Source organism: Xenopus laevis, chromosome 7S (genome assembly GCF_017654675.1).
Source record: "Xenopus laevis strain J_2021 chromosome 7S, Xenopus_laevis_v10.1, whole genome shotgun sequence".
Taxonomy (NCBI): Eukaryota; Metazoa; Chordata; class Amphibia; order Anura; family Pipidae; genus Xenopus; species Xenopus laevis.
Window position 1 is genome coordinate 71,324,767 of NC_054384.1, and position 104,273 is coordinate 71,429,039.

Sequence of the window (104,273 nt, forward strand, 5' to 3'; positions counted from 1 at the left end):
GGTATGTAGGCTTTGTGTATTTATCCTCTGTCCTCTATGGGCCTATAACAGGTATGGAATCTGTTATCCGGAAACCCATTATCCACAAGCTCAGAATTACAGGAAGGTTGTCTCCCATAGACTCCATTTTATCCAAATAATCCAGATTTTTAAAAATGATTTCCTTTATCTGTAATAATAAAACAGTACCTTGTACTAGATCCAAACTAAGATATTTTTAATCCTTATCAGAGGCAAAATCAGCCTATTGGGATTATTTGAGGTTTACATGATTTTCTAGTAGACTTATGGCATGAAGATCCAAATTACAGAAAGATCCATTATCCAGAAAACCCCAAGTCAAGAACTTTCTGGATAACAGTCCAGTACCTGTACAACATGGCATGAAAGACAGAGTGATGCACTTTTGATAGCAATGGTTCTATAATGGGGCTCTATGATTTAATTTAAAGGGATACTGTCATGGGAAAAATTTCTGCACTGAAATCCATTTCTCAAAAGAGCAAACAGATTTTTTTATATTCAATTTTGAAATCTGACATGGGGCTAGACATTTTGTCAATTTCCCAGCTGCCCCTGGTCATGTGACTTGTGCTCTGATAAACTTCAATCACTCTTTACTGCTGTACTGCAAGTTGGAGTGATATCACCCCCCTCCCTTCCCCCTCCCCCAGCAGCCAAACAAAAGAACAATGGGAAGGTAACCAGATAGCAGCTCCCTAACACAAGATAACAGCTGCCTGGTAGATCTAAGAACAACACTCAATAGTAAAAACCCATGTCCCACTGAGACACATTCAGTTACATTGAGAAGGAAAAACAGCAGCCTGCCAGAAAGCATTTCTCTCCTAAAGTGCAGGCACAAGTCACATGACCAGGGGCAGCTGGGAAATTGACAAAATGTCTAGCTCCATTTCAGATTTCAAAATTGAATATAAAAAAATCTGTTTGCTCTTTTGAGAAATGGATTTCAGTGCAGAATTCTGCTGGAGCAGCACTATTAACTGATGCATTTTGAAAAAATGTTTTTTCCCATGCCAGTATCCCTGAGAGAGAGGAGAGGAAACAGGGCACCATACTATGCATCTATCTAGTTAGTGGTTTCCTTATATAATGAGAAAGCGTTTTTTTTTGTACCATTATACAGCTTGGGTCGGGTCTGAATGTCAGAAGGTGGGTTAGCACATACATGAAATAGAATGACATGCTAATGAAATGCCAAATAGATAGGCATGTGAGCCTGAATGATGTACAAATATAGCACATCTAGCTATTAAGTATATTAGGAAAAGTACAGTTTATAGTTAAGGATACTCTTTTAACTACATTGAAGCTCAGCATCTGTGAAAAGCAGTGCATTTACTCTGTGTAGCCTGGCAATGGCTCCCTGTGTTTGGGATTAATGGCACACTATGCAGTGCTGGGGATGATGCTTAATGCTCCATCTGACCTGCTATGTAAAACCAAATCTCCTGGGAAGGACACATTTGCAAAAGGACAGAGATTAACCTTTGGTAGCCTAGAATGTCACTGTCAGCTGTGGCGCCAATAAGTGGCCATGGTCAGGATTGGAGGTCCAAAACGGCACATGACTGGTACAAAGTTCCCATTAGAAATGCAGTTATTCCAGGGGAAAGGAACCATGTTAATAAGAGTTACTGATGCCTCATATACAGTATATTTCCATATGATTACATTTACAGTTATGTTCAGAAGAATAAGAGATCACTTGTTTAAAAAAGTGAATAAAGCACAAGACCCTTTTAATAGCTTTTATTTCCATACACGCAAATGCATTAGGAACACTGCAGATTCTATTCCAAATCAAAACATGAAGACAACAATATAAACTTTGTTTTATTCCTTTTCAGAAAGTGAAGAAAAGGGAATATTAGGCTGTTAAAAAAAAAAAAACAGTGTCTGCATTGTTCTTTACAAACTCAAACATTCACTGTATTAACTGAAAAATGTTTTTAGATTTTGCTTTCATTTGAATCGCTAACTAATATTTCGTTGTATAATCAGTGTTTCTGAGAACTGCTGCACATCTGTGTTACATGGAGTCAACCAACTTCTGGCACCTGTTACATTCCACAATTCTTCTGCATTTCTGTACTAGGTCCCTTTTGTTTCAACTTGTTTATTAATGACCTGGAGGTGGGCATTGAAAGTACTGTTTCTATTTTTGCAGATGATACTAAATTGTGCAGAACTATAGGTTCCATGCAGGATGCTGCCACTTTGCAGAGTGATTTGTCTAAATTGGAAAACTGGGCAGCAAACTGGAAAATGAGGTTCAATGCACTTTGGCAAAAATAATATAAATGCAAGTTATACACTAAATGGCAGTGTGTTGGGAGTTTCCTTAAATGAGAAGGATATTGGGGTCTTTGTAGATAACACGTTGTCTAATTCTGGGCAGTGTCATTCTGTGGCTACTAAAGCAAATAAAGTTCTGTCTTGCATAAAAAAGGGCATTAACTCAAGGGATGAAAACATAATTATGCCTCTTTATAGGTCCCTGGTAAGGCCTCATCTGGAGTATGCAGTGCAGTTTTGGACTCCAGTCCTTAAGAGGGATATAAATGAGCTGGAGAGAGTGCAGAGACGTGCAACTAAACTGGTTAGAGGGATGGAAGACTTAAATTATGAGGGTAGACTGTCAAGGTTGGGGTTGTTTCCTCTGGAAAAAAGGCGCTTGCGAGGGAACATAATTACACTTTACAAGTACATTAGAGGACATTATAGACAAATAGCAGGGGACCTTTTTACCCATAAAGTGGATCACCGTACCAGAGGCCACCCCTTTAGACTAGAAGAAAAGAACTTTCATTTGAAGCAACGTAGGGGGTTCTTCACAGTCAGGACAGTGAGGTTGTGGAATGCACTGCCGGGTGATGTTGTGATGGCTGATTCAGTTAATGCCTTTAAAAGGCATGTAAAGTCTAAAATAGAATAAGGCTAGAAATGCTGTATTTTGTATACTAAATATAAACATGAACTTACTGCACCACAAGCCTAATCAAACAAATAATTTATTCTTTCAAAGTTGGCTACAGGGGGTCACCATCTTGTAACTTTGTTAAACATCTTTGCAAGACTAAGACTGTGCACATGCTCAGTGTGGTCTGGGCTGCTTAGGGATCGTCATAAACAAAGCTGCTTGAGTTCTGCTTCTGGGAAGTAAGGCGGGGGCTCCCCCTGCTGTTCATAACTATGATTGTTTCCCTGCTCAGCAGTTAGGGACCATCTGACAATTCCTATCCACAGCAGTAAATGAAGGGAGAATTTCACTGCATACAGTCAGGTATCTTAAAAACGGTACATATTTTTTTTATTAAAGTATATTGGAGATAGGTTTCTTTTTCATTAAGGAAAGTACAAATGGGATTTTATTTTTTTGCCTTTACGTGCCCTTTAAAGACAAGTTCTCGTGTAGAAATAACTTGGCTATTATTCTGGATATTCTCTAATTAGTTAGTCTTCAATAATCTTTACTTAAAGGGAGAAGTTTGCTATCAAATTTAAATTTAGTAAAACTTAGAAAGCATAATTGTGAGACGATTTGCAGTCTTAGTTTTCTATTTGTTGCTGCTTAAAATTATTTCAGTTTTTTCTGCAGCCGTCCAGTCAAGAACTTCAGAAGCTGCCTTGGTTGCAATGCTAGGATCCAGTTTACACAAGTAACCAGTAAGTGGGTTGAATGAGAGAATAGTGGGGAGGCTGAACAGAAATAGAAGTAATATATAAAAAGTAGCAATAACAATATATTGTAGCCTTGCAGAGCAATCATTCTTTGGCATCTATAGCATTTTAAATGTAATTGGGAAATAGCAGAAGAGGAAGGCAAACAATTAAAAAAAACTATAAAAGTAATTGAATAGGAGAGCAACTGACTCTCATTCCTGGTTCCACTCTTTCTCAACAGCAGTTCCTTCCTCCCAGCCACAGTCCCATGTCATTGTCTCCCTATTGCAGTCCTGCTGGTCCCCTTGGCTTGCTTAAAGGAACAGTAACACCAAAAAAATGTAAGTGTTTTAAAGTAATGAAAATATCATGTAGTGTTGCCCTGCACTGGTAAAACTAAGGTGTTCGCTTTAGAAACACTACTATAGTTCATATAAACAAGATGCTGCGGAGCAATAGCAGAAATTGGAAAACGGCTATATGGCACAGGTTAACTAATGGATAACAGATAACATCATTCGACAGACAGACCTTACTTGCTATCTGATGTGTAACCTGAGCCTTTTCTCCTTTGAATGGCTGCCCCCATTGCTACACTGCAGCTTATTTATATAAACAATAGTAGTGTTCCTGAAGCAAACACAGCAGTTTTACCAGTGCAGGGCAACACTGCATTATATTTTCATTACTTTTAAACACTTATTTTTTGACGTTACTGTTCCTTTAAACCCCACCTATTTCCAGTAAAAGGGTTATCTTGTTTGTTTATTTCCATGGTTATGAGTGCTGTTTTGGCCTTAGTACTTTTAGCATACCCTTGCCTTATAGTCTTAGAGAATCAAGCATATCATCTTACAGAAAATTAGCATTTCTTACAGATAATTAGATTTCAAAACCTAATTTACTTTTTCTTTTATCTCATTTCCTGAGCCAAGTTCGTGTCCACTTTCCCTTTAACTGCTGAGATTGCTTCTGTGCTGGACAAACACCTCGCACAGCAAGGTTAATAAAGTGTTGGTTTAATCTGATCATAAAACTAGTGGACATACTTCACACAGGTAAAAGACACAAATATAAAAGACCAACACAACAAGATTGTCACTGCTGCTGTATAAAAACACTGGGAAAGAAGTGAGTTGTACAGTTATGTGTCAATTGATATTGTGTCCGCTGCCATCTTGCCTGTACAAGCCTATTAGTTGTGTGTGTAGAAATGTCTTACATCACTTTACAGTACTAGCTGCTTGTTGTAGTTGGCTGGAGAAGGTGTCACAGATTCCTAAAAAGTATTATGTATTACATTCCCCAATAATAAACCTCTCTTTCAGGCTCCAAGCTGTCACTATGGAAGAGCTGCCATAAGCTGCCACTGACTGAAGCTTTATTTTGAGCTTGTGGCTATTGGGGCTTTTGTGTACTTGAAATGCCAGTGACTATTTTTACTCTCACTTCAGACCATTTTGCCGGCTGACAAATAGCAGCTACCAATGTTAGATTCTTGCGGGTACATTGTGCTAGGTGCCTTCTTTTGCACAAGTACTGGTTTCAGTCACAGATAGTGTTTAGCATTTGGTGTCATGTGTACCTATTTTGCCATTATTCTGTTTCTGTGCACAAATAAAAAAAATGGACCTTATTCAGTGTAGAAAAATACATATAAATATATAGCTTCTATATGAATAACATTTTACAAGTAAGATTCAGGCACCTGAGAAATGGCTGTGTAAATAATGTTCCCAGTCATTAATTAACGTGCAGTGTTCTTAGAAAGAGACAACATACATGTATGTAGAGTTCTGCTGTGACCTCTCAGTTCCAAACACTTGACTCTGCCCCTGCACAACAGCTTTTATGTGTTTTACAGGAGGAGAGATGTATGTAAAGTGCTAATCCTGCTCTCTTTGGCTTCTCCCATTCCACTAGTACCGATATACCTTGATTTGGTTGTTCTCATCCAAACCTAACTGCAGAAGTCCTGGAGAAGATCCCATTGTCCTGCTTGTGCGTGGGCTTGGACTTCAGTCAAGGGAAACTAGAAAGCAGTCTTGGCAATTTTGACAGTGGGGGCCACAATACAGGTACAGTTATAATACAGACATCATGCACCCACAATATTGGATACCAATCTAAGACAGGAGAGGTATTAGATAGTAAAATTAGGATACTTTCCCAAACCCTACTGGCTGGGTTTTACAATTGCACCTATGGTAAATAAAAGTAACACAGTAATTTAGGCTGGAAAAGAAATACTGTATGTCTATAGAGATAAACCAGGCATGTCCAAAGTGCGGCCCGCGGGCCAATTGCGGACCTTTATCAAGTTTACACTGGCCCTCAGCCTCCATCATAAAATTAATAATAATGCGACCCGCCAGCACAGTGCAATCAGGAATCATGTAGCTGTAGCAGTAATATTTGGGCACATTAGTGAAATGATCTGCCACTTGGTCTATACTGCTGCCTGTGTGCTGAAGGTGTTAGTAATAGACACGTACTGGCACGTAGTAATGCACCGCTCTCACATACTTCTGTAGTTTACTGTACTGGCACGTCACTACTTCTATTGCACCTTCAGCACTAAAGAAGTATGCGAGAGCGGCGCGTCACTATGTGCCAGTACGTGTCTATTGCTGAAACCTTCAGCACACAGGCAGCAGTATAGACAAAGTGCCAGATCATTTCACTAATGTGCCCAAATATTACCGCTATGGCTACGTGACTCCTTGTTTAAACGAGTTATGGTGTTAATGGTTCAAAGGATGTCCGGCTAAATGTTCAGCCCCCACACATTTTTACCTCACCAAATCTGGCCCTCATTGCAAAAAGTTTGGACACCCCTGAGTTAATAAACCTTTTACTTCTATATAAAACTCCAGAGAAAGGCAAAAAAAATCCCCATCTGATGCCTCTGAAATATGCCTCAGAAGGGGAAAAAAAAACCTTCCTGAGCCAAATATAGCAATCATACCAGTCTCTGCATCATTACCAGCTTAGTTGCCTTTTTCTGAACCCTCTCTAATTCAATTATGTCCCAACTGACCAATGGAGACTTAAACTGCATGGCATAATGTAGATGGGCCCTTACCAGTGCTTTGTAAAGATCTAGCTCTAAGTGTGTTAATGTTCTCTTATAGCATTACGGAAAGGATACACTTTGGGGTCGTTCCTGAAGTTTTCCAGCCACTTCTTGTTGGTGTCAATCATAGCCTGAATGCTACGTTTGTCCGTGTGCTGTGCATGTACAGCTGAGCTTTGCAACATTTGAACTTGATCTCTGTGAGGATTTGTAAAGACAGAGAAATGAGATTATAAAATGAACAAATAATCTTTAGACACTGCCCATCAAGTTTCTGCATTTTGATTCCTTTACAATAATGGCAAATTAATTTTATGTTTTTAGATCATTCCCTTTCCCATATTTGTTCAATATCTACTTAAAGTGATACTGACACTAACACCTATGATTAGGTAACTAAGAGATCTGTTTTTGTAACTGAGAGATTTGTTTTTGTAAGTAATTGTTAGCTGAAGTTTCTAAACATGACTGTTTTGCCAACCCGACTGCCCCATCACAGCATTTCAGTTAAAGTTTCTAATGCTAACGGACTCCTGTTGCACAAATATGGCAGCCCCCTCATACAGGAACACAGGGAGTCACATAGGTAATGTAAAAGCATTGGGCAAACACTTTATGGCAAAATGAAAAGAAGCATGCAAAGTCAATATTACAATAGATGTAAAAACAACTATTTCTGGTGTCGGTATCTCTTTAATTTAGCCTCGTGGATACACAAAATACTCCCATTTTACTTGCCACCTATAGACATTTTACCTAGATTTTACAAACCCATGAATTTATGGCACAATCACACTCACCCAGCAGGAACATAGCCAAATCTATTCTCTTGCAGCTGGGACTGGTTACTGAATGGAGGTGTTCCTCCTATAAAATATATGTTGGAACACTGATCACGAGACAGATACACAAAGATTAGAGATTATAGCTGAATAACTGATACAGAGCTGGACTGAATGAACATCCTAGGACTCATCATATAACATGAGAGTGGATTTTTTTCCAATATATATTGATTGTCTTCCAATGGACTCAAAGTGCTGTACAGCAATAAATAGGTGTACTAAGTATACCACAGCACCAGGTTGTTAATGACTTGTTCAGGGTCACGGAGTAGTTTATAGGCCAACTCTTTCACCCTCCCATGATAACAGGGCCCACTGTCACAATAATTAACAGAAATGCAACAGAAAATGCAGAGGAGTATATATTTATAAATATACTGTACTTTTTGGAATTTTTTGTTGCATGTAATGGTTGTGACAGTGATATATAAATGCCTATGGCAGATATAAGTAACCATTAGCGTAAACCAGGAGGTGATCTGTTAATCTGGAGGGTAGGTATGATCTTGTACAGGTATTAGAGACTTTTTGTGTAAAAGGAGATAAGTGACATTAAAGGAACTGTAATACCAAAAAATAAAAGCATTTCAAAGTAATTCAAATATAATGTATTGCTGCTATGCATTGGTAAAAGTTTGCTTTAAAAACACTACTAAAGATAGCTAAATAAAGCTACTGCAGAGCTATGGGGGCAGCCATTCAAGCTAAAAAAGGAGAAAAGGCACAGGCTACCTGATAGATAACAGATAGACTCTGTAATAGAATACAATGGGAATTTACGGAGTGCATCTGGTATCTTATACGTAACTTGTGCTCTGAATGGCTGCCACCATGGCTTCACAGCAACTTGTTTATATAAACTATAGTAGTGTTTCTGAAGCAAATACACCTGTTGTAGTAGGACAGGGAAACAATTTAATGTTTTGGTGTTACTGTTTTTTTAACACATTACTTTATTTTAAGTAGAGCAATTAAACTTTATCCTGGCAGACCTGGGAAATACTTTTGCCATTTCTTCATTAAGATTGCATCCACCGACTGTGAAGAAGAGGGTACTGAGGGTACACTTGAGGGTAAACTACTGCTCCACACGGAGGACTGAGGAACACTGAGTCGTGTTAGAGTGTTGAAAGAGGAGAGAGGGATGCCTGGCTCTGTAGAGAGAGGGTCATTGGAGAGAGAACCCAGTGAAGATAAGACCCCATTTAATTCAGCTGTGATGCGCCGTAGTGAGTCTGTCAAACTGTGCACTTTGAATGGAACAATAGGTTGTGTCCTGAGATCTCCACCTGCTGGGACAAGATGTGGTTCATCAGTGATGGTAATGCTAAAATGCTTCCTCCAATCATTTATTTACAAAAGAAGCTCCAAAAAGAAGGAAGCAGAATTTTCAAGATAGTCTGTAAATACAGTAACCTAAAAACCTTCAAATAAATGCAGTTAATCTAAACATGCTCACGGGCCTAAACAGGAGCAGCAACAGGATGACCCCAAACATAAATGCAAATGTGTCTCAGAAGGGGTATATTTGGACATTAAAAGGGACAGAGCCAAAGGTCTGTTTGATCTGTTGAACCCAAAGAACCACATACCACATCCTGGCGAGTAAATGACTACGGCTTTAGTGTTGAAACATAGGCAGCAATATAGTTGGTTGCTCTAGAGTTACAAGCAGTATCCACAAAAAAGGGTTTTATTTTAGCACATAAAAATAAGAAGTTACAGTTTTCTTCTTTTTTCTTCATATTTTCACAGAATACTAGACAAGTATGATCATCTTAAAATCCATAAAGTGTGATATTTAAATAGGAAAAGCATAGCGTTATATAAGGGCGTCAACTTGCATTCACCCCTACTTTTATTTTGTCTGAACATATAGTTCACTACATTGGCCCACCCTGGAAGAGATGGGACAGCCCCAGAGATGAGGAACTAGTCATTTAGAGGGGCTGCCTCACCACAAAGGGAGATAATGAGGAGTTCAGTAGATTCTTACCTGGGTGCAAATCATTGTTTATGATACTGCAGGAGTCATCTGAGTCACTTAAGTCAAAGGACACCACCTTTTTACTTCTTCTTCCTCTAATAACAGCATCATCATCAGATATCTGCAAGGAGAAGGAGAGCATTGGTATTGCCATTAAGCAGCAGTCCCCAACTGTGAAACACATTCAAATGTAAAAAATGTTTGGACGCATAGAAAAGTTCCTGGGGTGCCAAATAAGGGCTGTGTTTGGCTATTTGGTATCCTCTTCGTGGTCTGTTTGGCAGTACATGTGTTTTGTATGCAACCAAAACTTGCCCCTACGACAGGAATTTAAAAGAAACACCTAATTTGAGGCCACTGAGAGCAACATCCAAGGGGTTGGTAAGCAACATGTTGCTTACGAGCCACTGGTTGGGGATCACTGCCATAGAGTATGTGATAAACGCCTCATTCATGGTAGAGATTTTACTCCGTATTTGTTTTTTGTATCTCTTGTGTACGTGGATAAGATTTAAGTAATCACGTTGCTCTACAATCCATTATTAGGTTATAGGTTATTCCCTCACCTCTTCCCGAAGGGAACTCTCCAGCTCCTGCAGTCTCTGCTCTTTCTCTTGCAGCAAGACCTGCCCCTTCTGCATGGTACTCTGGAATGCATTTATACTGCGTGCTTCCTACAGGAGAAAAGGGAAAACTCAGGCAATATGCACCAGCCTTCAGTTAGATTAATAGTGAAAACAGGATTTTTTATACTTACCGTTAAATCTGTTTCTCTGTGATCAATAGGGGGACACAGGGACGATGGGGTTAAGCTCCACCCTCCAGGAGGCAGGACACTTACTAATAAATTTGTGGGCGTGCCTAACCGGCTTAACCCCCACACTCCAGCTTATCCAATCAGTTTGTCACAAAAAAAGCTGTAACAAGATTACGTAATAATCAAAATAATAATAACCCACGTAGAAGGTAAATCAGGGAATTATCCCGACATGACCAAACGGTCAATAAACAAAAGTTTTAGGGCGGGCCGCCCTGTGTCCCCCTATTGATCACAGAGAAACAGATTTAACGGTAAGTATAAAAAATCCTGTTTTCTCTGTCATCATAGGGGGACACAGGGACGATGGGGACTTAACAAAGCAGCCCCCAAAACAGCAGGGCGGGAAAACGAATTAACCATTACTTCAGCACAGAATGTAGCACCTTGCGCCCAAAAGATGCTTCAGCTGAAGAAAAAATATCAACTTTATAGAATTTTGAAAAAGTATGTACAGAGGACCAGGTAGCCGCCCTGCAAATCTGGTCCAATGAGGCTGAATTACGCCAAGCCCAGGAAGCTCCGATTGCTCTTGTAGAATGAGCTCGAATTCCCTCCGGTGGAATCTTCCCTTTGGCCATGTATGCCTGTCTGATGGTCTCCTTGATCCATCTAGAAATGGTAGCTTTAGATGCAGGATGACCCTTCCTGGGCCCTGATGGTAATACGAAGAGAGTTTGAGACCGTCGAAAAGACCTTGATTTTTCAATATACCATCGTAAGGCTCTAACTACATCTAAGTTGTGTAGCCGACGTTCCTTATCATTCTTTGGTTCCGGACAGAGAGATGGAACAACAATGTCTTGGTTGATGTGAAATGACGAGACCACCTTAGGAAGGAAAGACGGAACTGTGCGTAGGACTGCCTTATCCTTGTGGAACACTAGAAAAGATGGATCTGCCGATAGTGCACTCAGTTCTGACACTCTTCTAGTGGATGTAATTGCCATTAAGAACACTACCTTCCAGGTAAGCCAAGTATCTGAAATAGATCCCATCGGTTCGAATGGTGGATCCAGAAGGGCTTCAAGAACAACATTCAAATCCCATGCTGGAACTGGAGGCTGATATGGAGGAACTATATGTGCCACTCCTTGTAGAAAAGTGCGTACTGTATCATTCAAGGCTAGTTTGGACTGAAATAGGATTGACAGAGCTGATACTTGTACTTTCAGAGAGCTGAGTTTTAGACCTCGCCTGAGCCCGCGCTGCAGGAAAGACAGAACTCTCGGAATGCTAAGCTTGTGAAAGGATAGATTGAACTCCTCGCACCAACTCCGATAGGATTGCCAGACTCTGTAGTATGATTTTGAAGATGAAGACTTACGAGCTCTCAGTAATGTGGCAATAACTTCTTCTGTTAACCCTTGTTTTCGCCAGATGTCTGCCTCAACAGCCATCCCGTCAAAGCGAACAACCCTGGGTTGTGATGTGCCACGGGCCCTTGGAACAGAAGGTCCGGCCTGTTCTCGAGACGTATCGGTTGTGCTATTGACATTTCCTGAAGGTCGTAAAACCAAGTCCTCCGAGGCCAGTAAGGAGCCACCACAATTACCGTGATGTCTGACTGTCTGATCTTCTTGAGGACTCGTGGAAGCATGGGTAGCGGAGGGAATATGTACGCTAGACTGAACTGCCACTTCTGTGTCATGGCATCGACCCCTGCTGCCAGTCTCTCTCGGTAACGAGCAAAGAATCGAGGCACCTTTGTGTTGTTTCTTGACGCCATTAGATCGACCTGTGGTTGTCCCCAATGGAGTACTAGTTTTGCAAACACTTCTGGGTGAAGTTCCCATTCTCCCGGATCTAGACGAATTCTGCTGAGGTAATCTGCTTTGGTGTTTAGAACTCCTGGGATATGGATCGCGGATAGCTGTACTTCGTTGGTTTCTGCCCAACTGAGAATTTGTTGAGCTTCCAACAGCGCCGCTTTGCTGCGAGTACCTCCCTGGCGATTTATGTACGCCACTGCGGTAGCATTGTCGCTCTGTAATCGAACCGGACTTGCTTGTAATAACTCTGTCCATTCGGCCAGAGCTAGTCTTATTGCCCTTAGCTCTAAGATGTTGATTGGAAGTTTGGACTCCCTTGGAGACCATTGACCTTGGGCAGACAAGTTGTCCCAGGTTGCTCCCCAACCCCTCAGACTGGCATCTGTGGAAATTATCTTCCAATCTTGCGTCGCCCAGGATTGACCCTTGGAGAGATTGGTCGGTCGCAGCCACCACTGGATGGCTACTCTTGTCGACTGAGATAGATTGAGCTTGCGAGTGAGAGCTCCCCCTCTCCATGACGTTAGAATGTTCGCTTGCAATGGTCGTAAGTGAATCTGTGCAAATGGAACGGCTTCTATGGTAGCAACCATGAGTCCCAGTACTCTCATTCCTAGATGAACAGTTGGACTCTGATCTCGGAGGAGTAGACGGACTTGCTTCATGACCTTCATTTGCTTGTCCAACGGAAGATGCACCATTTGTGTAATGGTATTGAACTCGAGACCCAGGAATGTCATGTGATGACTGGGTCGCAAATTGGACTTCGACCAATTTATGGTCCAGCCAAAATTCTGCAGAAGACTGATTGCCTTGCTCCGATCTTCCTCTGCCTTTTCCTCTGATCTGGCTTTCAGAAGCAGATCGTCCAGATAAGGAGTGACTGAAATCCCTTGCAGACGTAATGCCGCCGCCGATACTGCCATTAGTTTTGTGAACACTCTGGGGGCTGAAGAGAGTCCGAATGGCAGAGCCACAAACTGGTAGTGTTGGTTCCTGAATGCGAATCGAAGGAAGGAGTGATGCGGCGGCCAGATTGGTACATGGAGGTACGCATCTCTGATATCGATAGACATCAGCAGTTGATTTTTCTCCATCCCTCTTATCACTGATCTCAGAGTCTCCATTTTGAATCGTACTGATCTGACGAACCTGTTCAGCTGTTTGAGATCTAGTACCGGCCTGAAGGAGCCGTTTTTCTTTGGCACAATGAAAATGTTGGAATAGAATCCGGAAAATCTCTCTGAATGTGGCACTGGAACAATCACTCCAGTTTGTTCTAAATTTGTGATGCAATTTAGAAAGGCAGCAGCTTTGTCTGGATCTGCAGGAACCCTGGACATGATGAATCTTTTGCCAGGAATGGTTGAGAAATCTATGTGGTAACCTTCGGAAATAATTTCGTTCACCCACATGTCTGACGCATGGTTGATCCACACCTCCCGGAATTGGAGTAACTTGCCCCCAATACGCTCCCCCGACTCCGGAAGGGGTACCCCGTCAGGCTGACGAAGACTTATCTGCTGCGGGCTTGATAACCGGTCGATTGGTCTTCCAATGCATGCGACCTTTGTCGTTTGTTTTGGCTCGAAAGTGTGACCGCTGTGGTGAATTGTTTCTTCGTGTGTATCGTCTACTTGAGCCACGAAAAAACCTTCCCCGTCTGGTGGTAGTAGTTGTTTTACTTTTGGCCTGTGGAAGAAAAGTGCTTTTTCCTCCCGTCGCCTGCGAAATAATTTTTTCAAGCTCTTCACCAAACAGGCGCTGTCCCTTGAATGGAAGAGATGTCAAGGACTTCTTAGAACTCAGATCTGCTGACCAATTTTTCAGCCACAATGTTCTACGTGCTGCAACAGAAAGAGCGGAAGTACGTGCCGTGACTTGAACTGTGTCTAGTGCGGAGTCGCACAAATAAGCCGATGCCTCTGCTATCGCATTGGCTGATGATAACAGATCGGATCTGGAAACTGCATTCTGGATGTCCTTGACAAGCGATTCGGACCACGCTTGTATTGCTCTGGCCACCCAAGCCGAAGCCAGGCATGGGCGAAGAGCTGACCCAGACGAAGAATAAATTGACCTAAGAAAACCTTCCAATCTTCGGTCAGATGGGTCTTTGAAGGATGCCGCATCTGTGACTGGCAATGTAGTGGACTTGGCCAATCTTGATACAGGTGCATCAACTGCTGGGGGATTAGTCCACTTTTCTACCAGATCTTTCGAAAATGGATAAGACTTAGAAAATTTCCTAGTCGTCTGAAACTTTCTTTCTGGAACACTCCACTCTTCTTGTATTATGTGAAGAAGATGCTCATGAGAAGGAAAACAAACTTCGGATTTTGCTTCCTCTTGAATAACCCCAAATCATCCTGGGATTTGGGCGTTTGTGATATATTCAACACATCCATAACACCCTTAATAATACCCTCCACATCATGCTGACTATCATGATCTCTGTGGTCCTCCACAGTTTCTTCCTCCTCCCCAGACGAAACTTCAGAAGGAAGTAATTCTCCCTCAGATTGTGAGGATGCCTGCTCAGCTGCAGATTCGTCAGACAAACAATGAATAGACGTAGTAGGCACTTTAGTTTCTTCAGACCGCTTTCGCTTAGAGCTAGTCTTTTGATCAAGTCTGGCTAACATTCTTCCTAAATTGTCAGCAATAGAGGGAAGACCCTGCAAGGAAGCAAGGGACTGTGTTAAATGAATGGCCCACAATGGTGCTGGCACATCAGCATCTGAGCTGAGCCCCTGACCTTGAGAAATACTCTCCCTTGAAGGATTCTCTGGCTGAGCCGCTGGAGGGCTTGAAACATCCTCTGAAATGAGCGCTGTACTCTGCCCCACTAAACAGGACTTACAGAGCGGCTCCCCCTGCCCTCGAGGCAGCTTAACATTGCAATTGGCACAGGCAAAAAATTTAATCTGCGCTGTTTTGGCAGCCTTCCCCCCTGCCCTGGTGAATAACCCCTCTGACCTACCTTCTGCCATGGAGATTGGGTAAGTAGGAGTGTGTGGGGCAGTCAGCAACCGCTTACAACTCGCTAGCACTTGCAGGAGCGGAGAAATGGACCATCCGGTGCGCAGCAGAAGCACTATGCGCAAGATGGCCGCTGGAACGCATACGCGCATGCGCACAAGTGCGCAAAATGGCCGCTGGAACGCATACGCGCATGCGCACAACGTGCGCAAGATGGCCGCCGGAACGCATACGCCGCATGCGTTCCAGCGCAGCGCGATCCGGCCCTCTCCCCCCTCAGCCGTCTCCTCACTTAGACAGAAGGCGCAGCGAGCGCCCAGACACAGCATGGAGGGAAAGAACCGGCCAGTACAGGAGCACGCCCTGCACCTCTTACCAAAACAGTAAGGATAAGGGGGGGAACGGGGGAGGGCTACCGTGCTAGGGGGGAGGCTGCCAAGCCAGACCTGTGAGGTGAGTTGTTATGCCCAAGGCAGGTACTCACCTCGTGCCCATCCCGGCCAGACCATCTGCCATCGCCAAACTTAGCAGGGATACGTCTGGGTGGTCGTTATAGCCTATAGCGGCTAGAAATGACCCCGGTGGGCGGAGAAATACTGGGACTGTACTAAGGACAAACATGCGCTGCCCAGAGTAAGACCACAGAAAGAGAGTAGTCATCCTTGACTAACATCGCTGGACGTCCATCCTCCTGGTAACAGGACACTTAAAAAACTGATTGGATAAGCTGGAGTGTGGGGGTTAAGCCGGTTAGGCACGCCCACAAATTTATTAGTAAGTGTCCTGCCTCCTGGAGGGTGGAGCTTAACCCCATCGTCCCTGTGTCCCCCTATGATGACAGAGAAATATACCTGTATAATAAAAAATACTGCATTTTTAAACATGATGTCAGTGAACATCACAATTGGATCCAAACAAAGGACCTGTGGGTCCCAATGTAAAATCCTGCCACAGGCTCTACTATTGGCCTCTCCAGTCTACACTATAAACTCACATGATTTTGACATTTTCCTGTCTAATATACCATTACACAACCAAGGTATAAATATGAAGTTAGTCCGCAGAAATATTCTTTAAGGAAGGCCATTGCTGATGGGATTTGCTTCCATTCCTTGAGTTTTCCGTTTCACAATCACTTACAGTTGACAGGGTCGGCTTTAAAAGGCAGTAACTTTAACAACCGACTTGTTAGTAATGTAAGTTTCTAAGATGGTGCCCCTTCAGTAGACCAGTTCTACTGCCAATAATTGTTGCTGTTGTTGTTGCTCTGTTCACTATTATTTCTGTAGACATTTATTCCTTCTACCTGTACTTTAGATTGCAGATAGCATAACTCAATTATAAATTCACGGTGATAAGATATATAATCTGGTATGCTTGAGACCCATCTGTGATATAAAGCTCCATGACTACTAAAAAAATTAGAACAAGAAAAACACAATAGCACTATTTGCCATCAACACAGTTTTTGATAGGTAAGGTAGAAAGAAGTGCAAGGTAGTGTCTTATTGCAGAGAAAAGGCAACCCCATTAAAAAAGAATGTGGTATAAATATTTTCTGGATAACAGATATCATGCTGGAACTTTAGATGTATAATTGTAAGATATAACAGTTCAATATTCTAATTAATTTACAGCTGTTTTCATGCTTCAGTCTTACCTCTTCCAAGTTCTGCTTCTCATCCTGCAGGAGATGCAAGTCCTGCGTCTCTCGCATGCTATGACGCCAATTCTTCTTGGCTGCATGGAGTAAGGATTGGCGGTGACACAGTGAGCGGGTCTGCAGGTGTAGGAAATCCTTAGCTTTTTGTACTGAGGCCCCCTGGGAGGAGATGTAATGCTGGATACTAAGGGGAGGAAAAGAGAAAAGGTGAGTTAGGGAAGGAGAAAGGTGCATGGTGAAAGAGGAATCATGGACAAACTTGATGTCAGTTCAAACTTTAAAGGGGCTGTTCACCTTTACCTTAACTTTTAGTATGATCTAGATGTAGAGAGTGATATTTGGAGACAATTTGCAATTGGTTTTCATTTTTTAATATTTGTGGTTCTTGAGTTTTTTTTAGCTTTTTATTCAGCAGCACTCCAGTTTGCAGATTGATTTGAATAACAGACTGGAATATAAATAGGAGAGGCCTGAATAGAAAGATGAGTAATAAAAAGTGACAATAACAATATATGTGTTGCCTTACAGAGCATTTGTTTTTTAGATGGGGTCAGTGACCCCTACTTGAAAAAGGAAAATCATTTTAAAACTATAAAAGAAAATAATGAAGACCATGTGAAAACTTCCTTAGAATTGACTATTCTATAACTTACTAAAAGTTAACTTCAAGGTGAACCACCACGCCTTTAAGGAAGGACTGATCTGAATGCACATGCTGGGCACAACCCTTTGTTCCTCTGTAGAAGGATTGTATTGGAGTCAAAGGGGATGTCAGGTAAATGTGTTATGCCGTTTGATCCAAAAACATTGCTGCCATTTGTATGGCCCTGAATGTATGCACAGTTATGTGGTCAAACATCAGATCTAGTCCATGTAGCATCGACTGTTCCCTGATGTATAAGCCATTATTAACCATAATTAATTAACCACAATATTTTGGCAGTGTAGCCCTTCATTATGGTTATAGGATATGTAACTATGATGGTTGTAATGGTAAATTTCCCCTTTAAGTGTACTTTCAGCATGTAAGCAATTTTTCAATTGGTCTTTTTTTTATTATTAGTTTTTGAAATGTTTGCCTCCTTCGTCTTAAACATCTTTCCAGCTTTCAAGTGGAAGTCACTGACATAAAAGTATTGCTCCATGAGACGATTATCTTATTGCAACTTTTTGTTAGCTATCTTTCTATTCAGGCCCTTTCTTATTCATAATGAAGTCTCTTATTCAACCACTGCCTGACTGCTAGGGTAAACTGGACCCTAGCAACAGGATAGTTGCAGAACAAAAAACGAAATTATTAAAATAAAAACACATAAAATTTATAAAAATAGGAAAAAACGCAATTGCAAATCACTATATACATCCTACTAAAAATTAATTTATTTTAAAAGTAAACTCTGCCTTTAACTAAAAGATAAGAAAGCCATACTATCAGGCTCAATATTTAGCACATGTTGTATATTATGTAAAGCCAGAAAATTTTAACTGCAGTGTAGTGGGTATTCTTCAAAACTGATGCCGAAAGATACTTTACTGTAGGCCTTGACTTATGCCAAGGGGGCTTTAGCTCCTGCACTTCAACAGCAAAAATCCCTCTGCACACTATACAGGATCATCTTGTGTTGAAAATTATAAATAAACCAGACTTTGTTTGCTAGTCAGAGTTATGGGGCCTCATTTTACTATGTGTGGTCACAACAAATGTGCACATACATGTCCAGCCTTGTACACTTTAAAATGGGCCTTTATGCAGTGTCTACCAATGTAACATCAGCAACTGTCAATACTTCCATTGAATCTATTACTTGAAACTTAGGAAAAAAATGCAGCAAAGCACTTTAAGGTAATGTGTTGCACATTTATAGCTATTGGCACCTATATTATAGCATTACTGGAAAGTGCCACATTTTAGCCGTTTTGCCATGGGTACAACGAGGCAGCAATGAAAAACACAGTAAGGGATAATTTATTGCTGCACTGCTGCAAAAGCATATCTAGTTGGTTGCCTATGTGTCCCCTACCCCTCTTGTGTGCAGCACTATCAGCACTCTGTTTTGGGACACACAATTGACTTGCAGCAATTTTTTTACAGAATATGGAGGTTGCAATTGGTAGTAAAGTAGTGTCCCAGGATTATGGACAAACCATGAGAAAATAATTGCTAAAACAGCAAGGTAAAAGAAAGATATATACCAAGAGTAGATGCATAATGCTGGATTTCTTTCCGTTCCATTGATAAAATGTACACACATTTAAATGTAACAAAGAACATGGATCCAGAATGAAGATGAATACATGTACAACTACAGAATAATAATCTCACTTACTCATCCATTTCACTATCATTATCCTGGTTTTGTACCGAAGACATGGCATGTCTGAGAATATCTAAATGCTGAACAGGGGGAGAAAAGCAATTATATTATGGTCAGCATACAAAGCAAAATAGTTCAAAATTTGCATTATTATAAAGTGTTTTAGTTATTAATACTGTCATGGGAAAAATATGTTTTTTCAATATGGATCATTTTTCATATGCTCCAGCAGACTTCTGCACTGAAATCCTTTTTTTAAAAAGAGCAAATGGATTTTTTTAGATTAATTTTGAAATCTGACATAGGGCTAGACATGTTGTCAGTTTCCCAGGTGACTCCCAGTGACTTGTGCTCTGATAAACTTCAGTCACTCTTTACTTTTTTAACTTTGAATAAATGGGCCACTTAGTGCATATAAGCTTTATCAAACCTAAGTCAAAAACATTGCATGTGGTTTATTATACATTGGTTTCTGGTTTTTTTTTTTTTTTTTACTACTTTAATAAAACTAAAATTAGTGATATGGACAATAAAGGATACAGAACTGAAGACACATTAGGATTACCTAATAATAATGTAATGTACCTACCACAAAATTATAACTAGTCCACTTACGCACAGCAACTAATGTCCTTAGGTACAATACATGTAGAGCTGACTGAGGTCATACTTACTGGAACTGAAGCTCCATGTACTGAACTGGTGTATGCAGTAAGATCTTCCAGCCTGAGGGCCGGATCCACTCTAGGACTCACCCTAACTGTATCATCTCTTAGATCAATGTTGCTTTTTGCAATTTCTTCTTCTAAGTCCCTGTAGGAAAGACAGTAGGCCTTGTTTACAATGCAGTGTTCAAGGTGCACTGGGCCATTTTTTGTACTTTGTAGGCTGCATCCTTCACTGAACAACTTGCCACAGAACTCTGCGCTCTGAATCAGACCTTTGCCTTTCCTCAGTAACACAGTGCTGTATTGCTTAGGGGCAGGCGGGAAGAGGCATTTAGACATTCCCCTCCCACCCCCCTTCCTTGTATGCCAGTAGAGAAAAGCTGATGCCTTCCATTACCTGAATGTGTGTGTACTGACAGGAAAAGGAATAAGCATAAAGGCTGCCAATGGAACAACATTTCGCATGGAAATCAACTGTGTGTGTGGATGGGTTGATCACGTGCCTGTCACAGCACACACATTCTCACTACATATATATATATACCAGCAGAGAAATGACCCCCCTGTTATTAATCTTACATAGAAAACACACTTACAAATTTATAGAATCGATTCTTCTCTTCTCTTATACTTAGGAAATGAACGTGTACCTGACTTTATTCAGAAGCTGGGAGTACCGGCTCTGCAGTCGCTCCACCTCTGTCTCCAGTTCAGTTCTTTGGTTTTGCGTTTTTTCAAACTCATGTTGTGATTTCTGTATTAAATCTTGGAGCTGTTTTTGCTCAGCTACCAGGTCCTCCTGTATCTTGAGGTTTAGAGAAGAATGCTTCATTTCCTGTGTTTCAAGAGAAATAACAATAAAACATAATTCTGTTTCATTTCTGATTTTTAGAAGAATGTGGTAGCACAGTGGTAGCAGGCTGCGCATTCATCAGTACAATCAGTGGCTACTGAATTTAGGTTGATGGGTGTGGCTGCCTGATCATTATTGTATCAAAGGAGAAACTATTACAATCAAATGCATCAATCACGAGTTGAGTGACCGCCCAAACAACAATATAATTTAGGGACAATTGTGGAGTTTCCAAGCCAACACAGCAGAAAATACAAATCTGTTAAGCTGATCACTTAACCTTTTCCCCTCCAGGGAAACAATTAACCATGAAAGCAGGCCTAAATAGGATAAATTGCAGCAATAATTCTGTAATTATAATCTTTTTTTACCTGCTACATGTAGCCAGTTTCAAATGGCTCAAACAGATAGTCCTAAACTTATCTAAAATAGTAATTGTTAGATGCTTAGTGACTGCTTGTTGGTTATATGCAATGCAACACAAGAAATCACGGATCAGCCATGAAACAGTGAATCTTAGTGGCATCCTATTCTACATTAATAAGCTGGAAAAGTAATAAAAACTAAAAAAAATCATATTTCATTACACGGTGTTACTGTGTATTCTGACTATTAATCAGCATTGATGAGCAACATTGGCCTGTTGCTGTTAAAATTGCTAAATGTCGGTTTTAAGGCAAACAAAATGCAGAGCAAAATTCTAATAATGATATTACAATTTTTAAGCATTTTTTTTCCTAATGTAAAAAAAGAGCTAATTTTTTCCAGGTGAAACTCTAGTACAGATTTGTGAAAATGTTTGCAGCTGGGGAAATCCCGAATATTACAGAAAAACTAGCAGCCTTGCAGCACCAGAGTCTATACCAGATGTTACCTGACTGCTGTTTAAATACTTTATGATGTATATGCCTGCCAACAGCATCCTAGAATGCATTGAGCATATGCATGGTCGCAGTTTCCTATGAACAACATAGAAGGCACTGATCATTACCATTCTTGGACTTGAGAAAACACAGCAAATTCTATCCAAACTATTTCTTATTTCTTTTAAGTTCTCCTTTAATAATAAAGCATTATTGTGAAAAATCAAATAATTGTGTGGAAAAAAATGGATAGCTAGGGCATATTACAGGGGGTGGCATGTTTAATTATGAAATCAAGTAAACCAAGGAGCACAGAAATGGTGGGGAGGCTACTGTATCAGTTTAAAACAACATGATCTGTATAAGAAAGAGGCCAATGAAACCAATTGTATAGGCGCAGGTAAAAGAGAAGCACTGATTCACAGAATCTTCTATTTGTGGTCAGAGACCAGTGTAGTGTGAGAACTGGGACACAGTCAACGTTATAACAGACTATGGCAGCAATTCCTGGCTGCATTATTCCAACAAACCTTTAGGGACAGCCCCACTGAGTTCTATTTCTAACTAAGGAGATTGTGATCAACAAAGAAATGGGCTTAAATATAAATAAAGCTGTGTGTGACAAAGAGACAGAATCAAATTCATAATATAATATGAAATCCATTACTGAGCTCCCCTGCATTTGCCTGCTCTACATGCTTGAGCCTGATTTTAAGAGAGGGCAAGGGTGTGTTCATGTACTTGCACCTGTCCATTAGTAAATAAGCCAGTGTCTGAGGCTTTGTTTTTAAGGGAATAATGTTAATGATTTGATGATTTAACAGTGTAGCAAACAATTTTTGCTTCACTCAATTCAGACGCTAATTGAACCACAACATTTTCATTGACTTTAGGTTTTGCACTAGTTTAAATGCTGCGATGGCAATATTAAAAACTAGCAAGAATAATAAGCAAAAATGGAAATACTGCTCTCGCCTGTTGCCATAGAAACAAAGATTTTCATGAACAAGTGATCATTTATATACAACTGTTACAAGAGAGCCTAAACTGCTCATGATTTGGGTTATGTGATATATATATATATATAGATATATATAGATATATATATATATGCATTTCGTTTTTGAATAGAGACTGGCAAATGGTACTTGTATGGTGAACTAGGGTGTCAAGTATTTGCAGTTTAGTATCTCACGCGTTATCTTGTGGAAGACATAGGTTGAAAATATGACTTAATGATAACACGACTCCTACTCTAGGATTTACTGCTGTCCCAGCAGAAAGCTAGAGAAGACATTTCACATTAAACCATTGCTGAACTAAAGCTTAAAGGGATCCTGTCATCGGTTTTTTTTCAAAACGCATCAGTTAATAGTGCTACTCCAGCAGAATTCTCACTGAAATCCATTTTTCAAAAGAGCAAACAGATTGTTTTATATTCAATTTTGAAATCTGACATGGGGCTAGACATTTTATCAATTTCCCAGCTGCCCCTGGTCATGTGACTTGTGCCTGCACTTTAGGAGAGAAATGCTTTCTGGCAGGCTGCTGTTTTTCCTTCTCAATGTAACTGAATGTGTCTCAGTGGGACATGGGTTTTTACTATTGAGTGTTGTTCTTAGATCTACCAGGCAGTTGTTATCTTGTGTTAGGGAGCTGTTATCTGGTTACCTTCCCATTGTTCTTTTGTTTGGCTGCTGGGGGGGAAAGGGAGGGGGTGATATCACTCCAACTTGCAGTACAGCAGTAAAAAGTGATTGAAGTTTATCAGAGCACAAGTCACATGACTTGGGGCAGCTGGGAAATGTGTTTGCTCTTTTGAGAAATGGGTTTCAGTGCAGAATTCTGCTGGAGCAGCACTATTAACTGATTCATTTTTAATTTTTCCCATGACAGTATCCCTTTAAGGCTAGAAATGTTGTACATTATGTTTTGGGATGCAGTCCAAGGCAACCACAGTCATTTAGCAAGGATGATCTGTGACTCCAAATATACACAAGTAGCTCCCCATCTTCTTTTCTGCTGATTTACTGCACATGTTGTGTTGCTGTCACTTATTGAGCTTAGGGAACGGCTCACAATATTCAGTACACATGGACTATAAATGTCACAATATAAGGCTGATTAGTAATTAACAGATAATTACTACATGGCAGCACAGAAACCAGTGCATTTAGCATCAGAATTTGATAATCAGCCCAGTAGCATCAGCTTATATTACAGGCCAACCTGATTTTTGGCTTGATAATTTGCGACCCCTAAGCTTAGCTTCTCAATAGCTGCTCAGAGCCCACTGAGCATGTGAGTGTCGCAGACACTTTCCAAGATGGTGACCCCCTGTGATAAGTTTGAAGTCCTGGATCATTGCTGCTGTTGACAAGCTGAAACTTTAGTCTGGTGCAATACGTTCACTATATAAAATATGGCATTCTTAGCCATATTCATTTTTGGGGTTTAGTTCTTCTTTAAGCCAGACCAATAACCAGACTACAGTGTTGGAGGCCGTGATAAACTCCACTTTTACAGCCCTGGCCAATCAGTTGCACAGAGGTCTTCCATCTGTATATTCCTTAACACCCATACGGAAATATTAAACAAAATCATCATGAGGATGGTTGCATCTGCCTACCAGAAAGCATCTAGCTCAGGGGTGTTCAAACTATTAGCAACGAGGGCCAGGTTTGGTGAGGTGAAAATGTGTGGGAGCAGACAATTCAGCCTGAAATTCTTTGAACCATTAACATAATTTAACTAATTTAAACAAGGAATTGCGTAGCAGTAATATTTGGGCACATTAGTGAAATGATCTGCCATTTGGTCTATACTGCTGCCTGTGTGCTGAAGGTAACTAACAGAGGAATTTGGGCTGCAGCAAAGTCCAGTATTTAATTACTTCAATTAAGACACACATTCCAGGCCGAATTCTCAGAGGAAGCCCCTACTATTACAGAATGCACTCTTGAGAATTACCACCACAGGCTAAAGCTTTCCAAACCCCTCAGCTGGTTTTATGTACTCTTGAGAATTACCTCCGTAGGCCAGAGCTTTCCAAAACCCTCAGCTGATTTTATATCTTACTGCAAGGGACCCTATTGAACCTATTAGTCTCAAATGGGCCCAGGACCTAGTTAGATATGGGACATTGGGAAGCTTTACGAAAACAAATTCTTAAAATGTATATATATCTACAAGATGTTGATATTTCTATGTTAAAGTTTATTTGACTCCACCCAGGCTGGCACAAATGTATCTGGGCTATCCAAATGTAGGCTTAAAATGCAACTTAGATTAGGGCAATTACTTTCATGTCTTGGGACAAAATTTAGCAACTTTGGACTACAATACTTACTTCGGACACCTGCATTCTGTCTGCTGGGGCATACTGAGGTCTTCGCCTTGTTTTCCAGTGATAAACTATGCCTCTTATGTTGCACTAGCAATGCTATTGACTTGGAAAGCCACCAAGGACAAGAGAAGTAACAGTATACATTGTTGTGAATGAAGACAGAAAGGGACAATGGCAGCCTTCACTCATTAAGCTTCTTATATGCAAAAAGAGGCAGTTTCTAGTGCCATTCCCTTCTATGCAAGTTAAATTTCATTTATTCATGAGTTAAGGAGTCACCGGTAGGAGTATGGAGATACTTTCCTTTCAGGGCTATAGCTTGCAGGAGCATTTAATTACTAGGCTTGTGTATATACCTCTGTCCTTCTTGCAAGTTCCTTCTCTTTCTCTTCCATATTTTCCCTTCTCTGTCGGATATTCTCTTCCTGTATGTTCAGAGAGAGGTAATATTTACAAATGTTAAGGTGGTCTTTCACAGGCTGACTTTAAGGAGCATATTTATTAAGGGTCAAATTAAAAGGGAGTTATCCAAACTCGATTCTCGAGATTTATAATGCTCTGGCACTTTAAGAATTCAAATTCGACTATTCGCCACCTAAAACCTGCCGAATTGCTGTTTAAGTCAATGGGAGAGGTCCAGGGATCAATCTGGAGATGTTTGTAGCCTTCCTGACATTCTGACGGAGAAAAACTTGAATCGAGTTTGATCTAATTCGATTTGAGTTTTTGGGTTGTTTAAATTTGTCTGAATTGGAAAAATTCTATTTTATTAATACATTTCGATTAGTCAATTTTTGGAATCTATGGGAGTTCGACCCTTGATAAATGTGCCTCCAAATACTGTATATCTGACAGACTTAAATCAAAAAAGGGGGTTGTTGGTGCGCTTAGTTCGGTACGATCCCCCTTTACTGTCTTGACAACCTTAACGATCAGCTCTTACAGGAAAAGAAAAAGAGCTCTACACACTAATTATATATATATCAGTGATGACAATTCTGCATTTGGACACATCAACAATGAACCCACTGGAATGCAGGATGTTCTATTTGCTAAACCAAATCTGTGCATGTGTGACCAGCTTTAGGCAATTATGTAGCACAGGGTTGTCCAACTGGCTGCCCCCCTTGTGTGGCCCTCCACATGAAAGTCTGCCTGTTGTGTCTGTTTACCATGTGTAATCTTTAAAAAGTATCAGTACTGAGATTAACTGGCCCCTGCATTGTTTAAACCTCAAATTCAGAATAATCCCCTGTATTGTTCACACATGTAATCCCCCCTGCATTGTTCACATTTGTGACACCTCTATTGTTCACACCCCTAAAGACCTGTACTGTCCACACCTGAGACCCAAACTGAAACTGCCCACATTATTTACCTGTTCACACTTTATTCAAAGTGCTAATGGGGCACCAGCACTGTGTCACTGTATGTAGCACATCTTAGAGTGGTCCTGATGAGTTTCCCTGTCTCCTGCTCTGTTCTGTCTTCCCTGTGTGCCATACTCTGCCTCCCTATGCTCCTTGTGTGCCATACTCTGCCTCCCCTATGCTCCCTGTGTGTGCCATACTCTGTCTCCCCTATGCTTCCTGTGTGTGCCATACTTTGCCTGCTTTATGCTCCCTGTGTGTGCCATACTCTGTCTGCCCCATGCTACATGTGTGTGCCATACTCTGCCTGCCCCATGCTCCCTGCTGTGCCATACTCTGTCTGCTCCATGCTCCCTGGTGTGCCATACTCTGTCTACCCTATGTTCGCAATGCGTGCCATACTCTGCTCATCCTATACTCCCTGGGTGTGCCATTCTATGCATGCCCTATTCTCCTTGGGTGTGCCATACTCTGCCAGTGGGTGCCATACTCTGTCTTCCCTATGCTCCCTGTATGTGCCCTGCTCTGCCTGTGGAACAAAAGCCTGGTATTTGTTCTGGTTTTTTTTTAGCATTTGAAAATTATTGTTAGGGGCCCCTAAGGTGTTTAATCATGTTTTGGGGGTACTGTGTTATCCACAGGGGGGGAGGAGGTATATTGATTTAAGGGTATGTCTTAATATGACTTAACTTTTTTCACATATGAGTGGTATCCCTGCAGTGAGCACCAACCATTTGTTTTTTTGGTGTGTTATTAATGTGGACATGGTCTTGTGGTAACGTGGGTGTGGTTTAAAGAGTATGGTCTAAAACAGGGAGTTGCTAACACTGGCTTCCATTATCAGAACTCCACCATGTAGACCAGAAAAATTCCGGCCCTTGGTACTACAGAAGTTGGACAGCACTGATGTAACATGTAAATACCTAGTTAATCTCAAGTCTTCCTTTTCTATACGCCTTATTTTCTAGTCTTACCTGGCTGTCTAACTGTCCTGTTTTCTTCACTAGTTGATTCCTTCTAAATTCGAGGCTTTGCTCCAAGTCCTGCAGTTTGTTTTCCTGTAATGATTAATAAAAGTTATGAACAACAAAATAATAATCTAGAAACAGCACAAAGCTTTGCAAGGGAGAGTGATAGAAATGCAAAACTTATGACTGCCACCTTTTCCTGGTAGCTGTTTCGTCTCTCCTCTTGTTGCCTTTGCAGCTCCTGACGTTCAGTCTCTAGCTCCTCTTCATGAAGTCTCCTTATCTTTTCAAGTTGTTCTTGCAACCTCTTAAGCATTCGGGAACGTTGCGTCCTCTCCTTAGAATTTATTATATACAAAATATCATATATAGCATTGCAGTATTTTCAGGGGACCAGGAAAAAAAAAGTGTAAAATCCAGGTTTCAGGGAAATGCATTAAAGCAACTCAAGAATTGAAGAATACCAAGGATATAAGCACAGGAGTCTGTTTTACTTTGAAATACAATATTTACTGTATTATAGATAAGGGTTAAGCATTGCAGCATTAATGTTCCACTCTGGGGGCATGTGCAAGGCCTCTCATGTACAGCCTAAATATATTATAACAATAACATTCACAGAGGACAAAGAGCCATTTTGGAGAACACCAGGGCACAGTTGTGTCTAAAATCCAATGAACCCATAATTGAAATGCATTATCAATTTGTGGGACCACAAACATATGGTGTAAAATTTGGGAAAACCAAAAATCACGTATGTAAAATTGAGGTTTCACTGTAGCCTAAAGGGCTCATTTACAATGCCTCACGTAATATGCAAAGTGCAAAAAAAAAGATAAAAATTGGCTTTTTTGCACCTTTCCCACTACTACGGGCATAGTTTAAAAAGCCACAGGCCAAGTGAACTCCTGTGGTCAAAAAATCCTTTTATGTTTTTTTTATATCAAGTTCTTATCTCATTATGGGTCATTTACAACAACGGGGAGGGACTGAGTGCCACAGGGCAAGCCTCTCATCAATACAGTGTTGCCAAATGCAGGCAGTGTTGTATTCTTAGGGGTAGTCATATGTCTCTTTGCTACGAAACAGTGTGCAGAGGCCTGCATCAATTCTTTGATTGAGCAAAGAACACTATATTGTTTTTTGTGCTTTGCAAAGTAGTAGGGTACATATGATTAAATCTTTGGCCTATTTCAAAGGGACAAAAACAGGTATTGTTCCTTTTTCACACTGTAAAAGGAAATTATAAAAGCAAAACAAGATAAAAATGAAATAAAATTCTAAAGAAATTCAGAAGGTATTAAAAAAAAAAGATAATAAAGTAATAATAATAGATAATAAAAAAGAACTGCAATAAGAAATTGTTGTTTTGCAGTGTGGAAGGGCAACCCTTACCTCCTCTTCCAACTGGTCCCGCACCCTCTCAAGCTCCTGCTGGTGATCCTCCTTTAATCGTTCCAATTTCCTTTCATGGTCTCTCTGAACCTCCAGCCTTTTCTCCTGCAGTAGGTCACTCATCTACAGAATGGAAAATAGAGATTCAAGACTGGGTCAGGGATTAAAGGGATAATAAAGGGTTACTGCAGGATATTAAAGGAAGAGGAACACCAAAAAAAGAAGTGTTTTCAAGGCATGATAATATAATGTACTGTTGCCCTGCATAGGTAAAACTAGTGTGTTTGCTTCAGAAACACAATTATAGTTTATATAAACAAGCTGCTGTGTAGCCATGGGGGCAGCCATTCAAGCCCAGGATACACAGTAGATAACAGATAAGTTCTTAAGAATCCCATTGTATACTAAAGAGCTTATCTGTTATCTGCTGTGTATCCTGTGCTTGAATTGCTGCCCCTGTGGCTACACAGCAGCTTGTTTATATGCATTATTGTAGAGTTTCTGAAGCAAACACACCAGGTTTACCAGTGCAACAAAAACAGTATATTATAGTTTCATTACTTATCCTTATGCTGTTATGCTGTTGCTAGAAATCTGTTATTATGAACCGTACATCTTTTTCAAAGTCCATCAGCTGTAACATTTTGTTGTTGGAATGACTTAGCTCACTGAAGGTCTGTGCTTCCTTTTGCTGGAGCCTTAAATTCTGAAGTTCAGACACAGTCTATGAGAAGGAAAAGGTAATGTCAGAATAGAAATCATAGAGAAGATGTAAACTAAAAAAAAAAAGAGAACATAAAATATTTTGGCTAATTTACTTGGAAAATGGAAAACAGCACAGAACTTGCAAAATCTTCTCTACGTAGTACATGTAGTGGGCCACTTCCCATCAGTAAACCTATTACAGGACAGTTGGAACAGCACCACTAATTAGATATGTTTAAAATGCCTTTATTGAACGCTTAGGGTCCTAAGTGTGCAATAAAGGCATTTTATCTAATTAGCGGTGCTGTTCCAACTGTCCTGCAATTATTTACTAAAAACATTATCTAGTGTATTCCACTGAGATCCAATGAAGAAAATATGGGACATACTGTAGAAAAAAAGAAATACAAAAAATGGGCCCAACAATCCTGCTTGTGTTATTCAGGGCAATGACAGGTCTGTTTTCTCTAAAATAGAGTTCAGAGGCCTGTGGAATTTCTGCAATAGAGAAAGGTATAACACTACCTTTCTCTATTGCAGAAATGCCACAGGCCTCTGAGCTCTATTTAAGAGAAAACAGACCTGCCATTGCCCTGAATAATACAATCCTGATTGCTTTCAACAGTGTTGTATTAATGAAAGCTATGAGGGGGTGAACTCCCCTTCCGTCCCCTAATTTTCATGTAATTCAGGTGCATGGACACAGGCCACAATGGGGCTCAGAGGGTAATGACAGGGCTGGATGTGGTCTGTACCTTGTGCCAAATTTTTAGATCTGGTGCAAGGTACAGCCAGATCAGAGGTAGAAATGCTTGCTGAATGAGCACTCTTGACTACTATGTCACTGTACCATTAGAATATATATATATATATATATATATATATATATATATATATAGAGTTCAAGAGGACCCGCACACCTTGGTTAGTGAACCAAAAATTTCTTTATTTTTCAAACTTGTGCATCGGATGCACAAGTTTGAAAAATAAAGAAATTTTTGGTTCACTAACCAAGGTGTGCGGGTCCTCTTGAACTCTACATAAATACTTTGACCCAGCACCCACGTTCATGGAAGACTGGTTTAGAGTGCAAGCGTCTGATTCAGGTTATATATATATATATATATATATATATATATATATATATATATATATATATATATATATATATATATATATATATATATATATATATATATATATATATATATATATATATATATATATTTATTTATTTATGTGATGGCTGTGGGTTTTTAAAATACAAAAATATGGCAATGACTCTAAGGCAGAAAAGAAGAGAAAGGCTAGAAAAGAATTTCTAATCTGGGGGTATACGTGAACATTAAAGGTATGGCAATTGAATGAAGTGGCATATACAAGGAATAGATCATTTTCATACCTGTTGATGGTTTTGTTCGGCTTCAGCTTTTAAGTTTTCAAGTTCCTGTGCATGCTGTTTCTCAAGGGCCTCTAATGCCTACAAGGTAGAAAAACAGGTCAGATGAGTAATAAATTATGCTAATTTGAATTAAGTTTACCAATATAATTTACATGATATAAAGATCTGTGCAGTCTGTTATGTGCTGGCCAATCAACTAATCTTGAGGCTCAAATTGGGCACAATTGCTATGCCACAAACGATATCTATATACTTTAAAAAGACTAATAGGAAACATAAAGCCTATGCATAAATAAATGCTTTTACTAAACAAACAAATTATCTAATTTACATATTTACATATTTATGACCTATGTGACCACACTTGTACAGATTTTAATAATAGTTGGTACATTATTGACTGAATAAATTGGAAAAACATGCATTAACATGTAAACCATCCAATAAATTACAAAGAAAATGCCAGTGTGGATGCACTGATTGTAAAGAAAGATGAGAAATGAAGTGGTGAGATAGCACAAATGAATTCCCTTACTTCCTTCATTTCCTGTTTGAGTTTCTGTCTCATTTCATCAAGAGCAGCATCTTTCTCCTTATCCAATAGCATTTTTTCTTCCCTTATTGCTTCCTCGATATCTGGCTTCATTTTTTCTTTTATAGCAGCTTTCTCATGTAGAATAATTTCTTCCTGGGACTTCTCAAATTGTTTCATGGTATACTTCCGTTCTTCTTCAAGCTCATTCATCCGTAGCCTGCAATCAGTCATTGAAAACAAGGATGAGCAGTTGCATGCTAAAGGGCTCATAGTTTTCCCATATTATCAGTATCAGTGTATTTACCACCAGCTAAATACATCTGCCACAACGAAGACAAATTACCATCTGCTCTGATACACCATGCAAAACGTGTGGCATGCAGTTTTCTTACTGGATCTCTGTGCATATGGCATCACTTACATTCTGCAGCATCAATAATTATAATTAATAATAATAATTAATGGGTTGTGGGTGTACATGCAGCTCTCTAGGGGAACTATGGAACTACCAGCAGATAAACGCTGACATAAATTCAAGGGCTCTACTGGGTCTTTTGGTTCCCGTACTTGTACTAAGTGCTAGTGCTTTTGTGAATAGCATCAAAACGTGTCAGTTTTAGCACTCAGAACTTGCCCTTGCATTTGTAAATTTGCCCATGAATCTCAGGTGCAAGAAATAATATAGAGCACCTGCATTATTGCATGTCTGTATTCCAATGTTTGTGGTGAACTGAAAAGTTAAAATGAGTTAAAAGTGGAAATTAAAAATGAAAATTAGATAGGTGCACAAAGGTCCTATACATTTCAGCAACTGTTTTTGTTGAGATAATACTTTAACATGCGAAGTATATCACATCTTTATAGGTAGTTACGCATAGCAAGAAAAGGGGGTCTATTGTGGACTGAGCTGCTCATGAGAAATGCCTATAACAGCCATGCACTTGCAAGCAACCATTTTCATTTCCCCAGTGATAATCCAAAACCCCAGTCATAATACATATGCTGGGGGTAAATGTATTAGCTATCACTTATACTTAAAGAAGCTACAAATTCAAACACCAAACTTAAATGGATATAAATCATCTAAGCCTTAGAGGGAGGATTTTTGACTTCTGGATTAGAGGAAAACAAATAAAAATGATGTGCAGCCTCCCTGTTAAACATCCCCTGACCTTAGCTTCTCCTGTTCTTCCTCTTGCTCCATCTCAAGCTCTTTTTCAAGTCTTAGGAGCCTCTGCTTCTGTGCTGCTCGCATCTCAGTCTCCTCCTCCTGCATCTGCTTGTCTAGGCATTCATCTAATGCCCTGCAGAAATTACAAATAGCATAATGTGAATTTAAGTCCAAAAACAATCAATACTTACTTATCAGAAGTAACCTACTGCTACTTTTCCTAGTGTATTGAAGGCAGTCCTAACAAAATCCAACAAAGGGAAACTCCTGTGACAACTTTGAAAGCCTGAATCATTACTAATCGAGAGATGCTGAACCTTTAGGTTGGTTCAGTATATAAAAGATGGCATTTCTAGCAATATTCGTTTTATGGGCTTAATTCTCACTTAATTCATATTCCCATTACATGGTGGCTCAGAAACTAATGAAATGGACATCAGCATTTAATAATCAGGCCTGTAGCATCAGCTTTTGGGTGCAGTAAGGTTATATAAAATCAAGCAGTTCTAGCCATATTTATTTTTAGGGTTTAGTTCTCTTTTAAATCTTATACTTAACAACAACAGTTTATATTTTTCTAACCTTCTAACCTTATTACTGGACACATGCAGATACCTCAGTTTATTTTCATGGCATTGGTGCATCTCCAAGCTCTCTTTTTCCTCTTCTTTCCTTAGGGTTTCTCTTAACTCTTCCAGTTTCTGTTTCTGTTTCATTTTCAGTTCCATCTCCTCCTGCTCTAAAATAACACTGGATATCTCTTCTGGTTGTTTTGTAAATTCTTCTTTTAATTTAGGAAGTTCATCGGCTTGTTTAGATGATTCTTTTTTCAAACTGGAAGACTCTCCTTCAGAAACAGTGCATTTTTCAGCATTCTTAGAAACTCTGTCTACGGATTTATAAGGTGAGTCTTCTGCAAGGTGGTCAGCTTGGTTCAACAGAGGTTTGGAAGATAGGTCTGCAAGCATAGGGGACTCACTCATATTTAAGGAAGATTCTAATTTTTTATGCACACCCACTGATTCCAAAGTGTCCATCCCTGGGTTAATATGCCTAATAGAGATTAGATCAGGGGGTTAATTCATCTCACTAACTGCCATTAAATTTATAAAATTCTCTGCTTCTGATTACCTGTCAGTAACCTTGGGCAAGACTCTTCTTTGTCCCACCTCTTCATCGCTTACTTCTTCCTCTATGTCTTCCTCCACCTCTACTTCTGCCTCCTCCTCAATTATGTCCTTCTAAGGGAAATATGTAATAAAACATGTATAATAGATGTTACCTAATTCAATAGATCCCACTACTAGGCTAATACGTTATACTGTATCAACACTGCTCTGTCATATACCAGAAATCAAAGGGAAAACATAGTGCAGAACAAGTAGGAGGAAGAAAAAGACAGCAGCAACATAGAAGGTAATGTGTTTGTTTGCACAATTAAGCAGTTTGCTAAATGCATGCATTCCATTGCCTGTTTTGTGAACATATGTTATTTGTGTTTAGTTTCTAACAAAATGCTGAAGGCCACTGGTATAGTCAACTGGCTTTAAAATTTCAGTAGTTTGGTTATTCTTAAGCTTATTTTAAAGCAGAGACTTATAACCTATTCCATCCCAAATGTTTGCGAGTGATGGTTTTTAAATAACCTGATTGATTACCAATATTTTCCAAGGGACCTTTTGTGTTTGTTAGCTTATCTAGGTTCTCCAATTAATTCAGTTTAGGGAAGGAACAATTCAAGACCACAGCCCTTGGGTTCTTGCCATCTCTTTCTTTGTGGTATCCCAAGTCAGAAATCATTTTGTTAATAGCTCTTCTTTGGCACATTGCTATAACATTTCCAAAATTCCATTTCTCAACTGCACTTTCAAGGAGTTTGTGCCAATTTTAGTTGTTTTGTATATACAATTAATGTATTCTATGGAATGCCACTTATCGCCCTTTGAGCACCTTACAGTGAATTTTTAACACTTCATTCATAATAATCTAATTCTAAGAACTAGTATTGTGAAAATAATTTGGAATCATTAAAAGAGGGTTCTTTACACAATGTAATTATTACTTTAACTACACACTCAGTTATTATGCAGGTTCAGAGAGAATGTAGGACTACCGAGTAATTCTGTTCCCTTTCCTATTATCCGTATTATAATACTATTAATGTACTTGGGATACTTTGGTGGGCAAGAAAACAGGTAACATTCTTCAAACTTAAAGTACAAAGGACTAGTCCTTGTTAGGATTTAAATTTGGTGCATGTGTAAGTCTGAAAGTCACTGGGGGGTATCTAATGAATTGGCACCCCCTAAACGACTATTTTGTTAATTTAAGAAAGACTACAAACTTCTCCAACTCGTAGTGGCTCACCTTTAGCAGCAAGTACAAAGAATCTTGAAACCTCTATGGCAGTGATCCCCAACCAGTAGCTCGCGAGCAACATGTTGCTCACCAACCCCTGCCAGTCCACATAGGGGCCACCAAATAGCCAATTACAGCCCTTATTTGGCACCCCAGGAAGTTTTTGCATGATTGTGTTGCTCCCCAACTCTTTATTTTTGAATGTGGCTCAGGGTAAAACAGGTTGGGGACCCCTGCTCTATGGTTACCAAACTGATTGCTCTAGAAAACACTAATTAATTAATTGTTTTATTAACATATATAGACCTTACTTTACCTGCATATACATTCTTGCCAACTTATAACAACACTAGTTATGTAGCAAGGAAACTCACCTCTTCTCTCACAGCACCAGAAGATAAAGCAGTGATGCCAAGAACCTTCTCTTCTAGCTGACCACTTAATAAAACATCCTGCAGAGACACAGAGGGAAATATGGAAACAAAGCAGTAAACAAAATCATCTAACAATGTATTTCAGAAAGTGGCATATTTTTAAGGAAACAATAGCGTATCTATGTAACCTAAGTTTAAGTTAACGATCAGCATGTTATAAAACCAGAACTCTTCTGTCTCTTCTGGTTGAAATAGAAGTGGGACCTCCAAGGACCCCCTCCAGTGTTGGAAAGGTGGGGGGGGGGGGTGGCAGCACAAAGCTGCCTCAGACTTTCTTTACAGGCTATAATCAAACATTTGGGCTTTGTACTGGCCGATCCAATGGATAAAGAATTACACTGCTGATCATACTCCATGGGGTAAATTCACTAAATTCGCCAGCAAATGCTCCGCCACACTTCTCGCCACTTTGCCAGGCGTAACTATGTTACCACTACGCTAATTCACTATAATGCAAAGGTACATCTCAGCAGCTGAACGCTGGCGAAGTTTCGCTAGCGAGAATTTGTCAGCACAAGCATTTCTTAACGATCTTTCGCTAGCATTCAATTTGCCGAGTAAAACTTTGTTAGTACTATTACGCTTAGGTCAATTTGAATAGGGTGGGTACATACATGTCATATAGATGTCTTTATTAGAGATGTTAGTTAAAATGCTTGCAGTGGCCAAGGAAGCAAAATAAAGAATAAACATGTCCTCTAATGCCCTAGACATGAGCCCATCCTAAAACAAATGTGGCATGCCCATCAAATTGGTTAAAATTTTAACTTTAGTGAGTAACCATTGTTCGCCTGAGTGAATATTCATCTGGCGATAGGGCGTGAAACTGCGCTAGAGACGGTCTCTTTCACTAGCAAATTACTGTCTACGCCGGTTAGTAAATTGTGATATCCCTGTGGATGAGATTTCTGGCAAATTTTTGCTAGCAATGTCCACTTCGCCCTTTAGTAAATCTGCCCCTTGTTGGTTCTTGTGAGAGAATTTTAACCAAGCAGAAGGGCTATACTAGTTGTTAGGGAAGGGTATAGAAAATAGATTTTGTAAAGGCTGAACTTACAAGTCAGGCCAGTAACACTTCTTTGAAGTTAGGAAAAAACAAAGATACATATATGTTTAACCCTGAACATACCATTAGCTAAATACTTTTTGTCACAAAAAGCAAGGGCAGAAAATGTTGAACTCTCAGGCCTTTCCCAGAGGCAGCTATGATTTTTCTGAGAATTACATTTATATAAACCAGCCTGCATTGCAATCACATAATCGCCACCAGCCTGTAGCATAGCTGTGCTCAGAACGTGTGTAAAGTCTCAGTTTAAAGGTCACTAATATAAAATATTCCTATTAAATTGTGCCTTATATTGGGAATGCCCTGTGTGGCTGTATCTTCTTGCTAAGAAAAATGCTTTGGAGATGCCCCAAGTATAATCAGTACAACTTACAACTTTGTTTGGCTTGCCACATCCCCACCTACATTACACAAGTACAAACTATTTATGTGGAATATTTGGGACTTGGGGTTTTCTGGATAAAGGATCTGTCAATAACTTGGATCACCATACCTTAAGTCTGCTAAAATTCATTTCAACATTAAATAAACCCAATAGGATCCACCAATATGGATTCCAGGAACTTAGTTAAGATCAAGTACAAGGCATTGTTATTATTCCTGTAATTTGGAGCTTCTGGAAAACAGGTCTCCAGGAAAAACCGAATAATTTTATAGTCACTTCCCTGGAACTTGTGCCCTTTTATGAGCAAATACTTACCACTGGCTTTTCCTTGAAAGCTGGCCCAGACACATCTTTCACACCTTCGCTGACTTCTGATTCCTGCAAAGAGGAATGATGTAGGTTGGATGAAGAGAAAGAAAACAATTTACATAACACAGAGAAGTGTTGCATAGACTGCAAAGAAGCTGCTCTCTAATTTGTCATTGTGCATTTTTTGTTGTTGTCCATGTAACTTCAGTGCACAAATAGATTAGAACACTGCATAGTTGATTTACACAGGAAAATACATGTAAGGTAAATACAGTTCTTGAAGCGGTTTGAAGTATACCATACTGAGACACTATATACCTAGAACAATGAGTATGGGACACATTTACAAAGAACAAGCTTTTTCCAACACTGTTGAATTGTGAATTTATTTAGATCTTCAATATCCAATTTACCTGCAATGTGCCCAGGACCTTGGATCATATTAAAATGTAATAGCTATGTACAAGTAGTTTTCAATGAAATACAGTACAATGGCAGGAATGCTGCTTTAAATGACTAGTATGAAGGGTTTTTCAGAAGATCATAAGGATATTAAAGAGCAGGACTTTCTTACATCCTGAGAATCCTGTTCCGTTAGAGGAGGTTCATTGACCGAGCCTGGCTCTCCAGTTTTGGAGGTTGTCAAATGTTCAGAGGCATCTCCCTCTTGCTTTTTAATCTTGGAGTCACTCTCCTGCAAAGATGGACTAGATTCCCTTTTACCTACAGATTCTCGAGTCAAAGAGTTAGTGTGACCCAAGCTTCCCACCATTCCTCTGTCCAAATCAGATCCTTGACCAGAAGACAGGACATTGGAAACAGGAGATATATTTTCATCTTGACAATCCAGCGATTCCTTTTAAGAAATCCAAAGTCATGGGAAGGAAGCTGCATGCTACTGTCCTCCTTTGGAAAGGGGTAGGAGGATAGGGATGGTTTGGAAACAAACGAGCAGTAGAGTGGGCAACCAAAAAAAATGAAGAGCAGAACACACAGAGAGGAAAAAATGTAGTACTAGTCATACTCTAAACTAAGATCACAAACTGGGTCTACAGACTGTTTATATCATATGGAAACTGTTATTGTTTCACATGGTAGCTGTCTATTCCTTCTCAGACTGTGACAAACAGCCATTTGAAATTCTCCTTTGCCTTATGTAGCTCTCTTCCTCTTACTCACTATAGCACAGTTTTTATTACTGTTACTATTCAATTAACACATTGCTATTTCCTACAAATCTTATTAAATATGGACCAGAAGGATTCCTATGCAATCAAATTGTCAGCATATACAACCATTTTTTGTACAGTCTTGTGGCATATGTTGGAGCTATAGAAGTAGATGTTAATAATAACAATATGAATTATATTTATATTGCTGTTTATGATGTGCAATAGGTTGGTGCCAGATGTTTTAAAAGAGAAGTAGACTTTTGGAAGGAAAACTTAGCCAAGATTTATTTTTGTCGTAAAAAGTAACCAAATTATAGAATTTGTAGTTTTTGAGTTATCTTTTTATTCAGCAGCTATCCAGTTTGCAATTTCAGCAATCTGGTTGCTAGGGTCCAAATTAAACTAGCAACCATGCAAAGATTTGAATGAGAGACTGGAATATGAATAGGAGAGGCAATAACAATACATTTGAAGCCTTACAGAGCATTTGTTTTTAGATGGGGTCAGTGACCCCCATTTGAAAGCTGAAAAGAGTCAGAAGAAAAATGCAAATAATTAAAAAACTATGAAAAATAAATAATGAAGATCAATGGAAACGTTGCTCAGAATTGGCCATTCTATAACATAGTTATCTTAAAGGTGAACCACCCCTTTAATTACATCTTAGTTGAGATCAAGTACAAGGTACTGTTTTATTAATATAGAGAAAATCAAAGATTTTTAAATATCTAAATTATGGGAAAAAGCCTTCCCGTATTATCGGTCGTTCTGGATAATGGTTTTCCGATAACAGATCCTATGCCTAAGCTGCAGATGACACACATGTGCACGACATAAGAGCGCATTGATGTTGAAGGGGTCAGGGAGCTGGGGTTTAACAATATTAATTTCCCCACTAACCCAAGCAATACAAAAACTTCTGCTGTAGTTAAGGGAACAGTAACATCAAACAATTAAAGAGTTTTAAACTAATACAAATATAATGCAGTGTTTCCCTGCACTACTAAAACTGCTGTGCTTGCTTCAGAAACACTACCTTTGTTTAAATATACATTGCTGTGCAGCAATGGGGGCAGCTATTCAAAGGAGTACAGGCTCAGGTTACACAGCAAATAAGCTCTGTAGAACATAATGGTGTTATCTGTTATTAACCATTTAAGCTGTGCCATATAGCCTTTTTTAAATTTCCACCATCGCTACTGAGCAGCTTGTTTATATGAACTATAGTAGTGTTTCTGACGCATACAGATCAGTTTTACCAGTGCAGGGAAACACTACATGATATTTTCATTGCTTTAAAACACTTTCATTTTGGTATAAAAAGAACAGAGGCGCCAAAAGAATAAACGGATATAAACGAGTTTAAAAACCAAAACTTGGTAATCAGAGGAGGCAGTAGTGGACTTACCTCCTCCAAGCAGACACAAAACGACTGAAATTAAGCAGTCAAAATTTATTAACGAACTCCAAACTTTCATTTTGGTGTTACTGTTCCTTTAATGTATTTAGAGCAGGTTATTTTGAATTTGTGTACAAGAGTCAGTCTTTCTCTCGCCATTCATCACGCAGCACAATTGGACAGTCACCTGAATGCTCTGTGTTGACATCAGAATGCTCAGTGTGAGTCAGCATGCATCAGCATAAAGTAGAAGCAGAAGGAAATAATCTTGTTTATATACAACAGCAAAAGTAGTGCTCATATGGTAATCAGGGACTTAATCCATAAATAAATGCCTTATGAACATGCATGATTGCAATTCTTTTGAGAATTGTTTTTATTACTTTTTCCCTTGATTTTACCATGTGATTTATGAAACTATAGGAATCCCTTTCAAAGTTTTTCTCTTATTGATCTTTTAAATGAATATTAGAAATAAATCATTAGCTGTAAAACAAAGAAAAAATAGCACAAACACTGACTACTCCCTGTATTTAATAGTGCTAAATAAATCCTATTGTGTTAAATAGTACTCAAAAGCTTTGGATCACACTACTGAACCAAAAAGCATGTTGGTTACAGCTCAGTATGTTGCTCCAATAAGCCATCTATCGATTAGCTCAGAACTAAAAAGAGTTATATCTTGTAAACACCACATGCATAGAATAAATGTTACTTTACTTATAGGTCCCTATTGCCTATGCTAAGCTTAAATATTTAGCAAAACCTTTGCCTTGTGTTCACATCCCTACAAACAATTTATAAGCACTCTTAGATCATACAATAAGTACCATGCTATTGTCATGATTTGACTCTGTTTCCATGTGATTCAAACAATACAAATCTACAATAGGATTCTAGTTCAATTGTAGGTGAGAAAGAGACACAGAGACAGTCACGCTCATGCATTTCTCCCAAGAACTCATGCCTGTAGGTGTCCAGGGTCACCTCTTTCTGGCTTTCCTCTTCATCGTCAGACTTCTCAAGGTTCTGCAGCTCTGGTTCAGAACCATCATCTGTGTGACTGGCTGCGGGAGATTCCTCAACCCGCTGACTCTCCTGGGTGACACAGAGACATGTAACTTCCACATCTCTCCTCTGGTTCATCATGCACTAATGGCATTTATGCATACATGCTCTTGCCATATACACACATACTCATCAATACAGAAGTGCCCACATGAACACACTATAACACTAGCATGTGCAAGTACACATACAAAGCAGCTCCTAGAACTGCCAATGATTTGGTGTTAACGTCAAGTAAAAGTGGTACTATTTTTTTTACACATTGCTCAGTGCAAGGATATAATCTTAACAGTTCTATGCCAAGTTACTACTACATTTCCAATATATGTAACAATATTGTATTGTGAAAAAAAAACATGACCATACCGTCCGCAAAACAACTATTTTAAAGAAAGAAACATCAGAAGGGAAGTATTTAGCATTTTATTAAAAACTAAACTGGCTGTATTAACAATCCAATGACCCAAGAAGACCACACAAATTATGTGTATGCCATTATTGGGAAATGCATCATATTCCTTATTGGTCTCTAACAGCAAAAGATCAAGCAACTCAGCTAAGCATAGCCATCACTAGTTATTTCTCAAATAAAATACACTCGCAATCTCTGAAAGGAAGTAAATCCCACGACAATGTTCCAACGTCTAGTTGAAAGCCTTCCCAGAAGAGCAGAAGCTAACATAGCAGCAAAGGGATAATAATAAGCCTTATATTATGTTTTGGAATTAGACATGGTATACTGATGCCTTAGGGTGCAATCAGATTAAGTTAAGAAATTAAGGGTGGTGATTTATCAAGGTTTGAATTTTAATCTTTGCCACAATTTGAATTTTTCTACACACAAACTCACAAATTCGAATTATATATTCAAAGAATCAAATGTTTGGTATTTGTTAAGCAAAAAAAAGTTGAAAGCAAAAAGTTGAAAAAAATTGGCATCTAGAAGCTGGCGAGTTCATGTAGAAGTCAATGAGAGTTGTCCTAGGCAAAATTCAAGTCATTTATTGAGTTTTAATTTTTCGAGTTTGTAAACTCACCAATTCAAGTTTTTCAAGCCTATAAACTTGAAAATTCAAGGTATTCCAGTTATTTTCATGATTGTATTCAATCAAGTTTTTTACATTATGATTTTTTCATAAATGAGCAAACTTTTGAGTTTTTATAACGTTGTGAGTTTATTCGAAGTAGAAAAAAACTCAAATCAGATTTTTGATTAAATTAGCCCAAAAGAAAAATTCTGGGCAAGTTTTCATTGCAGCATATTGTATGTCTCTGATACTAATATGCAGTCTGCTGTCTTACTTTATTTTCGGTAAAAGCTCTAACACTGACAATAGACTTCATATCTGCACACAAACCACCAAGCACACAAAACAGAGTATTGTTTTGAAAGACAAAGTCAGTCTTAAAAGCACAAGAATTTATACCAGAGTTGTTAAGTTTCTGGAAAAGACAGATACGTTTATATAAATTATAGGTGGGACCAGGGAAGAGGAGGTTATTGTCTGTCTAGTAATAAGAATACTACTATAGTAGTGCCTATTGCAGCTTTCCTTGTATAAGAATAATTCAATTTAATCATAGCAAACTACCTTCAATTTAGTAACTTCGACTTCTATGTTTATCCTTGCCACCTACCTCATACTCAAAGCCACCTCCCAAAGATCCAATGTCCATGTGCAGGTTTTTGAGTAAACGGGCAGATCCACGTGGGCTCTAGAGACAAAAAGTAACAAATTAATTAACCATACTCCATATAACATGATGACAGTAAGACAAAGAGAATATGATTACACGTGTAACCTACAAGATGTCATGTATCCAGTCTACTGGGCATTCCCTTGCCGTGTCCTTACCAGGTCTTCACTTGCCTGCTCCCCATCATCTTCTTCTTCTTCCTCATCCAAACCTGGTAAAGTCAAGCTAACTCTCTCATCAGGCCTTCTTACTGCACTACTCTTCATAAGGGATGCAGATTTATGCGGCTGCTAAAGAAATATTTTAAGTGTAGCAACATGAAGCATTGTATTAAATAGCTCAACAACAGTGAATGATTATTATTTTTATTATTATATCATATTAATTCAATTTCTATTGTGCCAACATGTTTTACAATGCTTCAAAGAGACAATTTGTTATCATATTCATATCCAGTGGAACTCACAATCCAAGTAACTTAACAAAACACACATAGGGCAATTTCATCAGGCGTCAACTCACCACGTCTTACCCATTTTTTTTATGAATAAAAATGCTTTGACGTACCCCAGCTGCATCTCCCAATAGAGATTCAAAGCCCCCTGAGCTTCCAGCGCTGCTACTGAGTGACCCAAGTGTTACTCCACTAGCTCCTGGATCACCTAGGCCACGTAGAGGAGCAAGACTGCCTAGAGATACTTGCACAGGTCCAAGGGGAGATCCCAATGACTGGGAAAAAAAATAGTGGGTAAAATGAGAAATCATAAATGTGCAACAATGAAGCCTAACTGCATTTATAGCTAAATAGGAAACATTTAAAAATCCTCCTTAATAAATAATGAAGCAACACAATGGAATATACCAAAAGGGACATAGTTCAGGGTCTGGTCCAATTGCCATAAGAAGATATTGGCGGTGGTGGTGGTGCTAGTGAAAAAGTGCACCCATTAGTGCTCATTCAAAAAGCATATCTGTCCAGGGTCTGGCTAAGCTTTTCACCTCAGGCCAGATAAAAATGTCTTCTTAATGGAGTTCAGATTTATTTTGATTGTGCTCAAATTAACCAAAAGTAGAATGTGAATGTTACTTTCATATTTAGATTTTCCCCTGTTTAGTGTAGGAAATTACAAAAGCCATACATATTTCACAAATTAATACAATAGTTTGCTGCCCAGCCGTACTGCTACACATACAGGGGGGCACACAGAGGTTCTGACAGTTCTTTAAATCTACCGTAAGTCCCAGAGCCAGCGAAGCAGAAAGTGTGTGCACTCAAAGGGAGTGTGGGGGAGCAGGTAGAGATGGGCCAGCCTAGGCGCGCCACAAATACAAACCCGGCCCTGATAATTGGAATCAAGCATGTTCAGCACAAGCCCTAGTCAATGTTTTCAATGTTGAAAAAATGGTATAATGCCCATTTAAGTCTAAACTTATGTATGATTGTCATTATTACACACTTTTAGAATACAGTGGTTTAGCACTAAAGTTTGACTCGATTACTATGTTTGTTACATTATAATGGAGTTTAGTTTTTAGAATGAAACTGGGCCATATGATACTTTTACAGCATTCATATATTTTACAGGTTTCTGGGCTACTTCTACTGTATGTCTGTGGCATTTTCACCTATTACTCTGCAGTCTGCCAGTGTAAAATTGAGTTTGCGCTATTATAAACTTGTTACTGGGTGGCAGTGTAATGGTATATGACAGTTACAATGTCTTATACTGAGTGCCAGTTTAAAGGCCCATCACCACAGCTGTTTCCCTCCTTAAACCTCTCTTGCTTGCTATTCCTTACATTTGGAATGCCATCCCTGAATTCTTCCACTGAGAATCTTCTCTCTGTCTTTTAAAAAATGTACTCAAATTATACCCGTCAGAGTGCTTGCATAGCATCTGACTCAGGTCTGGCACTTTTAATGCAGCGAAAAGCACTGTAAACCCACTTCTATGTCAAGTACACTCACCAGTTAGTTTGAAAGCTCTTTGGGGTAGGGACCTCATTTCCCATGTCTCTATTATTTGGCACTTGATTTAGAACTATAATGTGTATTAATTTGTATTTATTGTTATATTGACCCCAGTTTGTTCTTTCAATTATAGTCCTGTTTAGAGCTGCATGCATAAGACGTGCTCTGTAAATAAAATATGCATACATATATAAAGGTGGTTGGATAACCAAGGCATTATTATATACTATCTGCCAGTGTAAACATGTGCATATAACCACTACATTACTAAATCCTTGGCTGTAGTTCAAAGCTGGGTATACAGTGGTGCCAGAGCTAGGTATATAACTGTAAAATTATTACATACTGGTTTAAAGGATAAGTAAACCTTTAAAATAAGTGAATGTAAAATTGATGAATTACTTTTCTTTAATTTCAAGATATTAAGGGATACATACATGTACTGTTAATATGAATTAATTTTGTTACAACAGCACAACCTGCTGGTCAGTTCCCCACCATTCTGACCACCAAGTAGTCAAGGAAGTTGTCAGGAGAAAGAAAGAGGCTGCTCTGATGTTCTTCTGCTTAGGAAAAACCTTTCCTAAGCAGAACATTATCAGGGCAGCAGAATTCATAAATTTATGGCAAGCCATGCTGTAAAGATTATTTTTTAAATAAACCCTAGCTATGGAGTGGTTTTCTTTTTTTCAGTATTATATTTAGTTTACAGATGCTGCAACAGACCAAATAATCATACAGCAATAACATTAATTTAATTAAACGTGCATTCTGTTGAAATAACAAATGTGTCCTTCTTATAATACAATTATCTTTCCAAACATCATCAATAGGATACCAACTCTAAAACGCACATTATTAATATTCGGTACTAAAAGGATTTGTAGCTACATGATGTAAGCTGGATGTTTCGCTTTCCTTAGAAAATCAATATTTCCTTTTACTTGTCCCTTTCCAGATCAATGACACTTCAAGTACATTAAGCAACTCTCTACTACTCTCTACTAAGTATCCTGTACACAAAAATGTGATACACTGGCGACTTTGCGTTGAAAATAGAGGCCAACAAAGGTTAGGAATCTGTCTGGTCAAGGAGCAAAACATAAATGGCCATGATCACTAAAAAGGGCAAGAAGAGACAAGAAGTATTCATTTTACAAGAACTGCTCTTTTACAGCCATTTCTGGGTTATTTTATTGTTGATACTCACTACATTAAACCCTTCTGTTGTGCCTAATTTCAGAAAGGACTAAATATGTAGACACTCACCTAAATATTTAATTAGATGGTCAGATTATACCAGACTGCAAGTTCCAAAAAGCTGGTTAAAATGTGTCCTATTTAAATGCAGATTCCCCAGTTACTTCACTGAACCACATTCTTTGTTTTTTACAATACTGCCTTTTAGTGACAATCACAATCTAGAATCACTCACTAGGGTTGGTTTTGGCAACTCCTTTGCTTTCTTATCTTTCTTTTTCTCTTTTTTCTTCTTTTTTTCCTTTTTCTTGCCCCCACCCTGCATGAGGAGCTTTTCCCGTTCCTGTATCACAAGCTCTTGATAATGTTCATCATTTGGGTGTTCCCAAGTGGACTGACCAGTTTCAAAGTTGAAGTAATATATATCTCCTGTAATGTCTTGGCTAGGTAAAACAAAAGCTAATGTGAGTGCAAAAAATTATGATAGAGAAAATAAGAATTAAAGATAAAAACTTCAGGGGGTTACACCTGAAAATGTTGATGAGCAGGTACACAGCAAGACAAAAAACAAAGTCAGCGCCAAAAACGTAGGCAAGAATGGAGGGGGGGAATTAAAACAATGAATAAAGCACATGATGGAAACATAAGCAGAAAGAGAAAAAGTGATGGATGAGAGACATATAGAAAAACTATACACATATGTATATGATTTTATATAGCATCAAAGACAGAAAATTAAATATAAAATAAATAAGGATATGAAGAAGAATTAACAAGAATTTGGAAGGAGAATATAAGTAAAGGTGCAGTAAGAATAATTGAAAAAAAAACGAAGCAAGATACAGTCACATCAATAGTGAATGGAATGAAAGATATCAGCGGGGCAACAGAATACAAATTTCATTAGAATAGGAGAAAACTGTTTTGTCACTAAGTGTTGTGGTTAAATACACAAAGCCAATCTTAAGCACCATATCGCTGGTGTGACAGACGCTAGTACGATAGTATGATTTATCAACGCTCGAATTTGCGTTTTAACAGCAATTCAAGTTGTTTCTGCTAAAACGCTAATTATAACTTCAAATAAAGTATTTATTAAGCTAAAAAATTAGGGGGTAAATTTATCAAAGAGTGAAGTTCCGCCACTAGAGTGAAAGTCCGCAGCTCTCAATTCATTTCTATGGGATTTTGAAAGGCGTATTTATCAATGGATGAAAGTGAAAGTTCACCCTTTGATAAATACGCCTATAAAAATCCCATAGAAATGAATGGAGAGCTGCGGAATTTCACTCTAGTGGCGGAACTTCACTATTAACTTCACTCTTTGATAAATATACCCCTAAGTGTAAAACTTTCTAAAAGTTTGCAAGGTCATGCAGAAGTCAGTGGAAACTAATCTGGGTAAAATTTAAGGTTCAAGGTTTTTAAATTTTCTTTGAACTTGTATTCAAGTTTTTCCACAATTCCATGTTTTTTATGTTCGGATTTTTTAATAAATAACCAAAAAAGTATTTTTTTTATAATGTGAATTTAATCAAAGTAGAAAAAATATAAAATTACATAAATTTGAATTTTAACAAATTAGGCTTCTCTGGGTGATGACGCATGGTAATATTTGTTACCCATGGTTAAATTCAACTACAGCTACTACTGAATAACATTACGATTGCCACAAGTAAAACATATACTCTTGGTGATCCGGCATAATTTGCATTTGCTTGTAATTAAGCTGGATCTCAGTGAGTTTACAGTTATATGAAAAGGTATGGGAACCCCTCTTAATTCTTTGGAGTTTTGTTTATCATTGGCTGAGCTTTCAAAGTAGCAACTTCCTTTTAATATATGACATGCCTAATGGAAACAGTATTTCAGCAGTGACATAAAGTTTATTGGATTAACAGAAAATATGCAATATGCATCATAACAAAATCAGACAGGTGCATACATTTGGGCACCCCAACAGAGATATTAGATCAATACTTAGTTGAGCCTCATTTTGCAAATGTAACAGCTATTAGACGCCTCCTATAGCCTTTGATGATTTGGAAAACCAGGCAGTTTTGACCCGGGCAGCCCTTCAAAAAACCGGGCTGTCCAGGTCAAAACCGGACAGGTGGCAACACTATCCAAGACAGAAACTTTGATCTAGAGCAAAAACAAGCTTGTCCTCATTCCCTCTCAGATCCATTGCTTTGAGATTTAAATGTATGAATAGAGGTGGAAAGCCATACAAAAGTAAGTAATGGCATTTCTAGATTAAAAATATCAAACCTTTTAGATATAATAATGTTTTACGTTTAAATTCATATGCATAGGTCATTTTCACTATCATTTTTTTACACTCCTTTAAATAACTATTTTCTTTGGTAGACTATGAAACCTTCTTCTCAACACTAGAATACTGACCATGGCTTCCAAGTTGCAGCTAATGGTGCCACAATGCCCTCCCTGGCTAACCACATAAGTTCTGGCTCTGAATCCGGGTCAATTCCAATGACTCTTGCATATTCTTGAATTTCTGCAGTAAAAACAGAACATCATTTAAAATGATATACAAATTGTAACATCAGAGTGCCTGAGCACACCCTTGCTTCACCCTGCTTAGTTATAATGGATGCAAACTGAATCCTTAAAGGAACAAATATCCCATCACAACATTGGACTTGGTGAGGTTTGATAGTATAAACTTTAAAAGGGCTAGTTTACTAATGAAAGTACTAAATGCACTTAGCCACTATGTGTAATGGAAACCGATTGTCTTCTCCAAGATGGCGGCCAAGATGGCGTCCAAGATGGCGGCCTCCTGGATCCTGCTGGTCGCAGCACTATGACATCAGCGTCTTTTCGCCCTCGGATTGGTCGCCGGCGTCGGAACGGACGCCGGCGTCAGAATGTGCGTCGGCGTCAGGACGCTGGCGTCAGTGCGTCGGCGCGTCCAAAATTGGCGCCAAACCCAGGCCTATTTAAAGCAGCTTCAGAGTCTCCTCAATGCCCAATTATAGGTTTTCGCTTGCTGATTCCTGGGTGTGTTTATCATTGATTATCTTGTGTACCGACCTTGCCTGAACTCTCGTCTTTGAACCTCGTCTGCCTGAACTGATTCTACTGCCTGTTTACGACTATTCTATTGCCTACTCCTTCTGTACTGCGAACTCGGACTTTGTTACCTCCTCCTTGGTCCTTACTACCTCGGGGCCCTCGGGCCTTACATTATAATTGGGCCATGGACCCTACTGAGGAGCCTCATGTCCCTACAGATGTCGGCAGAGCCGTTTGTGGTTTGGCTTCCCGCATGCAGACCTACGAAGCCCAGCAAACCCACTTCGGCCAGGCACTAGAAGCAATCCTGGAGAAATTGTCTGCCTTGTCTCCAGTGGCTCCAGTTCGTCCGCCGGTTCCAGCTACTCCACTCCAGATTTCCGAACCTCGCATCCCTGCACCTCCTCTGTACAGCGGTGATCCGGAATCATGCCGTGGTTTCATCAATCAGTGTGATATCCAGTTCACCCTGCTTCCAGGTCAGTTTGTCTCGGAGCGAGCGAAGGTGGGCTATATCATCACCCGCCTGCAAGGGAAAGCTCTGGAGTGGGCTTCTCCTCTCTGGGAGAAGGAGGATCCGGTCATTGACGATGCCAAGGCCTTCATCCGTGACCTTCGCACGGTGTTCGACGCCCCAGGTCGATCTGCTTCAGCTTCTGCTCGCTTGTTCCAGTTACAGCAAGGCACTCGTACAGTTCCTGAGTATGCCATCGAGTTCCGTACCCTAGTGGCTGAGACTTCGTGGAACAACGATAGCTATCATGCTGCCTTCTATAATGGGCTGGCAATGCGCATTAAGGACGATCTGGTGTCCCGTGAAATGCCTCCACTCTGGGAAGATCTCGTTGCCTTGGCAGTGAAGGTGGATACCCGGCAGAGGGAGCATCAAGTTGATCGAGAGCGGGCAAGGAAATTCCAGAGATTTCAACCAGTACTGGCTCCTCGCTTTCAGAGACCATTTCTTTCCCGTTTGGCTCCTTCCCCACCCTCTCCTTCTTCTCCTGCGGCTCCTGCAACTTCTTCTCCTGCGGCTGAAGAACCGATGCAGATAGGACGGGTTCGCCTTTCCGAACAGGAGAAACTTCGGAGAAGGGCTGCTGGTCTTTGCCTTTATTGTGGGGGAAAGGCCCACTTCGCCTATGAATGCCCTGTGAAGCCGGGAAACGCCAACACCTAGGTATGTTTGGGGAGACTTACCTGGGTGGAATTGGTCCTTCTCCCCATTCTTCTACTCTACGTTTCCTTCTTCCTGTACAGATCCGGTTTGGAACCCAAAAGATTTCTTCCCAAGCTTTCCTCGACTCTGGTGCAGCAGGGAATTTCATGGACAAGGATTTTGCCGGAAAACATTCCATTCCTCTCCAACCCTTGGCTGTTCCCCTTCGAGTTCTTGCCATTGATGATCGTCCTTTATCTTCTGCTATTATTTCACAGTCTACCCTGGAACTTTCTCTCACTGTGGGAACGATGCATCTAGAAAGACTGTCTTTTCTCTTAATTGACTGCCCTTCAACTCCCATTGTACTTGGTCTGCCCTGGCTGAGTATCCACAATCCAGTCATTGATTGGTCTTCTGCTCAGATCTCCCGCTGGAGTCCTTTTTGTCAACAGAACTGTCTGCCTGTCAAATCTCTTATTAAAGTTTCTTCTGTGACCCCGAATTCTTCTTTACCTCCAGTTTACCAAGCCTTCTCAGATTTCTTTTCAACAAGAAGTCTGCTGAAACCTTACCTCCTCATCGTTCCTATGACTGTCCTATTGAACTGCTTCCTGGATCCATGCCCCCTAGGGGCCGCACCTACCCACTTTCCCCTTCCGAAACTTCTGCTATGAAGGAATACATCCAGGAAACCTCCAAAGGGGGTTCATTCGTCCATCTTCCTCTCCGGCCGGGGCTGGATTCTTCTTTGTGGAAAAGAAAGACGGCGGTTTGCGGCCCTGCATTGACTACAGGGGTTTAAACAAAATTACGGTGAAAAATCGTTACCCTCTTCCTCTCATCTCTGAATTGTTCGACCAGCTGAAGGGTGCAAGCCTCTTCACCAAACTAGATCTGCGTGGGGCCTACAATCTTATCCGGATCAGAGAAGGAGACGAATGGAAGACCGCATTCAATACACGTGACGGGCATTATGAGTACTTGGTTATGCCCTTCGGCCTTTGCAATGCCCCTGCGGTCTTTCAAGAATTCGTTAATGATATCTTCCGGGATTTGTTGGGGCAATATGTGGTCGTTTATTTGGACGATATTCTTATTTTTTCCAAAAACCTTCAAGAACATCGTCATCAGGTTCAAGAAGTTCTTTCCCGTCTACGAAAGAACAATCTGTTTGCCAAGTTGGAGAAATGTTCCTTTGAAGTATCAACCATTTCTTTCCTAGGATACATCATTTCCCAACAAGGCTTCAAGATGGATCCAGCCAAGGTTTCAGCAATTCAAGATTGGCCTCTTCCCACCAGTGTCAAGGCTGTTCAAAGATTCATCGGCTTTGCTAACTATTATAGACAATTCATTAAAGGTTTTTCGTCAAAGATTGCTCCAATTCTTGCTCTTATACGTAAAGGGGGTAAACCTCAGCATTGGTCTCCACTAGCCTTGGAAGCTTTCAAGACTCTTAAAGAATCCTTTTCGTCTGCCCCAATCCTTAGGCACCCTGAACCTCTCCAACCTTTCTTCATCGAAGTAGATGCCTCGGATATTGGAGCAGGAGCAATATTATCTCAAAGATCCTCTTCTGATGGTAAACTGCATCCGTGTGCCTTCTTTTCCAAGAAGTTTTCCTCCTCCGAAAGAAATTATGACGTGGGGAACCGTGAGTTACTGGCTGTCAAACTTGCTCTAGAAGAGTGGAGACACTTACTTGAAGGGTCATCGGTCCCCGTATCCATCTTCACCGACCACAAAAACCTAGAGTATATCCAGACCCTTAAGCGCCTCAATCCCCGACAAGCCAGATGGGCACTGTTCTTCTCACGTTTTAACTTCATCTTAACTTTTCGTCCTGGTTCAAGAAACAAGAAAGCGGATGCTCTTTCCCGAAGTTTTACCCCCGAAAACCCCATCTCTGAAGACCCAGAATCCATTGTGCCTCCTACAAAGATCATTGCCGCCCTGTTTCCTTCCCTTGCTTCTCATCTTTTGTCTATTCAAGCTTCTGCTCCTGTGGAAACTCCTGTAGGCGTAGCCTTTGTTCCTCCTGAGCTTCGTCATTCCATTCTGGTCCAATCTCACAGCTCGAAGCAGGCCGGTCATCCTGGAATTAAAAAAACGACTGAACTTTTATCTCGTCTCGTCTGGTGGCCTTCTTTAAGAAAGGATGTTAAAGACTTTGTTTCCTCCTGCTCCCCTTGTGCTGTATCCAAATCTGGACATTCTCCTCCCAAAGGCCTACTTTTACCTTTGCCTGTTCCTTCCCGCCCTTGGACCCATTTGGCAATGGATTTCATCGTGGATCTTCCTGCTTCCTCCGGCTACACTGTCATCTGGGTGGTGATTGACAGATTTAGTAAGATGGCACACTTTATTCCTCTTCGGAAACTTCCTTCAGCTCCAGAACTTTCTTCTTTATTCATTAAACATATTTTTCGTCTCCATGGTTTTCCTGCTGAGATTGTCTCTGACCGTGGGTCCCAATTTATTTCTAAGTTTTGGAGGTCTCTTTGTAAAGCCCTTAATATTTCCCTTCAGTTTTCTTCTTCATATCATCCCCAGTCTAATGGAGCGGCAGAAAGGGTTAACCAGGCTCTTGAACAGTTCCTCCGATGTCATGTATCCCTGTGTCAGGATGATTGGGCTGACCTCCTTCCTTGGGCCGAATTTGCACATAACAATGCCTTGCACTCTTCTTCTGAAAAGTCTCCTTTTTTTTGTGTTTATGGTCTTAACCCCTTGGCTTTTCCTCAAGATCTTCTGCTCACAAATGTTCCTGCCGCCAACGATCAAGCTGCCCACATGTCGGCCATCTGGCAGGCTACTATTGTCAACTTAGAGAAGAGTTCCCTTGCACAGAAAAAGTTTGCTGACAAGAGGAGAGTTTCTTCCCCTCTGTATGTTCCCGGTGACAAGGTCTGGCTGTCTACTCGCAATATTCGCCTCAAAGTTCCTTCACCTAAACTTGGTCCCAAGTTTATTGGTCCCTTCCCTATCACGAGATCATCAATCCTGTGGCTGTGCGGTTGCAACTTCCTCCTGAGATGCGGATCCCCAATGCTTTCCATGTTTCTTTGCTTAAACCTGCAGTTTCTTCTTCTTCTTCTTCTTCTTCCCCAGTTCCTGTCATTGTAGATGGGCATCAAGAGTTCGAAGTAAAGAAGATTTTGGACTCTCGGATTTCTAGAGGCGCCCTGCAGTACCTCATTGAATGGAAGGGATTCGGTCCTGAGGAGTGCTCGTGGGTAAGAAGCTCCGATGTCCATGCTCCTCTCTTGGTCCAAAGGTTTCATCGACAGTTCCCTTCCAGCCCAGGTGGTCCTGAGGCCCCCCCTAAGGAGGGGGGTACTGTAATGGAAACCGATTGTCTTCTCCAAGATGGCGGCCAAGATGGCGGCCTCCTGGATCCTGCTGGTCGCAGCACTATGACATCAGCGTCTTTTCGCCCTCGGATTGGTCGCCGGCGTCGGAACGGACGCCGGCGTCAGAATGTGCGTCGGCGTCAGGACGCTGGCGTCAGTGCGTCGGCGTCATGACGTCAGCGCGTCCAAAATTGGCGCCAAACCCAGGCCTATTTAAAGCAGCTTCAGAGTCTCCTCAATGCCCAATTATAGGTTTTCGCTTGCTGATTCCTGGGTGTGTTTATCATTGATTATCTTGTGTACCGACCTTGCCTGAACTCTCGTCTTTGAACCTCGTCTGCCTGAACTGATTCTACTGCCTGTTTACGACTATTCTATTGCCTACTCCTTCTGTACTGCGAACTCGGACTTTGTTACCTCCTCCTTGGTCCTTACTACCTCGGGGCCCTCGGGCCTTACACTATGCAGCCAGCAACTTACCTTCCATGATGGCATATCAAATTAGTGTGTGATTTTTATCGTGCAAGTCATCTGCATGTGCAGGGGTTACATTCAAATACTGCCCTAGTAAACATTGCCCTTTTATTGGTTTTACCTTAAACCACCGTTTGCGATGTTCTGTGTGCTCCATCAGAAATCACCTGACCAGAAATACTGCAGCTCTAACTGTAAACAGGAAGAAGTGTGGGTGCAAAGACAAAAATTTGTTGAGTTATTGGCTCATGTGACCTAACATGTATGTGTGACCTTGGTTTGTTTGTGTGCAGTGTGAATCATACCATCCCAGGGGGTGGCCCTTAGTACTTAAAGGAATACTGTCATGGGAAAAAAAAATATTTTTTCAAAATGCATCAGTTAATGGTGCTGCTCTAGCAAATTTCTGTACTGAAATCCGTTTCTCAAATGAGCAAAGATTTTTTTATAATTAATTTTGAAATATTACATGGGGCTAGACATAGTGTCAGTTTCCCAGCTGTCCCCAGTCATGTGACATGTGCTCTGATAAACTGTACTGCAAGGAATTAAATTTTATATTGTAGAGTGAATTATTTGCAGTGTAAACAGTGTAATTTAGAAATAAAAACTACACCATAAAAACATGACAGAATCCCTTTAAAAAGGCAATTTTCTTTTAGGATTACCCAATGGCACATACTACTAGAAAAATATATTTTATGAAAATGGTCTATTTAGATGAAGCAGGGTTTTACATATGGGCTGTTTTATGCACTACGTTGTTTGGGGGTATAGTTATCCTTTAAATCCAGGACTATACTTTAAACCTTGCACAGAAATCACGAAGATAAAGCAGCGTATTAGCAATGTATGCAACTGAAGTACTTCTGTGAAAAGTGAAATGCCCCTGTTTTTGTACTTTGCATCATTAAATGAACAGTAACACTAAAAAATTAAAGTGTTTTAAAGGAATGACAATATAATGTAGTGTTGTGCTGCACTGATACAATTGAATGTTTGCTTCAGAAACACTACTATAGTTTATATAAACAAGCTGCTGTGTAGCCATGGGGCAGCGATTCAAAGCTGAAAAAGGAGAAAAGGCACAGGATACACAGCAGATAACAGAGAATCTCTGTAGTATACAATGGGATTCTTCAGAACGTATCGATTATCTGCTTGTGTATCCTCTGCTGTATGCCTTTTTCAGCTTTGAATGGCTGACCCAATGACTACACAGCAGGTATTTCATATAAATTAGAGTAGAGTTTCTGTAGCAAGCACACAACAGTTGTACCAGTGCAGAACAACAGTACATTATATTTTTATAATTATAAAACTCTTTCATTTTTAGTGTTTGAATTTCTTTAAGGGCACAAATGAGTGTCTTTTTTGGTAAATCACACACAATTTGCAGTACACATTATTCCTCCAGATTTTGTGCTGAACTGGTGTCATTTTCAGCATGCTGCATTGATAATGGCATTAGTGTTCAATTACATGGAAGTCTGGAATTACCGGCAGGTCAAGGTTCCCTGGTTGTGCGTATTTCATATTACTTTGGATAAACATAGCACTTTCTTGTAAACCCAATATATAAAACCCCAAAGAATCATCAAATACTGTAGTACTCATCTACTGCGTTTGTGTTAGTCTAGGGGCAATGCAAGTTCATGAACAGAAAGAAAATATACCCACCATTTTCCTGAGGAATATAATTCTCATCATAATCTTCTTCCAAAATAAGCTGGTCTCCAATGCGGATTGCAGAAGTGGCCATCATATCTGATGTTCAACAAATAGGCTAATAGAGGTAAAAAAAAAGTGTGACATTTATATCAAAACGTATATACAGTCAAACATCAATAAATCGCATGTCCCCTGAATTTACGTTTCCCTGGTTTACATTATATTTTTATAGTCCTGTCATGTGTTAATACATTTCAATGGAACATTTCCCATTTTACTTCATAATTTTGGTCCATTTTCATTAAAAAAAACCCGTTTACCCCGGTGAATATTAGCTTGGCAGCATATTTAGTTATTTGCAATTACTAAAATGTTAAAGTTATTTAAAGGATTATGTACTTGATGAGCCCTCCAGAGAAGGTATATGTATTTCTACTTTAAAATGATGCAGAAATTATGCCTTTATATAAATTCCCCCCTTTTAGGGTGCATTATTTATAAATGTTAACTGTGCATTCCGTTTCATTTTTTTTGGGGGGGGGGGGCTTGTGACTGGTTCTACAGCATTAAAGGAATGACACATAAGGCTTTTTCTACTACTACTACTTTGAGCAAAGCATTTTAACCACTGCACGTTTAAGAAGCATAAATATGAGGGAGCAAAATGCCCTCCAATGCCTTTGTGAGAATAGACTGAAAGAATTGGAACAAACTAGGGATGCACCGAATCCAGGATTCAGTTCGGGATTCGGCCAGGATTTTGTCCTTTTTCAGCAGGATTCAGATTCGGCCGAATCCTTCTGCCCAGCTGAACTGAATCCGAATCCTAATTTGCAATTGCAACATATGGTCGGGGAAGGAAAGAGCATGACTTTTTGTCACAAAAAAGAAAGTAAAAACTGTTTCCCCTTCCCACCTACAATTTGCATATCCAAATTAGGAATCAGATTCGGTATTCTGCCGAATCTTTCGGGGGTTTGGCCGAATCCAAAATAGTTGATTTGGTGCGTACCTAGAACAAACCCTTTAAAGGAGAACTAAACCCTAAAAATTAATAGGGCTAAAAATGCCATGTCTTATATACTGAACTTATTGCACCAGCCTAAAGTTTCAGCTTCTTAATATCAGCAATGATCAAGGACTTTAAACCTGTCACAGGGGGTCACCATTTTGGAAAGTGTCTGTGACATTCACATGCTCAGTGGGCTCTGAGCTGCTGTTGAGAAGCTAAGCTAAGGGGTTGTCACAAATTATGAAGCTTTTAAGTTGGGCTGAAGCTACAGGGTTGATTATTTAATTTTGATGCTAGTTGAGACATTTATACAGTATATTGAAAATGAGAAAATTATATTTAAGAAAATGAGGAGCTACTGGGGCATCTCTGAGGCACAGATCTTCCCTGCTAAATGGCTGTGGTTGCCATGGGTTGGTACAGAAGCCCAAAACATAATGTACAACATTTCTACCCTACATCTTTAGTTCAAGTGATACTGACACTAAAAAACTACTTTTTAAAATATGAAAGTTACTTATAGGTCATGTTGATCGTTTTTTGCCGAGAGGTTTGTTTTTGTAAGTAATTGTTAGTTGAAGTTTCTAAACATGACTGCTTTGCCAACCTGACCCACCCTGACCACTCCCATCTCAGCCTGTCAGTTAAAGATTCTAATGCTAACGGACTTCTGCTGCACAAATATGGCAGCCCCCTCATAGAGGAACATGGGGCATCAGACAAGTAATGTAAAAGCATTTATGGCAAAGTTATACATTTCTTTCAAAGGCAATATTATGATAGATTTTAAAAAAAAGAGTTTAAACTCTGGTGTCTGCATCTCTTTAAGCCTTAGTTCTTTTTTTAAAACAAAATCACCCTAATTACAGAAAAAGGATTCTATCAATAACTCTTAAGAAGTAAAATTTTATTCCATAATTTGCACTGGAAGTGAGAGTTCTCTATTAACAAAAGCTTCACATTCATCAAAAAAAAATCAATTACATTTGTGACTGAAAATACATGTAATCTTTACTGGAATAGTCTTGTCTAAAACATACTTCATAATTTTTCAAAAAAGGTTATATCCTTGTTTGCACAGTGAATATTCTGTTACAGAAGAAAAATGTCCCCTAACTGCCTCTCGAGTTTACCAGGTGTGAAAGCTTTTCTGCTTGTTGGGCAATTTTATCTGACAAATCACTCACACCTCCATTTTTGCATAATTCCTCCTGAAGTCAATAAGAGATGGTGGAAGCTGTCACTTATTGTTTTCCACCACTAGGAGCCTTATAAAGGAGCATTCAGACCTTAGCGGCCAGAGATTCTATGTAAAAAAAACACTGTATGATATTTCTAAGCAGGATTAATTAAATAATAAAGTGACAGATAATAAAGAAAAGCAAGGCAAAGGGATTAATTGTACAGGTGTGGGACCTGTTATCCATATCATGTCAACATAATATATCTTTCTGTAATTTGGACCTCCATACCTTAAATCTACTATTTTAAACATTAATTAAACCCAATAGGATTGTTTTGTCAACAATAAGAATATATGTGATATAGGTTAGTTTGGATCAAGAACAATTATTATAACAGAGAAAAAGAAAAATTGTGAATTATTTCATTAAAATGGAGTAATACATTAGATAAACTGTAACTTGTTAGCCATAGAATTGTTAAATTAGGGAAGTGAAAACGTTATTGCACAAAGGTTGTAGTCAAAAAAACTCACTAAAACATTTGTAGCCTGAAAACACGTGCAAAACCTTTGTTTTTGAGTGCTTTCCTATTCAGATAACTGGGAAATGCAAGACATTGTCATACCACTTTTCAGCAAGTGGAAATATGCAGGCTGAAAAGCATTGCAAGTTCCATTGACCTTAAGAGTGGGTATCGAGTATACAGCAGCCTTACATGACTAAGTGGGAAGAGGACCTAGAATTCACAATTTCCGAAAAAACTTGGACAGCAATTTGGGATACTGCTAGAAAAACATCCATATGTGCAGTCTCTAGTGAAAGAGCTTATAAAATCATATTCCGCTGGTACTATACTCCAACACGTATTAGTAAATTAAGTGGCAACCCAGATCACTCCTACTGCTTTAGAGGGTGTGGTGAGAGAGGTTCTTTTTTGCACACCTGGTGGACTTGCTCGATAGCTCGGACATTCTGGAACATGGTAGCGACTCTGCTCTCTGAGGTTCTGCATTGCACTGTTCAAGCATCACCACACACATTTTTGTTAGTGATGAAGATCAGAGCGATACACTTTTCACAATCTCGTTAATTAGCCGTACACATTCTTACAGCAGCAAGATCTCTATTAGCAGCAAATTGGAAAAAACCAAATATTCCAGGCCGTCCAGCGTTAATATCAAAGATAAACTGGGTCAGAGCAATGGAATCCATACGACACAGACTTCATGATAGAAGCTATGAAGGGGAGTTGGAGTGGCATCCGTGGGCCCAGTACTTAGATGACCTGCAGACCAGAGGTACCACTTCCTGAATGTACGCTGTTCTAACGTTTAATATAACTAGAACCTGATCATTTCTATTTTCCCCCCAGCTTTTCTTTCCTTTTCTCTCTCCGACTGTCCTCCCCTATACCTAACCTCCTTCCCCACAGAAACAATGCAATATAGAGTGCTAAATCTGAAACATTGGGACGAGAGATGTTTCATTCTAGCATTCGCAAATAGAATTGTTAGAATACTGTGTTGTGCTTCCGACTAATGCTATGATCGGATTACTGTTTTGTATGTTCTCTCTAGCAAGCTATTCCCTCGTTCCATATGTTGCTTCATTCTTTTTTCTGGCAATTAAAATGTAATAAAAATTTTCAATAACAAAAAAAAAAGAGTGGGTATCGAACAATGAGAAAAGCATGCAAAGGAGTAGCTCTGAAATTAGAAATGTTACCATGCTATGAATTTGCATAAGTGTCTTGTATTAAAATAAATAATACAATTTAAGTTTTAAATGAAATGTAATATTGTTTTTTTGTTTTCTGTCTGCTTTACCCATGAGCAGTAAAAAGATTAGGAGCAACACAGGCATGACAACAGTTCCTGGGGGTGCCAAATAGGGTTGCCACCTATTGGTAGAATACCAGTCAAGGCCGGGGCCGGTATTACAAGTTTACTGCCAATGTATTAGCCAGTAAATTTGTAATCCCTATTGTTCCGCCCCTGGCTGGCTTCATATCTGCCCCTGGTCCGCCTCAGATCGGCCCCTCTGAGCTCCCCTACACTCACCTAATCCAAGCTCTGCAGTCCCTTCCTGGCCAAACCGGCATTTAAACTTCGAGACTCCACCCCTGAAATATCACAACTCCGGGGGGAGTGAAGGGTGCAGTGATTGCTTTACCTGAGGCTTAAAGGGGGAAGAAAATATGACTGACAATTAAAATTTTTAAATATATTTATAACTAGTATACATGTATAAATAAAAAAAAGAATTTGGTTTTCATGTTTAATTCAAAAAGGATTTACAGCTTTTGTATGCATGCTTGAAAGGTTTCCATTTAAAATGGACTATATGGGAGATAGCCATCCATTAATTCAGAGCTTTCTGGATAATGGGTTTCTTTATGAGGGATCCCATGCCTGCATATAGTTCATAATATATATGTATATTTACCTTGCCCTTATCTGTTTTATTTTCATTGCCAAGGGTACTTCTAACAACAACAATGGAAGTGTATCAAATTGTTAATAAGCCACTCATAATAATATAAATCATAATACATTTTCTGACACTTTCTCTTCCTGTACATTGCACAGCATTGGACACTGATCTATTTTTTTTACTGCTATGCAAAGGATTAGGATAAGTGTTACTTGATCTTACTTTGTCCTGCAGGACACAAGCATTGAAACTGAATGTATATTGTATATAAAAAGCAATGTTTCTTATAATTGCAAGAAAGAACATAGCAACTGAGGTACCAGGGACTGTATTCCCCCCATGCAAGCACAAAAGTGACAATACCATTTCCAGCAGCCATGAAATCCATATTCCCATAATTCTACAATTCTGCAATATTATGCAGTGATGGCATGGGCGTTGCACCTAGGAGCAAGGATTTGGTGTTCACGCTGCTGCTGAGGACAGTATCATTGAAATACATGTGTTCTACACAGTCAAACACATTCTGTTGAACTGAATCGATCACCTCTAATAAATATACTGATTCGTTAACACTTTGCAGACTATCTGGCCAATGTCACATCTATTCTCTAGCACCCAAAGATCTCTCACTGTATTCAGATCAGTCTAATAACATGTAACTGTTTAGTGCACAGTTGCACCCTAACCCTGGCTCTGGCTGATCCCCAACTAATTTCTTTAGGCCCACAAGCAAAAGCCCACTTGTTGCCCTAATACATGCAGAATAGCTGTGGATCACTTGCAATATGGGTTCTAGGGTTACACGAATGAACTGGACACATAGAAATTGCCACTGCACAAACCTATACAAGTAACATGGCCCCCAGCTCAGTAAGTCCAAAACCTTGTACACAATGTAAGTCTTCGAAAAGCTCCACTGCCTCTAGTCACTGGAGCTCATTTATCAACACTGGGCAAATTTGCCCATGGGCTGTTACCTATAGCAACCAATCAGATTGCTGCATTCATTGTTCTTCTTGCAGCTGGCTTTAAAAAGCTGATCACTGATTGGTTGCTATAGGTAACAGCCCATGGGCAATTTTGCCCAGTGTTGATAAATGAGCCCCAGGTGTCCATTCCAACATTCCACTCACTGCTCGCTCCATGCTAAGAACTGAACTCTCCTCAAACCCATCTCACATTTCAGTTCGCATTATATTCCCAGAAAAGTCTTTTGCATCACACTTACTATTGCAACATGACCTGAGCCCTAACTACAGCCAAATCTAGAATAAGCCTTAAACACAATACATACCAGCTTCTTCTCTCTAGCTGCACCGCTTCCAGGGACGCTTCCTGCGTTGCCCTGCACCATCTAACATACCCACTTCCGGTGCCTCGCTGCCTGGCAACTGTGTTATTTTATCTTGCAGTCCTGATAGGTTAAACAGAAGCGTGCTCCTCTATTGATTGGTTTGTCTGTATGTCAATCATTCAGAACAGTAGGCGGTGCTGTGTCTCCGCCCAAGGGTTTTGGGTAGATGTAGTTTCCCAGCTCATCGATGTACTATGGGTGCAAATGCAATAGGAATTGTCTAATAACATACAGTCAGCCTTATAGCAGAGATGGAAAGGTTGCAGCTGATGCAGTGGAATCTGGGTTTTCAAGGGAGCGTGGAAAAAATGTTAAAATCTGGGGAAACGTAAAATAAGGGCAACGTGTTCAGGCCGCGTTTTGAAAGAATCTGTTTTTTTTTTAATCTATAACAGTGTTACTTGCTGAGTTTTTTCACATGCTTTAGCAGTACAGTAAAGAAATATCACCACTATCTTTCTCTATTCGCTAATCACGGTCTTGTGCCCCGGTCCCTTTCTCCTCTTTCAGTGTCTTCCCCCCGCCCCTCCCTCCTTCTTCAACACAGCAGCCTATTCACTTGCCATGTTTTCTTGCCCCGGTCCCTTTAACCAGGCTACTTCTAAATTCGGTGTTTGACTGTATGTACTCTGTTTTATAACCACATGGGGTTTTGGGCACGACTGGAAGCCATATTGCGGGGCCTGGCACATCCCAGCATCCTGCATCATGGTCCTCCTTCCCGGAGACCTTTAGATGAGAGCATCCCTTCTTCCTAGCAAAGGGGAGGGAGGAGGAGGAATGGTCCAAGGTCTGTGTGATCTGTTTTCGCTCTGAGGCTACCATGGGCCACTGAGGCTGCTGCCAGCGGAGTCGTGCTAGCCTGGGGAATTCTCTGAGTCACCCCTTCACTGACATAGAGAAAAAGAGGAAAGGAGGAGCAGAGATGGAGCTTGAGGTTTATGCCCATGCAGGAAGCATCTTGCTGCTGGTGCTACTACCCTCCTTGCTGCCAGTCACCGGGCAAGACGCAATCAAGTTACCCCTGAAGAACTGCCCTGGAACCTGCTCACCCCTGGGATACAGAGCCAAGCGTTCAGCGGAGAAAGGCACCGAGCAGGACACCAGTTTCCTGGATATGATAGACAACCTCAGGGGAAAGTCTGGCCAAGGGTATTATGTGGAAATGAGGATGGGCACTCCACCACAGACGGTAAGTACTTCCCATGAACACTTACATCTCCCTATTTGTGTAGCATCATGTAGCGAGCCATTAGGCAATGGCTATGAAAGTTACATTTATGAGAGTAATGTTAGTGAATGGGAAGGAATGGCCAGCTACCGACTGAGTGGGAAGTTGGCATTTAGTGAGGCACAAGAGATCAGTGACTGGCACTTATTCATGTGAATAACTGACGTGTCTGTCCTGAACCAACCTCTCTCACAGTTCTGTACAAGTAATGCATCATTATTCCAATAAATATATTATTAAACATTTGGAGACACAATTACAAGCCAATACCAATAAGCACTGTTAATGTAATGAAGTGATGGCCATCCTGCATAATCCCACTGCTGAGTAACAATGGACCCAAACAGCCTTGCCTCTAGGGATATAGTTCCCCGACAGCTGGGGGCAGCAGGTTGGATATGCCTGGCTTTAAACGTAGGTTGTTTTCATCTCTATAACTGAAATTTATAGCTGGAGTGAGACTAATGAAAGAGTGTAAAATAAGGTTACCGGATCATCCGATCGTCTAATAAACACATGGTGCTGGGTTGCATTACTGCTGCCCTTCTAGCTGCATTTTCTACAAGCACCCTGATTCATCAGATGATCTGGTAACCTTACTGTGGGAAAAAGAAACCAAGAAGCTAAAAAAGTATAAAGAAATGCGAGCATACTGTAAGATTCCCAGATTTATGCTGTAAGTAAAACGAGTTATCGTTTCACTGCTGTATATCTATGTATTTACTGACTGAGAAACACACTCTCTATTAAATAGTTACATGTGGGCAGCATCTATGTAATTTTATGTCTTTTATGCACCATTTTTAGAAATAGTTGCATGTGTGGTATGGTGGAAGAGTCCCAGAAAGTACTGAATTATGCATGATACCTGTTTAGAATCTCCAATAGGACACTGCATTTATATTGAATTCAATATGTTGATCACTTTACTTAATATATGTGCACACGGCATTTGTGTGTTGGGTGGGCTGCAGGGACCAATTGTAAGTCACAAGCACACAGACATAGGGAATGTTGGGGAGCACTAGTTTCAGCCACTGCACCTCACACCACTGAAACTAAAGCCAGCTTGCTTCCAAGGCTATTACTTACAGAGAGGGGCAGATCCCAGTGGATACCTTCTGCACGATTGAAAAAATTAAGCATATTTTACCAAAAAATTCAATTCACTCATTGTATAATTAATAGGTGTAAACAGTCACCCAGGGGATCAATAACAAAATATTGGTAGACAGTTTAAATACAGGATATGTAGCTCTGAATGTTGGTCAGGAATAGAAACATGGATACATTTTGGGGCATATTTATTAACACTGGAGTCGAACATCAGTGGTGATGTTGCCCATAGCAACCAATCAGATCTTTGCTTTTGTTTTCTAACTTGTAGGTGACTGTTCAAATCTAGTTGCTGATTGGTTGCTATAGGCAATCACTATGATATTTGTCCCCATTGTTAATATATATGTCCCTAACTCTGAAGAACTGTGTTAATCTCTATATAAGAATGGACCATCTATTATCAGCATCATTTCTTGCAATCCCTGAGCAAATCCTTGGTCTCCTACTGAACACGCTAAAAAGGACATATACCTTCCATAGCAATATTGATTTACCCAGATATTACTTGACTACAACTGATAGAAGCTGCAGTCCAGCATCTGTAGTGGTTCAGCAACACAAATGCTGATTAGGCTCATGTGTGTGTGCCCCAACATGGTGCCCAGCACCTGTAATGAAGTCTATTTTTTCCCCTTCTGGAGTGTGGTCCCGGTTAGCCTGCACCTCCGGTGGGGAAAAAAGTCCTGTGATAGATGCTCTTTAAGAAAGTTTTCTAGCTCTGAACACCTATGGCTATATCCCCTGCTGATGTTTAAAGGGGTAGTTCACCTTTAAATCAACTTTTACTATGACGTAGACCTTGGTACAATTTGCAATTGAGATTCATTTTTATATTTTTTATGGTTTTTCGGTTATTTAGCTTTTTTTTGTTCAGCATCTCTCCATTTTCTATTTTAGCAGCTATCTGGTTGCTATTGTCTTATTCACCCTAGTAACCAGGCAGTGGTTTGAATGAGAGATGGGAAGATGAATAGCAGAAAGCCTACATAGAAAGACAAGTAATAAAAAGTAACAATAAAATTGTAGCCTCATATTGCAATCGTTTTTGGCTACCAGGGTCCCTGACCCCCATTGAACACTGTAAAGAGGCAGAAGATAAAGGCAAATAATTAAAAAACTATAAGAAATAAATAATGAAAAACAAAAGGGCATTCTATAAAATACTGAACGTTAACTTAAAGGGGAACCAGCCCTTTAATTACAGTGTAATAAACGAATAATAATTGCACCAATCCCCCAGTAAGGCAGATTACAACACGATTACTGACATGGCACTTATGCAAATAGATAATGTATTTAGTCTCTTCTGTGTAGATTTTAAAGGATTTGTAATGTAACTTCTTCCTTTATTTTTGGTTTGGTTCATAAAATATCATACTCTAGTTTATTCCTCTATGTTTTGGACCTACACCAAAAAAAGTAAATATATGTGAGGGAATATATCAGGAATGCTATATCTTCTATTGTAACATATATGAGGAACAATGTACCCCCCTATTGTAAATTATAAGGATATTTTAGGTCACAGAGAAGTTCTAAGACCAAGGTGAGTTCTAATATACTCATAATTTACAAAAGGGTGTAAACTATTTTCTATAATACAAAAGTTTCACTAAGTCAAATTAGAAAAATGACCGCATTTGTATGTATAGAATGTAATTACCATTTATTATATATGACACCATTATGTACGTAAGGATAGATTTTACAGCTTATTTGTGGCTTTTTAAACTTTTCTGTTCTGATAAAATAAGTAATACTTATTTTGCTCTTGTATGATCCTTCAGCTAAATATTTTAGTGGATACTGGTAGCAGTAATTTTGCTGTGGGCGCTGCTCCTCACCCCTTCCTAAAGAGATATTATCACCGCCAACGGTAAGTAGAATTAAAAATCGAATTCGCTAATCTGCATTATTCATATCATGCATACCAAGATGCATAAATGGATACTTCTCCAATATATGGGTACCACCAGAGGATTAACTTTAGAGGATGCAGAACTTGTGACTGCTGGGGCTGCTCAGGAGGTATAGCGGGCCAAGTAGGGTTGCCACCTCTCTGGATTTGGCCCGGTTTCAGAAGGGCTGCGGGTCAAGACAGTCTGCCTAGTTTTCCAAATACAGAAAACAGGGCAGGATCTCCCTTGATTGATATGGCGATCAGCCAATCCCTGATCACTGTGTCATAGTCCTGCCCCTGTGATGTCGCTCATTCCACCTGCAACATCACTGGTCCGCCCCTCTGACATCATGGCCTAGCCCCCTGCCTGGATCGTGGGCCATGGAAAGGTGGCAACCCTGGGGCCAAGGCGGTATTTTCTATGTACCCATCCTAGGGCGTATGTCTAGGGTGGCAGCCATCTAGTGTCGTTATACATTTTTTTCTTTTTCACAAACTTTCTTAAACTCCCTGCCCCGCCAGATACTTGCTGTCAATTGGGTCTTGAACAGTAGCTATACAGTTGTTGGGCTTATTTTCCAGAATGTTTGCTGTCTAATTTTATTTTCCAGAATGCTTGTTATTCTACTTTAAAAAAAAAGTAGCATTGTTTTGCCATCAGCATAGATTTATATTATCAAAGTTAAATTAAAGTATAAGATACTGGGGCCAACTTTTTTAGGATACCATGGAAAATAGCACTGCCACGTTCTTGAAATCCATGTATACTGTACACATATCTTCTCACAAAAGAGGTGTGTTTGAAAACTACAACTCAAATTGTCTACAACTCGTTCACCAGCCAAAATGTTTTTTGAAATGTCAGATCATTGGATTAACAGAGTGTCTAACAATGTCATCCAATCTTTTGTGAATTTCCCATAATTAACACAAGCAGAATGGAGTTACTCCAAATTCATAAGCGTACAAGGAACATCGATTTATTGTCATCAATGTATTCATGATTGGGGAGCGATACTTGTATATTGCTGCCATCAGAAATTATTGGAAAGTTGCTTATAATTCGATTTTTGTAGGCAAGATTTTATATTTGGGTTTATTTCCCTTTTAACATACTCAGTACATTAATAATGCTGAGAGATAAAATAAAACAGTGCTCTAAAAGCACTCAGTATGCTCACCTACAGTAATAAAGCAGAATGGTGTCATAAAACCACCAAGAACAGGACAATCATCTGGTTCTATTACTAAAGGTGTCAGGTTCTTTCTGTTGCTTTGCCATCAGTTGTTCCCATGGTGACCTGAGATTTATGAGAATCCCAAGGAGGAGCTCCCTGTGATAGTTATTGTATGTAATGAGTGTGGACGAGGCCACCATCTGAAACAATCATAAATTAACAGTGGTCTCTTGAATTTAGAACATATGCTAAATCAACTCTATTGATAACCGCAAAGATACACTAGTTCTTGGCAACAGTTCTCCTATTTTATATAAGAAAGGTGTCATCCTTTGATTGTAGAAACTGCTATATAAAACCACTGTATTTTACATTCTACATAGCTTATCAGGCATAAGCCCTGTAGCATCCTAAAATGCTGGCTCCACGCCCACTCTATTTTAATGTTGTAGAGCAAATGTTACCAGTGCAGGGTAACAGTACATTACATTAAATTACATAGAAAACCCCTTTTATTTTGTGATGTTACTACTCCTTTATCAAGGACTTCATAGAGTTTGTTTTAAGATATTAATTTAATGTACTGTGCCCCTGAACACTTAGGGGCAAATTCATCAAGGGTCGAATATCGAGGGTTAATTAACCCTCGATATTCGACTGGGAATGAAAATCCTTCAACTTCGAATATTGAAGTCGAAGGATTTTGCGCAAATACTTAGATCGAAGATTGAAGGAATAATCGTTCGATCGAACGATTAAATCCTTCTAATCGAACGATTCGAAGGATTTTAATCCAACGATCGAAGGTTTATCCTTCGACCAAAAAAAGTTAGGCTAGCCTATGGGGACCTTCCCCATAGGCTAACATTGGGTTCGGTAGCTTTTAGGTGGCGAACTAGGGGGTCGAAGTTTTTTCTTAAAGAGACAGTACTTCGACTATTGAATGGTCGAATAGTCGAACGATTTTTAGTTCGAATCCTTCTATTTAAAGTCGTAGTCGAAGGTCGAAGTAGCCCATTTTATAGTATACTTAAAGGGGAACTCCAGCTTCCAAACCAACATTTGATAAAGAGGCCCACAGAATACTCTAATATACCCATCACAGTTACTTCAAAAAGTATAAATAAATGACATTTTCTATGCTGAAATCCAGCTGTATAACAGTTCTTCTCTTTCTGCATCATTTGAAATCCTGGCAGGAAAGGAGGGACTAAACACTGATGATACAAATTGTAACAACTTCTCCACAGATTACAGGCAGCATGCAGGAACTACATAACCCACAATGCATTGCACTGTGATGTTCCTTTCCTTATTGAAATCACGTGTGCGGGGAATTGTGTGGTTTGGAAGATGCAGGCTAAGGACAGCTGGCTGTTGATACAAAGTAACATTAGTCAGCCAGCTCAGCAAAGTAGTCAGAGAGATCATCAGGAGAGCAGGGGGCTAGGTTTAGGGAAATTACAGAAACTAGTGATGTGCGGGTCAGGGTTTTCCTGACCCACAACCGACCCTAACCCGCCCTGCTCCAGCCCGCGCCCGCCCGCACCCGCGCTTCCGGGGTCCTTTTATAGACCCGTGCCGCCCCTCCCCACAGATGACATCACAATGATGTCACAAAAGTGGCGGGGCGAGCAGACGCAAGACTATGAAGTCGGAAGCCGGTATTTGAAGGAGCAGTGCGAGGTCGACCCGAACCCAGTACACCCGTGGGTATCAGGTCGGCCAGCACATCACTAACAGAAACCATTAAAAATCATGAAAATCGGCATATTTTTTAAATGATGTATATTGCAAAGTTATGTTTACTTTTCAAAAAGCCTAAGTTGTGCAGCAGTGATATTTGGGGGTGGAGTTGTGCAGGTCTGGACTGGGATTCAAAATAAGCTCTTACATTTCAAATACAAAGAAGTCCAAACAGCCTCCCACCAGTCCACTAAATAGTCTATGACAATTTACACAAGCCCATCTGGCATTTAGAATCCACAGATTGCAAATCCTGGCCTAGAGTTGGCATTACTAATCTAAACAGAAGTCCCTAAAATTTTGTTAAATAGAGTGTCTCCTCTTGAACCATGATTACAGTATATATCCCTGTAGAAGTTTATTCATTATGCACTTGTATCCAAGCATATAAGTGATTAATTTTGAGTAGTATTATCTGGCAACAACCTGGTTAATTCTGCTGATGCAGACAGATGGAGCTCCCTGTAACCATGGTAGCCATAGCAAACAGCATCTGGTGAGCTGGCCCTGTTAATCACACATTTGAATACAAGAGTAGAACGTGTTCTATGAATGGTAACGTTTAAATAATTTCTCCAGAGACTCCACACACAAATACATTCATGCACAAGTAGCTTTTCTGAACTTTACTATAGGATGTGTATTTTCTCACTTATAAAAGTATATTTTAAGATGAAAGCAATTGTAGAGTATATCCTAATGTCACGCACTGTTTGTATCACCTCATCCTAAGATTCCCTCCTATCTCTCCTCCTCTTTGCGTTATTTCTATTTTCATGTTGGTTTGGTTGTTATTCCCTTCATTTTGTTCCTATTTTATCTATCATCCTTTAATAATACCCTGATTTTCCATTATCTCCTTCCCAAGGTACAATGGCACTTACTATCTTGTACTTCCTTCTATCCCTCTGTTTTCTGCCATTCCTATTTCTACCTGCAGCTCTAGAACATACAGAGATGTTCGAAAAGGGGTGTATGTTCCATACACCCAGGGGAAGTGGGAAGGTGAGCTAGGCACAGATCTGGTGACTATTCCACATGGCCCCAACGTTACAGTCACTGCAAACATTGCTGCCATCACTGATTCAGACAAATTCTTCATAAATGGATCTAACTGGGAGGGTATCCTTGGGCTTGCATATGCTGAAATTGCAAGGGTAAGCTATGAAACGTATGAATGCATGAAATGTCATTTGTTTATTATTTGCCGTTTATTATGGAAAAATAATATGGCTGATAGCATAATCAGTAGAATCCACCTTTTTTCGTACAATAGATAAAACAAACAGTGCTTGGACAGTTTCAGACATGAAGCTGTATATGATCAGGTTCTCACAACAGAAATTGTATTCTCTGCTGTTTCCTTAGTGGTTGCATGAATATGAGCAAACAAATCAATATTGTGTCTCATACAGGCTAATGGTGGCCATACACGCACAGATATTGTACAAAACAATATTTGGTGTGTGTATAGTGACGTTGAAAGATTCACAAAACTCACAAAAAGGTGAAAAATTCGCAAAACGCTTTGAAGTCAATGGGCAGCAAAAATGTTTTTTTGTGCGGGACAATTCTTACTCACTCCAAATGCATTAAAGTCAATGGGCGTTTTTTTTTCTTATGGCGACTTTTTTGTCTCAGCAACAGTTTTGTCTTGGAGACTTTTTTGTCTCTGCAAATGATTTTTCCAGATGCATTACAGTCAAATATTTTTACTTTTTTGTCTTGGCGAAATGTTTTTTCCAAATGCATTAAAGTCAAAAAAATTTACACGCAACAATTTTTTCGAGCGCAACAAATTTGTCTCACTCCAAATGCATTAAGGTCAATGGGTTTTTTTTCTTATGGCGACTTTTTTGTCTCAGCAACAATTTTGTCTTGGTGTCTTTTTTGTCCAAAAGCATTAAAGTCAATGGGCATAAAAATAAAAGTTTACACGCAAAAAAATTCACAGGTAGCAAAATTCACAGGTAGCAAAGTATGGAATTTTGCTGCGAATCCATGCCTGCCAAATAAATTTGCTCATCACTACTTCCCATCACTCTGATTTTAAGCACTATTTGATGGCGGTGTTTTCATAAGCAAGACAGACATTTTGTTGTTTAATAATGGAAGCGGAAGCAATACTATGTACAGGGACATGTTTAGAAAAGGCATCCCTGGCAATGAAGGTTAAAATCTGATAAAAAAAAACTGTTTAGGAATCAGGAATACCCAGCCTGTGTCCCGCCAACTGACACATCATCTTTTGGTTGAACACTGGCTTCCACAATATAACATGGGCTATACACTTTTATAATTGGCACCCCAAGACTTCTACGATGTAGTAAGTCTCAAACAAATACCCTTTCTGCCATATTTTAAAACCAGCTCTGGGAGTTTATATGTGGTAGCAAACAAGAATAAACAAAACAAAAATAAAATGACAAACTGAAAAGTAAAAGTCTGTGGTGGTGGCAGGTAGTGTGGAAGAGTGCTGTGTGGTAGGGGAGTGGCAAATGCTCACAGGAAACCATGTTGAGTCTTCATTCTGGACATACAGTTGTGTTCAGAAGAATAGCAGTGTGTTTAAAAAAGTGAATAAAGCTCAAAATCCTTATAATAGCTTTTATTTTCATACACACAAATGCATTGGGAACACTGCACATTCTATTCCAAATCAAAACATGAAGAAACATTTATCAAATTTGTGTTATTCCTTTACAGAAAGTGAAGAAAAGGAAATATTAGCCTGTTCCAAAAAATAGCAGTGTCTGCAGTCTGCTTTACAAACTTAAAAATTCACTGTATAAACTGATTTTTTTTTTTCAAGATTTTGCTTTCATTTGAATCATTGAACTAATATTTAGTTGTATAACCACTGTTTCTGAGAACTGCTGCACATGGAGTCGACAAACTTCTGGCACCTGTTACATTTCACAACTCTTCTGTATGTATTGGTTTTGCCTTAGAAATTGCATTCTTAGGGGCCGATTCATCAATAGTCGAATATCGAGGGTTAATTAACCCTCGATATTCGGCTGGGAACTAAAATCGTTCGACTTCGAATATCGAAGTCGAACGATTTTGCGCAAATCCTGCGATCGATCGATCGAAGGATTTTTCGTTAGATCGAACGATTAAATCCTTCGAAACGAACGATTCGAAGGATTTGAATCCAACGATCGAAGGAAAATCCTTCGAACAAAAAATCACAGGCAAGCCTATGGGGACCTTCCCCATAGGCTAACATTGACTTCGGTAGGTTTTATCTACCGAAGTAGGTGGTCGAAGTATTTTTTAAAGAGACAGTACTTCGATTATCGAATGGTCGAATAGTCGAACGATTTTTACTTCGAATCGTTCGAATTCGAACGAATTTAACCAATTCGATGGTCGAAGTACCCAAAAAATACTTCGAAATTCGAAGTTTTTTACATTCGAATTCTTCACTCGAATTTTGTAAATCTGCCCCTTAATGTCACCCCACAAGTTTTCTATTGGATTACGGTCTGGGGATTGGACTGGCCACTCCCTAACATTTGGAACGAAGATGTTGCTCATTTACTGGTGTGTTTGGGGTCTTGTTAAAACACCCATTCAAGGGCATTAGTCAATATGACCTCTTCAAGTATTTAGATGTATTGAAACATCTGACAAACTGTCTGTGGCCCCTAGACCCAAAAATAGCAATCTTGCTTTCATCAGTCCACAAAATGTTACTCCATTTCTTTTTAGGCCAGTCAATGTGTTCTTTGGCAAATTGTAACCTCTTCAGCACATCTGTTTTCAACAATGGGCCTTTGCAAGGGCTTCTTGCCGATAGCCTGGCTTCACATAGACGTCTTCTAATTGTAACAGTACTCACAGGTAACTTTAGACCTTCTTTGGTCTTCCTGGAGCTGATAATTGGTTGAGTTTTTGCAATTTTTGCTATTCTTCTATCCATTGGAATGGTAGTTTCCATTTTCTTCCAAGTCTTTCAGGCTTTGATTGCCATTTTAAAGCATTTGAGATCATTTTAGCTGAGCAGACTATCATTTTCTGCACTTCTTTATTTGTTTTCCCCTCTCCAATCAACTTGGAGATCAAAGCATGCTGTTCTTCTGAACAAGGTCTGTAACAACCTATTTTATTTAGATTTTCAGAGAGAAATGCACTATAACCAGCACACACAACATTTGATGCATTCCTTCCTTAAATAAAGGCCATACTTGACACTGTTTTTTCACAGAATGAATGGCCTCACCAATTGAACTCCACACTGCTATTATTTGGACCAAGCTATTATTATTTGGAACAAGCCTCAATTAATGATTTAATTACGCAGAATCACAGCATGCATGTCATGTCTGTTGGTTTTCTATTACTCTACTACACCTACTAGTTAGTTAGTGAAGTCGGGCTGCTATTATTCTGAACACAACTGTATGTTGACAATCCTGCCATATTACTTCAAAGCCATTTTAGCTGTCAGCTCACTGACAGATATTCTCTAACAAACACATCAAAGTTACAGTCAGGCCCGGATTTGCGGCAAGGCCACATAGGCCCGGGCATAGGGCGGCATCAATTAAGGGGCAGCATGCCGCCCAGCCGCACAAGCAGTTTTCTTGGCGGAGTACTGGCGCCGAACGGCTAGTGCTCCGAAACCAAACAGGATGTGCATGCGCGATATCTTTACAGAGGGAGGGGGCGACGGAGGATGCCAGCCTCAGTATTGATCATATCTTTAAAATAAGAGTAGAATATTTATTTGCATGTAGTTTCCATGAGAACAAGTCTAGGAATAGGGATCAAACGCCTTGCCCAGCTGATAACACTGCAGTCGGTCAGATCAATGGTGGAAAAATGCCAATGTTTGCAAGGCCAGACAGTAACAGACACGGTACCATTTATAACCACAAAGAGTGCTTGAAGAATTTGACCACTAAAGAAAACAACATGGTAAATTTCTCTTGGAAATGCATACATGCAAAGAAATAAATTATACCCTTTATACAAACTACTTTATTAAGAAAAGTCTTCAATATATTCTATAAATATCCTCATTCCTTTTTTTAACCCTTCACTGCTTATATATTTGTTTTCTTTAGCCGGACGACACCCTAGAACCATTCTTTGACTCCCTTGTGAAGCAGACCAGAGTACCTAATATGTTCTCACTTCAGTTGTGTGGAACAGGATTCCACTTTAATGAAAGTGACACAAGTGCCTCTGTGGGGGGAAGCATGGTGAGTAAAGCAATGGAGTGAACTGATACAGTAAGTTCCTGGGAATTTTCTGTTTACATAATATATGGAAACACAATGTGTGTTTGAAATGGGTATTGCCATGAAACAGTGCAAGTGTGTGTATAACATTATGGGACAGATTTATCTGGGTCGAATTGAAAATTCGAAATTCAAATTTTTTTATAGTCAAAACTGTCAAATTCGACTATCGAGTTATCAAGTTTTTTAAATATTCTAATGATTTTTCGAGATTTATCATACTCTGGCCCTTTAAGAACTCAAATTCGACTGTTCGCCACCTAAAACCTGCCAAATTGCTGTTTAAGTAAATGGGAGAGGTCCAGGGATCAATTTGGAGTTGTTTGCAGCCTTCTTGACATTAAAATTTTTTTCGGGGAGAAAAAACTCAATTTGAGTTTTTAAAATTCTAATCAAATTCAATTTGCGTTTTCGGGTCAATTGAATTCATCCAAGCTAAATTTGATTTCATTAATAAATTTAGATTGGTAGAATTTTGAATTTATAGGAGTTTAGGGAAGCTTTTATAAACTCACACGAAGGTGAAATTCGACCTTTGATAAATGTGTCTTTGTAAACTTTACAAGGCAAGTGAGCAAAGGTTCATGGACCTGTTATCCAGAATGGTCGGTACTTGGGGTTTTCAGGATAAGGAGTCTTTTTGTAATCTCTATACCTTTAGTCTACTAAAAAAAATAATTTAAACATTAAGATTGTTTTGCCTACAATAAGGATTAATTACAGTATATCTTAGTTTGGATCAAGTATAGGGTACTGTTTTATTATTACAGAGAAAAAATATATATTTTTTAAAACTTTAATTATTTGCTTAAAATGTAGTCTATATGCACGATGGCCTTCTTATAATTCAGAGCTGTCTGGGAAAACAGGTTTCTGGATAATGGATCCCATACCTGTACCAGGTGCAGACTTGGTAGTTGATTCAGATGGTGGGGGTGGGAGACCAGAAGTCCTGCTGGAAGTTCTGGCTAAAACCATTTCTATATATGTAAAAATCTGATGATTTTATCAATGTCTGGGTAAGGGTTAACAGAATCATTTGCTCAGGTGTATATTTAATACATAAGTGGCCCAAATGCAGAAATCTTGCTCATTGTGTCCCTGAGCATTCACATATTGAAACAATTTCTATCTTTGGATGTGACAAACCATTCTACGGAACATTAGAAATATATACATATCAATTAGCAGAAAATTCATATTAAGTCTTAATATGTCCAAATTCTTCTGCAGGTAATTGGCGGCATTGATCCATCTCTGTATATTGGCAGTATTTGGTACACACCAATTAGAAAGGAGTGGTACTACGAAGTCATCATAGTGAAAATTGAAATCAACGGGCAGGACCTACACATGGACTGTAAAGAGGTGCGTTCACTTGCACAGATCATGATCCTTTCAAGAGTACTTAGGGTTGATATACAGTACGAATTCTCAGCTAACCTGAAGCATTGAATGTAATCTTTCAGATATCAGTTTGACACGACTGTAGCTGCAGCACACTTTGAGTTAATAGGAGGCAGGTACAGCATTTGTGCTGCGCTGCAATCTGGCCAAAGGAACAGTAACACCAAAAAATTTAAGTGTTTTAAAGTAATGAAAATATCATCATGCACTGGTAAAACTTATCTGTTAGCTTCAGAAACACTACTATAGTTCATATTAACAAGATGCTGTTTAGCAATGGCGGAAATTGAAAAAAAGATATATGGCACAGGTTAAATAGTGGATAACAGATAACACCATTGCTACTATCTGCTGTGTAACCTGAGCCTTTTCTCAGTTGAATGGCTGCCCCCATGGCTACACAGCAGCTTATTTATATAAACAATAGTAGTGTTTCTGAAGCAAACACAGCAGATTTACCAGTGCAGGGCAACACTACATTACTTTAAAACACTTTTATTTTTTGATGTTACTGTTCCTTTAAGTCCTGTAAATAAGGTAATAGTTCACATGGCAAAAAATTATCAAAAGGGGTAATAAATTGCCAAACGCATTCTTGGCAAAAAATTATCAAAAGGGGTAATAAATTGCCAAACGCGTTGAAGTCAATGGGTGTCAAAGCACACAACATTTTTTTTACTATCCATTACAGTTTATTGGCATTTTTTCATAGCAAAACGTGGCAAAATGTTTTGCTCACCCCTAGGTAGCAGCTAAATATGAAGATACTTACTTTTTATGCAGTTTCTAAATCTAGATTTATTTTGTACTTAAGGGAGTAGGTCACCTTAAAGTAAACTTTTATAGAATCCTTTTCTTAGCAGCTTTGCAGTTGGTCTTCATTTTTTAAAAATAGTTTTTGAATTATTCTCTTCTGTTCCTTTCCAGCAATCAAATGGTGGTACTGACCCCAACAGCCATAAAAAAACACTGCTCAGCAAGGCTAAAAATATATTGTTACTGTCCAGGCCCTCTTCTATTCATTTCCAGTGTCTCGCCAGTGATCGCTAGGGTAAATTGGACCCAAGCAGCCATATTCCAGGCTGAAATTCCAGCCTAGACAGCAGATGAACCAAAAAAGAAATAATCCAAAAAGTCATAAAAAAATAAAGACTGTCTATATCACATTCAAATTTAATTTAATTTAAAGATGGCGTATCACTTTAAGTAATACAGAAAAGTAGGGACCTATTTGCCTGGAGGTAACCTTCTAATTATTACCTTATTTACATGTTGCTATTATCTTGTGCTATTTCACATTTAGAATCCTCTTTTTTCTGCTCTTGCTTTCCATTATAGTACAATTATGATAAAAGCATTGTAGATAGCGGCACCACGAACCTGCGTCTGCCAAAGAGAGTGTTCGATGCAGCTGTAAAATCCATTAAAGCAGCATCCTCGGTGAGTGAGACTGGAATTAAGAAGGGATGGGGAAAAGCATTGTGATGTTTAGTGATACCAGCCCTGTATGTCTGACATCTTGCTCAGGGTATTAAAGAGCAGGCTACCATAGCCTGGATACAAGGTACAAAAAAAAGGTTGGCAGTGATGATCCATGATTCTGAGTCTTATATGAGTGCATTTCTGCATGTGCAGTAGTCAGGATGGAATAGTCATTCTTTGCCTGATTCTCAATGGTTGTAATAATACAATATATAATAAAACATATTTGACACTATACTGTGAAATATAATACATTGACACACCCAGGGGGTTATTTACTAAGCTCCGAATACCCGAAATTTCCCGAAATCCGAAAAATGTGTGATTTTTGTGTTATAATAGGCTTTTAAAAAAATCACAAATTTTTCAGAATTTATTAAACACCGAGGGCTAAAAAGCCCGAATATAAAAACACGGCATCTCAAACCTGTCGAGGTTGCATAAAAGTCAATGGGAACAGTCTCATTGATTTTTGGTTGTGTTGGGGGAAAATTCCCCAAAAAAACTTGATAATCAGAGCTTTTCCCGCAAAGGTAATTTTTGGGAAAATGTAATAATAAATAAGCGTTAAAAAGCCGAGCGGGTTAGATCGGAGTTTGTAGCAGCTGGTATTGAGATAAATTCGGACCTTGATAAATAACCCTCCAGTGTTGTCCATGTTTCAACATCAACACATCTCAAAATGTACAATGCTTGCCTAACAACATTCGAATATGCTATGTAGGTCCCATACTTATACAATTAAATGACTGACACACATCTCTGTCTCTCTCATTTTGAATGTCAAAACAAAAAGAAATAGAAAATGAATGTGCAAATATGTTCAGAAAAGCACATGCACAGATTTTTACATTGATTTTGGAAGGGGTTTAAATCCCTTTTAGATGTTAGGGACATTCCTGGTCAATCTTTGCTGATACATGGGCAATTTAATATAGTCAAAAAGGATCAGAATTATAAGGGGGATATTGGGGAACTGGTGCAAATATTCGAACAGCAAATTAGGTTCTACTTAAAAAGTCTTCCCACAGATGTGTCAGATAAATTGGTGTTTATAACATATCGTAGTATCATATTCAGTAATATATTAAATGCAATGATGTCCACACAGGCATTGTACTTGTAGTAAGAACAAAGCCTTTTATGAAAGTTGCCATGATGTATATAAATGGCTTTTCTACAGTGTTCCCATATGATTTACCTTTTTATGCATACTTGCATTTTAATATTTTTAAGCTTCATTTCACTTTGATCACGAGAGATCACACTCTGGGAAGATTTGTTTCTATGGAAACACAATCCTAAAAAAATTAGTACAAGTATCAATTTTAATCCCGTCGTATCACTGTTACACTTCCCTTAGGGCATAGTCACAAAAAGCGTTCTTAGCATGATAACAAGGGCTTCCAAGTTTGTGCAAGAAAAAAAACCCAGCAGCAACCATTTACCACTTAAATAAAGACGGATTTTTGAAATGTGAAACTCTAACGTACAATATATTCTCTTCCAACACAGACTGAAAAATTTCCGGATGGCTTCTGGTTGGGGGAGCAGTTGGTGTGCTGGCAGGAGGGCACCACCCCATGGCACATATTCCCCGTAATCTCTTTATACCTAATGGGCGAGGTTGCTAATCAGTCTTTCAAGATCACAATCTTGCCACAGGTAATCCAACAGGTCCTAAAGATACTGAAGCAAATACTGAACTATGAATGTATAACACAAGTAGGGTTGCTGGCCAGCGTTTCACCTGCCTAGCTGATAAAGTATGAAAAAGTTATTTCTAATATTTACATTGTTGTACACCCTTGGTTATATAGGATTCCACCAAGTTATGTCCCTTCCAGTCCCTGCTCTTTTTACAACCAGCTTGGTACACCTGGCCCGACACCAACCCATAGAATCCCGACTACCTTTAAATCACCAACCTACATACTGTACAAAAGTGATTTTTACAACCCTTTCATCAAGGCATTATTAGTATTTTCTGCAAATAACTATTCTTACACAGCATATTTTAATATGCTTGCAGATTTTCACTGAAAGCCTATAAAGGGACACTGTTAATAGAATAAAAAGTAAACACTGGAACTGTAATATGTGACGTAGTGCTGGGATGAGATTAGAAATCTGTTTATTTTAGCTATGAGAGTAGGAGCTCTCGTTGCAGCAGAACAAACGTCTGAATTTATATATATTTCTATATAAATTGTTCACCTTTAAATTTACTTGTAGATGTAGAGAGTGAGATTTTCAGCCAATTTGCAGTTAGATTTCATTTTTTATTATTTTTATTATTATATGGTTTTTGAGTTATTTGGCTCTTTATTCAGCAGCTCTCCAGTTAGCAGTTACAGCATTCTGGTTGCTAGGGTCCAAATTACCCTAGAAGAAATTTACTTATTTGAATGAGAGACTGGAATATGAATAGGAAAGGGCCTGAATAGAAGAAGGAATAATAAAAAGTAGCAATATCAATAAATGTGTAGCCCTACAGAGCATTTGTTTCTTAAAAGGTGACCCCCCCCCATCTGAAAGCTGAAACAAGTCTGAAGCAGACAAACAAGAAAACATGAAAGCCAATTGAAAAGTTGCTTAGAATAAATCATTCTAAATAAAATACTAAAAGTTTACTTAAAGATGAACCACCCTTTTTATAAAAGAAAATGGCACGTAACTAGTACAACCTGTATAAAGAATTAAATGGCACCTTAAAAGTGGGTAATTCTAAACGTTTTTTTTTATCCCCATACCAGCAATATTTGCGTCCAGTGGAAGACATTGCCACAGCTCAGGAAGATTGCTACAAGTTTGCCGTGTCCCAGTCCACCACGGGAACTGTCATGGGTGCTGTCATTATGGAGGGCTTTTATGTAGTGTTTGACCGTGCTAATAAACGCATCGGATTTGCTGTTAGCACCTGCCATGGTGAGATTAAAGTAGACTTCTCATTATTTTGATAAATTCCCCATATATCCAGCTGCAATTATGTCATTGTAAAATTACATTTATTCTTTGCTTGGGATAGCCATAGAGGTGGAATCCACCCCCTTTTTTTTTTTTTTTTTGAATAACTGATGTAATTAGAGGCCCATGTTATTATGCTGATGAAGGCGATGCAAGTTTTTAGATCCACCCAAGTAATCGCTTTAACAGCTATCTCAGTTTCTAGTGCTGTTTTGAGAAGTTACAAATGATTCGGCCTTTTTCAGCAGGATTCGGTCAAATCCTTCTGCCCGTCGACCAAATCCGAATCCTAATTTGCATATGCAAATTAGGGGTGGGATGGAAATTGCATGACTTTTTGTCACAAAACAAGGAAGTAAAAAATGTTTTCCGCTTCCCACCCCTGATTTGCTTATGCAAATTAGGATTCAGTTCGGTATTCAGCCGATTCTTTTGTGAAGGATTCTAAAATAATGGAATCGATGCATCCCTACAAATGATGGACCCAGGTGACTCCAGTTGCAACATGAACGCTGCAATAAAAAACACATATACAGTGGGGAAAATAAGTATTGAACATGTCAACATTTTTCTCAGTAAGATATATTTATTTACTCAGAAAAATGTTGATGTGTTCAATAGGACCTGTTATCCAGAATGCTCAGGACCTGGGGTCTTCCGGATAATGGATCTTTTCGTAATTTGTATCTATCTATCTAATCTATCTATATATAAATATATCAAAACAGGGGGGTTGTGGGAGCACTCTAAAGGCTTTAAAGTATATATATAAGTATAATAAATGCTATTGCATATGTACCCAAAAAAGGGGTTATTTTGTTACAAAGTTATGATCATAAAATTGATAAGCCACCATACCACGTCAAGGTAAACCCCGAATGGCGGTCCCTAACTTGTTTTATATTTTATGTGCATTTTAGCATTACCTGTAATCAATGTCCGTTGATTTAGAGTGCTCCCACAACCCCCCTGTTTTGATATTATATATAAATATATATATATATATATATATATATATATATATATATATATACTGTATATATGCTATCCCACAGCACCAGCACTCAGATCAAAGTTGCATTTATAGTGTAGAGAGGATCAGCACTCACAATGTTGTAGATGAAGAAAACAGTTTTTATTCAAGTTATTTTACATCTTAATCCGACGTTTTGGCCCCACTTGGGGACCTTTTTGAAAAACGTCAGATTAAGATGTAAAATCACTTGGATAACTGATCCCATACCTGTACTTACAAATCTTAAGCTACACTTCTTCCATTACATTTTTGCTCTAAATACATTTTTCAGTTTCACAATCAATAACTAGAGAATTTGGTGTTTTACAGTGCACGACTATTACCGTACGGCTTCTGTGGAAGGCCCATTTTTTGAGACTGACCTTGAGGACTGTGGTTACAACACCCCGCAGTTGGATGAATCAGCATTGATGACGACAGCTTATGTGATGGCCGGTGTCTGTGCGCTCTTCATGCTTCCTCTCTGCCTCATGCTATTTCAGTGGCGCTGCTTCCGCTGCTTAAAACGGGCAAGAGACGATTTGGCCGACGACATCTCTTTGCTGAAGTGAACAGTTTCTGTCTCCCGTGCATTTGATGACCTAATTGAATGGGACCTGTACAACCTGAGCACCGTCCACAAATGCAATTCTAACAGGAACGCTCGACTGGTGCAATAGGAAGGTAGCGAGACAGATAACGTGAGATGTACCAGAGCAGACCGATAAACTGCCTTTTACTCCTAAGCAACTAATTGATTTAAAAGGCATTTTGATGCAAAAAAAGTTTGAAAAATATGAAGCCATATTGCAAATAACATGCATTTTCCCAAGGGCACGTTTACAGTGCTGCTTTTAGGGATCATCTTCTTTATTCTCTTAATGCTACTAACAGCAACACACAGACAGAGCTATATGAATGAGGTTAATGTACGACATATTTAAAGGGGAACTATCCCGAAAATGAAAATTTTATTATAAGCTTCCTCATACTGAAGTAAGATACTTTCTAAATACATTCAACTTAAAATTCTGCATTGTTTCTTGAAATAATCAAGTTTATATTGACTATTCCAATCTCAGCATCTGTTTCTCTTCATTCTGTCTTCATGCAGCAGTTGGGTGTCAGATGAATGATCCAATATATCTTATAGGGGGCTCCCTTTCCTAGCAGATGTATTAGAGCTCACTCAAATAACTGATTCCAGTACAAACAAAATAATTTTTGCACATATCCTGCATGTAGAGAGACATGATGTCTGGTGATTTTAATAGAGTGAGCTCTAATACATCTTCTAGGCAAAAGGAGCCCCCCTATAAGATATATTGGATCATTCATCTGACACCCAACTCCTGAATGAAGACAGAATGAGGAGAAACAGATGCTGAGAGAGGGATAGTAAAGATAAACGTGATTATTTCAGAAACAGTACAGAATATTTCATTGATTCTATTTATAAAGTTTCTTATTTCAGTATGCTGGAGTTTATATTAAATTTTCATTTTCGCAATAGTTCCCCTTTAAGACAGCAGGAGTGAACAGAGTTATGGTTGACTGAGATCATGTTACTTTCTTTCTCAGCAGGGTTAGACAAGAAGATGCTGGTATTTGGCCTTGTTAATCCATGATTTATCATTTAGAGTGGTGGTACAAAGAACTCCTGTGGAGCATTCGGGAAAATAATTGCCTCCCTATTAACTCAAGAGTAATTGAGGAATTAAAATGTTTTAATGATACCAAAAATGTAAGGAGCCTATTTAAGAAACTAAAGAATGTCCATATTAATTGAGTTATACATTCCATGATATGAGTCAGTGCGGGGAAAGAATACTACTTATCAGAGTCATAGAGAGCATTAATACAAGATCTTCTTAACCCAGTATTCCCTATTATGGCCAAAGGAAATGTAGCTACTTATATGGATGCTTATGTTGGCAGGAAATGAGGGAATGCGCAGGTGCTTTAAAGGGATTCTGTCATGATTTTTATGATGTAGTTTTTATTTCTAAATTACACTTTTTACACTGCAAATAATTCACTCTACCATATAAAATGTCATTCCTGAAGCAGCAAGTGTATTTGTTTTAGTTGTAATATTGGTGTGTAGGCAGCCTGGTCATATGCTTTCAGAAAGAGCTAGTACTGCACTATGGAGCTGCTTTCTGGCAGACTGCTGTTTCTCCTACTCAATGTTACTGAATGTGTCGCAGTGGGACCTGGATTTTACTATTCAGTGCTGTTCTTAGATCTACCAGGCAGTTGTTATCTTGTGTTAGGGAGCTGCTATCTGGTTACCTTCCCTTTGCTCTGTTGTTAGGCTGCTGGGAGGGAAAAGGAGGGTGTGATATCACTCCAACTTGCAGTACAGCAGTAAAGAGTGACTGACGTTTATCAGAGCAAAAGTCACATGACTGGGGGCAGCTGGGAAGCTGACAATATGTCTAGCCCCATGTCAAATTTCAAAATTAAATATAAAAAAAATCTGCTCTTTTGAGAAACGGATTTCAGTGCAGAATTCTGCTGGAGCAGCACTATTAACTGATGCATTTTGAAAAAAACATTTTTTTCCCATGACAGAACAACAATGAATTACCCTTTCATCAGCGAGAAAGGTGAGGGATTCATACATGGCGTATCCGTTGACTACTGTGTGTCGCTACAGTTCTTCACTTTTGTAATATATAAGAAAACCCACTAACCAGCTTTTTGGTATTTCCATGTTATATGTGCTTTTTAGGGGTACAAATAATTAAAGTTTTTGTTCACGTGATTCGGCCCATAGAAGTCAACTATAATATCCCCTTTACTGTGGTTAATTTGGTATACACTCTCCTGCAGCAATGCTATGTCAAGTATACATTTCTGTGCCAAAATCTGTCCTGGGTGTGGGCTGATCTTGTGCCTTGCAGCACACACACTTAGGTAGCCAGAGATATATATGCCAGAAAGGAAACCGATCTATGTGCCACTAGCCTATGGTATTGTGACCCAAATTACAGAAAAATCCCTTATCCAGAAAACACCAAGTCCCAAGCATTACACATAACAGCTGCCATACCTTTCTTTTGTTTTCTGTCATGTTATATCTCATGTATTTATATACAGGCATGGGATCTTTTATTCGGAAATCCTGTTATTCAGAAAACCCAAATTACGGGAAGGCCACCTCACAGTCTCCATTTTAATCAAATGATTAAAAATTTTATGAATGAATGAAAATGATTTCCTTTGTCTTTGTAATAAAACAATACCTTGTACTTGATCCTTATTGGGTTTATTTAATGTTTAAATTATTTTGTAGTAGATTATTTTGAGATCCAAATTATGAAAATATCCCTTATCCAGAAAACCGTAGCCATTCTAGATTGCAGTTTGCAGTATTCATGCCAGTTACCACATATGTGGGGTGGCATCAGCTCTTTATCAGCTAGTGGCGAAAATGCATCTCGTAGAAATGAATGGAGAGAGGAAGGGCCATGCGGTCCCGAAACGTTTGAACATTGAAGTGTTGTGAGCACCATGGAATAAAGTTTGGGATTCACCCGTTTGTAGCAGACAAGGTATTGGCTTTCCATTTATTTTTGACCATCTCTCATAGACTCCCATTTTATCCAAATAATCAATTTTTTTTTAAATTATTTCCTTTTTCATTTTAATAATAAAACAGTGCCTTGTACTTGATCCAAACTAAGATATAATTGATCTTTTATAGAAGCAGAACCAGCCTACTGGGTTTAAATAAGTGGTTTTCTAGTAGGTTTAAAGTATGAAGATCCAAATTACAGAGATCCGTTATCTGGAAAACCCCAGGTCCCGAGCATTCTGGATAACAGGTCCTATACCTGTATTAACCCTTCATATAGGTAGAATAAAATGGTAATTACTAGTACAGTGATTCTTGGTAAGATATGCCTAAATGAGAAACATTTCTCTTGTATCTATGGTTAAGATAATGGTCCCTTTAATTCTAAAGTTGGCTAATTTGCAGTACTGGTTCTTTTTAATACAAGCAGATTAGTTGGTGCAATATCTTTACTGGCTAACTAAGATGAATAATCATGTTTTTGTAGGAAAACGAGGGCATTGTAAGATTATTATATATAATAATAATATACAGTATATCCACCCCTCTTTCTAGGGTCATGGTGCTTTTGAGAAAGCAGACAAATAAATTGCTATTCCTTACAGCATGAGTAGACCTAAACTGACCTAGTTCTCTTGAATCTAGTTAAGGAAGACTGGGAGATGTAGTTCTGTTTTTAGCAATGTAGCTAGACACTTACAGCCTAAAACCTTCATGTGAGTAACAGCAGAGATATATCAGACAGGAAAAATGGTGACTCTCTATAATCTCTAATCACAACAACAGGGACCTGAAGCCTATGCACTGATCTGAATGTCACATCTGCAAACATAAAAAAGCAATTAGCTGAATGAATCTAATAATATAGATCTAAAATCATTAACTCTCCATAAATATGATGAAAAACCACCTTTACTGGTATCAGTGTGACATTCTCTTTAGTCTGTGTGGCCATTAAACGTAAAGCATTAAGACATGGCTTTGTTAAATGCAAACTGGTGTGTAAATATTCATATTTTATAAATATCAGTTGTGTTATTTTATGTATAACATGGGTTACATTGAAATGTATGGAAACCATGCTCGTGTTGAAGACTCACTGTTTTTTTTTATGATGAATAAAATATTCTGTATGTCGCAGAGTGCAGAGTCGGGAAGGGCTGTAAATATTCTTGTGTCTCCGAGTTCTTGTTCTAGTCATGCAGGTGGGTCTTTTGCTCCTAGAACAGCTATTATTAGTCTCTGAAAAGTTTAAATGAGGATTAGGAGATATACAAAACTTTTTTCACTGGAGTAGATGCCACATAGAATTTGCAGTTCACTTCATCTAAAGTAAGGAAACCACTGCAGGTACTAATGTTATACAGAGCACATGATTCGCTGTCAGTTACTGTACTGCAGAAGCTGTAACTTATCATTTCCAATTAATTTCTATTTTCTATGTGTGACCATTTTTCTAATATTGAAGTGTAAGTGCTCTCGGAAGGGGGGGTCATCTACCCTCTAAACTTTTCTAAATTTAAACATTTAGTTGATATATTGCTTATCTCTGTTGCTGCTGAGCAGAATCTCTGGGTTTCATTACAGGCAGCTGTTAGAATTGATACACTAGTTGCTAATACTCCAGAGATGCTGCTGAGAAATGTATCAACTAAGGGGCACATTTACTAAGTTCGAGTGAAGGATTTGAAGTAAAAAAAACTTCGAATTTCGCAGTTTTTTTTTTTGGTACTTCGACCATCGAATAGGCTACTACGACCTTCGACTTCAATTTTAACTCAAAATCGTTCGACTATTCGATAGTCGAAGTACTGTCTCTTTTAAAAAAAACTTTGACTACATACTTCAGCAGTTTAAACCTGTTCAATTCGAAGGATTTCATCGTTCCATCTAACGATTTTTCCTTCGATCGATTGTAGGATTTGCGGTAAACCATTCGAATTCGATATTCAAATTCGTAGGATTTTACTTCGAGGGTTTATTAACCCTCGATATTCGACCCTTAGTAAATGTGCCCTTAAATGTTGCAAAATTGTAACAGTTCTGAATCTGCACCTGAATTACTGAGCTGCCATACTCAAACACCAGAGACAGGAACCTTAAACTTTAAACTTAGATTTTGGAAAAACTGTAAAAAATGGAAAGCAATTGGAAAAAGTCTTTATTTCTGGGGAACAATCGGAAAACAACTCAATTGAAAAAGTATTCGGCAGGTGAACAACCCCTTCAAGGCAGTTGAATTTCTCAGCCACAGCTCGGTTGCCTATGTGTCCAGAAATATTTCTGATATTAAAATAATGACAATGAATGTTTGAGGATGATTTATTGGACAGAGAAGGAAATGAAATGGTAACAGACATTTCTGTTTAGGAGATACAGGTAAAAGTACTGCCTATGACAAAAGGGGTTTCTCACAGAGGCAGACACAAGAAGGCCTTTTCGGAGTGAGGTATGCAGATTCACAGGAGATTGCAGAATAAGCGCAACCCAGTCTATATATAAAATAAAGTCACCTGTACAAATCCATATTGACAAATATATACATATCACGTTAGTCTGCAGCAGAAAGCATCAGTAGTGCCATGGATGACAATTGCAGTTTCACAGGGAATTATAATTCTGACTTGGACAGAAGGGGCAGCAATTATACCGGTTATTTGGTGGCCAAAATCTTATACACTGTCAAAATAAATAAAAATTACAGTTAGTGATGGATAAGCTTCAGTTCAGTCAACGTGTTTATTTAATAAAAACATATTCAACTTTCAGGCCCACATTAAGGCTTTTTTTCAAGGACAATTTGTTGTGAGTGAGTCAGTGCTTACTTAAATACGCATTTCCCTTTCAAAATTGGTGCCAAACATGCTGTCATAGGTAACAATAGACTTACAAAAAAAATCTCATTCAGTTGTATAAACATAAATGCAGATTTTCTCTCTCACCACCAGGTGTCACTACCTTGCCAGTGAATTACTTGTCCATTTCAGTGAAACAAAAAACTTTTCTGTTCAGAAATAGTCCATTCGTATAAATCTGCAAGTTTATACAAATCCAAAACATAGTTACTATAATGACAGATACACATATTTCCTACAAAAGCAACAACTTGTCTTTTCTATGTTGCTTGTTTGTACAGCTATTGCATTTGCATCCAAAGTATAATAGCAATTTAAATCTTTTGGCACTTAATATATCGTGAAAAACGTCTCAGGTTCAAAAGCAACTTAGTACCAACTGTCTGTTTAACCGTTTAGGTGCTACGCAATCTAACTCATGAATCCAGAAAGCCTCTCTCCTAAGCAGGGCTTTATCAAAATCTCACCCTGGCAGGGACATGCTCTATTGGCAAACATCTAAACGCAGTGGGGCTATGCTGTTGAGCAATGTCTTGTTTTTTAGTTTTTCTTTCTGGGTCTGAGCTTTGATACTTGCCCTGTGCCAATGTTTCAAAACGCACTTACGCACATATCCAGAGCCTTCACCATACTGACTCACATAGTATATATCGCTTGTTACCTCTTTCCTTTTACTCAAGTTCACTCTCTCTGTATTATGTTCTATCAGCATCTCCTCCTGACTAAGATCTATAGCCCACTTTCTCGTATCCTCTATTGACTCTTGTGTTTAGCCTCTATTAAGAAACTTTTTACACATTACACTTAAATCCTCCACCCTCTTATGCTCTTCACTATCTATACACAATACTCTTAACATTTGTGACTTTGGTAGTGAATTTAGCAAATTGCTTTGATAGTGTACAGTCGTGTTCCTATCTATAAGCTTAACATAAATGCATGTCTGCAACTTACCTTCACTTTAACGTCTAGGAATTCAATGCTACTCACATCATACTTTAATGTCAACTTTACTGAAGCTAGCCATATTAAGTTGATCCACTAATCTTTCCAAATCCGTAATGGGACCTATAGCAAATCTCCTGCATTTTCAAATGGAAAATGCATATCAGAAATTTGTACTGAGTTTTATGGTTCAACTGCAATCACTTCAACTCAATTAAAGGGGTTGTTCACCTTCCAAAAACTTTTTCCAATTCAGTTGTTTTTATATTGTTCCTCAGAAATAAAGACTTTTTTCAGTTACTTTCCATTATTTATTTTTTACTGTTTTTTTTTCCTGCTATGCCCAGTAATCAAAACATTTTGGTTAGAGGTATATGGGTACTGGCATTTGCTGACCAAACAAAAATTCCAATCCAACATTAAATGGGCACTATTTAGTAAACTCCAGGACACCCAACATATATCCAGGGCTAACAGCCTTAGCAGAAAGGTCAGCTGCGGCTACTAGGAAAGTTATATTACAGGAATGGCTATCGCCCGATCTACCTTCAATGAATCTAGTGAAAAACATTACATTTCTTGTTCCACATGGACTTGCTAGAAGCATCCCTAAACAAAATATCTCACACTAATACATTTTTGACGTATGGACCACCTATATCCTAAGTCTCCCCTCCGACATAAGAAAGCTCACAGTCTCTACATTCTATCGAACCACGTGGTACGATCTAGAAAGTCTCTGAGGTAAAAAATCCTCTAATTCTCACAACAATGACCTAAAAATGATGGGTGTAATGGCTGCCTCCCAGGACTCACTGAAACGTATGTAGAGGAAGAACCGTTAAAACCCCTCTAGCAAGGGTAAGTAACGGGCTTAGTTGATTTAAGTGTTTTATTTTATGTTTGTTCTGTTGATATTTGTTTAGATTAGAAAAAGAAATAGGCCTCTCACAATTGCTTTGTCAGAAGTAGTGGTGAATTTGTAAGAGTGACCACCGCTACCCAACCTGAAAATTTCTCAAACCTTACTTGTTCAATCTGTATTACAAATGTACAATGCGTTTATACTATTTAAGAATGCAAGAACAAAACCGACATTGATCAAAATGTTTTATTGATTATTGGTGATTCAATTTGCAACAACAATGGCATTATTGTTCAAATGAACATGTTTAACTGTGATGAGGCTTCAATTTTAAAAAGAAAAAAAAAAGCTGCATTTTGGCTTTAAAAATATAGTTAAAGTTAGGTTTGTATATATTGAACTATAATACAATATAATAATACCCTAAGTAAGATGTATAAATGTTTATATTTTACTGGATAAAATGCGACGTCTTTTTTCACAAGTTCAGCCTTCACCGACCTTGGGTTAGGAGCAATATTAAGTGGGAGTTTTTCATCTGCTGGTTCCCAATGAAAAACGGTTTCATGTGCCACATATAGAACGACATCTCTCATGATATCAAAAACAAAGTTACATTGTTTGATGTCATATACTGGCTTTACAACCCAATCTTTTTTTATTTTACTGTACTCCATGCGGTAGCAGAGTTCTTTTGTGGAATCTTTTTCCACAACTTTTACATGGGCATGAGAACGTTCAACATTATTGTTGTGTTCTATAGAAGCCAGCTGTCTTCTGGCCACCATTCCATCCATAAAAAAGTGGAATCTTTTTGAACAGTATTTTAAAACATTAGAGTGGAATACTTCAGGCTCCCCTGTATGGCAAAATTGTGATACATGCCTGAGCTCTTTCAATATGGTTTGGTTTCCACAATCTCACATAGTTTGGTATGTGTGCTTGACCCCTTTTTAAGCCACAGGCATTGTTTCTGTGCATCCTCATCCAAATCAAGCTGTTCACATTGATCGTACATTTTTCCTGAGTTCCATTTGTGAATTCCAACCACATGGTAAAGAAGTGAGCACCACTTTTCTTTAAGCAATGCAGCATTTTCCTCATAGGTCCGGGAAGACCACCACTGGTGATTTTTAACTGGCGTAACCCAGTCAGTTAGCAATTTATATATATTTTTTTACTGGCAACTGACATTTTTTGCCAATTGATTTTGCAAAATGCCATAAACAAAACTGATGCATAATGGCTGGATATTTCTTTTCAACTAGTGCTGATTGATACTTGGGTGTCTATCTGTACGTATTAGTTGAACGTTGACACCTTTTTCTAGTAGCTCATTCAGTGCTTTTCGGAAGTTTTTCTTTTCTAATGAAACGGAGGAAAACTCAGGAGAAACGTGGTCATTTTTTTGTAGTTGTTTTTTCTGGGAAGGTGTACACACAGTATTTGGCACTGAAGCCTGGGCTGTCGCACTTCCCATCGCCTGAGAGGCACACTCCTTTATTGCCAATTGCTGAAATGGTTTCTCTTGCGCCATATGCCAATGAAAATCAATGGTGGGATAAAGATATGTCCGTTGATTTCGAAAATGAGTTGTTTTTCCAACTTGTTTAAGACCTAGTATCTTGTTCATACAGCTAAATTTTGTAAAACTGGAATCACTCAGTAAAATTGCTGCAGACATTAATATGTTTCCTAGTGGCATTCTTCCTGGTTTAGGCTGGCTCTCCCACAAATAGAAACAATGACCTTTGGAGCATACAACATCTACACTTGATATGTATGATAGTTTTTTAATGGCGCCTATATAGTTCAAGGCACCCTTGCATCGTGATGCCATCAGAAGGTCGTCAAGACAAGACTCAAATACAAAGTATTTATTCTCAGTAACATCAGAAACGACATCAGAGTTAATGTCAGACCCAAAAATTGTATCAGGAAATTATTCTTCCTCTTCCATATCTAATAGCTGCATGCTCTCCGTAGAAGGATTATGATTCCTTTAGAGTTGTTTTTCCACAATTGTCTTGAGATTCTTCAAAATTTTCCAAAGAATCATCTAGATATGGGTCAGATACGTGTATGGAAACTTGTTTTGAAGAAGATGGCAAAGACAAACTGGTCCAGATGAAATAATGTGACACGGCTCCTCTCAAGATGTTGTATCTTGATAGGTATGGAGTGTTTAAAATGCTCCTGATCAATCTGAAGCATACAGGTTAAATAATCTACTACTGTTTCCTTTTCTATTTCACACTGTAAAGCTTTGGACTTTTGACTAACAGCTGCCTGAGTGTAGACATGTATTGTACATATTCCAACAAGATTATTGTTTGCAAGTTAATCTGGGTTTGTACCAGATTCTCACATCAGTAGACTTCTAAACACATGATTTGAAGATGATAAAGAAGTACAAGTTGGAGCTTTCAAATGATGGCAATTCTTTCTCATTCCCTACAGGAGTAAATGTAGATTTTTGTGATGGATTTCTCGGTTTGCTTGCTGATGACAAGGATCTTGCACTATAGGAATGTAAAAATTCAATAAGATCCACAGATATAGTCCCAATGTTGATGTCAGTGGAACTTTTGGAAATATATCAGCAGATGATGTACAGATGTCTTTGTCAATGCCTGCAGTAGTTTTCTGTTTTACAGAACTTTTCCTTTGATAAGGATGCTGGGGTTTCTTTAAATACTGTTTGTTGTATCAATCTTAAGTACTCTTTTGGTGCCTTGATAAATATAACTTTCTGGTAGGAAATATTCAGAACATATCCTATAGGAATCTGTCTTTTTTTCTGCCAACTAATCAACATCTCCAAAATCTTGAGGAATATTAAGAAGCCATTGTTTTATCACATTGACTGTTGCAGGGAATACATGTAAAACAACATTCCGGAATTTTCCTTTCCTCTTGCAGCTGTGACTGCAGTCTTTAACAATACATGTAGGCATCTTGAAAACTGTGGAGAAAGGGTCAAATTGAAAATATTTAGACAATTTCATATATGATGGTTCTGATGCAATAATTAATTAACTACAGGTTACATGAGCAAATTCAATTCATTGAAAGGTGACTGGTGTGTCACAAATGATACAAACTGAGTGGCAAAAGACCGAACTCCTTGTTTAAAATGTATATATATATAAAATATATAAGGTCTTTGATTGGTACTACATCTGTTGCCTCTCTGTGGGCTTCAACTGTGGAGCATTATATGTAATCACATTAGGAGTATTGAGACAGTATAATACTGTTCAGTGAACCCACATACATAAAATATGTTAACTATAAAGGCGTAACTATGAAGGTGTAAGCCAGAAAAATAGATGTCCTGCCATAAAACTACACAAGAATGTTTGAAACAAAAGCACAATCCAAACAAAAGCACAATACATATTTACAGGGGCTGTTCACTTTCCAACACTTTTTTCAGTTCAGTTGGTTTTAGATAGTTCACCAGAAATAAATTTGTGACTGTTTTTCTTGGAAGGGGGTCAGTGACAATGTAACCGTTCTACATTTACTTGATATATTTCATATCTTTGTCCCTGCTGTGCAGAATCCCTGTGTTTCATTAAGGGAAGCTTGATACAATAGTTGCCAATACTGCTAAGAAATGTATCAACTAATGTAGCAAATTGTAACAGTCTGCACCTGGATTACTGAGCTGCCAGACTGAAACACCAGACAGGAGCTTTAAATTTATATTTTGAAAAACAAAATTAATAAAAGATGGAAAGCAAATGAAAAAAGTATTTATATGGGTAAACAATCTGAGCCGGAAAGTGTTTAGAAGGTGAACAACTGTAACTGGACAAACAAGCAATCTGTGGCATCTGGAAATGCCAGAGGAGCTGCTATAAGATGCCATAGACAGCTACTGTTTATTAGGCTGGTGAGACGGGTGGCTGTTTGGGTGTCTGTGTTGGCTGTTTGTACCTCGGTCTTATTGAAATTCCAGGGCCTATTTTGATTCTCAATCCAGGCCTGTAAATAAGTGCAGGTGCAGAGTTCTCAAACAAAGAAGACCTAGTTGGATTAAAAAAAGGGATAATTGACACATATTAAAAGAATGTTAACTTTAAAAAGTTAAATGTTTTAAAGTAATGAAAATATATTGTTCTGTTGCCATGCACTTGTAAAACTAGCATAATTGTTTCAGAATCACTACTATAGATTATATATGTTGCTGTGTACTCGTGGGAGCATCTATTCAAGTTGAAATAAGGCTAAATCACAAAGGTTACAGATGACAGATACACTCTGTAGAGTAAAATGGGTTTAGTTCTTACACAGAACTTTAAACACATTGTGTTATACATATTTTATCTGCTATGTAACCTGTGTCTTTTTACATTTTTCAGATTAAATGGCTGGCCCCGTGGCAACAGCCATAGTAGTGTTTTTTAAGCAACACACCAGTTTTACAAGTGTAGGGCAAAGAGAAGAGATGGTACATGATGTTCATGCCAAAGTAACTAACATTGACCTGTTTGGCTAAGATTGTTCTTTAGGTGTGGCTGCCTAGGTGTAGGGTAGTATGGGTTCTGCTTGGCTAAATAGTTTTAATCAGGTATAGAAAAGGAATATAAATACTTGGTTAGTCAGGCATTTTTCTTTCCCTGCTGTTTCACTTTCAGAAAGTTTGCTGCCAGTACTGTTCGTGATGTCAGACTAGGAAGTTAAGTAGCAACTGTAGCGTTTTCCGAGGAAACTTTGGGTGACTTCAGAAAGTCGAAGCAATCCGAATTCCTTCCCGACTGCGATTGACATTTTAGCTGGCAGGAAGGCAGTCCGGGGAGATTAGTCGCCAGAAGAAGTGATTTGTCGCTGGGCCACTAATCTCCAAAATAGCAGCGTGTGTCTCTGCCCTTAGAGTAAGCAACAGAGCAGTCTCTGGTAACTAAAAAGTTCAACATGTGCAGTGCTGTTTATGCAGGCAAACAATGTGAAAATAAATCAGAGAACTGAGAACAATCAACCAGTAATAGAACTAACATCGACGTACCCTCAGTAATTCCACACCTGCAATTAACCTTGTCCACTATGTAATAGCTGCATATTACACACACAAGATACTTACTGGAATTAACATTCACCAGGTTTTGTTCTGTATTCTTCTCTGTAGTAGTCTCTTCATCTTTCATCTCATAGGCTGTAGATGAGAAATGCAATGCTCATAGACAAATATACCCTAGAACAGTGATCCCCAACCAGTAGCTCGTGAGCAACATGTTGCTCTCCAACCCCTTGGATGTTGCTCCCAGTGGCCTCAAAGCAGCTGCTTATTTTTGAATTCCAGGCTTAGAGGCAAGTTTTGGTTGCATGAAAAGCAGATGTACTGCCAAACAGAACCTCCTGTAGGCTGTCAGTCCACATAGGGGCTACCAATAGCCAATCGCAACACTCATTTGGCACCTCCCACGAACATTTTTATGCTTTTGTTGCTCCCCAACTCTTTTTACATCTGAATGCTGCTCACGGATGAAAAAGGTTGAGGACAACTGCCCTAGAATAACTCTCCAGTACCAGTAAACCCCCGATTCTCTAAAGAATCGTTAATGAAAGAATGGTAACAACAGTGAGGCAGCAAAATGCGATGGGTGCTGATTCACTCTGCATCCCCAGGCAGCAACTGGCGACGCTAATTTGTGGGGATGTAGAGTGAATCTGTGCCTATTGCTTGTTATTACCTATCTGCTATTAGAATTCTTAAATTTTGAGTTTATTGGTAGTAAAGTGTTACTGAAAAATTTCTTTATAAACAACATTTTTTGTGAAAATGTTCTCCTGTCCTTGAATGAGTTCTCCCTGGTGAGCTGTACTTAAAATCTTGACTTTAACATCAGATGAACGCTGCACTCTTGAAAATGCAACATAAAGTTGACCATGACCAAACACAGGCTCAGATAGGTAAATGCCGACTTTATCCAATGTTTGTCCTTGTGATTTGTTGATTGTCATGGCAAATGCAGCCTTAATGGGGAATTGTCGTCGTTTAAGTTTAAAAGGTAATTCCTGGTCAGAACTGGTAAGGTCAATTCTGGGAATCAAAACAGTATCACCGCTATGGGATCCTGTAAGCACTTCTGCCTTGATAACATTTTGTCTCATGCTCTTCACAACCAACCGACCTTGCTTAGTGTTAGGGTAGGGGCACACGGCGCGATTTCGCCGCGATTCTGCGCTGGGCGAGTTGTCGCTGCGTTTTTTAAGCCGAAATAGCTTTGCTAACTTTGGCGCTGGCGTCAATGCAAATCGCGGCGAAATCGCTGCGCTAATTCAGACGCGGCGATTCTTTTTCTACTGTCGCCCGGAAACGCTCAGCGAGGCAACTTCGGACGACAATAGAAAACGAATCGCCGCGTGTGAATTAGCGCAGCGATTTTGCCGCGATTTGCATTGACGCCAGCGCCAAAGTTAGCAAAGCTATTTCGGCTTAAAAAACGCAGCGACAACTCGCTTAGCGCAGAATCGCGGCGAAATCGCGCCGTGTGCCCCTACCCTTAAGGTTTCTTAACAGCATGACTATTGTTCCTACTTTGAGTATAAGATTGTGTTGTGGTAATCCAGCATTGTTGATAGTGTTTAAATATTCTAATGGGAAGTTAAGTTTCTCACTTTCGTCTTCAGAATCAATACAGTCAGTACTCAGAAAGACACAGCTTTGTCCAGGAAGTAATGCAATCACTTGGTTGTTTATCATGTCAACATCAATATTTTTTGGAGATAATATAGCCCGTTTTGCTAAAAATGGCCACCCACGCAGGTACGCAACCGGTTCCCCTCCTAGAGTGACGCTAGCGCCGCCATTAGACAAACTTGCAAAGGAGTAGCAAGATGGCCGACGCTTATACAGACTTTAGTGGGCGGATGACAAACTCGCAGAGGAGTAGCAAGATGGCCGACGCTTATACAGACTTTAGTGGGCGGATTTGGCAGTGGGCGGATGACAAAGTCGCAGAGGAGTAGCAAGATGGCCGACGCTTATACAGACTTTCGTGCAGGTACGCAACCGGTTCCCCTCCTAGAGTGACGCTAGCGCCGCCATTAGACAAACTTGCAAAGGAGTAGCAAGATGGCCGATGCTTATACAGACTTTAGTGGGCGGATGACAAACGCGCAGAGGAGTAGCAAGATGGCCGACGCTTATACAGACTTTAGTGGGCGGATTTGGCAGTGGGCGGATGACAAAGTCGCAGAGGAGTAGCAAGATGGCCGACGCTTATACAGACTTTCGTGCAGGTACGCAACCGGTTCCCCTAGTGTGACGGTGAGCGCATCTGCCTCCCTAGATCCTAACCTTCCAGCGGTCGCCGCCTGAGTGAGCAGGAAAGAAGAGGCGGCGGGAGGCAGAAGGAGACGGTGAGCGCATCTGCCTCCCTAGATCCTAACCTTCCAGCGCATCTGCCTCCCCGATCCTAACCTGTTCTGATCCTAACCTTCCAGCACATCTGCTAATCGAAGGCCGCATCTATGTCTTTCGGCTGAAGTTGCGCGCGCATCTCATAGATCCTAACCGAAGTTGCGTGCGCATCTGCCTCCCCTCCACTCGGGACATAGATAGGCCTTCGGTTAGTATATAGGATAGCGCTACCCCTTACACACATGTTTACATCTATAGAAAACATTTAAACATTACATTTTGAGTTTGGAATTGCTCTCAAAGATAGACATACAGGTATGGGATCTGTTATCTGGAAACCTATAGATTCCATTTTACCAAATAATCCAATTTTTAAAAAAATTATTTCGTTTTTCTCTGTAATAATAAAACAGTACATTGTACTTGATCCAAACTAAAATATAATTCATCCTTGTTGGAAGCAAAACCTATTTAATGTTTAAATGTTTTTCTAGTAGACTTAAGGTATGAAATTCCAAATTACGTAAAGATCCATTATTTAAAAAACCCCAGGTCCAAAGCATTCTGGTTAACAGGTTCCATACCTGTACTCTTTTTGATACAGCATCATTTTTTTTTTTGATGATCAGAAGAATTGTGTCATTTATCATGATGCCACAGACGAATCAGGGATCCGACATTGTTATTGTTTAGATTACTTTACAAATACAGAACATCTGAATACTAACATACCTGAATTGCAACATGGATTTCAAATTCCAAAGTTTCATAATCTGTCTACAGGAAAGGGATATCGCATAGTCAGACTTTTTTTTCCAGCAGCATTTTCTTATTGCGTGCCACATATTACAGTAGGGGGGTCATCTTAAACAAAAAAAAAAACTGTGGCTTAGTTCATATTGCTTTTGGACAGAGGAAGAGGTTACCACTTCATTGTGTTCAAATACCACTAGGACCCCACATTAAATGGTCCTACTTTCCTTATCCTTTCCTTATCTCTTTACCCTGTGACTATTCCTGTATAGGTTTCTATATTAAGGGGCATATTTATCAAGGGTCGAATTTCGAATTGAAAAAACTTTGAAATTCGAATTCAAAAAGACCAACTGAAATCCGTTTCAATCAAATATGTCCTTATTCAACCGAATTTGAATCGTATGATTCAAAGGAATAGTGCCTTCGATCAAATTTGATTCAAAGTTTTCCCCTAAAAAAACTTATTTTTCAAAGTCAACCAATTGACTCCAAATAGGTTCTAGGAGGTCCCCCATAGGCTAAAACAGCAATTCGGCAGGTTTAAGATGGCAAATGATTGAAGATGAATTTTTAAAGAGACAGTACGATACATTTTGATATTCGAATTTTCGAATTCTTTTTGCAAATTTGAATCGAATTTGGACTTTTCCCTAGTCGAAGTACACAAAAGTAGCTCGAAATTCGAATTTTTTCAATTTGAAAATTCACCTTGACCTTTATTAAATCTGCCCCTAAATGTATAATTTGGGTGTATGTGTATGTGTTACAAAGCAACCTAGGGAACACTTTTCAAAGTTGTCTTTAAACTGTTTGAATTTATGATCCTGTGATATCTATACTTTGTCAATGGAACATGAGTATAGATCATTTTAATGGCATGAATAGTCTAAATATCTCATGTTCAAACACAAACTGGGTAGTTTATCAAGGCTCAAATTAGATTTTTGGCCAGGATTTGAATTTTTTTTTGCACAAAAACTCACAAACTTAATTATTTTTTAAAATATTCAGCATCTAAAGCTGGTTTTAGAAGTTTTTTTAAGAATGTAAACTCACAAATTTGAGGTAGTCGAGTTTTATTCTTGATTGTATTCAAACAAGTTTTTTTTACATGCAGATTTTTTTCATATACAAGCAAATTTAAATTTTTTTATAAATTGTGAGTTTATTTGAAGTAGGCAAAACCTTTAAAACCATCACAAATTAGATTTTTGATAAATAAGCCCAAAAATGTGGAAACATTATTGTGTATGCTACTTAAACATGTTTGTGTTGCATTTGACACAATTTTCCAAAGATACACAGGAAGAGACCACTCAAAAACTAACTTACTTGAACTGGAAAAGCCTGAGCATGGATCCTAGAATCGGGTTCAGTTTCAGTTCCATGGTCTGTCTACAGAAATAAAAAAGACGCTCACATTTACTCATACACACATTTTGGTTATGGCACACTAAATGCAGATAAATCACCAATCCACCCCAAACTGTCTCATGGAAGTAAGCATGGATAGGATTTAGTCAGAACATTCAGCATTTGGATCAGGTAGTGTTTAGCCACAGACTATCTGCCAAACCCTATACATATTACATTATTTCACATACAATAGCCTACAGGAAGCTATGTTGCTTTTTCTTTTCACTTTATTCGGTGATACAAGTGCAAAGGATTTATACTAGAATGGGTAGCAAAAAGCATTTTCACATGAGCTTAGAACCCAGGAAAGAGTGTGTTTTTCAATCTAGGTAATTATTTAATCTGATATTTAAGCATCTATGTACATAGACTTTTATAACTATCAGATACAATTCAGGCCCTAGAACAGACTGGTTACGTAAACCCTTAATTGCTCAAAGAACTGAGCACTGCCCTTACTTAGCATAAATGCTTTCTTCCACAAACAACCTATTTCCACGTACAGAGAGCACTGCAACTTACCAGAACTGAAATACACCGAGTATGGATCCCAGAAGCCAGTTCACTCTTATTTTCATGTCTATAGGAATGTAATAGAAAAGTCAATAACATAAGTACACACAAACATTCCTGGAAATGTAACACACAAAAACAAATGTCTGTTTGCCAGATTTGGTAGGGTAGTTAGAAAAATTGTACTTGACTTTCCATTTAAGATAGACTGGATGTCAGTACAGGATATGCCAGGGAAATAAACAGCAATAATCCTTTATACACTCAACTTTCACTTCAACAAATGGGGTTTGAATATACTTAAAAAAACCAGTAACATCCAAAAATCAAATTGAATCAAAGGATGTACAAATGGGGACAGCTATTCCAAATTAAAAGTGAGAAAAGGCACAGGTTTCATAGCAGATACCAGATAAGTTCAGTAAAATACAATTTCCACAAGGCTTATCTGTTATCTGCTATGTAAACCTGTGCATTTGCTCCTTTTTCATCTTTGCATTTCTGCCCCCATTGCTACACAGCAGCTTATTTATATAAACTATAATAGTGTTTCTGAGGCAAAAATACAAGTTATACCAGTGCAGGACAAAATTACATTATATTTCAATTACTTTAAAATACCCTTTTTTTGGTATTACTGATCCCTTAATTGTCATGTTTTTGACAGATTAGAGAACATGGGACAATAGCAAAATAAATTAATCTGATTGTTCTAAGCAACTTCTAAGTACCTTTACTTAGAAGAGATTTGCTTCAAGTCTGTGATAATTTTCAAATAAAACATAACTGTTCAAGCCGTATGTACCCTAATCTTACTTGATACTCAAATAAATATATCATGCATTAAAACTCTCTGTTACCATGTACAGCTCACTTGAACTTAAATGCACTCGTACGTTCCTCCTCCTCACTTAAATAGTCTGCCTAACGATAAAGAACAGGAAAGGCTCACGAGGAAGAACAGCCTTTTAAACAACACTAAACTCCACAATCCTCCACATTTTCTTTAGATACCCAGCATATTAGTATTGTGTGGAAAAAAACAAGAAAGTGGAGTATCTTATTTAGTTACCTGAATGTATCTACATATAATACACAAGAGTTATGAATATCTTATAAATCATATCCTTATAAACGGTGACTAGTGATGTCATCAGCTTTTTGCAGCATTTTGGGTGATGAGTGGAGGTAGCCTTAATGAAGTTGTATGTGTTAGCACTGACTGATAGCCGCTATCGTTCCCTGCATCTCACTTGCAAGCCCAACTGTCACTGCTCTGTCCTGCTCCTCTCCTGCCCCAATCAAACTGTCCCCTCTGCTTGTTGTGTACTGTGGAGGAAAGGGGAAACCCATTGCAAAGGGGAAAGGTGACAAGCTGCTGATCCTGCCTTTGGTGCAATTTATACTGGATAAAGAACACAAAACCAGTCCCTCCATTCACTGAAATACATGGTGCTCTTCATTTTTAAATGGCACATTTTCGAAAGATAATCATTTAAAGTGCAACATGGGTTCTCCCATTCCTATTGTGAAGGAAGAGAAAAAATGCCAGGGCAACAAATTATTCAAAATTGCCCCTGTGTCCTTAAAGAGAGACCTTTGTTATGACTCAAATTCAAGCAACCTAGGACATATCAAAAACCACAAAACAGACTGAGCAAATGAAAGAAAGATGTACATGCCTTAAAGAAGCAAATATGTCCCATATAGAAGACCATCTCACCTGAAGTGAAGCAAACACTGTTTGACTCCCAAAATGTAGGGAAGCACCTGAATCCAGGATTTGGTTCGGGATTCGACCAGGATTCGGCCAAATCCAAGTGCCTGGTCGATCCGAATCTTAAAGGGGAACTATCGCGAAAATTTAAATTTCTTATTAGCTTCATCATACTAAAATAAGAAACTTTCTAAATACAATCAAACCAATTTCACCAAATGCAATTATTCACCCGTGCTATAGGAGATTAATAGCAGGGCAATTAATCTCCTCATGTGTCATTGCCCTTAGGGTAAACCTTATTTATGGCTAGGGCCAAATGACATGGATCTCGGCCTCTACAAAAAGCTTGGAAACGCACGTGCCCCTTTGCTTGTTCAGAACATCTGCTTTGCTACTCTCAAGGTAAGATCTGTCGGCATCTGAGTAGCTGAGGGCTCCTCCCGAGGCCAAAGTCGGCTGCTACAGGCGGAAGATTGAGCCGTGACCAGGGAGCTGAGCACTTGTTCTGAATTTACAGAAGCAAAATTAGAAAAAAGTTGTCTCTGTCCAAAGATTTATGGGCCTAACTGTAAATTTGGGTTTGATTCGTTTTGCTATTTATCCAAAACTTTTGTGGAGGATTTCATACTTGTCCAAATCAAGAAATGATGTATTCATTGCATCTCTTAATTTCAACACAATGCTGTGGATGTTAGATCTCAAGCACTGCCTCCAAGCTCTAAAACCGCATGTGACAGACTGTTCTTAAATTCTGACAAATTGATACAATCAACTTGAAAAAAAAAATTAAATTATTGGAATACTTCTCCCATTTCCATTGGCATTATATCTGCCACAACTCCCTAAAGAGAAAGCATGTACCCAAATGTCAAGCCATCTGAAATTAAATACATTGATGCATCAGTTTATAGGAATGGATGGAAATTAGACATTTCTATATTCACTTATAATGATATTACACAGCACTTAGCAATAGCATATCACCTGGTGCTCAATAGTTAGGACTTACCAGGCCCAAATGACAATATTCTTTCATAGACTACCAAGAAAATTGCAATAAAAAACCCATTTTATTTAAGAATACACAGACTGACATTTCCTTATAACACAGTACCCATTTCTCAGTCTGTGTATTAAATAAAATTTGTTTCAATTTACTCTGAGTGCCTTGGAGTATTCAGAAGGAATATTTCTATATTCCTCAGTAGCCCCCATAATTAGTAAGTACAATTTTAATATGCAAAATATATACTAAATACATATATACAATTAGAATGATATTTTTTACAGTCTCATCATATTTTTAATGAACAAATAAATATTTATAGGATTTGTAATGGTACATTCTTCCCTTGTTGGTAGTAGAATCCAACTACCAGCCCCTGCTCTGTTGCCAACAAGAAGGAGGAGTGCATATTTTAGGTCATACAATTACATTATTCTGCTTCACAAACCATATCGAAAAATAACGGTACCGTTTATTAAACAAAAAAATATATATACCTTTGTTTGAGTATACTTTAATATAGGTAAATGGAGGGCACACTCATTTAAAAGGATAGAGAAACAAGATATAATCGGAGGTGCAAAAAAAACCTAACGTCACCCCTACAGAGCAACCAAATATTCACAGTGTCACATATAAGGTCTGCACACTCACAAAAAACTTTTTAGACTCAGGTGGTATAATAGAAAGTACTTTACTGTTTAAAAAGAACAATTTAACAGTAACACAATCTTTACATAGACAATAAACTCCACATAATAGTAATATACACACCACCCTTCACAAGGCAGAAAAAGAACAACAAGAAACAGATATACCTGCCAAAAATTAGACTGGCCCCAACGTTTCGGCACACAGCCTTTGTCAAGGGGATTATATCTTGTTTCTCTATCCTTTTAAATGAGTGTGCCCTCCATTTACCTATATTAAAGTACACTCAAACAAAGTAAAAATATATTTTTTCAAGTTTTGCATATTGATATTGCTCTCCAACTTTTTTTATATTTGAATGAGGCTCACACATAAAAAAAGGTTGGGGACCTCTGTCCTAAGGAATGGTTAGAATTGTAGTACAAACTACTGAGCACCACCAGTTGTCAATTTCTGCAGTATAAGGTGCACACTACCTATGTTTGGATTTAAATTGCTATGCAATATTTATAGTCATATAACAGATAACTAAAGCATTGTTTTCAAACCTGAATGATCAGGAGAAACAAATGAATTTGGTGAAAAAGAGAGAGAGCACATTACTTCCAATGGGGCACACCAGGAAGAAGCACAAGTGTACTGAACTTCCATTGATCTCAAGGCTGGCCCTATTTATCCTGATATTTCACTACAGCCAGGAAATCTTATATACTGCTCATTTCTATAAATGACCTTTCTAACGCATAAGTAATGCATACCTGCCATCTTCAGTAGAGGAATTCTTCTGTAAACTAGTGTCCGACTCCAAATCCATTTCTACAACTAAGCTATATTAATAAGTCGACCAGAGAGAAGAATTATTATTATTGTTGACATGTATTTTTATAGCATAAATGTTTGTAGATAAAATGACTGTGTGTTATTAAACTCCAAGCAAAAAAAAACTAGCAGTTTGTGGCAACAGCATAAGAAGTTATGACAGGGGCCACTGTTGTCAAGACTTTAGGATAGCTTTGGGGACAACTACAATTTGTTAATTAATGTAAGGTTTTCTTTAATGGTGGAACACCATCTTATTTACATAAGATACAAATAAGCAGTTAACCTCTGTTCCCTCTAATCTTTTAGATCATATATAAGTACAATTTCTTGTGGCTTGGTGGATATTACAAGGCAAATAATGATTTATATGTGCATAAAACATTTCTTTGAGCTCCTCTATTGCTTGTATGCACAAAGCTTAGGGGGGGGCACTGAATCTGTTCAGTCGGTGGTCCACTATGCATATGCATGGTGATAAGTAGCTGGTAATAGGGCCATCTAAAGATTAAAGGAAAACTTTACCCCAAAATTGATTCTTAAGCAAAAGATTTTATATCATATTATGTGGCATATTAAAGAATCTTACCAAACTCGTATATATATTTAAGTAAATATTGCCCTTTTACATCTTTTCACTTGAGCCCCCATTTTGATGATGTTGTCTGTGCTGCCTCAGAGATCACCTGACCAGAAATACCGCAGCTCTAACTGTAACAGGAAGACGTGTGAAAGCAAAGACAGAACTCTGTCTTTTAATTGGCTCATATGACCTAACATGTACGACTTGTTTTGTTTGTTTGCGTGCACCGTGAATGCTACTATCCTAGTGGGCGGCCCTTATTTTTTAAACTGGCAGTTTTCTATTTAGGATTACCCAATGGCACATACTACTACTACTACTACTAGGGTTGCCACCTGGCCGGTATTTTATCGGCCTGCCTGGTAAAAATGTTGCTTGATGCCAATGTTATTTATAGGGAAAACCATAAAAACATAGAAAGGCCAGTATTTTTTTCCAGAAGGTGGCAACCCTAACTACTACTAAAGTATATTATTATGAAAATGGTTTATTTACATGAAGCAGGGTTTTACACAAGAGCTGTTTTATGCAATATCTTTTAATAGAGACCTACATTATTGGAGGGTATGTTTTCCTTTAAAGTAGGCTTAGCTCAGTATGATTGCGTGACTGTGTCTGATATACAGTATTGTACCTAGAATGGAGTTTTGTGTAACTAACTGCTACATTTTTGTCTTGGAGAGACAAGGATAGGATCACTAAGTAAAACTGGAGGAAACTAGCAGCAGA

At 38.9% G+C, this 104,273-nt stretch overlaps 2 protein-coding genes across 8 annotated transcripts; one reads left to right on the forward strand and one right to left on the reverse strand.

Annotated features, from left to right (window-relative positions):
* Positions 1-4,372: 4,372 nt before the first annotated feature.
* LOC108697590 (centrosomal protein of 164 kDa) lies at positions 4,373-61,238 on the reverse strand. Of its 7 annotated transcripts, XM_018227761.2 has the most exons (31): positions 61,104-61,238; positions 55,187-55,292; positions 47,888-47,999; positions 45,717-45,924; positions 42,877-43,038; positions 42,468-42,596; positions 42,250-42,327; positions 40,531-40,641; positions 37,547-37,828; positions 36,979-37,041; positions 35,153-35,230; positions 33,552-33,661; positions 33,036-33,473; positions 32,422-32,553; positions 31,250-31,466; positions 30,715-30,792; positions 29,221-29,331; positions 28,608-28,730; positions 27,406-27,549; positions 27,219-27,302; positions 25,231-25,299; positions 20,463-20,647; positions 19,819-19,957; positions 19,157-19,224; positions 16,827-17,013; positions 10,162-10,269; positions 9,605-9,716; positions 8,601-8,897; positions 7,564-7,630; positions 6,839-6,961; positions 4,373-5,697 (listed from the first exon to the last, which is right to left on the reverse strand). In XM_018227761.2, exons 2-31 carry the CDS (start codon positions 55,269-55,271, stop codon positions 5,607-5,609), a joined length of 4,191 nt encoding a protein of 1,396 aa, XP_018083250.1. In that variant the 5' UTR covers positions 55,272-55,292; positions 61,104-61,238; the 3' UTR covers positions 4,373-5,606. The 7 variants fall into 7 exon arrangements, with proteins under 7 accessions (XP_018083250.1, XP_041427311.1, XP_041427310.1 ...); XM_041571377.1 differs by lacking the exons at positions 37,547-37,828; positions 40,531-40,641 and having other exon boundaries at positions 8,601-8,900; positions 61,104-61,235; XM_041571376.1 differs by lacking the exons at positions 37,547-37,828; positions 40,531-40,641 and having other exon boundaries at positions 42,468-42,599; positions 61,104-61,235.
* Positions 61,239-61,345: 107 nt separating this feature from the next.
* On the forward strand, positions 61,346-81,473 carry bace1.S (beta-site APP-cleaving enzyme 1 S homeolog). The gene is made up of 9 exons (XM_018227767.2): positions 61,346-62,355; positions 65,301-65,389; positions 69,278-69,494; positions 73,413-73,550; positions 74,823-74,957; positions 76,335-76,436; positions 77,994-78,143; positions 79,235-79,406; positions 80,791-81,473. Exons 1-9 carry the CDS (start codon positions 62,089-62,091, stop codon positions 81,030-81,032), a joined length of 1,512 nt encoding a protein of 503 aa, XP_018083256.1. The 5' UTR covers positions 61,346-62,088; the 3' UTR covers positions 81,033-81,473.
* Positions 81,474-104,273: the final 22,800 nt, after the last annotated feature.

Bases quoted from the DNA above. Each gene is read 5' to 3' on its own strand.
- bace1.S (XM_018227767.2), top strand. From the start codon at position 62,089: ATGGAGCTTGAGGTTTATGCCCATGCAGGAAGCATCTTGCTGCTGGTG. The intron at 74,958-76,334 runs GTGCGTTCACTT...TTTCCATTATAG, and splicing joins TACACATGGACTGTAAAGAG to TACAATTATGATAAAAGCAT. The intron at 78,144-79,234 runs GTAATCCAACAG...TCCCCATACCAG, and splicing joins AGATCACAATCTTGCCACAG to CAATATTTGCGTCCAGTGGA.
- LOC108697590 (XM_018227761.2), bottom strand. From the start codon at position 55,271: ATGATGGCCACTTCTGCAATCCGCATTGGAGACCAGCTTATTTTGGAA. The intron at 45,925-47,887 runs GTCAGTATTCTA...TGTTTTACCTAG, and splicing joins GCTGCAACTTGGAAGCCATG to CCAAGACATTACAGGAGATA. The intron at 25,300-27,218 runs GTAAGACTAGAA...CTGAACATACAG, and splicing joins CAGGACAGTTAGACAGCCAG to GAAGAGAATATCCGACAGAG.